The sequence below is a fragment of the Aquarana catesbeiana genome, linkage group LG12 (genome assembly GCF_042186555.1).
Source record: "Aquarana catesbeiana isolate 2022-GZ linkage group LG12, ASM4218655v1, whole genome shotgun sequence".
Taxonomy (NCBI): domain Eukaryota; kingdom Metazoa; phylum Chordata; class Amphibia; order Anura; family Ranidae; genus Aquarana; species Aquarana catesbeiana.
In genome coordinates, this window is record NC_133335.1 from 37,785,171 (window position 1) to 37,929,349 (window position 144,179).

The 144,179-nt window shown below is 44.1% G+C and overlaps 2 protein-coding genes across 2 annotated transcripts; both read left to right on the plus strand.

The window, feature by feature from the left end:
• Positions 1-13,412: 13,412 nt before the first annotated feature.
• Positions 13,413-78,408, plus strand: SLC13A3 (solute carrier family 13 member 3). The gene is made up of 13 exons (XM_073607590.1): positions 13,413-13,576; positions 39,217-39,482; positions 40,543-40,706; positions 45,874-45,940; positions 54,561-54,746; positions 55,332-55,457; positions 56,223-56,318; positions 58,362-58,466; positions 60,840-60,937; positions 67,017-67,129; positions 68,752-68,913; positions 69,495-69,632; positions 73,123-78,408. Exons 1-13 carry the CDS (start codon positions 13,466-13,468, stop codon positions 73,288-73,290), a joined length of 1,800 nt encoding a protein of 599 aa, XP_073463691.1. The 5' UTR covers positions 13,413-13,465; the 3' UTR covers positions 73,291-78,408.
• Positions 78,409-90,782: 12,374 nt separating this feature from the next.
• OCSTAMP (osteoclast stimulatory transmembrane protein) lies at positions 90,783-100,713 on the plus strand. Its single transcript, XM_073607032.1, has 3 exons — positions 90,783-90,829; positions 97,405-98,455; positions 99,691-100,713. Exons 1-3 carry the CDS (start codon positions 90,783-90,785, stop codon positions 100,063-100,065), a joined length of 1,473 nt encoding a protein of 490 aa, XP_073463133.1. The 3' UTR covers positions 100,066-100,713.
• Positions 100,714-144,179: the final 43,466 nt, after the last annotated feature.

Below are 144,179 nucleotides of genomic sequence, written 5' to 3' on the forward strand. Positions count from 1 at the left end.
GGTAAAAAAAAGCACTTGTGCGTTTAACCAATTTTGTTTTTTGTACAATTCTCTTTTAAAGGGGTTGTAAAGGTAAAAGTTTTTTTCACCTTAATGCATTCTATGCATTAAGGTGAAAAAACATCCAACAATACCACCCCCCCAGCCCCCCCATTTTACTTACCAGACCCCTCAAAAGTCCCGCGCTCGCCCCCGACATCCTCTTCGCCGCTCAGCCTGACCGTTGATTGGATGGATTGAAAGCAGGGCAGCCATTGGCTCGCGCTGCTGTCAATCACGTCCAGTGACACTGCGTGCCGGGGGCGGGGCCGAGTGATACAGTGAGCGGCTATGGCCGCCGGCTGTAACACAGGAGCGCGCCCGCAAGCACTCAACACCATGCGAGGGAGCTCGCATGAAGGTGTTGAGTCCTTGCGGGGGGGGGGGGAGCCGAGACAGCTGCCGAGGGACCCCAGAAGACCAGGTTCGAGGCCACTCTGTGCAAAACGAGCTGCATAGTGGAGGTAAGTATAACATGTTTGTTATTTAAAAAAAAAAAATCTTTAGTGATCCTTTAAGGGGCGTGGCCAGGGGTGTGTCCTATGCCTGCATATTTTTGCTGATCGGTGTCCTTCATTCCCATCTCAAAAAGTTGGGAGGTAAGAATCAGGGACAGTCCCTCGAAATCAGGGACAGTTGGGAGCTATGCATTACCTCCAAGGGACATCGGACTGTTAAAGGAGAAGTAAGTATTGCAGGCTTTAAGAGCTAACATAAGCACACTAGTAACTGTAAGGGACTGTAAACACATGCAGCAGCCTTTGCCCAATCCATGTGGATGACTTTTCAGAGTGGGCACTCGCTTAGCACGTGGCCATCACATGCAGCCAGATAAATGCAGGTTACCCAGCTGTACCGACTGCCCATTGCATGGATGGTGGCCAGCATTTCCCATCTTCCTGACCATGTATGGTTAACCACCTACCTCCTAGGAGTTCTCCTCCACTATGTCCAAGCTCCAGATTTTAGGGCTCAACAGCATAAGGTAACAACTGTCCAGATATTGGATGAGGTATTAATTGATTTCTTCATCTTTTTTGGAGGTGCTTGTTCCTCTGGTGAGAGCTTAAAGTGGAAGTAAACCCTCCTATCGTTTTCAGCCAAGCAAGCTGCCATCTTGGCCTCTGTTTTACCACCTCAATACCGGGCACTTTCACCCCCTTCCTGCCCAGGCCATTTTTCAGCTTTCAGCGCTGTCACACTTTGAATGACAATTGCGCGGTCATGCTACACTGTAACTATGTGAAATTTTATTTTATCACTTTCTTCACACAAATAGTACTGTAAATTATAAACACATATGTACCGCGCTGTCTAGAACAGAAATCAAACAAAAATTGAAAAAACTAAAGCCAGCACAGAAGTGGAAAAAGTTGCAAAAATGACAAATTGGGTGAAATGTGCAGCGCTTATGTGATCATATAAACCATAACAAATAATATGAGTACAAAAACCGTGAATAATAAATGATGTGCTCAAAAATACTCCAAGCAGTCCTCTATTATAACATGTGATGTCTATAAATAGAGGAACTTGGACGTGTGATGTCCAAAAAAAAGTCAGTGACAAACTTCAATCATGTGTAATGATAATCCTCAACCACATGTGGATATGATATAGTGACAGGCTTTAGCTTCAAATATGTATGATGTAATAACAGTTGATAGTAGATCCACCACCAAAGACATAAGAAGCTGCTTACCAGAGGGATTGAACTCAAATAGGTGTACACCTAGTGAGTCAATCAAGCTTTGTGGTTTAATGTACCAAGGGGATCAGATGCTCTATCCAGATATGGCCTTTCAGATGGACCTCCGGACAGGTGTAAGGTATGGATGGACTCAGTAGATATAGGCAGTCAGCCCCACCATTAAAAGAAAGAGGAAGGCATATAGCGTAACTCCGTATGGAAATTTTAATACATGAAAAGCAAAGGAAATACACTCACGTGTTTTGCAGTAAAATCAAGCGCTTGTTTAAAAGAACACAGTGGTCTCAGCATATCCCCCGACGCGTTTCGACTTTTCATGCATTAAAATTTCCAATACGGAGTTACGCTATATGCCTTCCTCTTTCTTTTAATGGTGGGGCTGACTGCCTATATCTACGGAGTCCATCCATACCTTACACCTGTTCGGAGGTCCATCTGGAGGTCATATCTGTTTTTTATTCATATTTATTTCACACAAATAAAAAGACTGAAAATTTTGAAAAAAAAAGTTTTTCTTAGTTTCTGTCATTAAATTTTGTAAATAAGTAATTTTTCTCCTGATGGGTGCTGATGAGGTGGCACTGATGGGCACTGATAGGCTGCACTGATGGGCCCTGATGAGGCAGGACTTATGGGCACTGATGAGGCAGGACTTATGGGCACTGATTAGATGGTACTGATGAGGGGGTACGAATATGCTGCACTTATGGGCACTGATAGGTGGCACTGATATGTGTCACTGATGAGCACAGATAGGCGGCACTGATACGTGGCACTGGTGGGCACTGATGGGTGGCAGTGGGCACTGGTAGGTGGTACTGATGGGCACAGATAGGCGGCACTGGTGAGCACAGATAGGCAGCACGCATAGGCGGCCCTGATAAGCACTGATTGGCATTGATGGGTTGCATTGATGGGCAGCAGTGATGGGCAGCAGTGATGGGCATTGATGAGCAGCAGTGATAGCTAGCACTGACTGGCATCACTAATGGGCACTTATTGCTGGCACTTGTGGGCACTGGTTGCTGGCACTGGTGGGCACTCATTGTTGGCACTGGTGGGCACCTATTGCTGGCACAGTGGGGGCTTTATTGTAAACAGGGCACTGATGATCAATGCCCTGATTACATGTCTAGATGTCCTCTGTGAGGAGATGCCGCTGATCGGCTCTCCTCTCCTTACACTCTGTCAGTGTGAGGCGAGGAGCGCCGATTACCGGCATCTCTGTGTTTGGACACAGCCGATCACACGGTCGCGGCTCTTTACAGAGATCGGGGACGTGCCGTGTCCTAGCAACATGGCATGGCCACGATTGCCACGCTGCAAGCCCATTCTAGGACAATGTCCTAGAACTAGGCGGCGTCCCAGAACGAGGGCCGCACCGCCTCGCCGTCATTTGACGGTGGGCGGGCGGCAAGTAGTTAATCTTTAACTGCCAAAATGCTGAACATTTGATCAGTTATGACACCAGCCATTGGATGGTTTGACAGTTTGGTTGAGAACACAACCGATGTGACAGTTACATTCTCGGCATGTGCCGGGAATGTAACTGTTTTTTGAAACTGTTAAATCGATGAGTGTACTTCCACTGTAAGATGGTTCCTTCTATGCTCCATGGCCAGATCCTGGCTCACCGTTCCTGTCTCCCCAGAGAGAAGAACCAAGTTAAACACCAACTCCAGGCTTGCTGTCCTTTGTAGAGGTCTGCCCCATACCTTTTTATTCTGTTCATTGTGGGGGACCCCTCTTCAGCCCTTCCCCCAAAGGGGGAGAGCCAGAGAACCTTCAGAAGGCCTTTCTTGTCCTCGGATCCACCTGGTCAGCAAGACCCAGAGCCCCAGCTACACCCACCTTTTAAAAGGAACTCCCAGGAGCCCTCCACAGAACGGATGGGGCAACCCTTAAAAGGGACTTCAGCCTAGCTCCACTTGCTAAACAAATTCTGTATAATTATAATAACTAGAAAGCGACAATTTCTGGGGAAATTGTGTGAAGTGTTCTTGACTCCACCTACAGTAGTCTACAACTAGAGTGGGCGGAGTAACTGGGTGGAGTGGCTTGAGTAACTGTTGTGTGGTTGGAGAGGCTGGAGTAACTGTGAAAAGTGTTAAAAAGCTTAATATTTTAAAAAGTATAAATAGTAGTAAAAAAGTTGAAGAAGTCCCATCATTAGCTGAAAGAGCTGAACATTTTTTTCAAAAATGATTTTTTTTTTTTTTTCAAAACAGATTTTTTTTTTTTTTTTTCAAAAATGATTTTTTTTTTTCAAAATTGATTAATAATAAATGAGCGTCTGGAAAGGGGGTCCAGTGTGCAGGTCACAACAGAGCACAATGCACATTTACTGGTGTGAATGGGCCCTTAGAGTCTATGGCTACTGATAGACTTTAATCATGGTGATGAGTGGTGCCCAAAATTACAATCCACCATCGTAAGCCGGGATTGTCTGGTAGAATCTTTGTACCTTGTACTAAAATGCAGACTTTGGTCTGATGTTATTATCCTTTGTTACTATCCATTGGTGTGTCCTGTCTGGGTCAATTCAATCTGCATCCACAATGTCAGTTAGTCTTGTATGAGGAAAGGGTGTGAAAACTCAGCATGTGGGAGATCCATCAACCAATTTTGCCACACAGCAAGACATAGCAATGGGAGGGATATGAGAAAAATGTAGGCCTCACGCACACTGGAAGTTTTGCTATCTCTCCTATACGCCTTTCCTCCTGGCAGCAGCGTTTTTGCAGAAAAAATGCTTGACTCTGGTAAACACGTTTCAGCACATCAAGCATAGGGTTGCCACTTTTTCTTCAAGCCAAACCCGAACACTGACGGACTGAAACCCGGGCACATGATTCAAAACCCGGATTGCCTGGGTGACAGTTGGCAATCCTAGTCAAGCACTTGGGTGTTAATTCATTTAACCACCACGGACCACCCACCGCAGTTTTACGTCGCTACTTTGAAGAGGAATATCATTGTTATGGCAGCAACTAGCTGCCATAACCCTTGTATCCTCCTCGCGGTCCGCTTTCAGATAGAAGTCGTCTCTGTGCCGTATTCGCCGCAAGATCACTTTTATCGCCCCCCCCCCCCCCTCCGCACTCTGGAGCCATCGGTAGCGACGGAGGCGATCAGATCCTTCTCCTGGCTTGGTATGGAGACAAGTGAGGGAAACATGGCCCCCACCCGCCTCCATATCATTGCAGGGAGGAAGTGACGTCAAAACGTCACTTCTGCCCATAGCTCTTGAAGGGCCATTTTTTTAAATTGCATTTTAGTGTAAATATGAGATCTGAGGTCTTTTTGACCTGTTATGCTTTTTTTCTATTACAAGGGATGTTTACATTCCTTGTAATAGGAATAAAAGTGACGCTTTTTTTTTTTTTAAAGAACAGTGTAAAAATAAAAAAAAGAAGGTAAAATAAATAACGAAAAAAAAATTGTAAACATCGTTCCACCGAGCTCACATGCAGAAGGGAACGCACACATGAGTAGCGCTCGTATAAAAAAAGGGTGTTCAAACCACACATGTGAGGTATCGCCGCCATCGGTAGAGCGAGAGAAATAATTCTAGCCATAGACCTCCTCTGTAACTCAAAACATGCAACCTGTAGAATTGTTTAAACGTCGCCTATGGAGATTTTTAAAGGTAAAAGTTTATCGCCATTCCATGAGCGGGCGCAATTTTGAAGCGTGACATGTTGGGTATCAATTTACTCGGCGTAACATTATCTTTCACAATATAAAAAAAAATAAAAAATTGGGCTAATTTTACTGTTGTCTTATTTTTTAATTCAAAAATACGGCGTGACAGAAAGTATTGCAACGACCTCCATTTTATTCTCTAGGGTGTTAGAAAAAAAATGTATAATGTTTGGGGGTTCTAAGTAATTTTCTAGCAAAAAAAAAACAGTTTTTAACTTGTAAACAACAAATCTCAGAAAGAGGCTCGGTCCTTAAGTGGTTAATTGGCCAGAATAATATTTATTTCTGGTCATTGAAATAAATTAACGCTCAAGCGCTTAACGCACCTTGTGTTAAAGTGCATTTACATTTTTACTGCCAAAAATGTGCTACTCTTGGACGTGCTGGCTGTGGGTTTTTTTTTTTTTATGCCTCTAAACTCCTCTAAGCACTTATGTATGCATGAAGGGAGCACTTGATGAGGAGAAGGAGCCAGGAGCTCCTCCGGGGGGGGGGAGGGGGGGGATCCCAGAAAAGGAGGATCAGAGCCGCTCTGTGCAAAACCCTTGACATGTTTGTTATTAAAAAAAAACAAAAAAAAAATAACCTTTACAATCACTTTAAAGTAGATGGAAACCCTAATTGATGAAACGTGCAGCAATTCCTGGCTTTCCGGATCGTGTTTATGTTGATATAAAGAAAGAAGGGGTGCCCATAGCGTAAAAACGTTTAAACTTTTTATTCCAAAATAAATAGAATGATGCTCACATTGTAAAAATGCAATTTAAGCATGAAAGATTTGAAATTGAACCGTCGGAGAAATCCTGTGTTTGATCAGTTTAGGAGATGACGCAAGGCGTTGTTCAGGCCACGCCCTGCGCGTTTCGTCATTGGACGTCTACGGGAGCGTGCCACTTGCTACACCTCCTACCCTTTATATAGTGTGCGGTATTCATACTGCTCCTGCGCATATGGGTTTGGCAGCGGCCATTTTGCCTGTGATTGTTACAGACCGAAGTCCATACCGAATTGGTTGCGGCTACAAGGTTATTCCTACATGATGTAGGGCGGTAATCAAATTGGTGACACCGCAAGCCTATCGCTCAAATCCGGATTGGTGCCACCACTCATTTTGTGTTTTGTATTTTATGTAATGTAATTATTTGCGCAAGGAAGCTTTTAATGATATACCACATCTCATAATCAGGGTCCATTGTATTAACGGTTATACACAACAACATAAAAATAATAATAACTTAATAAAAATAGTAAAAGTAATTAAAAAAAAAAACATCTAAAAATAAGAATAAAATCACATGAAAACGGACCTATGGTTGATGGTTACTTCCATATCAAAAAAATAAAATAAAATATCCCTTGAAGTGTGTATGATATGTAAAGATATTTAAATTACTTTTGATGGGGGATTGGTCATTTGAGATTAGAGTTTAGATAGGGATTATGTCTTTGATCTTGGGCGTGCATTTCTCAAGTATATATGTATATATTTCCCCCCACTGTCCCCTCCTAATCTATGTGTGTATGATCCTTGCAACACAGGTACATGTTCAGGGCCTAATGTAAATAGGTTGGTTAAGGAGTAAATCGAATGTGGTGCAATCTTAACCAAATATAGATAAGATTACCTACAACATTGGGTCGAATGAAATACATTCCTAAAGTCAAACTACCACAACGGCAACTGCATATGTTCCAACAGTATTTATATTTCAGCTATGATTTTCTATAGAAGTGAACAATAGACTACATTTTTTCACAATATTGTCTATTAAGAGGAATACGTTTTTTTTGCACATTATTAGTGTGCTTTTTAAATCGGACTACTTAAATTAATATAGTCCTTTTTTTGGATAAGCAATTGTTGACTTTGAGCACAAGTCACTTTATCTCTGCTCGGATCATCCCATCCCATTCCATAGCCTTCTCCCTCCCCCCCCCCCCTTTCATTCCCCCCCCCCCCCACTTCACTCCAGTATTTTTGATTAACGCACGTTATGCATGTATGAGTATATTCTGTATCATTAAGTATCACGTGACAGATGGTGAGCTGAAGGAGTCATATACACAGCGCTTTTATTTTACACTATTTTTGGTTTAAGAATCTCCCTTTCCTTTGGAAAAGGCAATTTTTTTTTACTTTTTGCTATAATAAATATCCCCCAAAAATATATAAAAAAACTAATTTCTTCCTCAGTTTAGGCCGATATGTATTCTTCTACATATTTTTGTTAAAAAAAAAAAAAAATAGCAATAAGCGTATATTGATTGGTTTGCGCAAAAGTTATCGTGTCTACAAAATAGGGGATAAATTTATGGCATTTTTATTATTTTTTTTTTTATTAGTAATGGCGGCGATCTGCGATTTTTATCGTGACTGCGGCATTTTGGCGGACAGATCGAACACTTTTGACACTATTTTGGGACCAGTGACACTTATACAGCGATCAGTGCTATAAAAATGCACTGATTACTCTGTAAATGTCACTGGCAGGGTAGGGGTTAAACACTAGGGGGCGATCAAGGGGTTAAGTGTGTTCCTCATGGGATGGGCTCACTAGAACATGACAGAGATCACTCCTCCCGATCACTGGGAGCAGTAGATCTCTGTCATGTTGCTAGGCAGGACAGGGAAAGGCCTTATTTACATAGGCATCTCCCCGTTCTGCCTCTCCGTGCCACGATTGCAGGCCACCGGCAGACCTCGAGTCCGTGGTACCGTGGGGGCGCGTGCGCCCGCTAGCCGCCGATGACGGAGTGACGTACAGGTACATCGTTTTGCGCACCAGTGCCACTTTGCCGATGTATATCGGCGTGAACCAGTCGGCAAGTGGTTAAAGGGGTTTAAACCCTAGAGGTTTTTCATCTTAAGGCATTCTATGCCTTAAGGTGAAAAACCTCCTGCCATGCAGCAGCCCCCCAGAGCCCCCCCTTTTACTTACCTGAACCCGGTCTTTCCAGCGACGGGGACGAGCACACCAGCTCCAGCCGCTGTCTCGGGTCCTGATTGGATAGATTAATAGCAGTGCAGCCATTGGCTCCCGGATCAAATCCAATGACGCGGGAGCTGGGGGGCGGGGCCGAATCCTGCTGTCTGTGTCAATGGACGCAGCAGCAGGACACGGGATCGAGCCCGCACGAGTGCCCCCGAAGGAGAGCGGCTCTCCAACGGGGCACTCGAGAAGAGGAGGAGCCAGGAGCGCCACCCAGGGACCCCAGAAGAGGAGGATGAGGGCCACTCTGTGCAAAACCAACCACACAGAGGAGGTAAGTTTGACATGTTTTATTTTTTTTTTTTTTTAAACGAACCTTTACATATCCTTTAACTCACATTCATACATATACATACATACTAGAGCCAATTTAGATGCACAAGCACAGTGAGAACATGCAAACTCCATGCAGATAGTGTCATAACCAGGATTGGCACTAAGGACTTCAGTGCTGCAAGACAGAAGAGCTAACCACTAAGTCACTGTGCTGTGCAGCATGTATATCATAACGTTTTTAAAATAAATGGTGTTTTCACCTTTTATCTTTATATTTTATTGCGTATTAGTGCTGCTGATCTCCTGCAGCCACTTTCTATCTCCATTCACTTCAGCAATGGCTGCATGGGGTATCCCAGAGCGGGACCAGGCCTGTGTAATGTAGCGCTACCCAGGTAGGAGCTGTTTTGGATGTGCACAGGTTCTTTCTTTAACCAATGCAGGCAGCCAGGCACACAGCAGTATCTCATCCACTCAGGCTAAATAAACAGTCCAGGGGTGTGTTTTTGAAGTTTATTGCTAAGTAGCTGGTAACTTGGGAGGACAGTGGGGTATGAGATACCCCCAAAATGCTTGATGGATAAATTGCAGGGGACTCTTCTCTATCTCGAAGCAGCAGCCATACAGTATCTGCTCCTGGCTGATGACCAGGGGAATTGCTGGACCAGTTTAGCAGAAATAGACTGAGATGGTCTAGCTTCTTGCAGCTCTGGTACCACCAGACACAGCGACATGGGGGGGGGGGGTTTGGCTGTACTCACAGATCCTGGTAATGATCATTCCAGGAATATGACCTCCAGCAGGGCAGCCCAGCTTCCAGTCTAATGCCCTGTACACAGTGGTGTCGCTAGGGGGTGGCATTTGGGGCTATAGCCCCGAATTTGGGGCCCATAGCCCGAGTCTCTGCAGGGGTCCCCAAGGGGAGGGGAGGCTCTCTGGGGACCCTGATGTAAATGGGGGGCTCTCTGGGAACCCTGATGTAAGTGGGGGGCTCTCTGGGGATATATATACACACACATATATATATATATATATATATATATATATATATATATATATATATATATCCCCGCCCAAGTGCTTGACTTTCTTTACTACGCTGCTATGGGCTCTAGCCCCAGATCTTTTGTAGACGTAGCAACGCCCCTGCCTGTACACGCGGTCGGATTTTCCAACGTAAAAAGTGCGATCGGATTGTGTTGTCGGAAATTCCGATCCTGTGTGGGCTCCGTCGGACTTTTTCCGTTGGAATTTCCGACACACAAAGTTTGAGAGCAGGATATAAAATTTTCCGACAACAAAATCCGATCGGATAAATTGCGATCGTGTGTACACAAATCCGATGCACAAAGTGCCACGCATGCTCAGAATAAATGAAGAGACGAAAGCTATTGGCTACTGCCCCGTTTATAGTCCCGACGTACGTGTTTTACGTCACCGCGTTCAGAACGATCAGATTTTCCGTCAACTTTGTGCGACCGTGTGTATGCAAGACAAGTTTGAGCCAACATCCGTCGGAAAAAATCCTAGGATTTTGTTGTCGGAATGTCCGATCAATGCCCGACCGTGTGTACGGGGCATAAGAAGGGGGGGTCCAAGGAAACGCAGTCCCCATTCCCTTCGGCACATAGTTTCATCCCCACACGGGGAGAAAAGACAATTCTCCCAGGGTTTCCAGTCTAACAGAAGCCCAGCCACCATCTGGGCACACCTGTCCAGGGATTGGCTAGGCCCTGTTAAATATTTAGGTTGGGGATTTGAATTATTCCTCCCTAAACTCCAGAAGCTTCTTCAGAAGGAAGGGGGAAGCAATCAAACTCCCAGCCTTCTGAAACCCTGAACAGCCTACAACAAACAATTACTGATTCTGTGACTACAGCAGAATCTCAAAACACTAAATTTGCCTAATAGACTAACTAGGAGGGCGCTACAGTAATTGTACATTGAAAGGCCTCTTGTAGTCTCTGTGAGAGTAGATGGAACATAGGAGAAGAGTCCAGAGACGGGGACAGAGCATTGTCATCCTACCCCAGGAAGTGCCTGAACATGGATATTCATAGCAGACTATACTTCTTACCAGGCAGTTACTCATTTAATTAAAGCTGCAGATTGAACAATATTACATTTACATTTAAGATTACATGAACAAGTTAATGTTTATAGTTTAGTAGATTTTAGTGATTGGGTTTAATCCCAATGTTTGGGGTAGACAGAATGAAGTGTGGATTTTCCTGGACCTGATTTCACACCTCCTGGGGTGGACCTGTCTGGTCTTTTGTGTTTCAATCCTATTAAGAAATAATGTGTGAAATATCTGGAATGACTGAATGGTCTCCAGTAAAACCTATCACAAAATAATCCCATTTGATGAGAATCAATAGAGGCACATCATGTCACCAGGTCCAAATCACAGCAATATTTTCACTATAAGAAAATCCTTTTTTAATATATCATCATATATCAATATCAATTAAAAAAAAAACTGCCATTGCCAAACTCCACCATATTACCGAGAGCCTAGGCAATGATCACATGGTTACTGGCTAAAGCCGGCCATACATGGATCGAAATTCAGCCAGTTCATCAGGGATCGGCTACATTTAAATAAGTCTGTGACCATTCTTGCCATCTGCTGTGGGTAGAACTGGAGAACTTTTATCGATCACTGGCTGCAGCCAATGATTAGTATCCTCTGACAGCAAAGGGAGCGATGCGGTAAAGCCTAGGCACAGATCACATGGTCTCTGGTTATGAGTCGCAATGCGGTAAAGCCTAGGCACAGATCACATGGTCTCTGGTTATGAGTTGCAATGCGGTAAAGCCTAGGCACAGATCACACGGTCTCTGGTTATGAGTCGCAATGCGGTAAAGCCTAGGGACAGATCACATGGTCTCTGGTTATGAGTCGCAATGCGGTAAAGCCTAGGCACAGATCACATGGTCTCTGGTTATGAGTCGCAATGCGGTAAAGCCTAGGCACAGATCACATGGTCTCTGGTTATGAGTCGCAATGCGGTAAAGCCTAGGCACAGATCACATGGTCTCTGGTTATGAGTCGCAATGCGGTAAAGCCTAGGCACAGATCACATGGTCTCTGGTTATGAGTCGCAATGCGGTAAAGCCTAGGCACAGATCACATGGTCTCTGGTTATGAGTCGCAATGCGGTAAAGCCTAGGCACAGATCACATGGTCTCTGGTTATGAGTCGCAATGCGGTAAAGCCTAGGGACAGATCACATGGTCTCTGGTTATGAGTCGCAATGCGGTAAAGCCTAGGCACAGATCACATGGTCTCTGGTTATGAGTCGCAATGCGGTAAAGCCTAGGCACAGATCACACGGTCTCTGGTTATGAGTTGCAATGCGGTAAAGCCTAGGCACAGATCACATGGTCTCTGGTTATGAGTCGCAATGCGGTAAAGCCTAGGCACAGATCACATGGTCTCTGGTTATGAGTCGCAATGCGGTAAAGCCTAGGCACAGATCACATGGTCTCTGGTTATGAGTCGCAATGCGGTAAAGCCTAGGCACAGATCACATGGTCTCTGGTTATGAGTCGCAATGCGGTAAAGCCTAGGGACAGATCACATGGTCTCTGGTTATGAGGAGTAATGCAGTAAAAGGGGTGATTCCTGGACAGCCACACACCGCTAAAGGCATCTTTATTTAAACGATTAAAATACAAAAACAGTCAAATCTTGTGCATAGAAGACAGGGAAAACCGGCTAACGCGTTTCACATCATGGATAGATGCTTAGTCATAGCTGAGTGTGAGTGCATGTCTACAATTTTTCCTATTTATTTAAGGTACCCATATAGCGCCATCAATTTACGCAGCACTCCACACATACATCACACACTCACATCGGTCCCTGCCCTCAAGAAGCCCACAATCCAAGGTCCCCAACTCACATTCATATACCAGGGACAATTTTGGACAGAAGCCAATTAACCTACCAGCATGTCTTTGGAGTGCGGGAGGAAACCCACACAGGCACAGGGAGAACATGCAAACTCCAGGCAAGTGGTGTCATGGTTGGGATTCAAACCAGCGACCTTTTTTTACTGCTAAGTGAGAGTGCTAACCCACTACACCACTGTGCCACCCATCATGTCTTTGGAGTGTGGGAGGAAACTGGAGTACCCGGAGGAAACCCACGCAGGCACAGGGAGAACATGCAAACTCCAGGCAGGTAGTGTTGTGGTTGGGATTTGAACCAGCGACCCTTTTTACTGCTAGGCGAGAGTGCTACCCACTACACCACTGTGCCACACATTATGTCTTTGGAGTACTAAATGCAGCACACATTTTTATGTAGATTCAGCTGCGTGTATGGGCTCATTGACAACTATAGTGCTGCGTTTAGATGAGTACAAAAGTATCTGCCGTACACATCTAAATGCTGCGTTTTTTATTCAAGTGAATGAGCCCTAAATCCGAGCGGTCGATTTTTTTTCCGTCCTCATACAAGTCACCCTGGTGATGGGGAACTTCATTCTTGCAACACCACTGCAAGGGGAAAAAAAAATTGTGAATACATTAAAAACTTCAAGGATCAGTCGTTCCTAGAAACCCATTTCTGAAAAGCCTGCGTCTGGTTGTATGTTAATCGCCCAGTGGGCGGGGCTCCAGGCAGGGGTGTGTTGTTTGCATTACAAAGTGACTTGGTAGAGGAGCTGTGGTCCAGGCTGATATAACCAGCAGCTGAGCCCAGGCTGCCTCCAGTCTCCTCCTGTGCTGCACTATGTCTGTCCTGGTCACTCTGGTCAAGAAGATCTGGTGCATTAAGCGGTATATCATCCTGATCGCCACGCCGATCCTCCTGTCCCCCATCTTCTTCTCTCTACCTCCGCAGGTAAGACCCCCCTTCTTTAATACAACTTATTGGAAGAAAAGTTTTTTTCTTTAACTTTGCAAAAGTTTCCCCAGCTGTTACAAATTGTACGCCTGCAATCGCTTAGAAAACGCACTCGTTCTTGCGCGCTTTTTTAAACGCACAAGTGCTCTCGGCTGCCATGGCGTCGCTTCCATGTTCCCCGCGCATGTCATTTGCATGATCGCAGTTGATTTTTTGAACGTTTCCGGGGCAGAAAAAAAAACATCCAAACATCCGGTGGAGACAAGTCCTTTAATTCTGATCGCTGCGGCGATAAGTTTCTGATTCTTTTTAATAAAGGTTCAAAGCTACGCTTAGCTGTGCAGCAGCATTGCCGCGCCTCTGATAAGCGATCTGCGTTCACATCACATTTCAGAGCTGTTTAACTGGCGGGGGAGGAGGCGATGCGATGCCTTCTCGCCTCCCCGTTTTAACCCCGTAAATGCTGCACATACGCACTTCAACCTCGTTGCGTCTCGTTTGCTTGAATTAGTGACGTTCGACGGCGGTGCTGCCCGCCAAACGCAACAGGGAACGTTTTTTGGCATGTGAACCCCCCCCCCCCCCCCCATCCCTGGCTTTGCAGCTTAAAGTGGTTGTTCAACCCAAAACCAAAAATGTAATATATTGCAGCTTACCAAGCATTAGATGTGGTGCAGCGGCGGCCGGCACTTAAGGGGCGCAGGGGTGCCGCCCCCCTAATCTCAATGTGGGGCGCCGGACACATGGATTTCTATGAGTTTTTTTTTTTTTTTGTTTGAAGCATATGATTACAGCCTGAGGCTCTAATTGGCTTCAAAAAGGTTGGGCTTGGGGTGCAGCGATTCCAGGCCAATCCGGTTTTAGAACCCGTTTCCTGTCCTGATTGGCCGGGAGGAGAAGCAGGAAGACGATAGCGAATCGCTGCGCCCCGAGCCTCCCCGTCCTGATTGGCCTGGGAGGAGAAGTGACCAGATTGGCTGGGAGGAGAAGCCAGGGAGGCGGCCCACGACCTAGATGGGGTAAGTGCGGGCGGGCAGGCAAGTGGGCAGGGGTGGTGGGGGGTTCGTTTGCCACCCCCCCCCCCTAATGGAGCACTGTTGTGGTGTCTGTAGGGTTGCCACCTTTTCTTCAAGTCAAACCCGAACACTTTAGCGGCTCACAGCTATTTTTTTTTTGTAGTATAATCTATAGATATATTTTGCTTTAAAATAACATTTCTAATCATATGAAGTTAAGAACAAGAGTCCCCCTTTACATCAGAGTCCACAGAGTTCCCCTTTTACATCTGAACTGGCAGAGTTCCCTTTCACTGTAAGGGGGGACTCTGCAGACTCTGATGTAAGGGAGAACTCTGGGGACCCTAACATAAGGGATCCTCTGGGAACCCTAATCTAAGGGGGAACACTGAGAACTCTGATGTACGGAGAGGACTCTGATGTAAGGGGGAAACACTGTGGTCTCTGGTGTAAAGGGGAAATCTGATGTAAGGGGTGCTCTGAGAACCCTGATTTCCCTTAGTGTACTCACTCAGAGGCAGGAGAGAGAAGGGGGGAGACTTCAGTCACGGACAGGGATGGATGGTGAGCTCACTCACCCCTTGGCAGTCAGCACCTCTCATCCAGATGTATCTGAGGCTGCTGGACTTTAAATTTCCAACCTGCACTTCCCTTTTCTGAGGCACAGCCCTGGGGATTGGAGTGTGGGCAAACACAGAGGGGTAGGGGTGGGGGGAAGAGGTGCAGATCGAGCCCTCTCTCCTCTCCTGTCTGTGTGTTGTGGGGGAGGGGGAATTGTTAGTGCTGGCTTTGGGCAGCGTGAAAGAAAGTGTAACAGACACTCTCATCTTAGACAACTGCAGCCAGCAACCCTGCTGGGAGGCCATAGAGTAGTCTGAATAATGTGTCCGGGTTTCAGGCAGTCTGATTCCAAACCCGAACTGTCCGGGTGAATCCCGGACAGGTGGCAACCCTAGGTGTCTGCATCAGTTTTCTTTTTTTAGGCTTTTTTACTGGGTGATCTGGTCAGTAACACACCTCCTGTATTAGAATGCCCCACTCTGTATGAAGGAGCACAAGGGGCACCTTTGGACGGCAGCATTGTCAGTCTGAGCGGGGGAGGGGGTACACTAACAAAACTGAAGCATTCCTGGCTGGCCATACATGTTCAATCTTCTTTTAATTTACCTTAAACTATGTAGTGCCAGGGGCTGCCTGATTGGATACAACTGAAAGTTGTTTTGTTTTGACCTCATATTATATGGTTTTTGGTAAATCTAAAGGAAAATTGTACAAGTGAATTTAACCAGTATGGCCAGCCTAACACTTTGTAATCACTTACAGCAACAGTGCTTTTTCTTTTGGGGAAAAAAAGTTTTACATAAATAAATAAAAGCTGATCATTGTAGGCACCCCTGTCAGTGGTAAATGGTTTGTCTCTTCCATGTAAACTGATACATTATGCTGGAGAGCTCTTTTTTAAGTGGTGACATTTTCTGCTTGTAGGAGCAGCTGATCCGTGTGTTTATGTGACATAGTAAGAAGTATTTTGGATATTTTCGGTGACATCATAGGTCCAGCGATAGGGGTGATCACACCTCCCAACTGTCCCTGATTTTGAGGGACTGTCCCTGATTTAGAGCAATGTCCCTCTGTCCCTCGTTCCTCCTCATTTGTCCCCAATTTTGGTCTGATCTTTATAGATGTATATAAAATGCACTTTTTATCTATCAAAAAATGTTTCCCAGCGCTAAACCTTTCATCTGAATTCTAAATTGCTGCATTTGTAAATTCCAAAAGCCAATATAAAGGAATAGTAGTGGTAAAAAAAGACCTTGTGGGTTTAATCAATCTTCTTTTTTTTGTACAATACTCCTTTAAGGGGGCGTGGCAGGGGGTGTGTCCTATGCCTGCTTACGTTTGCTGATAGGTGTCCCCCATTCCCATCTCAAAAAGTTGGGAGGTGTGGGGGTGATTGTTGTTTGATTTTTAGTTAGCATTAAAAAGTGGTGGATCCCCTGATTGGTCATGCCAACCTTCTCACTGGTACTACTAACTGGTGTCACAGGACCATCAACTGAAATCACTGCAAAGTATCATGAACTCAAAAGGTGACTCCTGTGGGTGATGAGGTTCTTTCTGGTAGATGATCTGTGTATACGGCAGTTATAGGGTGCCTATGATGACATTCCTGTGGTGGCTTTTTAACCATTTCAATGCCGGCACCTTCCTGCCCAGGCCAATTTTCAGCTTTCAGCGTGTCACACTTTGAATGACAATTGCACGCTCAGGGAACACTGCACCCAAACTAAATTGTTATCATTTTTTTTAGGCTTTTTTTTGGTGGTATTTAATCCCCACTGGGTTTTTTACTTTTTGCTGAACAAACGAAAAAAAAAAATGTTGAAATTTTTTTTTCAAAGTTTCTGTTATGTTGTAAATAAGTGATTTTTCTTCTTCACTGATGTGCGCTGATGAGGCTGCACTGATGGGCACTGATGAGTCTGCACTGATGGGCACTGATGAGTCTGCACTGATGGGCACTGATGAGTCTGCACTGATGGGCACTGATAGGCTGCACTGATGGGCACTGATAGGCTGCACTGATGGGCACTGATAGGCTGCACTGATGGGCATTGATAGGCTGCACTGATGGGCATTGATAGGCTGCACTGATGGGCATTGATAGGCTGCACTGATGGGCACTTATAGGCAACACTGATGGGCACCGATGAGGCTGCACTGATGGGCACTGATAGGCAGCACTGGTGGGCACTGACAGGCAGCGCTGATGGGCACTGATGAGGCTGCACTGATGGGCACTGATGAGGCTGCACTGATGGGCACTTATAGGTGACACTGATGGGCACTGATGAGGCTGCACTGATGGGCACTTATAGGTGGCACTGATGGGCACTGATGAGGCTGCACTGATGGGCAGCAATGATAGGCACTGACAGGCAGCACTGATAGGTGGCACTGATGGGTACTGATGAGGCTGCACTGATAGGCACTTATAGGTGGCACTGATGGGCACTGATTAGGCTGCACTGATGGGCAGCAATGATAGGCACTGACAGGCAGCACTTATAGGCGGCACTGATGGGCACTGATGAGGCTGCACTGATGGGCACTTATAGGCGGCACTGATGGGCACTGATGAGGCTGCACTCATGGGCACTGATGAGGCTGCATTGATGGGCACTGATGAGGCTGCATTGATGGGCACTGATGAGGCTGCACTGATGGGCACTGATAGGTGGCAATGATAGGCACTGACAGGCAGCGCTGATGGGCACTGATGAGGCTGCACTGATGGGCACTGATGAGGCTGCACTGATAGGTGCTCATGAGGCTGCACTGATGGGAACTTATAGGCGGCACTGATGGGCACTGATATGCTGCACTGATGGGCACTGATGAGGCTGCATTGATGGGCAATGATAGGCGGCAATTATAGGCACTGACAGGCAGTGCTGATGGGCACTGATTGGAAGCACTGGTTGGCACTGTTGGGACTACACTGATCATCAGTACACTTATGACCAGTGTCCTGATTATCAGTGTGGATTGCCGCTTATCGGCTCTTCTCTCCTCGCTGTGTTAGAAGGACACAGCTATCACAGATCACTGCCGATAAGCGCCACAGGGGGCGCAGGAAGTGCGATCACGGGAGGTCGTCAATAGACACCCTCCTGGCAATGTAGCCGTCATTTGGCTATAGGGCGGTTGTGAAGAGGCCCAGCTATTATAATATTCATACCGCTACTTCTTTTTCCTTTGTATCTGGTCACTTGTGCTCATAGATGGATCAAAATTGGACTGGTACAGCAGGGGTGGGCCGAACTTCAATCCATGTGCGGGCAGCCCGGTTTGACAGAAGTCAATCATTGGATCGAATTTTCTTGAACTTGAAAGGATCAGCGGCTGCAGCCAATCACAGCATCACAGTGGTGTAAACTAGGCTCACGGAAACACATTCATTTTTATTGCATAATTGTTTAAAAATGTCTTGGACTGCATCTGGTGTAAATGTCCTGCTGACCAGGCTTTCATCTGACTGGAAATAAGGAACATTTTCAACAGACAGAAATAAATATGATTTCTTTAGTAGAGAAAGGGAAGAGTGGAGCGCCTGTCACATTTGTATTGCTGGGCACAGGGGTGTCAAACTCAATTTCATTGCAGGCCTCATCAGCATTATGGTCGTCCTCAAAGAGGGGTTCCAGTCTTTCCCCACCCAATACAAAGCTAAAGAAATGTTTGTCCTGGGGGGACACCTTAAAGACAATCTTCACCGGGAACAAACTGGAGGCCTCGATCCCTGACCTCTCGTTTTGAAAATTCTTATTGGCTGGTTGTCATGTCAGTCCCCTGGTCCTAGTATCCAGACAGGTATTCTGACCTCTCACTCTGACCTCACTTGCTGCATGCTTGTTCTGGGTTAGTGAAGGAGGTCAGCAATAACAACCTACCTATATTTCTCAGTGTAGATTTCATTGAAGAGTGGCAAAGATAGCATCACAACAGAGGGAAGTCACAAGACTCTCTGTAGATGAAATATGTTGCTGGCATCTTGATGTAATGGCCGTTCTACATATAAACTTGAAATGTCCAGTGTAGTTCGCTGACTATCTTTCAGCACAGCCAGGGACAATGGGTTTCCAGTCAACTAGGTCCATGGTGGAGAATCAGGGACCTCAGTACTTTATTCCAACTTGTGAAGGCTTCTGTTCTCCCTCACTATTTCCCAGGGCTTTTTTTTCAGCAGGAACTAGGGGGAACTCAGTTCCACCACCTCTGACTCAGGTCTTCTGCTCCCTGTTCACCACTATCACTTGGTAACACTGAAGTCCAGCTTTTGAGTTTACAAATGATAGCTTATCTCCCAGTAGCTCCCACAGGTCGGATCTCCTGCGCAGATCCCACTGAGTGCCGGACAGGGACAAGGGAGATACAGAACAGGTGCCCAGGGTTCAATGCAGTCATGGGCAGGAGAGGGTGCGTGGTAGGCTGCACCCTCTGTGGTCTCCATTTTTTCCCTGGTGACCAGTTGTTGATGCTCCTACTGCATGATCTCCCTTGCAAGTGACTGTAGTATAGTATAGTATGCTGGGAGGTACTACAGCCGGATAGGTGCTTCAGCTTAATATTGCAACAAAGGTAAGACATATGACAGATGGTGGAGCTTTTAAGAAGGGGGGAGAAGATGAGGGCAGTGGAGTGCGGGGGTTGTATGCAGAGGGAAGAGCCATTTCACAGGTATGTGTGTGTGTGGCGGGCATGGTTGAGTTCCTACACCTAATCTCTGAGAAAAAAGCCCTGCTGTTTCAAACCTAATTGCATGCAGAATGTTTTTTTTTAAAGTTTTTGCATCTCCAGCAGGTTGCAGAATTTAATATACGATTGTCTATGAAATGCTTACCAGGGCTCGCTTTCTTCCCGAATATTAGAACAAATTTTGATTCAGTTGGGCGTAAGGCTTTGCATGAGACGGGGGTTGGAAGACCTGGCTGCTGGAAGTTTTTCTTACAGAAAGTCTTTAAAAAAAGTTTTTGATTTTTTGAAGACACATGTCCATGTGTAGAGCACAAAGCCCTGACCTCACCGACCTTATCTCAGGGAGCCATTAGGAACTGTTCAAGGAAATCTATTCCAGATAACAGATCCACCCAACACTGCTTAGCTAGTCAGAGGTCACACAGTGCATACAGACATAGGACATGTTTCTGGGCCTGGCAGTAAGTGGCCAGCTCCACCAATATATCTCTTGTCTTTGGGTTACCTAAAACAACAGAGCAGATGAGGCAACCAAATACTTTGTCGTGGCTGAAAGTGACCAATGCCCAACAGATGTGGCTGTTTATGGTGATGGAGTCACCCAGAGGTGGGTATAATATAGGGTGATCATTGGTAAACCACATACATGGACCATTGCAGCCCTCATATGACCATACCTTCCATCTGGGCTATCCAATAACTAGTGTTGATAGTCCATCCATCCATCATCAACCTCCTTTGCCAAGCAATTGGGGACTGAAAATTAGCTGAACTTTTGGTAATTCTCGTGTTTTGTATCACTTTTATTCAACAAGGCAAACAGCAGTATACAAAGCACCAAAACTCTTGTCAGCCAATTAGGAAACATCTTTTATTCTTATTATTCTAAGGTCACTTTTGGTCTTTTATTATTATTATTGAACTTTTATGGTCACTTTTATTCAACAAGGCAAACAGCAGTATACAAAGCACCAAAACTCTTGTCAGCCAATAAGGAAATGTCTTTGATATACTTTAAAACTGAAATTTAAGCTGTTTATATTTTTTTTCCTTTTTTTTTTTTTAACCACTTCAGCTCTGGAAAGGTTTACCCCCTTCCTGACCAGGCCATTTTTTGCGAAACGACACTGCGTTACTTTAACTGACAATTGCGTGTTTGTGCGACGTTGTACCCAAATAAAATCTGTCTTTTTTCCCCCCACAAATAGAGATTTCTTTTGCTGGTATTTAATCACCTCTGTGGTTTTTATTTTTTGCGCTATAAACAAAAGAAGACCAACAAGAAGCCCCTAATCTACATGCAGGGCGCCAGACGCATGTATTCCAATGGAGTTTTTTTTTTTGTTTTTTTTTTTAGAAGGACATGATTAGAGCCTGAAGATCTAATTGGCTTAAAAAAGGGTGGGCTTGGAGCGCAGAGCATTGTGCCTTGAGCCCACCCAGTTGTGTGACAACAGCCAACTAATATTCTCTATTATCTTCCTGATTCTCCTCCCGGACAATCAGGAAGCGGGTCAAGACCCGATTGGCCGAGAGGGGAAGCATCCATATTGGCTGGGATTTTGACTGACCGATCATTGGGGGTTCACTGATGGACTGACCGAACGGGGGGGGGTGGCGTTTGGTTTGTTTGCCGCCCCCCCCAAAATAATGGAGCACCAATAACGTATATTGATTGGTTTGTGCAAAAGTTACTAGTAATATCAGTGACTTATAGCGGGACTGCAAGATTGCGGCGGACAGTCAGACACTAACTGACACTTTTGACACTTTTTGGGGACCAGTGACATCGTTATTAACATTAGTGGTGATCAAAGGGTTAATTGTGTGCCTAGCCAGTGTGTCTCTAAACTGTGGGGGAGGTGATTTTACTAGGGGAAGACAAGGATCCTTGTCCCTGCTTTGCAGGAACACAGGATCTGTGTCTTCCCTACTGACAAAACAGCAATCTGCCTTGTTTACATAGACAGACTGCCGTTCTGCCTCTGTACTGAATGATCGGCGAGTGCCGGTGGACATTGAGTCCACGGTACCCACTGATTGACTCCCTCTGTGTATAACCACAGCGGGAACGAGCCGCCGACAGTGCGCATTCGCATCCGTTACCCGGAGGTCTGGAATTATGTATATATACACGTGATCCTGCACACAGCTGCCGCCCTGTAGCAGTAAAACTGCTATAGGGCGGTCAGCAAGTGGTTAAAGCGGAGGTCCGCCAATTTTTTTTTTTTTTTTAAAGTCAGCAGCTACAAATACTGCAGCTGCTGACTTTTAAAATAAGGACACTTACCTGTCCAGGGCACCCACGATGTCGGCACCCGAGGCCGAACCGTCCCTCGGTCCTCGGGTGCTGCCATCTTTGGTAAGGGAATCAGGAAGTGAAGCCTTACGGCTTCACTTCCTGGTTCCCTACTGCGCATGCGCAAGTTGCGCTGCGCAATCCGAATGGTCCCTGCTGTCTCTGGGACCCGTGTGTCTCCCAGCAGACAGCGCGGGGGGGGGGGGGCGGGAAGTGGCTTAGACCCCCCGGGAGTCTATGCCCAGAAGTGGGTGTAAATACTTGTATTATACAGGTATCTGCACCCCCTCCCCCCTGAAAGGTGCCAAATGTGACACCGGAGGGGGGGGAGGGTTCCGAAAAGCGGAAGTTCCATTTTTGTGTGAACCTCCGCTTTAATCTGCTTATATATTTATATACATTTTTTTTTTTTTTTTTAATACCAGCGAAACCCACTTATGTAATCTGCTTATATTTTGCCTTCCCTGGTGTCCCCCACCCCCCATTTTTTAAAAAATATAACACTTTCTGGTTTAATTACATAATTTATTTTGTATCTAGTGACATCATCACTGGGTGTCTGTGTTTCTCTATGCAGTGCAGGCAGATCATGGCTGGTAGGAGGGGATGGCAGAGTGCTGTACATAGCTACCTGAAAACATCACAGCATCTTGCCACAGTACTCCTCTCAGCCCTGATGCAAGCAGTGGGCTGGCTCTTGGGGGAGCATAGGTGTGCGCAGCCTTTTGCATTAGGGTGTGCACCCCAAAGCTCAAACCCTCTCACTTTTAAGACAAAGAAAGGGGCTGAGGACAAAGATTCCCCAGTCCCTTTCTCTGCAGCCTCAGCTGCACTGGACAGTGAATGAATGAGAAGTGCTCTGTGCTGAGTGGCTTCCTGTTCGTTCACAGACTGAAGTATAGTAAACACAGTTTACTATGCTTCAGTTTTGAATGAACACAATGAGTGATCGGTACCAATCACTCATTATGTTTATTTAGAAAAGGAAGGAGCTGCTAAATGACATATTTAGTGGCCCTTTTCCTGCTCTCCATCCTGAAACGATCAGCATTCTGCGTGAGAGGATAGGAAGGAAGCCAGCAGCACTTTAGGGGGGCATGGGGGGAGGGGGCCCAGGCAGCAAGGGTAATCTGCACCACACAGAGTGATTATGGTGTGCCCAGGCACATCCGGCACACCCTGTGCGCACGCATATGTGGGGGAGGTTGTACCAAACTCCCTTGATGAAGAAGTGGGTTTTCCTGGGCGGGTTGCATTGGCATGTAATGCCCACATGTGATGCCGAACCACTGTGATTCACAAAAATGAAATCCAGTGTATGAAATGGGCAGTTCAAGGACCGTCAACCTGGGGAAGAAAGGGCTAGATGATGTTGTATCCAGCCAGGAAATAAGGCAGGCTCTATCTGAATTGCTAATGCACCCTGTGAGAAGCTCACAGTATGCAGTGAAATCTGAGTAAGCAATTTCAGTACAGGAGAGAAGCCGGTACAACTGTGCGAGACTGAAGAGAAGGCTGGAGATCAGCTTTAGATCTGATTGAAGGCAAAGGGTAAAATTAAACTATTGCTAGGGATGGGCGAACGGTTCGGCCAGAGCATAAGTTCGGGCCGAACTTTGGCGAACACCGAACAATATGCAGTGTTCGTGGCAAATTCGAAAGCCGCAGAACACCGCTGAAGTCTATGGGACACTAACATGAAAAATCAAAAGTGCTAATTTTAAAGGCTTATATGCAAGTTATTGCCATAAAAAGTGTTTGGGGACCCGGGTCCTGCCCCCAGGGGACATGTATCAATGCAAAAAAAAGTTTTAAAAACGCCCGTTTTTTCGGGAGCAGTGATTTTAATAATGCTTAAAGTGAAACAATAAAAATTAAATATTCCTTTAAATATCGTGCCTGGGGGTGTCTTTAGTATGCCTGTAAAGTTGGGCAGTTTTCCCGTATTTAGAACAGTACTGCAGCAAAATGACATTTCTAAAGGAAAAAAGTCATTTAAAACTGATCACAGCTGTAATGAATTGTCGGGTCTCTGCAATACAGATAAAACTCATAGAAAAAAATGGCATGGGTTCCCCCCCCCAGTCCATTACCAGGCCCTTTGGGTCTGGTATGAATATTAAGGGGAACCCCAAACCAAAAATTAAAAAAAAAAATTGCGTGGGGGTCTCCCCAAAATCCATACCAGACCCGAACCCTGCGCCAAAATTTAAAAAAATGGCGTAGGGGTCCCCCCAAAATCCATACCAGACCCTTATCCAAGAACGCAACCTGGCAGGCTGCAGGAAAAGAGGGGGGAGGACGAGAGAGTGCCCCCCCTGAACCGTAAAAGGCCACATGCCCTCAACATGGGGAGGGTGCTTTGGAGTAGCCCCCCAAAGCAACTTGTCCCCATGTTGATGGGGACAAGGGCATCATCCCCACAACCCTTTCCCGGTGGTTGTGGGGGTATGCGGGCGAGGGGCTTATCGGAATCTGGAAGCCCCCTTTAACAAGGGGACCCCAGATCCCGGCCCCCCTATGTAAATTGGTAAGGATGTACCCCTACCATTTCACAAAAGAAAGTGCCATAGACTTTAATGGTGTTCGATTGTTCGTCTGAATTTTTTGCCCATGTTGTAGTTTTTGCTGCACATCTAAATCTATTTTAATTAAAATTTCCTGTAAAAATCAAATTGTATTTGCTGACTGACACTTACCAGAAGGTTGGATTTGATTGTGTAACAGCCTTACACAAGAGTGGTATGATGACAGCCTACTCAGCTGTGCTGGAAGGACTCTGTGACTTCCCATAAAGCTAATCCGGGTATACAGAAGTAGAACCTCAAAATTTGTATGAAAATTCTCAGTACATCTCAATGTATTTCAAATGGATTTCAAGATTTTGTTTGCTTCTAACATTTGATTTTATAATGAATACAGTTAGAGATATGTACATTCAATACATTTTTTTTCATCCTGCTGCTTTGAATTTTCTTGTCACTGCGGTTGAAAACGAACATCGATTTGACCCCGCTAGTGACTAACTGGGCCCCCCATACCCCATTTGAAGTCCTGTAGGACGAAACATGTTGGGTTATACAGAGCCCGCTCCATACACTTATTGGAACCCTTTGTGATCACATTTATATTTGTACACATCAGCTTTGATGTTTGTACTTATGTCTTTTCAAATAAACCCATCCATTGTTGATCTATGATATGGGGAGGCCCTTTATTTCCTTTATGACCTAATCTATGAACATCTGCTGGACAAGACTTGAATAAGTATTGAATAAAAAAAGAGTATTGAATTTAAAAAAAAAACAAAAACATAATACTATTATTATTGATATCACTAGAAAAAAAAAGCCTTTGAAAATTTGTTTACAATAACTCCATCAGTATCACCAGCAAAGCAACTTTATTATTATCCCATTAAAGTGGTGTTCCACCTAAACAAAAAAATAAATGCATGAATGTGCCTAAAAAAAAAAAAAAAAAAAAAAAAACATTTGGAAAAAAATTTTTTTTTACTCACCTCTAAATGGCTGTTGCTAGGGGGTCCCTCGTAGTCTGCCTCCTTCAGTGCCTGGGCTGGTGACATCACTTCCCCTCGGCGCAGGAAGGGCTCAGCTCTGCCCCCTCCCTCTTGTCAATCATCTGGGACACATTACAGGTCCCAGATGACTGAGCGGCCAATCAGGGTGTGCGGCGCCGCTCGCGCATGCACAGTGGGTGCCCAGCTGTGAAGCCACAGCCGGACGCCCACAGTTGCAATGCCGTCGCCGCCAAACATAGGGGGAGACGAGCGGGGCTTCTATCCCCCGCATCGCTGGACCCTGGGACAGGTAAGTGTCCAATTATTAAAAGTCAGCAGCTGCAGTATTTGTAGCTGCTGACTTTTAATTTAAAAAAAAAATGGGAACTCCTCTTTAAAGAAGAAGAGAATGTGTGCTGAATTTCGAGATTTCATAATTTGCCGAATGTTAATTCTCCATTACGAACACTAGTCTACAAGACCGACCGCTTCCAGCTCGTCCTTTCTTTCGAGCATGCGTGTTTGTACTTTGGACTTTTGTCCGACGGACTTGTGTACACACAATAGGAAAATCCGACAACACACATTTGTTGGAGGAAAATTTGAAGACATGCTAGCCAACATTTGTTGGCGGAAAGTCCGACAACAATTGTCCAATGGAGCATACACGCGGTCGGATTTTCCGCCAACAGCCTGACATCGAAATCCGATCGTGTGTACGGGGCTTTATTGATTAATATTTTTTTGTCCACCGCTCTATCCATTTTGGCCATCAGCAATTGATTTTGCACGTATGATATGTTTTTAGCACAAATGCATTTTAATATTGATATACACTTATTCAGTACCAGTCACTTATATGTTTTTATTGTGTCTGTTTAACACACATCAAAACATTTTTGGTTATATATGTATATTAGCGCTGCACTATTCACTTCAATCATTAGGAGAGGAAGAGTAAAGCTGAACTCCAAGAATGAGACAGTGAGCCTCCCACACTACAGGGGTTAAATGCTTGTTTAATCTAGGTGTGCAGAGGTAAGGTGTATAACTAGGGGTGAGGTGTATCACTAGGGGTCCAGGGGTGATGTGTAGTATTAGTGGTGCAGGGCCGAGGTCTATTACTAGGGGTGCAGGGGTGAAGTGTATTACTAGGGGTGCAGGGGTGAGGTGTAGTATTGGTGGTGCAGGGGTGATGTGTGTTATTAGGGGTGCAGGGGTGATGTGTGTTATTAGTGGTGCAGGGCCGAGGTCTATTACTAGGGGTGAAGTGTATTACTAGGGGTACAGGGGTGAGGTGTAGTATTGGTGGTGCAGGGGTGATGTGTGTTATTAGTGGTGCAGGGGTGATGTGTGTTATTAGTGGTGCAGGGGTGATGTGTGTTATTAGGGGTGCAGGGGTCATGTGTGTTATTAGTGGTGCAGGGGTCATGTGTGTTATTAGGGGTGCAGGGGTGATGTGTGTTATTAGGGGTGCAGGGGTCATGTGTGTTATTAGTGGTGCAGGGGTCATGTGTGTTATTAGGGGTGCAGGGGTCATGTGTGTTATTAGGGGTGCAGGGGTGATGTGTGTTATTAGTGGTGCAGGGGTGATGTGTGTTATTAGGGGTGCAGGGGTGATGTGTGTTATTAGTGGTGCAGGGGTGATGTGTGTTATTAGGGGTGCAGGGGTGATGGGTGATGTGTGTTATTAGTGGTGCAGGGGTGATGGGTGATGTGTGTTATTAGTGGTGCAGGGGTGATGTGTGTTATTAGGGGTGATGGGTGATGTGTGTTATTAGTGGTGCAGGGGTGATGGGTGATGTGTGTTATTAGTGGTGCAGGGGTGATGTGTGTTATTAGGGGTGCAGGGGTGATGTGTGTTATTAGGGGTGCAGGGGTGATGTGTGTTATTAGGGGTGCAGGGATGAGTTGTAGTATTAGCGGTGCAGGGGTGAGGTGTAGTATTAGCGGTGCAGGGGTGAGGTGTAGTATTAGCGGTGCAGGGGTGAGGTGTAGTATTAGCGGTGCAGGGGTGAGGTGTAGTATTAGCGGTGCAGGGGTCATGTGTGTTATTAGTGGTGCAGGGGTGATGTGTGTGTAGCACTAACTCTCGGTGGAGCTGCTGGTTTAAGCAGGCTTGTTACCTTCACTCTCCTTCCCTCTGTTTTACCGGCACCGGGTCTAGGGTTCCGTTGAGTTTACCTCTGGACGATACACGCACCAACACTGGAGTACGTTTTCAATGCTTTATTGAACAATTTACTAAGGAAATAGCAGGAAAGAGGCAGAAAGGAAACTGCAGAAGAAACTCAAATATCTTCTCATAAGGTTCTTGACAAATGCCCTGGTAGGATTTAGATATTACAATAGAATGCGCTCCCCTCGTGGGACACAATCTTTGCACACCTGGATAGGCCTCTCTCACTTGCCTAGCAGCCAGCACGTAGCACGAACAAAAGTCTCTGCCACAGGATGTATTGGTCTTTTCTGCAATGAACGTCAGTCACAGTGCCTGATCCTTTAAGCCAACCCGGCAACACTATGCTGTATAGTTACTTCAGGATACGTCCTCCAACTGAGTCACCAGGCCCCTCTCCAGACCAGCACGCTGCGTGATCCTTCCATGACAGGTCCTTCCCTGGGATCTTCTCGGTTGTCCAGCTTCCTCCCTTTGGATAGACAGCTCAGGACCATTCCTCGGCTGCTGTGGTAGGCCCCAGACAAGCTTCTGGGCCCACCCCTGCGCCGCATCGACGTGGGCCTCCGGAATGGACCACGAGATTGCTCTCTAACGCATACCTGTTGGTCAGGAGGGCCAGCAGGTGGCCGAAAAACGAACCCCTCAATATGGCGTCTGTCCCATAAATACCCTCGCCCAGAATGCAACTAGGAGGACCACCTCCACTGGGTTGTCTCCGGGACAGAAGAGCATCCATATGCTTCAACACGTTGCCTTTCCAACACTGACCAGTGATAACAGCGACACCCACCGGTCAGTATGGAAACACACACATCGTCAGCCAAGCTGGAACAGAGGCAAAACTAACCTTCTTAATGAACAAGTTACTAAATTTACCTAACATATGGTAGATCGCAAATCTACCAGCGCTACATGTGTTATTAGGGGTGCAGGGGTGATGTGTGTTATTAGGGGTGCAGGGGTGAGGTGTATTATTAGGTGTAAGGGGTAAGGTGTATTAGGGGTGCAGAGGGGAGGTGTAGTATTAGGGGTACAGGGGTGAGGTGTATTACTAGGTGTACGGGGTAAGGTGTATTAGGGGTACAGGGGTGAGGTGTATTACTAGGGGTCAGGGCTGAAGTGTATTACCAGGGGTGCAGGGGTAAGGTGTATTAGGGGTGCAGGGGTGAGGTGTATTACTACCGTGTTTCCTTGAAAATAAGCCCGAGTCTTATATTAGTTTGGTCAGTAAAGGACACAGTAGGGATTATTTTCGGGGTAGGTCTTACCATGTAATGTGCGTTCTTCTCTCCCCCTCTCTCTCCCTGCCTGACAGGAATCCCCAGTGTGAATGGAGTTAAAATGCTTGTAAAATCCTATAATCCATTATATTACAGAAACACACACATTGTACATTATATTCTACTGTAATGGAGTGGATTATAGGATTTTACAAGCATTTTAAACTAGGTCTTATTTTCGGGGTAGGTCTTTTTTTTGGGGAAACACGGTAAGGGTGAAGGGGTGTGGTGTAATATTAGGGGTGCATGACTGAGGTGTGTTATTAGGGGTGCAGGGTTTAGGTGTATTACTTTTTTTCAGTGGGAACAAGGGGAAAGCAGTTCTGGCACCCCCCGCACTGAATGTATGTAATAGAAAGGGGTGCTGGAGGGTCTATTGATGCTGGCTGCTGGGAGAATCTATTGTCGCTGCTGGGGGTCTATTGTTGCTGTGTAGGTATATTGTTGGTGGGAGGGGGAGTCTTATGTTGCTGGGGGGTCTTATGTTGCTGGGAGGGATCTACTGTTGTTGAGGGAGGGGTCTATTGTTGCTGGAGGGTCTATTGGGAGAACTGTTGTTGCTGCTGGGGGTTTATTGTTGTTTGGGTGGTATTATGTTGCCGGGGGGGTGGGGGTCCATTGTTGCTGGGGGGAAGTCTGTTGTTGTGTGGGGGTCTTTTGCTCACTGCGTGGCATCTATTTTACTGTCTTTCTTGTTATCATTAAAACATTCCATACAAATTACTTAGTAGCAGAAAATGATATTTGGTTCTGTACACTCTAAAAGAGACAGTACTGGGAGGTGGGTAGGGGGTGGAACCAAGGGACGGTGCTCAGAGGTGGGTAGGGGGCAGAGATGAAGGGTGACTCAGAAGGAATGCTTGAGGACAGCGCTGGAGCCTGCTGGACTGAGGGACAAAGTCTAGGGATACAGAGAATATAGCGGCTGCACAGACACACCAGCTCATCCCAAATTTGTCAGGTTTTTGGTTCCAAAGGTAGACAATGTGCATTCAGGGCTGCACACCCACACGCCTGTCAAATTGCGATGAGCGGCTGTGTCTGTACAGATGTTGTGTCCCCCTGGTGGCTCCACCTGCATAAACACATGGCCCATTCTTGGACTACAGGCCTCAATGAAGCCTAAGGCCTTACTGAACCTTCAGTTTTGATAATCTAAATACATTCCAGGTACAATAAAATAAAAGGTGTACAAAGTTTTCAAGTTTGTTTTCTTCAATAAACAGCCACAGCCTGAGTAGAAAAGTCTGTCCCCTGCTAGCATTCCGCAGAGAAGGATGTAAGCTCTCTGTATAAAAGCAGTGGTCTCTCTGCAGTGCTCTGATGTGCAACTTGCTGAGTCAGACCTAGAGCAGCCACCACATACATGGACAGGTAATCTGCAATATATTAATATTTGTTCTTGGGTATACAGTGGTGCTAATAAGTTTACATACCCTGGCAGAATTTATGATTTCTTGGCCATTTTTCAGAGAATATGAATGATAACATGAAAACTTTTCTTTCACTCATGGTTAGTGTTTGGCTGAAGCCATTTATTAGCAATCAACTGTGTTTACTCTTTTTAAATCATAAATCACAACAGAAACTACCCAAATGACCTGATCAAAAGTTTACAAACCCCAGTTCTTAATACCATGTATTGCCCCCTTTAACATCAATGACAGCTTGAAGTCTTTTGTGGTATTTGTGGATGAGGCTCTTTATCTTCTCAGATGGTTAAGCTGCCCATTCCTCTTGGCAAAAAGCCTCCAGTTCCTGTAAATTCTTGGGCTATGTTGCATGAACTGCACGTTTGAGATCTGCCCAGAGTGGCTCAATGATATTGAGGTCAGGAGACTGAGATGTCCACTCATGAGCACATGAGCACAACTGTATATGGACTTTAGGTAGGAACAATGTAGATGGACACATCTCAGTCTAGTTCCTCAAGTGTCAGTCTGTCTTTGTTCTACATTGACATACAATATCTCAGTCTAATTCCCCAAGTGTCAGTCCGTCTTTGTTCTAGATTGACACATCTCAGCCTAATTTCCCAGGTGTCAGTCCATCTTTGTCTCAGATTAACATATTCCAGTCTAGTTTTCCAATTGTCCATCCATATTTGTTCTAGGTTGACACACCTCAGTCTAGTTCACCAAGTGTCAGTCGGTCTTTGTCTAGTAGATTGACCCATCCCAGTTTAGAAGATCCTCAGATACAGCAGCATTCTCTCTTTTTTATTTATTTGAGCATGATTGGGTGTTCGAAACGAAGACAGATTCTTGGCAAAGTGAAAAATGTCCTCCTATGGTTAATTTAGCCTCTTATTATATCAATGAGCTAGCATTCTGAATCTAAAAATATTGATCTGTCATTGTTCTGGGACTCAAGACATGAGAAATCTGTGATATGTATTGATAACAGAGGGACCCAAAATTGGATTACAAGCCATTCAAAACTTCACCCTTAGTTTACCCATCCTTATTGACTGTGACCTTGTTCCCAAGTCAGCCATCCATTTATAGACCCCTGTCTTCATTAGGCCTTATTTACTGTTCTCATTTTCTAAGGGAGAGCAATTTACCAACAAACAATGGCCCCCTTGTGTATGCCACTTCCATAAATAACTACTTTGGCAGCCACGTTGCTCCAAATGAGTTTTAACTCTTTATAAAGTGTTCTACTTTTGCTAGCTCATTTTATTTTCTTCCCAAAACTTGTGAAATGTTTATATAACACAAAGCACCTAATCTGCTATAATCCATGTGTTAATAAACTGGGCCTTAAAGGAGATTATACATTTTTCTCCTTTGTAAATTTCCACTACATTGGGGAGCCATTGGTTCAGGTAAGGAGTGTCAATATTATTTGCAGTGATTCAGAGAGAGCAAATCAAGGAGTTTTAAAACTGGGCTACATATAGAATGTTGGTTTAAAAAAGAATCCCTTTGCCCCCATTCACTTAGAGTAGACTAAGCTTTGCTATGTTTCCGTGTCGCTCCTTATGCCTGTGACAGGCCTGTGTAGGCCCTGTGTTGGACTGTTGCACAGGGTTTCTGACCTTCTCATTGCCTGGCGATTGGCTGCCCAGGCCCGAGTCTGGAAGAAAGGAGAGAAGGTCACATGCTCCTCTGTACATGGAAGTACCAGATACTGTATTTCCTTCAGATAGTGAGCACACATAGGCCAAGTTTGGCAATATCAATATATTGTAGAAAAAATCAGCAAGTACAATCAGGCCTGGCAAGGAGACATACCCATCCAGAGCCACTTACAAACTGTAACAGAAGTGGAACAGCGGTCTGAAGACTAGAGGATGCCAACAGCATTTGCCACGAGGAGCGGAATGTGGCCTGGCTGGTCCACACCGAAAGGGGAGGCTTCCAAGAAGAAGTAGATGTAGTCCCTGCACTTTCCCTACTCCTCCGGAAACCTTTTCCTATCTTTAAGTACTGTCCCTAACAGACGGGGAACCTGTCCCTATGTTAGCCATTCACATAAAGCGCACCAAGCCCAGGAGCCAGAGTCTTAAAAAGACTCTCCCTGATTCGAAATGGCCATCAAAGTCTAATGGGGCACCGGCATCCAATAAGATAGCTGCCACCCCTGTGACCCAGGAAATTATAGAGAAACCATGTTTCTTTCAACCTCCTCTCCCATCTGCATTATCGCTGCGGTCGAGCGCCACCTGCAGTGGAGAATACGGACTGGACCTGCCTACAAGCCTTTCTGTGAATAAACTGAGCAGAGTAGTGCAGTGAAGGTGCATGTATATTGGTTGCGGGATTTCCTTCCCTACCAAGCTTCTTCCAGTGCAGGTCACAGTGCCACAAGCTTAAGCCTTTATTTACATGATCTCAGCTGAAGGGGAAATTCAGCCTGAATATCTTCATTCAAAAGAACATGACCAAATACCTAGGCTTTTGCTGATGCACTAATGGGTACAGGAGCAGTGCTATTTCCAAGAAAGGTACATATTTTGACCTTTCTATCTTGGTTTTAATCTCAATATGATTTTAAACCACTTTCAGCAAAACCTAAGGGACATCAAAATAGCAACTAGACCTCTAATGGTCACACTATGGCCTGCTCTCTCATATTCTGTGTGTGTGTTCAATGAGAAGAACCTGCAGTGAAGAGTTGTACACAGTAAAGGCTCAGCTCCATCATCATCGGTGATTGGTAACAGCCAATGTGTTTTGGGGGATAGGCTCTCCCTTCTTCATTCCTGTGTATTCTTCCCTCAAGGCCTTTGAGGGGAGATGCAGCACAGTACACCCACACACAAATTGCGAGCCAAACCTGACCCTGCCTGATCCAAGATGGCTGCCAAAGACACATGGGACACTAGCATCCAATCAGATGCTGCTTCGCTGTGACCAAGGAGATCATAGAGGAACAAGGTTGCTTTCGACTTCCTACTTCACCTGCATTGCCGCTGCGGATAAGCGCCACCTGCAGTGGAGAAAATAGACTGCACCTGCCTACACGGTCCTCATCACACATGCACAGAAGCTACCAATATGGGGTACCAGCACTTTGTGCAATTCCTCTAGGAGTTGAGCATCCCATGATCCTTACAAGGTCTAGTCTCTACCAAACCTGGAGTCCTGATCTTCCTCAAAACTAAATCTGTTCAGCATGGTCAATGCCACAAGGATCATCATATGTCCTCTCTCCTTGGCTTACTTTGTGGCTGATATGAAGCTCAGGCAATAGGAGGGAGAGAATCATTTTTTCAAGTGCAGTGGTGATCAAGACAAAGAACAGGTATACGGTGGTGGAGCAAAGGGAAGGTAAATATTAGCAGCTGCTGGGACCACTTTAAAGTGAACCTGTTGCTTTGCCATGTTTAGGTGTCAAACAGACAGCTGTATAGCTTTCCTTTTTGAATTGTATATCCATGTGCTGTAGTTGTTTTCTCTCAAAGTACAATCAGATCATTGTCAGCAAAAGTCTCCATATGCCATCCCAATCTCACAGTGAATGATCAAACAAACTCACTTTCATCTATTTAATCAACTATCCAATTATCTCTTAGGCCAGTCGTTACATTGGCACATTTAGATGTCACCAGACATGGCCACAATCAGGATTTTGATCAGGGGTAGGCAACCCCTGGCACTGGTGCCGCCAGCGGCATGCAAAGCCTCTTTTGCCGGCACTCGGCTCCCTCCCCCTCAGCAGAGCAGCGCAGGGAAGTGTCAGTGAAACACTAATGCATTCCAATCTCACAATTCCCCACCTGCACTGAGGGGGAGGCACTGCGCCCCACACATTGTAAAAGATGGGACAACATTGTTTGGTTCTCTAACTTTGCTGTACTGTATCTGCGATCATCAGCTTTTGTGATGGGGAAGAGATTGAGTGCAGTTCTGCTGGGGGGGGGGCGGTCCCTGTTTCCAGGAGGAGGACTGTCATTGGCCACTGCTAAAGCCAATCACAGTCCTGCTAGCCCCGCTCACCATCTGGTGGAAGATGACTCGCTTGGTTGCCACTACCAATTTCAGAAAGAAGGGATTTCACTGATTGAGAAAACAACAATCAGATGACAGTTAGTAGAATTACTGTTGAGCTTCTGGGAACTTTGTTGAAATTATTCCTGAACCTTTGAGTCACTTACTGCTGAACCTCTGTGTCCCTTCAAGCCACACCCAGTATTCAGTGCAATGAAAATCAGACCCAACTTTTGCTGCGGCCCTTCGTGCCACACTTTTTCTCAGCTGCAGGAGCCCAATTTATGATCCTGCACACAGGCCCGCTGCTTTCAGAAAATGTCCCTGATCTGAGCTCATCACTGCGCATCCATTCCAGATACTTGTATGTGACATCGCATACATCACATACATCACATACATCACATACATCACATACAAGCACGTGGGCTGGATGTGAGAGGTGGATCAGCAGGATGAGTGTGCCAGGACAGGTAGACGTGTCTCATCTCTGCTTCCTTTCACCACTCTGCATATCACACATATCATAGATGAGAAGTGGGTACAGCGATAAAGCAGATGAGCAGGAGGGTACAGCGGTGGGGAAAATGAGCAGGGAGGTACAGTGGTGGAAGAGATGAGAAGGGGGTTCAGGAGTGGGACAGAAGAGCAGGGGGATACAGTGATGGGGCAGATGAGCAGGGAGGTAGATCAGTGGGGAAGATGTGAAAGGAGGTGTATTGGTGGGACAGATGAGTAGGGGGTTACAGTGGTGGGGCAGGAGAGAAGGGGGAACAGAGGTGAGACAGATGTGCAGGAGGTACATTGGTGGGGCAGATGAGAAAGTGGGTTACAGTAGTGGGGCAGATTAGCAGGAGGGTCACAGTGGTGGGGCAGATGTGCAGGAGGTACCGTGGTGGGAGGGATGAGAAGGGGGTTCAGCGGTGGGAAAGAAAAGCAGGGGGGTACAATGATGGGGCAGATGAGAAGGGGGTAATGGTGGGAAAGATGAGCTGGGGGGTTCACTGTAGGGGCAGATGAGAAGCGGGTTCAGCAAGAGGACAGAAGAGCAGGGGGGTACAGCAGTGGGGTAGATGTGAATAGAAGTGCATTGGTGGAACAGATGAGCGGGGGGTTACAATGGTTGGACAGAAGAGCAGGTGGTACAGAGGTAGGGCAGATGTACAAGGGAGTACAGTGGCGAGGAAGAGGAGAAAGGAGGCACATTGGTAGGGCAGATGAGTAGGGAGTTACAGCGGTGGGGCAGAGGAGCAGGGGGGGTACAGAAGTGGAGCAGATGTGCAGAGGGGTGCAGAGGAGAAAGGAGGTACATCGGTGGAACACATGGGCAGGGGGTTACAGTGGCGGGGCAGAAGAGCAGGGGGTACAGAGGTGGGACAGATGTGCAGGAGGTACAGTGGTGGGGCAGATGAGAAAGGGGGTTACAGTGGTAGGGCAGATGAGCAGATAAGTTCAGTGTTAGGACAGATGGGAAGATGGTTGAGTGGTGAGACAGAAGAACATGGGGGTATGGCAGTGGAGCAGATGTGCAGGGAGGTACAGTGGTGGGGCAGATGAGAAAGGGTGAACATTGATGGGGCAGATGAGCAGAGGGTTACCGTGGTGGGGCAGAAAAGCAGGGGGGTACAGTGGTGGGGCAGATGTGCAGGGTAGTACAGTGGTGGGGCAGATGTGCAGGGGGTTACAGTGGTGGGGCAGATGAGAAAGGGGGTACATTGGTGGGGCAGGTGAGCAGGGGGTTACAGTGGTGGGACAGAAGAGCAGGGTGGTACATTGGTGGGGCAGATGTGCAGGGGGTTAGAGTGGTGGGACAGATGAGCAGGATAGTACAGTGGTGGGGCAGGTGTACAGGGGGTTACAGTGGTGGGACAAATGAGCAGGATAGTACAGTGGTGGGGAAGATGTGCAGGGGGTTACAGTGGTGGGACAGATGAGCAGGGTGGTACAGTGGTGGGGCAGGTGTACAGGGGGTTACAGCAAGGGCCGGTGCTACTACTAGGCAAACTAGGCAGCCGCCTGGGGCGCACTGCTGCCTAGGGCGCCCAGCCACTGGTGTTCCCACTCTCTGCAGCAAGCAACTAAGTCTCAGCATGAGCAGGCAGCCGCCGCTCTTTTCGCACATAGTGTCAGAGGCGCAGCGGCTCCGGAGGACTGTGTCTGTGTCCTGACTCCCGAAGAATGGAAGCAAGCAAACATTTATTGATGGGCACTGGTAAACTGCATTGATGGGCGCTGGTAGGCTGCATTGATGGGCGCTGGTAGGCTGCATTGATGGGCGCTGGTGAGGCTGCATTGATGGACGCTAGTAGGCTGTATTGATGGGCGCTGGTGAGGGTGCATTGATGGACGCTGGTAGGCTGCATTGATGGACGCTAGTAGGCTGCATTGATGGGCGCTGGTGAGGCTGCATTGATGGGCGCTGGTGAGGCTGCATTGACGGGCGCTGGTAGGCTGCATTGATGGGCGCTGGTGAGGCTGCATTGACGGGCGCTGGTAGGCTGCATTGATGGGCGCTGGTGAGGCTGCATTGATGGGCGCTGGTAGGCTGCATTGATGGGCGCTGGTGAGGCTGCATTTGATGGGCGCTGGTGAGGCTGCATTTGATGGGCAATTCATTAAAAAGGTGGCGTATACATGGGCAGGGGAAAGGGGGTGGAGTCAGGGGTGGAGCCAAGGGGGGTGGCAAAATGAGCTTTCGCTTAGGGTGTCAAAATCCTTGCACCAGCCCTGGTTACAGTGGTGGGACAGATGAGCAGGGTAGTACAGTGGTGGGGCTGATCAGAGGTGTGAAGGTGCATGAATTGGGGCTGATCTATGGCGTGAGAGTGCAGGATGTTAATTTCTCACTACTCAAGTAGTTTAAAGCATTTACTTTATAAAAAATCCTTTCCGTGATTGAGAGTTTGAAGTTGACATTTTTTTGTTATAAAATCGGCACGCTCAATTTCTTTGAGAACATTTTTCGGCACGCTGTGCTCAAAAGGTTACCTACCCCTGCTTTAGATACATGAATTCTCATCCAGGGACACCAAGATACTTGTTTTTCCCCCTTTCTGAATGTTTTCGCTCCCCTCTCTTTCTTTTTTTTTTTTATCATTTCCTTATGATACTGTGTACTGAGCAGACAGGTTGTGAAGGTCACATCCCATATTAGTTCAGCTGTTCACTCCCTATAGGGATTAAAGGAACATTAGACTGAAACGTGGGTTATAGGAACATTTTGAAGGCTATGTGGACTCGTTAAATGGACCAGATATGTATCTTTTCATTATACTTGAATCAAATGATCAATAGAGAGAGAAAGTGAAAACAAAGTGGTTTATCGCTACATATTAGATCATTTCTAATGAACAATAAGTCTTATGAATGTGAAAATCAATGGAGAAAAGGCTTACAACACAAAGGGTAGTAGAACACAGCATGACTATGGCTGAGCAACAAAACAAACTGTGTGAAGTGTGTTTATAAAAAGAGCCACATGGGAGATGAAAGAAAAAAGGAAAAAGCAAAAGTGTGTTTAGGGCGGTAGAATAGAAGGAGATAGGGAGTGTAGATTGGGCATGGGTGTGGGTCCATTAACTTGGAATTAAAGCTGGACTCCAGCCACAAAAAATGATCGGGCATCATAACAATACTTACATAGTTAGTAAGGTTGAATAAAGACACCAGTCCATCCAGTTCAACCTGAGTGAGTGTGTGTCTACAACCCTGACCCTTGTTCCTAACCCTGTACATCGCACACTCACATCAGTCCCTACCCTCAATCAAAGGTCCCCATTCATATACTAGGGCCAATTTTTGGACAGAAGCCAATTAACCTACCAGCATGTCTTTGGAGTGTGGGAGGAAACCGGAGTACCCGGAGGAAACCCACGCAGGCACAGGGAGAACATGCAAACTCCAGGCAGGTAGTGTCGTGGTTGGGATTCGAACCAGCGACCCTTTTTACTGCTAGGTGAGAGTGCTAACCACTGCACCACTGTGCCGCCCGTACTTGAGCAACTAACAGGCAACTACGATATTACATGGGGCACAGACAGATAATAGGGACAGTATGTGGGCAACAAAGCAGAATCCTAGTAATACACAGGCAACAAATGAGTAGTCATGGCAATACATGGGCAATAAACAAGCAGTCTTTACATTATGTGATACAATAAATGGTCCGTCATGCTAATATCTGGGCAATAAACTAGCAATTGTTACAATATGTGGGCAACACATGGGCAGTCAGAACATGGTAATACATAATAACACAAGAGCTCATTGACTTAATAAAGGACTCTATAGCTGTACCTTATTCCTTATTATATAACAAAAAAAAAATCAGTGCAATAGGTAGTAGTAAATTGGCAACAAACAGGGAATCATTACGGTACTTGGGCAACTAACAGGCAACTATGATAATACATGGGACACATGTAATACATGGGGCAGATAATCTTGTCAATATATGGGTAACAAAGCTCATTCGTGGTAATACTTGGGCAGCAAATAGGTAGTCATGGCAAAATATGGGCAACCAATGAGTGATCGTTACAATATGTAGGCAACAAATGGGCCATCATACTAATATATGGGCAACAAACTAGCAACTGTCAGATATGTAAATAAAGTAATGCCAATTTTCTTTATGGTTGCAGGAAGGAAAATGTCTCTTTGTGGTCCTGCTGATGGCCTTCTACTGGTGTACGGAGGCTCTACCTCTGGCGGTTACTGCCATGCTTCCAATAGTGCTATTCCCTTTCCTGGGCATCCTGCCCTCCAGCAAGGTTTGCCCGCAGTACTTCTTGGACACAAACTTCCTGTTTCTTAGTGGATTGCTCATGGCTGCTGCTATAGAGGAGTGGAATCTACACAGGCGGATTGCCCTCAAAGTCCTCATGTTGGTGGGAGTACAGCCCGCCAGGTACTGTATTTTTTTTAATGTATTCTCTTTTTGACTATTCTATGCACTGTATTGTACTAGCAACCCAGCTTTGGTCTGCATTTATTAAATCAGTAGGGGTTTGGTGAAATAACTGAAAAAAGTCAGCCAATTAGATGTCTGATATGTGTGTGATAGCGCTGGACTAATAGGAGAAAACATTGGTCCCAATGGATTTAGCGTAAAGTGATTTGTCCTTCAAAAAAGCAAATCTGTGATTGAAGTCTAGTATGGGTGGACCCTGTTATGGTTCTAGGCTGCTACCTATTTGAAAGTGACACAAGGAAGCGCTCGCCAGATGGTTGATTCTTGAATGTGTACGGAGGAGCACCTGGTACAAAAATTCATCCCATTTAGACAACTTTTTGAAACATGTAATGGTTAGGAGCACCAGATACAGCCAACGCGTTTCGGGGGAAAAAAACCTCAGTCTTTTTCAGGGCTTGCTTATAAAATCACAACAGCATGCACAAAGGGACCTATGTTAAGGCTTGGTGAAGACTAGCATCTCCTGGTAGCACTGTAGACATAAACTGCTCAAGCCCAGAAAAAGGGAGAGGCTTTTTTCCCTGAAAAGCATTGGCCTTGTCTGGTGCTTTTAACCATTAAACTTTTCAGAAAGTCCTTTAAATGAGGAATTTTTGTACTAGGTGCTCCTCCATAAACCTTCCCACTGGTACTGTCCCACACTGCAAAAATTTGGTTGACTGCTATGGGCAATACATAACAGGAGATTTACTAAAACTGGAGCACTCAGAATCTGGTGCAGCTGTGCATGGTAGCCAATCAGCTTCTAACTTTAACTTAGTCAATTAAGCTTTGACAATAAAAGCTGGAAGCTGATTGGTTTCTATGCAGAGCTGCACCAGATTTTGCACGATGCAGGGTTAGTAAATCTGCTCCATGGTGTCTAAGGCAATTCTTCACATGTGCGTGTATAGATATATGCATTTCACTGCAACCCATCATTTTGCATTTTTTGCAGCATCTGATTGGCCTCTACTTAGCCTCTCCCTAGACACCTTTTTTTTTTATTTTGCAGGCTCATACTGGGGATGATGATGACCACCGCTTTCTTGTCCATGTGGTTAAGTAACACTGCCTCTACAGCCATGATGCTTCCCATAGCCAACGCCATCCTAAAGAGCCTCTTTGGAGAAAGGTTTGATGAAAAGAAAGGGAAGAAGGGCAGTGATAGTAACCTAGGTAATTCAAACTGGAGCAGATGGGTGACCATGGTTCTTGATGGAGAGGACCCTATTGGAGTCCACTTTTACTTTATGGGAGTGTGCAGTGTGTATGTATACATATTTATTATTTATTATGATCAGGGCTAAAGGAAGTCCTGCATACTGCAGCAGGTAGGGACCAGGACTCCTTTTCCCACTTAACAGACTTATCTTAGCTACTGTCCATAAAGCCTGGTAAATACACAGCTCAATATCTCAAGCTCAGGTTGACACAAATGCATGGGGATGATTTTGAGATGTTGAAGGCCATCTTGAAGTTCTACAGAAATCTTCTTGCTCCATCAACCCCAATATAGTGAATTACGCCACAAGAAGACCATTAAAAGCAAACTTCATTGGTTTGGGTTGATTTTTTTTCACAATTCTAGGTTTTAGTGTAAACGCCTCTGCACCACCTTTGTGTTTGGGGAAAAAAGTTGTACATGTGTGCCGAAAAATGAAGAAGCCATTGACGTTTACTCCATGACTCAGGTGGTTCAGATCCCACCTGTTTACCAATATTCTCATAACTCTGCCCCCATCTCCACCCCCTTTATCTTTGATGACACCATCTCCCACAACTTTCAAGTCTGTGGTACCATTAAGCTAGGTTCTGATCCCAGCTGCCAAACACCGCCTTGTGGACTATCCTAACTGACCACAGACCCTTACCACCCTACACTACCCGGTTAGTCTAAACTTAACAAGACCAACCAGAGGACTCCATACCTGAGATGGGCCCCATTTTATCCATAAACACCATGTTTAAGGCCCTCGTCAAGGACCTCAAATGTCCACCCTCATCAGCAAAAATTACAAAACAAAATCACCAGGGTGGGGGGGACATTCCTCCTACAATTTCCAGTCTGCAAGTGAAGCCCCTTCACTCCTCCCCTCCAACTACTATCTCTCCTGCTCCTCCCCATCACCATCAGCTTGGTCAATAAGGTAAGAGTCCTAACCTTTCATACCCTATCAACCAATTGAACCCACTACTGTCTGGTTTCCCTTTCACCCTGTCATGTATGCCCTTTGCTTATTCACTTCATTCAAGGTCCAGGCATGTCTATATGGCTGCATACAGCTACTTACCTGTATGGGATACCTTATGTGGCACCTGCGGCTCCCTGGGTGCTGGAAAGTACTGGGGATTTTAAACTAGAGGACATCAGCCTGTAGACATCCATGTGCCTGAGGCCTTTTTATTCGTTATCGGTATCTTTAGTCCAAGTAAACATCTAATGCCCCGTACACACGGTCGGACTTTGTTCGGACATTCCGACAACAAAATCCTAGGATTTTTTCCGACGGCTGTTGGCTCAAACTTGTCTTGCATACACACGGTCACACAAAGTTGTCGGAAAATCCGATCGTTTTAAACGCGTTGACGTAAGACACGTACTTCGGGACTATAAACGGGGCAGGGCAGTGGCCAATAGCTTTCATCTCTTTATTTATTCTGAGCATGCGTGGCACTTTGTCCGTCGGATTTGTGTACACACGATCGGAATTTCCGACAACGGATTTTGTTGTCGGGAAAATTTTATCTCCTGCTCTCCAACTTTGTGTGTCGGAAAATCTGATGGAAAATGTCCGATGGAGCCCACACACGGTCGGAATTTCCGACAACACGCTCCGATCGGACATTTTCCATTGGAAAATCCGACCGTGTGTACGGGGCATAATACAGGACAGACTCAGGGCACCGATGAGGTTTTCCAAAATAAAAACACATCTGATACTCTTTGCTTTAGGACTGTGTCTCTCCAACTGAAACATTACACACCTGTGCAGAACAGGGAGAGAGGGGGTGTGAGTCATCCCCTAACTAGTTTAGCTGTGTGTGTAATCTGAGCTTCAGGTACTGCTTTTAGGCATAGCAGCTAAAATTAGCCTGGTATACATTTGAAAAGGTGTCTAAAACTGCTGGTTTATAGCGTGAATATGAAATACCCATACGCAAAATATGTTGGTCCTGAGCATAATAAAGAATTATACACGAAAACTAAGCATTCCCCTTGAAAGAAAAAATGATGTTGCCTGTCATGACCTACTTATACTGTTTTGTCTGCATTAGGGACGCGAGGGGGGGGGGGGTGAGGGGGGTTAAAGGTCTTCCATTATGAGACAGATCATAAATTAGATTAAATATTAAACTTCTAACAAGACAGAGCAGGAGAATACATGAAGGCTCTTCCTCTTTCACCAACTGATCCCCTGTATTTCCATCCAGTATAGGTCTATACTAAATTATTTCATGCAGTACTACCCCTAGTCCTTATACCTTGATGTAGTAACAAACCCCGGGGATTGCAAGAGCAGAATGAAACCTTTGTACCCAACATTCTGGTATCATGTATTGCACTGATCCAGTGTAGTACCTGATCAGAAGCTTATCCGGGTGTTACCCTGTTTCCCCGAAAATAAGACCTAACGTGATTGTCGGTGATGGCTGCAATATAAGCCCTACTCCCCAAATAAGCCCTAGTTAAAGTCCTTGTAGGTCTTACTTTCAGGGTAGGGCTTATTTTTGGGGAAACAGGGTAGGGCTTATTTGGGGGTAGGGCTTATATTGCAGCCATCACCGACAATCACGCTAGGTCTTATTTTTGGGGAAACAGGGTAAGAGCTGTCATAATTAGACAGGTAGAGGAGACACTGGGACTATAGCAGAAACAAATCTTTCCATCAGAGAAATAGGAGCACGCTCATGTGCCCCAGACTCAGGGAGCTACAAAAAAGGTTGGCAGTTCCATTCAGACATCTGAGCAAGCTGCTTTTTTATTCTAGTTGCTAGCAAAGTACCTAAACCTGTTTTTACAGTGCCTTAAAAAAGTATTCATACCCCTTGACATTTTCCACCTTTTGTCATATTACAACCAAAAACATAAATACATTTTATTGGGATTTTATGTGATAGACCAACACAAAGTGGCCCATGATTGTGAAGTGGAAGGAGAATGATTTGTATTCAGCCCCCCTGAGTCAATACTTTGTAGAACCTCCTTTCACTGCAAATACAGCTGCAAGTCTTTTTGGGTATTTCTCTACCAGCTTTGCACATCTAGAGAGTGACATTTTTGCTCATTCTTCTTTGCAAAATAGCTCAAGCTCTGTCAGATTGGATGGAGAGCGTCTGTGAACAGCAATTTTCTAGTCTTACCACAGATTCTCAATTGGATTTAGGTCTGGACTGTGACTGGACCATTCTAACACATGAATATGATTTGATCTAAACCATTCCATTGTAGCTCTGGCTGTATGTTTAGGGTCGTTGTCCTGCTGGAAGGTGAACCTCCGCCCCAGTCTCAAGTCTTTTGCAGACTCTAATGCCGCGTACACACGAGCGGAATGTCCAACAGAAAGAGTCAGATGGATGCTTTTCATCGTATATACCGATCGTGTGTAGGCCTCATCTGACTTTTTTTTTTCAAAAATTCTGACGGATCTGGAAATGGAACATGTTCTAAATATTTCCGACGGACCCAATTCCTATCGGGAAAACCGATCGTCTCTGTGCTGGTCCGACGGACCAAAAACAACGCATGCTCTGAACCAAGTTCGAGACGGAAGCTATTGGCTACTGGCTATTGAACTTCCTTTTTCTAGGCCCGTCGTAAGTGTTGTACGTCACCGCGTTCTGGGCAGTCGGACTTTGGGTTGACCATGTGTAGGCAAGACCGCTTGAATGGAATTCCGACGGAGTTTATTCCGATGGCTAAACCGGTCGTGTGTATGCGGCATAATAGGTTTTCTTCTAAGATTTCCCTGTATTTGGCTCCATCCATCTTGCCATCAACTCTGACCAGCTTCCCTGTCCCTACTGAAGAAAAGCATCCCCACAACATGATGCTGCCACCACCATGTTTCACGGTGGGGATGGTGTGTTCAGGGTGATGTGCAGTGTTAGTTTTCCACCAGACACATAGCGTTTTGCTTTTAGGCCAAAAAGTTCAATTTTGGTCTCATCTGACCAAAGCACCTTCTTCCACATGTTTGCTGGGTCCCCCCCCCCCCTCCCACATGGCTTCTCACAAACTGCAAATGGGTCTACTTATGACTTTTTTTCAATAATGGCTTTCTTCTTGCCACTCTTCCATAAAGACCAGATTTGTGGAGTGCATGACTAATAGTTGTCCTGTGGACAGATTCTCCCACCTGAGCTGTGGATCTCTGCAGCTCCACCAGAGTTACCATGGGTCTCTTGGCTGCTTCTCTGATTAATGCTCTTCTTGCCCAGCCTGTCAGTTTAGGTGGACAGCCATGTCTTGGTAGGTTTGCAGTTGTGCCATACTCTTTACATTTTCGGATGATGGATTGAACAGTGCTTCGTGAGATGTTCAAAGCTTGGGATATTTTTTATAACCTAACCCTGCTTTAAACTTCTCCACAACTTATCCCCGACCTGTCTGGGGTGTTCCTTGGCCTTCATGATGCTGTTTTTTTTCACTAAGGTTCTCTAACAAACCTCTGAGGGCTTTACAGAAAAGCTGTATTTATACTGAGATTAAATTACACACAGGTGAACTCTATTTAATAATTAGGTGACTTCTGAAGGCAACTGATTCCACTATATTTTAGTTTGGGGTATCAGAGTAAAGGGGCCTGAATATAAATCCCCCCCCACACTTTTCAGATATTTATTTGTAAAAAATTAGGAAAACCATTTATAATTTCCCTTCCACTTCACAATGTGCCACTTTGTGGTGGTCATAAAATCCCAATAAAATAAATTTACATTTTTGGTTGTAACATGACAAAATGTGGAAAATGTCAAGGGGTATGAATACTTTTTAAGGCACTGTATTATCCTTCTGTTATTGGTGTACAGCAGCACTTGTAGAGGCAGAAGGTAGCACCCACAGCCAACTTTTCACAGCACTGTCTGTGAAATGAATAAAACGAAGGGAGAGAAGAGTGATGACCTGATCAGTGTTCTGCTACTCCTTCCATACTCAACCACAGACTTTGCAGTGCAATCTGTTGTGGGCATCCAGGACTCTCACCAATATAATTCTGATTTTGTTTTTTAAATATGGTTTCTAAAAATATAGTATACATTTTTTTTTCTTTAACAGGTTAAAAAAAAACATTTTAATGTAAAAAAAGTGTAGATCTAACGAACTCATTCATCTGCCTTTTAGCTTCTTTGCAAGAAAAGGGATTACATCCTGTGGCAACAGAACTGCAGATGCTTACCGGCATGGAGGAGTAAGTCTGTTCTCTGTTTTAGTTATTTGTCAAGTAAAGGAGAATAATAAACCTTCATGTTACCCCAATGTGATTTTAAGATTAGTAATCCGCTACTAGTCTTCAAGGGAAGTATGGGGAAAGATTAGCACTCCTGGCATTGTTTCTTTTCATAGGTCTTTCCTGGCATTGTTTCTGTCGAGCTTTCCTCTCTTGGTGACAACTGGACCCTCCTTCCTTTTTATGGGTGTCACAGGGACAGGAAGTGAGGTAAACCCTCCTCAATGGGGATACAGATATACACTCACCGGCCACTTTATTAGGTTCAATTGCTTGGTAACACAAATTGACAATCAGTCAATCACATGGCAGCAACTCCATGCATTTAGGCATCTAGAGGTGGTGAAGAAGACTTGCTGAAGTTCAAACCGGGCATCAGAATGGCGAAGAAAGGGGATTTTAGGTGGCTTTGAATGTGGCATGTTTGTTGGTACCAGACGAGCTGGTCAGAGTATTTACAAAAACTTTTGATCTACTGGGATTTTCGCACACAATCATCTCTTGGGTTTATAGACAATGGTCCGAAAAAGAGAAAATATCCAGTGAGTGGCAACTGCATGGAGGAAAATGCCTTGTTGATGCCAGAGGAGAATGGACAGATGATAGAAAGGCAACAGTAACTCCAATAACCACTCGTTACAACCAAGTTATGCAGAACACCATCTCTGAATGCACAATACATCGAACCTTGAAGCAGATGGGCTACAGCAGCAGAAGACCACACCGGGTGCCACTCCTGTCAGCTAAGAACAGGAAAAATTAGCACAGGATCACCAAAATTGGACAATAGAAGATTGGAAAAACGTTTCCTGGTCTGATGAGTCTCGATTTCAGCTGTGACATTCAGATGGTGGGGTCAGAATTTGGTGTAAACAACATGAAAACATGGATCCATCCTGCCTTGTATCAATGGTTCAGACTGGTGGTGTAATGGTGTGAGGGATATTTTCTTGGCACACTTTGGGCCCCTTAGTACCAATTGAGCATCATTTAAACTCCACGGTCTACCTGAGTATTGTTGCTGACCATGTCCATCCCTTTATGACTACAGTGTACACATCTTCTGATGGCTCCTTCCAGCAGAATAATGCACCATGTCACAAAGCTCCGATCATCTCACCACTGGTTTCTTGAACATGACAATGAGGTCCCTGTACTCCAATGGCCTCCACAGTCAAATCTCAATCCAATAGAGCACATTTGGGATGTGGTGGAATGGGAGATTCACATCATGGATGTGCAGCCGACCAATCTACAGCAAATGTGTGATGTTATGTCACTATGGACCAAAATCTCTGAGGAATGTTTCCAACACCTTGTTGAATCTATGCCACAAAGAATTAAGGCAGTTCTGAAGGCAAAATAGGGGTCCAACCCGGTACTAGCAAGGTGTACCTAATAAAGTGGCCAGTGAGTGTAAATAAAAACCTGACAGAACCCTATCCACAACTAAAAAATACATTGAATAAAGTTCAACTTTAAATGTTTGTTTCTACAAAGAAGATGTTCTGGCAATATTAAATCAAGTGGAGTTAAAGAACAGTTTCCTACCTTGAGAACATAAGCTAGAGAGAAAAAAAGAGCATTAACCATTTGCCGACCGGGCCATAACCGAATGACGGCTATAGCGCGGTCTGATAACTCTGGGACGTCCCCCCAGAATCGTCCAATGACGGCGTGATCACTTGTAAACATGTCCAATTCGGATCCTCCCCTCTCCTTACACCGATCGGTACACCGAGCCGGGTGCAACAGGGATGTGGGCTGGATCTGAAGTGCCCACAGTGCTGATCTGTGCCCATCCATGGCTCATACATCCTCATTCATGGCTCATCCATTCTCCATCCTTGGCTCATCCATCCTCATGCACGGCTCATCCATTCCCCATTAATGGCTCATCCATCCTCATTTATGGATCATCTATTCCCATTCATGGCTCATCCATATTCATTCATGGTTCATCCATCCCCATCTATGGCTCATCCATCCCAATTCATGGCTCATCCATTCCCATTCGTGGTTCATCCATCCCCATCCATGGCTTATCCATCCTCCTCCATGGCTCATCCATCCTCATTCATGGCTCATCCATCCTCATTCATGGTTCATCCATCCCCATCCATGGCTTATCCATCCTCCTCCATGGCTCATCTATCCCCATTCATGGCTCATCCATCCCCATTCATGGCTCATCCATCCCCATTCATGGCTCATCTATCCTCATTCATGGCTCATCCATCCCCATTCATGGCTCATCCATCCCCATTCATGGCTCATCTATCCTCATTCATGGCTCATCCATCCCCATCCATGGGTCATTCATGCTCATCCATATCTCATCCATCCCCATCCGTGGCTCATCCATGCCACATCAGTGATCCTCTGTGCCACATCCATGCCACATCAGTGCTCATCCGTGCCACATCAGTGATCATCCGTGCCACATCCATGCCACATTAGTGATCCTTTGTGCCACATCTATGTCACATCAGTGATCCTCCATGCCACATCCGTGCTCATCCATGCAACACCAGTGCTCATTTGTGCCACATCCATGCCACATCAGTGATCCTCTGTGCCACGTCCATGCCACATCAGTGCTCATCCATGCCACATCAGTTCTCATCCGTGCCACTACAGTGCCGATCAGTGCCTCGCAAAAGTAATAGGCAGTCAAATTAGATTTGAAATTTATGTCCCTAGAGTGTTCCCTGCATGTTGGGCCTCTGTATGTGGCCTGGCTGTGTAAAAGTCTCACACATGTGGTATCGCCGTACTCGGGACGAGTAGCAGAATATATTTTGGGGTGTCATTTTTTCTATGTATATGCTATTAGTTAGAAATATCTTATAAATGGACAACTGTGTAAAAAAAAAAAAAAAAAGCGTTTTAATTTTCTTTCCACATTTTCCAAAAACATGTGGAAAAAAATCACATGCTCAAAAGACTCTTTATGCCTCATAGAATATACGTTGGGGTGTTTACTTTCCCAAATGGGGTCATTCTTTGGGCGTTTCCATTGTCCTGGTGCTCCAGGACCTTCACAATTGTAAAAGGTAGTCTAGAAATTAGATGTGTAATTTTTGCTCCTACAACACCTGAAGGTGCTCCCTGCATGTTGGGCCTCTCTATGTGGCCAGACTGTGTAAAAGTCTCAAACATGTGGTATCACCATACTCAGGAGGAGTAGTAGAATGTGGTTTTGGGTGTAATTTGTGGCATACATATGCTGTGTGTGAGAAATCCCTGGTTATTATGACAATTTTGTAAAGAAAAAAAAAATCTTCATTTTGCAAAGAATTGTGTGAAAAAATTACAACTTCAAAAAATGCAATATGCCTCTTACTAAATACCTAGACATGCGCACACTGAAATATTTTGTTTCGGAATTTCAGTTTCGTCCGAAAAATTAATTTATTTAGTTACTCCCGAAATTCATTTTTATTTATTTTGTTTAGTTAAAAAATGCATTCGTGCCAAAAATCCGAATTAATTAAGGTCGAATATGTCAATTGAAGGCTTATGGTGTCTGTCGGATGTTCTAAGAAGATTCGACGGAGCAGCTAAACTGTAGGACGTCGCGATTGTACATTTCCGGTCGAATGCTCCTCCCACAAGCTATAGTAGAATTCTAATGTTGTTTGACTAGTAATGATTATATTTATTAATTATTATTACTAGTCAAACAACATTAGAACTCTTCTATAGCCTATAGGCGGAGCATTTGACCATAAATATCCGGTTGCGGCGATCGTAGGTTTTTAGCTTCGTCGAATCTTCATTTCTCTTTAATGTCGAATTTTTACTCTCTATTTCGAATAATCTTGGACTAATAGAGTTAGGTTAGGCACATTCAACCGCAGGCTCGATAGACACAGATCGCTATTCTCACCGTCATGTTGAATCTTCTATCTATCTATATCAAACTGTTGGCGCAACGATACGAAAATATAATGGATACGAAAATAAAGCATTTTTTTCCAGATCTTTCGGATTTTAGATTCTGCGCATTCGTTATCGTTTGTTAAAGCGAACACGAAAATCCCAGAAATTCGGACGAAAATGCATTCGGACGAAAACGAATGCACATGTCTACTTAGAATGTCTACTTTCCAAAAAGGGGTCATTTGGGGGGGGGGGTATTTGTACTTTCCTGGCTTGTTCGGATCTTAAGAAATGAGATAGGCCATCAGTACTTCAGGTGTGATCAATTTTCAGTGATTGGTACCATAGCTTGTGGACTCTATAACTTTCACAAGGACCAAATAATATACACTGATTTGGGTTATTTTTACTAAAGATATGTACAGGAGGTCCCCGACTTACGAACCTCCGACTTGCGAACGACTCCTACTTACAAACGGGAGGTGGCGTGGCATTCTGCGCATGCGCGGCCACTTTTCGACGGTGGGCACATCGGAAAACAGCGGAAAACGGCGTCTGCGCATGCGCGGCTACTTGACAGTGTTAGGGGCAACTCTTAAACAAGTTGCTTATAGTTTATATTGCTTTGTCTAATTATTGCTTCATATAGAAATTAAGACACAGAGTCAGGTATGTCTGTATCAAAGTTCTGAGCATCCCAAAAAAGGACTGCTCCCTTTACTTCTTTTATAGGCAGTTCCAAAAGCAGTAATCTTATCGGCATTACCAAATGAGGTTAAGGTACAAAGAGTTTCTCATCAGCGAACATGTAATGATTATTCAGCAGTTCCAAATTCCATCTAGATACAGATTGATAGAACAATTGATACGTACACAGGTAAGAAAGGAGCACAAACAATTTAAATAGAACAATTGATACGTACACAGGTAAGAAAAAACAGAAACAATTAAAGTGGAACTCTAAGTCATTATTTCAACCCTATCAACAGTACATTGGAAAACATCGGAAGACGATGTCTCTGCTGTTCTGCGCATGCGCTTTCGACTTACTAACAAATCTGACTTAAGAACAAACAGGCAGTCCCTAACCCGTTCGTAACTCGGGGACTGCCTGTAGCAGTGTAAATTTTGGCCAAAATTTACTGAAGAAAAATTACTAATTTGCTAAATTTTATAACAGAGACGAAGAAAAATGATTTTTTTTTTACAAAATTGTTGTTTTTTTTTAATTGGTAGTGCAAAAAACATAAAAAACGCAGAGGTGATCAAATACCACCAAAAGAAAGCTCTATTTGTGTGAAAAAAAGGACAAAAATTTCATATAGGTACAGTGTTGTATGACTGAGTAATTGTCATTCAAAATGTGAGCACCGAAAGCTAAAAATTGGTCTGGTTAGGAAGGGGGTTTAAGTGCCCTGTGGTTAAATAAATTTGTGAGGAAATAAAAAATTCTGTCTAATCAGATAACTTTAAATGAACAAAATTCCTCTGCTGCACACCTTTGACCACTATAGCAAATCTTAAACTCATGTAGAGATCTGAACAAATCTTTTACTAACAGAGGTGGGGTGGAAAACCGACTAAACAAACTGAGATAGGGCACTTATCAGCCTCCAATGGGTGTTTAGTACAGGGAAGGGTTTATGTAATCAATAGGCAAGAGGCTTAGTCCTTTGTAGGACAGTCAGGAGATGTTTGCTCTGTATGTTCAGGAGAAGTCCTACGGAGATTACACAACAATGAGTAGAAAAGTTAAAGGACGGGGTCAGCCAGGCTTGCGATTTGGGACTATTTGAAGGAAATGTCTAGAGGGCTTGTACGTATATAATTTATTTATTATGGTAAGAACTGAAAAATAAAATGTTAAAAAATATTTTATGATCATTAAAAAAATACACTATACTTTATTACCAAAAGTATTGGTACACCTGCCTACATGCACATGAACTTTAATGGCATCCCAGTCTTAGTCCGTAGGGTTCAATATTGCGTTAGCCCAATCTTTGCAGCTATAACAGCTTCAACTCTTCTGGGAAGGCTGTCCACAAGGTTTAGGAGTGTGTCTATGGGAGCTATAACAAAGGGTGGGCCAACCCGATTGAACACCTTTGGGATGAATTAGAGCGGAGACTGTGAGCCAGGCCTTCTTGTCCACATCAGTGCCTGACCTCCCAAATGCTCTTCTGGAAGAATGGTCAAACATTCCCATAGACACACTCCTAAACCTTGTGGACAGCCTTCCCAGAAGAGTTAAAGCTGTTAAAGCTGCAAAGGATGGGCCAACTCAATATTGAACCCTACGGACTAAGACTGGGATGCCATTAAAGTTCATGTGTGTGTAAAAGCAGGCGTCCCAATACTTTTGGTAATATAGTGTATTACATAGGGATATTTCCTACTTACGTGTCCTACTAGCAGATAAAGCTGCAGGCTCCTATTTTGTCCTATCATGATAAGGAAACTAACCTTAGCTTTGCTAAAAAAAAAACCTAAAAAAATAAATCGTTTGCAGAACTCAACAGGTTAACCCCTTCACGCCTAAGGGTAAAACAAATCTAAATGCCTAAGCACAATTTTGCAGCTTTGACATGTGTTAGTAAAACTGTACATATCAACACAACTACTTTGTGTAATCAGGTGGATTATACCTTGTTTTTCCAGGACAAAATGGTTATGGATATCTCCTGATTTTTTTTTATTATCAAAGGAAAACTGTCCCAAAATAGTAAAAAATAAAATAAATAAAAGTTTTATTCATTTAGCTGTATATTTCTATTTACTACCATAATCTATCAACAAAGGACAACCCAAAATAAATTCTCCTGCTCTTGGCAATCTAAGTGATACAACATATGTGTATGTTAGCTGTTGTTTGTACCCGTAGTACAGCCCAGAAGCAATAGTGCGCATTTTGCTTTTTTTTTTTTTTTTTTTTTTCTTTTTGTCCTACCTAAAACACACTGACACTAACTGATACTAATTTTAAAAAAAAAATGATCCTGCCCAAAATATACTGGCCCTGACCTTTAACCAAAAAACTAACCTAGATTAAACATTGATCTAGGTATTTTTTCTTTATTTTTTATTTTACTTTTTTTTATTATTATTATTATTTTTTTTTTACATGCACACTTTTTTTCCCTCTCTGCAAGGAAAGAGAAAGATACATTTGATCTTTCCTCTCCCTTCACAGAGAGAGAAACAGAGTGGCGGGCGTCACAGTGACTGATCACTGTGGTAGCCAATCAGAGGCTACCACATTGATTAGCTGACCCGGAATCGGGAATTCCGGGTTCGATCGTTAGTACGGGGCCCGGGGCTCTCTGTGAGACGGTATCTGTGCCGGGTGCATGCTGTGAGGCGCGCTCTCAGCACAAAGGGAGTTACGGATATATGTGACCCTACGGAAAAAAAGCCCACTTTCATGAGGCCGCATATATGTGTTACTTTGGCGGGAAGGCGTTAAGTTCAAATTTATACACACAGGGTAATGAGGCAGATGTGCGACTCCCCCACTTTCTGTCTTTGTTCAGATGAGGTCAATCACAGATTCAATTTGCAAGTGACAGTCTAAAAGGAAACAGCTTCTACTGTGTTCTGTCTATAGAAAACCCATAGTGCTTTGTGTTGTAGGTGCATGCTATATTATACAATTATAATATAGTTTATATAAAGTTTTAAAATAAATATAAATAAAATAAAACTGTCCCAAAAGCATTTTAGTTTCCCTGTAAGAAGGCAGTGCTAAATAGCAGTGATGATGGCGCAATTCTCCATAGCATCCAATCTAAAATACTATATGTTTACGCAGGGTGTGCTTGCCATAAGGCCCCTTTGGGCTAGTGTCTAGGGTCTAGGGGTGGCAGGCTATAGGTACATATAGGTGCAAGGGTATATTTTTTGTAGTCACAATGTATAGAATGGTATGCATGCATTTAGGTGTGTTTGTCAGGATCTGAATCACCTGCGGGTGGAAATGTGCTTCCCAAAGTGGAAGGTTGCAGGCCCAGTGTGCACCAGAGGGTGTCTACCAGCAGCCAGCAGATCCCAGTAATCAGTTTCCACCTGATGCTGGCTGCTGGTAGACACCCGCTGGTGGATACCTGAACTACAACCTTCTGTTCTGGGAAGCACAGTTCTACCAGCAGGTGATCCAGGTCCTGACAGTTTATGTTTTTTTAATTCAACTAATGAACTCTGGAATTTAATGTTGGGGAAAGGAACATTTCCCCAGGGTAGTGACCCAAAAAAGAGACTGGTGAGTATTAGATTTCGGATGATGAGGCTATTATAGAGGTCATATGTCAGCTCCTGGATGCTCTAGTGAACCAAGAACCGAGTTGCACCCCCCCCCCCCCCTCACAGATTTGCAACTCAAATTGAACACTATTTTTTTGCTTCGTACAATAGTTGGGTCACTTTCTTTTGGGTCTGGCTTTTAAATCCATGACCTTTTATTTCTTGAAGGTTGATAAGAACATTCAAAAAAGCCCCAAACACTCCAATTCCATATTCCAATGGTGGACAATGTAACTTCTCACCCAACTTTGTTCCTTTGTACTACTAGGCATAAAGTGAATCTGTGCTTTGCCCATGGAAAACAATAGATTCACTTTATTGTGGCGAAAAAAAATGTGCAAGGTGATATTTTACTGCTTTTATGATAATAAATAAGTTCCACTTTAACCCTTTACAGAAAAGAGCTGGCCGAAAAAGTGGAGATATCGAATGATATGCACAAAGACATGGAGAAAGAACGGGCATACCAGAACAGAATTTGGAAGGCATTCCTTATATCCATTCCATATTCCGCCAGTATTGGAGGAACCGCCACCTTAACTGGGACAGCACCCAACCTCATCCTTCTGGGACAGCTGAAGAGGTGATTGTTCTATTACGCTTGAATGGCCATCAGTGAGACAGAGAAAACATGTGTGCTTTGTGTGACTCAGTTATTCCACATGTAGTGATAATGACATGCCAGCTCTGACTTGTCTTGAAGGCAACAATTATTAGTTAGTTCCTGGTGACCTGGGATTCCCTGTTTGTGATGCACTCAGGTGTAAGCTTTAAGAGCAGAGATATGATTTAGAGATAGAAGATTACACAGCACAGGCTTCAGGAAGTACACTCCCAGTGACCCTGTGAAATGTTGTGTGTACTCTGGTTGAAATGGATCAGATAAACCAAGAGAATGTTCTTGGATAACATTTGTAGCTCATTGATTGGTTATACTTTCCACCCAAAATTGCTCATTAAGTCCCACCTCCCGTAGTAAGCCCCACTCACCCACACTACTCAAGGACCAACCTATGTAAGGCTCACACATTTTTGCATATAGCAGCATATATAGTTGATTGAGACCCTGAATCCCAAGTGACTTTATATATAATTTACATTTTGTTTTGTAAAATCCCTTCAGTACTGTCTATATACAACCTGATCTACATGTCTATGTTCTATGCAGCTTCTTCCCAGGCTGTGACGTGGTGAACTTTGGCTCCTGGTTTGTCTTTGCTTTCCCGCTGATGATCATATTTCTTGTAATTGGTTGGTTATGGATCTCACTTCTACATGGAGCGATCAGCCTCAGGTATTGCACCTACTGACACATTAGCAATTTTAAAAAAGATGACGAAACCCCAAAGCCCAACTCCTGTTTTTAAGCCTAATCCCCTCCATGTTCTAGAGCTGCCCCATTCCTTATCTTCCATGGTCCAGCACTGGTCCTACTTCAATTTTATTCACTTTCTGTGGGCCCAGGGTATCACTGAGCCACCTACTGGGGGCATGTCTTCAGGCCACCTTTGACTCACAGAAGAATGCTGGAGAGACAGTTGCTGTGCCATTAAATTGTACCTTCAGCACTCACCCATCACCAGAGGAGGAAGAGGATCCATGATGTCATGTGACCAGACCATACAATATAGTCATTGACGATATTCAGTGCAGATTTTCCTGAATTTTCATTATGTCACCCCAATACACTCTGGGGTGCATTTTTAAAAAATAGAAAATAATAATGACCCTCAGCTTCATCCAGTAGTATTTTCCCAAACCCCTTTATTCTTGATGAATGTATTTCATTCAACCTGTAGAGGAAATAGGAGAATAATCCTCATCCATTCACACTCACATGGATGAATAGCTATGCAATTTTTTTTTATAACTACACCCCTATGTATTTTCAGGGCAATTTCAAACATACATATTTCAATGCATATAAACTGTACAAAAGAGTTTGTGCCTGTATTTCCTGTACTGGCTCTCTGTGGCAAGTTATAAAGTAATGCCTTACTGGTTGTAAATATGTTTGATTATTCTGACTCACACAATGTTTTTCATACGGTTATATCAGCTGCAAAAAGAAAAATAAGTCAGAGATTCGGGTGGACGCAGAGGCAAAAGCCAAAGAAGTGATAACCGAGGATTACAGAAAGCTGGGCCCCACAATGTGAGTAAAGTGTTCTAAGCATTTATTTTCCTATCCCAAGTGGCTTTTCCCAGATCCCGCTGTCTGCCACATAAGACCAATTTTTTGAACATGCACTATATTGTCAAAAGTATTGGGACACCTGCCTTTACACACTCGTTAACTTTAATGGCATCCCAGTCTTATGCCCCGTACACACGGTCGGACTTTGTTCGGACATTCCGACAACAAAATCCTAGGATTTTTTCCGACGGATGTTGGCTCAAACTTGTCTTGCATACACACGGTCACACAAAGTTGTCGGAAAATCCGATCGTTCTATACGCGGTGACGTAAAACACGTACGTCGGGACTATAAACGGGGCAGTGGCCAATAGCTTTCATCTCTTTATTTATTCTGAGCATGCGTGGCACTTTGTCCGTCGGATTTGTGTACACACGATAGGAATTTCCGACAACGGATTTTGTTGTCGGAAAATGTTATCTCCTGCTCTCCAACTTTGTGTGTCGGAAAATCCGATGGAAAATGTCCGATGGAGCCCACACACGGTCGGAATTTCCGACAACACGCTCCGATCGGACATTTTCCATCGGAAAATCCGACCGTGTGTATGGAGCATTAGTCTGTAGGGTTCAATATTGAGTTGGCCCACCCTTTGCAGCTATAACAGCTTCAACTCTTCTGGGAAGGCTGTCCACAAGGTTTAGGAGTGTGTCTATGGGAATGTTTGACCATTCTTCCAGAAGCGTGTTTTTGAGGTCAGGCACTGATGTTGGACGAGAAGGCCTGGCTCGCAGCCTCTGCTCTAATTCATTCCAAAGGTGTTCTATGGGGTTGAGGTCAGGTCTCTGTGCAGGCCAGCCAAGTTCCTCCACCCCAAACTCACTCATCCATGTCTTTATGGACCTTGCTTTGTGCACTGGTCCAAATCATTTGGTGGAGGGGAGATTATGGTGTGGGGTTGTTTTTCAGGGGCAGGACTCCAGGAGCAACCACCCGCGATCGCAGACAGGCCAGGCCCACCGCTGCTCATGACCCTATTCGCCCAATCGCAGGGTGCTGGCAGCCATGTTCAGTCTCAGGGAGCGCAGGGACACAGGAAATAGAAATTAGGAGGACAGAGGCAGGTGTGACACACACTAGGACGCTGCCCTAAATGTTGCACCTAGGGCCATGGCCACCCCCACCCACGCTACGCCACTGCATGCACATGAACTTTAATGGCATCCCAGTCTTAGTCTGTAGGGTTCAGTATAAGGTTGGCCTATGCTTTGCAGTCATAACAGTTTCCACTCTTCTGGGAAGGCTGTCCACAAGGTTTAGGAGTGTACACAAACAAAAACAAAAGCAGAGAAGCGCCTCTAATTGCAGTAAGACAGTGTATTTTATTAGACCCCACAATAGGGCTACTTACAATAGATAGGTAAAGACAGGCACATCAATGAGTGTAGGTCCGGAACACCAGTTAAAGCGGGCTGCGGGAGCTGCTGGTACCGCCAGGTGGATTGTGACAGGAGTCCCTTTGTGCAGGAGAAAGTCTTTTCTGAAGCGGTTGGAGCGTGAAGAAGAGCGCAGTGTCGTGGGCAGCCAGGAGCAGGATGACGCTGGCAGAACCAGAATGCAACACATTGGTGTGGGGTTGTTTTTCAGGGGTTGTGCTCGGCCCCTTAGTTGCGGTGAAGGAAACTCTTAAGGCATCAGCATACCAAGACATTTTGGACAGTTTAATGCTCCCAACTTTAGGGGATGGCCCCTTCCTGTTCCAACATGACGGCGCACCAGTGCACAAAGCAAGGTCCATAAAGACATGGATGCGCGAGTTTGGGATGGAGGAACTTGACTGGCCTGCACGGAGTCCTGACCTCAAGAGGTCTCTCTTTGATTTTGACCTTTGTCTGGTACACACTAAAGCAATTTTTTCTAATTACCTCTCAAGGCTGAGACATCAAAGGTACAAGTCTTCTGGGGTGTAATGATGGTGCCTGTCTGTTTAATGAAAGCTTCATGTCCTGGGAGGTTGTACAGGGACACTAGGAATTTCTCATCCATATTTCATGTCTTAGTTTTGCAGAGAAAGCTGTCTTCTTCTTCTTCTGCCTCTTCGCCATTCTGTTGTTCACCAGAGATCCCAAGTTCATCCCTGGATGGGCATCAGCCTTCACCCCTGGGTAAGTCATCGCTGTGTCCTTACCCATATCCTAGAAATTCCACATTTTGGGTTTTACTCGTCTGCTGCTAAATGATGAGGTAATAGGTCTACAATGTAAGGACATCACTTTCAAGAATTTTGGGTTCTTGTCATCTGCTGCTAAATGATAGAATCATAGCTCTCCAATGGAAGGATATCCCCTTTTAGAATTTTGGGTTCTGTCTTTCTTTGCTAAATGGTGGGGTCATAGATCTCCAAAATAAGGGTATCCCTTTCAGAGTTTTGGGTTCTAGTCATTTTCTGATAAATGATGGGGTCATAGGTGTTCCATGAAATTATATCACTTCTAGGACCTAGGGTTCTACTCATCTGCTGCTAAATGAAGTGGTCATAGCTCTCAAATAAAAGGATATACCTTCCAGAATTTTGGGTTATACTCATCTGCTGCTAAATGAAAGGGTAGTAGGTCTCCAATGTAAGGATATCCTTTCCATAATTTTGGGTTCTAGCCATCTGCTGCTAAATGATGGGATCATGGGACTCCAAAGGAAGGATATCCCTTTCGGAGTTTTGGGTTCTAGTAATTTTCTGCTAAATGATGGGGTCCTAGGACGTCAATGGAAGTATAACCCTTCCATAATTTTGGGTTCTAATCATTTTCTGCTAAATAAAAGGGTTATAGGTCTTACATGAAATTATATCACTTCTAGAATCTGGGGTTCTACTCATCTGCTGCCAAATTAAGGGGTCATAGCTCTCCAATGGAAGGATATCCCTTTTAGAATTTTGGGTTCTTGTGTTTTTTTGCTAAATGATGGGGTCATTGGTCTCCAAAGGACATAAAAAGGGAGTGTGGGCTTTTAAATGAGGCAATTGACTTGTGGAGGTAGAGTATATAATAATAATTTTTTATTTGTAACAATAGTATAAAAGTATTTTCATATATATACATGCACAATGGCATAAACATAATGGATACATATACATTAGCTTGGCAACACAAAAACATAAAAGATAGCAAATGTTAATAAATGTACTATAAGGGGTTTCATATTGACAGGCGTTGGTAAATCATATGCAAAAGAGCTGCTATAAGATAGGTACACATACACATTGATAATTACATAGTACTTAATGAATTTTGGATGTATAAAAAAAGTATATATGGGCCAGTAAGTAGGTAATAAGCCAGACTTGTCTAAGCACCCCATGAAAACTCGACGCGTTTCATGGCTACATGCCATTCATCGGGAGTTGGGTACAGAAGTAAACTGTAAATATAAATAAATATGTAATGTTAGCAAATATATTCTACCCCTTTAGAGGGAGAAAAGACCTCATGGGGAAAGATCTATATTTGGGACCCCAAATGTTTGTCTGTTCCGGAGCTGAGGCCAGGAACCCCACCCCAGCCAAGAAAACCTCCACATAGCATGCCCGATTGCTGCAACACATTCCACATGTGTGGGGATGATTGTAAGTGTGGTGTTCTGAAAAAAATGTGTGAAAATGAGAAAAATATGTGTAAAAACAGTGAAAAGAAAGTGAAAAAGTGAAAAAATGAAAAGTGAAAAAACGTGTGTGTGAGAAAAACAAAAAAATTATAAATAAGGAAGGATACCACTTTCAGAGATGTGGGTTCTAGTCATTTTCTGATAGATTGAGGGGTCATAGGTCTTCAGCAAAATTATATAATTTCTAGAATCTGGGGTTCTACTCATCTGCCGCTAAATTAAGGGGTCATAGCGCTCCAATGGAAGGATATCCCTTCCAGAATTTTGGGTTCTACTCATCTGCTGCTAAATGATGGGGTAGGAGGTCTCCAAAGGAAAGATATCCCTTTCAGAGTTGTGGGTTCTAGTCATTTTCTACTAAATGATGGTGGCATAGGTCTTCAATGAAATGATATCACTTCTAAAATCTGGGGTTCTACTCATCTGCTGCTAAATGATGGGGTCATAGCCCTCCAATGGAAGGATATCTCTTCCCGAATTTTGGGTTCTACTCATCTGCTGCTAAATGATGGGGTCGTAGGTCTCCAAAGGAAGAATATCCCTTTCAGAGTTGCGGGTTCTAGTCATTTTCTACTAAATAATGGTGGCATAGGTCTTCAGTGAAATGATATCACTTCTAAAATCTGGGGTTGTACTCATCTGCTGCTAAATGATGGGGTCATAGCTCTCCAATAGATGCTTCATTATTGGATCATACAGTATAAAGCTGACATACTTCACACCACATTATCTTCCCAGCTATTGCTATGTATGGATAGATCATATTCAAGCTTTCATTGATAGCAGTCACAGCAGGATTGTTGTTAAGAATTTTAATCTTCTTGGTCTAATGCTCCCTAATACTATAATATCATTAATTCTCTGCGGTTGTTTGGCAGCTTCACCTCGGATGCAGTGACTGGGATTACCATATCCATCATTTTATTTTTCTTTCCCTCTGAAAGGCCCTCCCTGACGTGGTGGTTTGATATGAAAGGTGAGCTACGTATTAATGATCAAGGTGTCTACATGCCTCCTTCACTACATGCTTCATTTTAGTTTCTTATTAAAATGCATCTAATCCCATTTTTTTTAGTTTCTTATGGAGGAAGAAGGGGATGATTGACAGGGAGGGTGGGACTTAGTTTAGTGGATGGAGTAGGGAAGGGTTAGAACCATGGGCAAGTTACGTGTCCCCCCTTGGGGATTCACTCCCTCTATTTGTCCTGAGAGATGAAGAGTTGTCACCAGAACAGGAATCAAAATAACATTTTCAACCGTAACACATGTTCCATTGACAACTAGCTAAGAGAGGATTTCCTTCACGTCAGAGAGATTTCTTCTCGCTTCCTGTTGTGTCTTTAAGACAGGAAGTGAAGGAAAATTTCTGCAATGGGACACAGACAGCCAAAAAAACTGACAGTGGTGTTGAAGCAGTATTAAAGCCTCACTGTTTTTTAGCGTAGCACATTGAGCACAATAAAATAAACATTCCTCAGTAAACTTTTTGTTAAAAGTTCGCCAGCACTTGCAGTTTACAGCTTTCAATGCTGCTGGCTCCTGCTCTCAGGGCTGCTTCCCCCAACTTCCGGTCTTCACAGGAAAGCGTTAACAGTGGACAGTGCAGTCTGGGGCCAGTCTGTTAGTTTGAAGAAGGGGGGGGGGAGAAGAGGAGGGATGAACAGGGGGTGTCTTGCCATCCTAAGCTTTGGGGCTGTGTGTTTCTATTGATGCACACAGTGTAGGGAGACACATCTCTAGTCTCTGCATACAAGGGTGGCTCCATAGGATGAGAAAGGAGCCACCCTCAAACAGGAAAACGTAGGGCAGTGATCATGGCACCAGCTTAAACTGGAGCATAGGCAATGATTAACCACTTGCCGCCAAATCACGTAGCTGTACATCATTTTGCTGAAATTGTTGTACTGGAGTGATGCCTGCAGTTGTGGGCATCACCCCGGTAACTTTTTTAGAGCCGACGGTCGGCTTTCTTGTAATAACAAATGACGCAGCTAGGCAGCGGCTTGGCTGTTATTACAAGCAGTGGGAGGGGCGTCCCCCCCGCCAACTTTTGCGGCTCACGCGGACTCTCCCGTCCACCGAGAGGCCCGAGCCACCAGCCAGCACGTCCGCTGTCTGTCTGGAGACCCGAGCAAAGCCAGAATCGGCTTTGATCGGGTCTCCAATGTAGTAACCGGGAAGCGATGTCACAAAGTCACTTTTGGTTTACTCGGCAGCCAAGGGCGCCAGTTTTAAAAAATCTACAGTATTAAAAAAACGCCGATCTTGGCGTGTTGAATACCTTCAAGTGTGGAGGAAGGGTTTGGGGTCTTTTAGAAAAAAGAAAAAAAATAATAATTTAAAGCGCCCCATCCCTCCGTGCTCGTGCACCAAAGCAAATACGTACAGTATTTCACAAAAGTGAGTACACCCCTCAGATTTTTGTAAATATTTTATTATATCTTTTCATGTGAAAACACTGAATAAATGACACTTTGCTACAATGTAAAGTAGTGAGTGTACAGCTTGTATAACAGTGTCAATTTGCTGTTCCCTCAAAATAACTCAGCACACAGCCATTAATGTCTAAACCGCTGGAAACAAAAGTGAGTACACCCCTAAGTGAAAATGTCCAAATTGGGCATATTAGCCATTTTCCCTCCCCGGTGTTATGTGATTAGTGTTACAAGGTCTCAGGTGTGAATGGGGAGCAGGTGTGTTAAATTTGGTGTTATCGCTCTCACTCTCTCATACTGGTCACTGGAATTTCAACATGGCACCTCATGGCAAAGAACTCTCTGAGGATCTGAAAAAAAGAATTGTTGCTCTACATAAAGATGGCCTAGGCTATAAGAAGATTGCCAAGACCCTGAAACTGAGCTGCAGCACGGTGGCCAAGACCATACAGCAGTTTAACAGGACAGGTTCCACTCAGAACAGGCCTCACCATGGTCGACCAAAGAAGTTATCCAGAGGTTGTCTTTGGTAAATATAGACATATGAGTGCTGCCAGCATTGCTGCAGAGATTGAAGCAGTGAGGATGTTAGCCTGTCAGTGCTCAGACCATACGCCGCACACTGCATCAAATTGGTCTGCATGGCTGTCGTCCCAGAAGGAAGCCTCTTCTAAAGATGATGCACAAGAAAGGCTGCAAACAGTTTGCTGAAGACAAGCAGACTAAGGACATGGATTACTGGAACCATTTCCTGTGGTCTGATGAGACCAAGATAAACTTATTTGGTTCAGATGGTGTCAAGCGTGTGTGGCGGCAACCAGGTGAAGAGTACAAAGACAAGTGTGTCTTGCCTACAGTCAAGCATGGTGGTGGGAATGTCATGGTCTGGGGCTGCATGAGTGCTGCCGGCACTGGGGAGCTACAGTTCATTGAGGGAACCATGAATGTCAACATGTACTGTGATATACTGAAGCTGAGCATGATCCCCTCCCTTCGGAGACTGGTACACAGGGCAGTATACCAACATGGTAACGACCCCAAACACACCTCCAAGATGACCACTGCCTTGCTAAAGAAGATGAGGGCAAAGTTGATGGACTGGCCAAGCATGTCTCCAGATTTAAACCCTAAATATTGATACTTTGGGCACAATTTGGGCATTTTCACTTAGTGGTGTACTCACTTTTGTTGCCAACGGTTTAGACATTAATGGCTGTGTGTTTAGTTATTTTGAGGGGACAGCAAATTTACACTGTAAGGCCCCTTTCACACATGCGGACCGTTCAGGTCCACCTGTCAGTTTTTTAGACGGACCTGAACGGACTGTCCATGCAGGTCTATGGAGCAACGGATGTCAGCGGTGACATGTCCACTGACATCCGATCTGCCCTGATCCGCTGAATCCAGACGGATGGAAACCCTTTTTTCCATCCGTCTGGCGGATCGGATGAAAATGGACAGGCGGTCGGTTTTCATCCGATCCCCCATAGAGGAGTGCGGAGCTCTGACAGGTCCGTCCCTGCACAGTGAACAGAGGCGGACCTATCATCCGCCCACTTAGCAGGGATCAACGGAGCGATCCCTGACGAGCAAGCGGAGTCCGTCAAAACGGACGTGTGTGTGTGAAAGGGGCCATATACAAGCTGTACACTCACTACTTTACATTGTAGTAAAGTGTCATTTCTTCAGTGTTGTCACATGAAAAAGATATAATAAAATATTTACAAAAAAGTGAAGAGTGTACTCACTTTTGTGAGATTCTGTAAGTTGCGCCTGCAAATATAAACAGTGTTCAAAGTAGGGATGAGCCAAACAATCCCCCCCCTGTTCGGTTCGCACCAGAACATGCAAACAGGGCCAAAAATTTGTGTGAACACCATTAAAGTCTATGGGACATGAACATGAAAAATCAAAAGTGCTCATTTTAAAGGCTTATATGCAAGTTATTTTCATAAAAAGTGTTTGGGGACCTGGGTCCTGCCCCAGGGGGCATGTATCAATGCAAAAGAAAGTTTTAAAAACAGCAATTTTTTCAGGAACAGTGATTTTAATAATGCTTAAAGTGAAATAAAAATGAAATATTCCTTTAAATATCGTGCCTGGGGGGTCTCCTTAGTCTGCCTGTAAAGTAACGCATTTAGAACAGCACCACAGGAAAATGTCATTTGCAAAGGAAAAAATGTCATTCAAAACTGTTTGTGGCTGTAATATATTGTCGGGTCCCGGCAATATACATAAAAAAATCATTGAAATTAAAAGCATGGGTTCCCCCTCAGTCCATTACCAGTTTTTTACCATGCCGTTTTTTTTCAATAATTTTTATGGCAATACATTACAGCCACGAGCAGTTTTAAATGACATTTTTTCCTTTACAAATGTCACTTTGATGCTCTCATTCATAAAACTATGTACGGCCGCTATATACGCAGCCTAACATAGTGTGGGGCATGGATTCAGCCTCACACTGCCTTTGGCCAATCATGGCTCTCACAGCAGAGCGCGGTGTGATTGGCCAAAGCATGCAGGTCAGGTGCATACTTTGGCCAATTAGCAGCTGTCAATGCACTGCGATCTCGCAGTGCATTGACGGTCTTGCCGTTCATTATGGGGCGTTCCGTAGGCGCTCAAATTTCCCACGAACGCCCCATAATGTTCTAAATTCGGCGACCGGTCGAACACCCGATGTTTGAGTCGAACATCAGGCTCATCCACAGTTGAAACCACACATGTGCGTAATCGACACGATCGTTAGAGCAAGAGCAATAATTCTAGCACAAGACCTCTTCTGTAACTCCAATCAGGTAACTGTTACATTTTTTTAAAGTGTCGCCTATGGAGATTTTTAAGTACCGTAGTTTGTCGCCATTTTACGAGCGTGTGCAATTTTAAAGCATGACATGTTAGGTATCTATTTACTCAACGTAACATCATCTTTCACATTATACATATAAATTGGGCTAACTTTACTGTTTAGTTCTTTTTTTATTAATTAAAGCGGACCTTCAGTCATTTTTTCAACTTTCCATCTATTAAATCTTCTGCCCTTGTTGTTGTTTTAAGTTTGGATAGTAAAACCTTTTTTTTCTGCCAGTAAATACCTTTTAGAGCCCTTTCACACTGGGGCGGGGGCAGCGTCGGCGGTAAAACGCCGCTATTATTAGCGGCGTTTTACCGTCGGTATGCGGCCACTAGCAGGGTGGTTTTACCCCCCGCTAGCGACCGAGAAAGGGTTAAATACCACCACAAAGCGCCTCTGCAGAGGCGCTTTGCCGGCGGTATAGCTGCACCGTCCCTTTGATTTCAATGGGCAGGAGCGGTGAAGGAGTGGTATACACTCCGCTCCTTCACCGCTCCAAAGATGCTGCTAGCAGGACTTTTTTTACCGTCCTGCCAGCGCATCGCTCCAGTGTGAAAGCCCTCGGGGCTTTCACACTGGAATGAAAGCAGCGGCACTTTTGGGTCGGTTTGCAGGCGCTATTATTAGCGCAATAGCGCCTGCAAACCGCCCCAGTGTGAAAGGGCTCTTACAGCCCACTTCCTGTTTCTTGTCGGGTCATTAGCCTAGGCTTATGATATTATGCTCAGCTCTCACTCCCGTCAGAGTTTGCCAGTGTAGCAGTACCCCCCTAGGGGCTGATGAAAGTTGTGGTCCACCCTGCCCAGCCTAGCATTCACTTCCCAATTACCCTGGAGACAATGAACAGTCCATATGCTTGTTTTTGTTGGTTTTATTGAGGGATTTGAACTTGGAACTTTGAACTACACCAGGAAAGGAGGGGGGGGTGAATCATAAGAGGGCCAATGAAAACTGCAGGGCTGAAGAGCTAGAGGTGTGCCTCTGTGTGTCTGTGTAAATCCAGGAAGTGAACAGGCAGCAGCTTCAGCTGCCCACAGTTAAAATGGCTGCAGCCAGAGTAAGTGGGGGGAGGTTTCTGCAACATATTTGGCAAGTACAGAATCACATTATATATAAAATAATATGCAAAGTGGTTGGAGGGAAGCTTTAGAATGGCAAAGATGTTTTTGTTACAAATTATGTGAGCAGACTGCAGTTCGTCTTTAAAGTGTATTTTTCCCCCCAGAAAAATTGCGTTTGAAAGACCTCTGCGCAAATACAGTGTAGCATAAAATATTGCAACAACCGCCATTTTATTCTCTAGGGTCTCTGCCAAAACAAAATATATATATATAATGTTTGGGGGTTCTAATTAATTTTCTAGCAACAAAAACTGATTTTATCTTGTAAACAACAAGTGTCCGAAATAGGCATCTGCAGAAAGTGCTTAAAAAACTGAGGGTTTAATGGGGTTGCAGGACAACTGGTTTTGTCTCCGCCCCCTCCTGTAGTTTTCTGGAGGCAGCCTGTAGAGGTGGAGCCTATTGGGACCCTCCCACGGCTCTGCACAGGCTATGGCCAGCACAGTGATGATGTCACGGCTACTTTTACAAAGTAATATCTTGGAAAGGCATTTGGTGCACAGGAAGTGTTTTTTTTATCCTTTAAAGCTACTGAGGAAATTATTTCAATAAGATATTTTTATGCTCGGAGTTCAGCTTTCAATATCAATACAAGGTAATCATAAAATTGTTTAACGGACGATTTGTGTTTCTACCCTTCAGCTCCGAATACAGAAAATAAACCTTTGTTATCATGGAAGAAAGCCCAAGACACTGTTCCATGGAATATTATTTTACTGCTGGGAGGGGGCTTCGCCATGGCCAAGGGGTGTGAGGTGAGTGTCTGCAGCTTTTTCTTTATTTTTTTTTGCTTTGCATTAAAATTGCATCAAAAAAGTAATTACTGCTTTGGGTGTTTAAGTATTGTAGATTTAAAGTGTATGTCTGGGCAAATAAAAATATATGGACATTTCCCAGTTTTAACCTTCTGTTGGCTGACAACGCTTTCACTGCTGCACTAAAATCCCAAACAGTCGTAAGGCCTACCAGTGTTTGCCCCGTGGGACCAGAGCCCGGACAAGGGGGGGGGGGTAGGAGGGGCAGCTTCCCTGGGCAGTGAGGTATAATGTGAGGCTCTTGGACACCACAAGTAGATTGAGGGAAGGGGATTCGTGTTGGGGGGGGGGGCAGCAGGAGGTAAGAATTGTTCTGGGAGGGGAAATTTGGGGCGCTGTGCTAGGAGTGGTGATTTGGGGGGGGGGACTGTGTTGAGAGGGGAGAGGGGGGATGAAGATGTGTGCTAGGATGGGGGATTGTATATTTAAAGTCTATGTCTGGGCAAATAAAAATATATGGACATTTCCCAATTTTAACCCCCTGTTGGCTGACAACGCTTTCTCTACTGCACTAAAATCCCAAACAGTTGTCAGCCCTACCAGTGTTTGCCCCTGCGGGACCAGAGCCCAGACAGGGGGGGGGGCAGGAGGGGCAGCTGCCCTGGGCAGTGAGGTATAATGTGAGGTTCTTGGACACCACAAGGGAAGGGGATTTGTGTTGGGAGGGGGATTTTTTTTTTTGGAGGGGGAACGGGACAGCAGGAGGTAAGAATTGTTCTAGGAGGGGAAATTTGGGGAGTTGTGCTAGGAGTGGTGATTTGGGGGGTGGGGGACTGTGTTGAGAGGGGAGATGGGGGATGAAGTTGTGTGCTAGGATGGGGGATTTGGGGGGTTTGTGCCAGAAAAGATAATATAATGAGGAGGGGGGTGATTTGTGCTTAGGAGGAGAAATTTCTTTTTGGAGGGGGATTTGTGCTAGTAGGGATAAATGGGGGTGTTTGTGCTAGGAAGGGAAATGTGGAGGGGGGGGGGGTTGTGCTCAGAGGGGAAAATTGAGGGGTAGAATATTTGTGGTAGGAAGGGGGAATTTTATTTTGGGGGGGGGAATTGTGCTGAGGGCATGTGTTGAATGAGAAGATTAGAGCTAAGCATGCAGATTAGCGGTCGATTTTTTGAGGGGAGGGGATTTTTGTTGACACATAATGCTCATACATCTGGGGGGGGGGCAATTTGGAATGTTCGCCCTGGGCTCTGGATGACTTTGTCCCAGCACTGTGAGGCACTACAGGACACCCCTCTATTATGCTATGGAGACAAAGAGAGGGGGAAGTGTTCTGTGGTCCCGTCCTAGGATGACAATGCTGCTCCTCCTTTAAAAGGGATCTCTGGGTAAGCTGATTATCTATAGTCATTTCCAGGACTAAGTCAGTCTGTTATTTATCAAACCTACCTCAATTTCTTCTTCTAGTAGAATAGGGATGCTAAGAGGAAGTGCCGCCTGTTCTTTAAAGACCTTGTACCTCTTCCACTGTCTTTATTCTTCATTACTGAAAAGCCAGTTTTGGTTCTGCTGGCCCTATAAAAGTACATGGGAATAATAGAAAATTGATTTATCCTTCTAGGTGTCTGGTCTATCCACCTGGATTGGAGGCCGCTTGCAGCCATTAGAGGGTCTCCATCCTGCTGTGGCCGTCCTCCTTATTACTATACTCATCGCCTCCTTTACAGAATTCGCCAGTAACACCGCAACCATTATAGTCTTCCTCCCGGTATTATCAGAACTGGTAAGTATTCAGTGATGCCTTTCTTTTTACTATATAAGTATACAATCTTTGTTTTGCACGTCAATATCTAATACAGGATAAAGGATTCCCAGAGCACTTGAGCAGCACAGCAGTAGCAACCTTCCTTGTGGCTGGCTTTGTCTGATTGATTTAGTCCTGATTTTAATAAAGAACCACTCTACATTTCCTTTAATGTAGTGATCTGCATTTATTTTATTGCTTGAGGGATAATATTAATACATTTTTAGTAACTAATTTTAGTAGTTAAAGGTTGACATCTAGCACTGTACAAACATTATGATAAGTAAACCTCACAGGCCCGTAGATGTTAACTGTTAAATGATGTCTTCTCAAATAAAGACCAACCTTGTTGTTAAAAAAAAAACCTCACAGGCCCACACACAGTTTTGTTAGTAAAAACTTGATTTGTCACATGACCACAAAGCGCCTTTACTAATGAGCAAAGCCCATATCTTATGCCTCGGTGTACCCACTTGGGACCTTATTGTACATTTGAATTTTTGGCTGTGCTACCCCTGTAAGTTAACCCTGAACTAAACGGTGACACTCTGTTCTTCCAGGCCATCCGTCTCAAAGTGAATCCTCTGTACCTAATGATTCCTGGCACCGTTGGCTGCTCCTACGCCTTCATGCTTCCTGTGTCCACGCCTCCCAACTCCATAGCGTTTTCTACAGGACATTTGTTGGTGAAAGACATGGCAAGTATCAGAACATACGCCTTTCAACATGGGACTGCATGGGTCACTTATATCTCCTTCTATTAAGTCAACGCTGATATTTAAAGAGCAGTATAAACATTATTACCTTTTCTGAGGATCATCAGTATAGGAGAACATCTTGCTGCCTGGGTTCTGGCATGAGTTTAAAGAGAACCAGAATTTTTCTTTAATTATAAAGATTATGCAAGCCTACTTATTAAGTAGAGCGATAGACCACCAGTTGCTTGCTGCCCAGTCAACTGCCTCGACCTGGACAGCTCCTGAGTATGCTGCCATTCATAGAACACCTTGTATTTTTCTCAATGAACACAAGGTGTTCTTTGATTGGACGAGGTGAAGATCGTGACATCACCACTCATCAAAAACGGTCAAAGGTTTGAGGAATTGAGATGAGACTATGGGCACTTAATATGAACAGTATGGCGGAAAGAAGGGAAAGGGCAGACATGGCTGAAACCTTAAAATACATAAAGGGAGTGAATAAGGTTCAGGAAGGCAGGATTTTCAAAATGAAGCCAAAATCAAGAACACGGGGAGATGACCTCAAACTAACTGGAGGAAAGTTCAAAACAAATCTTAGAAAGTATTATTTTACTGAAAGAGTAGTTAAAGATTGGAATAGACTTCCAGCAGAGGTAGTTAATCAGTCAATAGTAAGTGGATTCAAACATGCTTGGGTCAAGCATAAATCTATACTCAGAGAAAAAGACTTAACAAATAAAAAAATAAAATAAAACAAAAAACAAAACAAAACCACAAACATATAAAAAAAAATTGGGGCAGACTCGATGGATCACGTCTATGTTTCTACCTCTCCTCTCTACCTCATCCACACAGACAAGGACTTGTGTTCTTTGAAATAAAAAATACAAGGCAATGTGCCAAGCAAGCTCCCCCCTGTGGTCAGTATGCAGAGAGGAAGCCTCTCTAGACAGGATTTGGAAGATCGCGGATATCACAATAGTATTGCCAAATACTACAGTGATTACCAGCTTTCCCAGCAGCCCATCAGGTATTAGACATACAATTAGTGTCACAGGTCAGCTTTAATGTATACGATATATATATATATATATATATATATATATATATATATATATATATATATATGTATGTTTATATATATATATGTATGTGTGTGTGTATATATATATATATATATATATATATATATATATATATATATATATATGTATATCTTTTTTTTCAGATGGAACCACCTCTGGCTCAAGCCCTCTGCTCCCTGCATACCACTATCACTTGTAAACACAGAAGCCTGGCTTTGGTGTTTACAAATGACAGCTTTTCTCCCAATGGCTCCCACAGATCTGATCTCCTGAGTGGCTCCCATTGAGTGCAGGATTGGGACAAGGGAGATGCAGGTGCCGACACCCCCACTGGATGATCTCCCAGCAAGTGAGAGAGGCGGAGCCAACTACAGTGTGCGGGGAGGTACTAGAGCCAAATGGATGCTTCAGGTTAAATAGTTTGTTAACCCCCCCCCCCCCCCAAAATAATTTCAGATTCTGGTCCCTTAAAGCAGATTACACAGCACAGTGCTTGTGCTGTGTAATCTGCCCCCCTCTAAACTGTAAAAAAAACCTCCCTGAATCTGCCAATCTCCTGTATGCCCCTCTCTAAACTGACCACGATAACCAGGGCTACTCGGCCCTGATCACCGTAGTCAAAGTGCCACCCTCCGTCAGACGTAGCTGTCCTCTCTCCCCCTCCTTCCTGCATGTCAGCGTCTTCCCTGTGTGTCTGTCTCTGCCCCAATATTAAAAATAAAAACCCTAAAATTGTCACTGCCAGCCCCTTTATTAGAGGCTGGTATACCACACTATCCAAGTCCTTTGTAAAAAACGAGCGCTCTAAATACCTCTTTAGAGCTGTCTTCAGGCCGGTCATGTGACTCGTGGCCACTTTACAGCTCCGTGACATTTCTTCTGTGGGAGGTCACGTGATCTCCATGGCTGAGGTCAGAGGGAGATCATGGTCCCTCCCGCAGAAGCAATGTCTCGGAGCTGTAAAGCGGCCGCGAGTCACGTGACCGGCCTGAAGACAGCTCTAAAGAGGTATTTAGAGCGCTCATTTTTACAATGGGCTTGGACAGTGTGGTATGCCAGCCTCTAATAGAGGGGCTGGCAGTGAATAATATTTTAGACTTAAAAAACACTTTAATACAGCAACCAAAGCAAGACATGAAGTAAGACATGTGGAAGATGGTGGAGGAATGTTTTAAGGAGGTGGAGTTTGGGGTCAGGGGTAGAAGAACTTGACTGGCCTGCACAGAGTCCTGACCTCAACCCGATAGAACACCTTTGGGATAAATTACAGCGGCAACTGCGAGCCAGGACTTCTCGACCAATATCAGTGCCTGACCTCACAAAGGCGCTTCTGGAAGAATGGTCAAACATTCCCATAGACACACTCCTAAACCTTGTGGACAGCCTTCCCAGAAGAGTTGAAGCTGTTTTATCTGCAAAGGGTGGGCCAACTCAATATTGAACCCTACGGACTAATACTGGGATGTCATTAAATTTCATGTGCGTGTAAAGGCAGGCTTTCCAATACTTTTGGTAATATAGTGTGTATATATATATATATATATATATATATAATATTGCCAGTTCTTTAATTCTTTGGCTGCCATGCCAATCCCCAGGCTTCAGTTAATGGTCATTGACCCTGAGCAAATTTAAAGGTTAAGTCCTGACTTTACTGGCTTATATCTTTTATCTATGTTTAAAATCACCACAACACCCTCCTTTAGGCTAGGTTCACACTTGTGCAGTTTCCCTGCAGCTGCGTTGCTCGTGCACAGCAGTCTATTCATTTGAATGGGCTGCTGTATCCACTGAAAACGCAGAGAAAAGGTCCCTACGGCTGCAGGGAAACGGCATAGTACAGTGTGGCTCCTAGTGCAAGGAAACCACGCTGCGGCTTTCAGTGTGCGGGGGTGTTATTAGCATTAATGGTACCCCTATTCATCTCCTAAGCAGCAGCGAGTTCTTCTGTCTGGGTGGTTGCGGGTGCAGGAACAGGTGCGGTCCCGCAGTGGCAATCACCTGCACAAGTGTGAACCTCACCTTATATCTTTGTTTTGTTGGCTTAGTAATACATTATCAAAAATTGTATGGTTTGATAATCTGTTGCTATTAAACAAAGCAAAGCTATGAGGAAGGTGCTGTAATGTTGTAACCGGAGATATACCAGAGAAATATAAGGGGCCAGGAGCCACTCAACACCATCCATAAATGATTTCCAGGCAGGAGAGGGGTTGTTTGCAAATGATTTATCCTGGATTTTTGGTTAAGGAAGATGCCAGCCAGAGGCAGGGTTTCTCTCAGCACAAGATAGTAGTGTAGCTGTGATTTATTGTATAACTACAGCACAACATGTTATATTGTATATCTATTGGGGCAGCTCTCTAACAGTTTCTTCTCTACTTTTTGGCTTCCCTTTGCAGGCAAAGACAGGACTTCTGATGAACCTAATGGGCGTTCTCCTCCTTAGCCTTGCCATGAACACCTGGGCATCCAGTATATTCGGACTCAGCACTTTTCCTGATTGGGTCAACCTCCAACCACACAACGTTACCGCCTTGGCCACATATAATATGACCACCGGTGGCTGACCGGTCAGCTGCTCATGCAGGGTCTTCACACAAACTAACATTATAAAGACACTAAAGTGACAATTTATCAGCCTGCAACCTTAACTGCAGAACGGCTACCGTACCTTACTGTGACGGACTGTCCTTATCTCACCTTTTAGGAATTGGATTCGTTTTTTAAATTGTTACACAATTGTGTCGCTTCAATTCATTCAGAATTGTACACAAATGCTACGTACGTTATCAGTGACGCAGAGTTGCAGATATCTGCAGCCTTGTATACCTCAGGTCCTCCAATTTTAGGTTGCGCACAAGTTATTGGGTACCCAGTCTAATTAATGCTGGACACCAATGGTCCTTTGAAAGGACCTCCATGGAGTATTCGATAAGGACCTACAGTGCTTTAGTGCTGAAGTGCTGCTAATTTCTTTTTGAACAGGTTCAAGCTAAATATGTACAGGGGTCCAAAATATTTTTTACGATACACTCAGATGGCTTTCAAAAAAAAGTCTTAGAGCATCTCAGTTATATAGACATACAATGATGAGGCTTCCATTGGTGTTGTGATGAGGAATGAGATAGCCACCCTTGCTGGGATACCAGGACCATGGCCAGAGCTGACCATTGAAAGGTCCACTGTTGGACCCCAAACTTATAGTGGTTCCATATACATTGAAAAATGAAAACAGAAACTTACAAAAAGAAAATATACGTATCCTTACTAACTAGAACATGCTGTTACGAATACACTGATTTAATCCACATTCTAAAATGTGTAGATGTGCTATAGACAATAAACTCTGTAAGTGTTGCTTCATCTGAAAAGAGGAGAAAAAATTTCTATTGAGACTGCTGCATACAACCCCATCACTTAACAAGCTCCCAGCAGAAAGCTAAAGATTAGAAAAGAAGGAATGGAAAGTGCCCCAGTTGAAGATTGGAGAGCTTTACTAGAAGTATATCTACTTTATTTGGGTTATTGCAGCCTTACATCAGTTAGTGAAAGAATGCTCCTTACATTGGTGATCAGTGAGAAGAATGTCTCCTTACATTGGTGATCAGTGAGAAGAATGCTCCTTACATTGGTGATCAATGAGAAGAATGTCCCTTACATTGGTGATCAGTGGGAAGAATGCCCCTTACATTGGCAATCAGTGGGAAGAATGTCCCTTACATTGGTGATCAGTGGGAAGAATGCCCCTTACATTGGCAATCAGTGGGAAGAATGTCCCTTACATTGGTGATCAGTGGGAAGAATGCCCCTTACATTGGTGATCAGTGGGAAGAATGCCCCTTACATTGGTGATCAGTGGGAAGAATGCCCCTTACATTGGTGATCAGCAGGAAGGATGGTCCCTTACATTAGTGATCAGTGAGAAGATTGTCCCTTACATTGGTAGTCAGTGGGAAGAATGTCCCATAGTATGGTCAATGGTCATCAATGGAAAGAATGTCTCCTTAAATTGGTGGTCCTTGGGAAGATTGCCCCTTACATTTGTCATCAGTGGGAAGAATGCTCCTTAAATTGGTAGTCAGTGGGAAGAATGTCCCTTACATTGATCATCAATGAAATGAAGAATGTCTCCTTACATTGGTGGTCACTGAGAAGAATGTCCCTTACGTTGGTCATCAATTGGAAGAATGTTTCCTTACATTGGTGATCAGTGGGAAGAATGTCCCTTACATTGGAAGAATGTCCCCTTACAGTGGTGGTCAGAATGCTACACTTACAGACAGGTAAAAAATATCATTGGCATCATACAGCTGGCTCTTCCAAGTGGCATTGGCCCTGAAACCATGCAGGCACCAACAGGTGGAAATATAGTGGAAAAAACCTGTAGTAATTCCCCAAAGTGGTCAGCGGTCGGTGCACTGGCTTGTAGTGTCCTCCTAGCACTCGAAACAAACATGTAGATAAAGGAAATCAGGCAACTCAATCTTCCGCAATTAACAAATGTATTAATCCAGGTATGGTACAAAATAATACAGGGCTTACGCGTTTTGGCGTGTGGCCTCAGTCATAGCTATGGCTAAGGCTATACACGAAATGCATAAGCCCTGTATTATTTTGTACCACACCTGGATTAATAAATGTATTCATTGTGCAAGATCGAGTTGCTGCTTTTCCTCTATCTACAAACATCAGGTGGGAGCTCAATTAGTCACAGCTCCAGGAACCCTTAGGAACCCCTGGAGAAATGCCAGGGTTCCATGGAACTCTGGTTTAGAATAGCTGGGATTAAATATTTAAATCAATGAATAGTGGAGGAAGACCATGCACCTGCGATGGGAACCAATACTATCTGGCCATTCAGCGATCAATGCAACTAGCAATAGGGCTTGGTAATAATTGGTAATAATAATAATATAGAAATCTCTATAAGATTTCTGTGAAAGCAATCAGTATTTTTTATCACTTTCAGATGGAAATGAGAGAAGTAAGGGGCCCCTTAATGGAATCCCTATGAGGCCCCATCACATGTAGTAATGGCCCTGGGGGTATTTCCATATGTTATGGCGAAAAAACATTGGGTGGAGATACACTTTAAGACTGGAGACTTTCATTAGGCTAGTTTTTAGAGTTCCTGGGGCGCTCCACAAGGTCTGTGAAAGGAAGCTTTTTCCAGTACTGGTCTCTTTTCAAAAGCATCCTCTTCAATCCTTTTTAATAAGTTTGCCCTCAATTCCGGTCCCTATATGACTTATAGCAGCCAATCAGAATGGGGCATTGTTTGGTCCAACTTCGGCAAGGGAGGCTTTTTTTAGTACATTCCTGTGCATGTTTATATTAGATTTGTTAAAAAGAAAGTGACTTTGAATTGTAAAGAGATGTATTATATTTTTTTGTATTTTTTTTTTGTTATTTGTTTTATTATATTGGCATTTAAAGGCAAAACATTTTTCTTTATATTTGGATAGAGAGTTGTAACCGCTGTAATTTTTTTTGCCATCTGAGCCCCATGGGGAGATATCCTGTCCCATAGCCAAAACAGGAAGTGAGAGTAAATCCCTCCAAAGTGGAAGAATCCCTGGTTGTCACCAGAACTAGTGTCGCCATTGGAAGATTTCCCCTCTATTCCTGTTCTGGTGACAACCCAAAATTCTGGATTTTCCTTTACTTTCACTCTCAGTGATAACGGTAAAATAGGGGCAAATAGAGAGGGTGAATCTCCCTAACGGGGACACAGACAGCAAAAAAGCCTGAGAGGGGTTCTAATCCTTCTCCACTCTATCCAAAACTAAAAAAAAAAAAAAGTTTTGCCTTCAGTTCTACTTTAAGCTACCTTATCTGATTTTTTTTTGCTAATCAGGTTAATGTTCCTCCGATCAAGAATGTTCAGTATAATAATGACACAAATGTACACTTGTAAATACTTGTCAATGACTTCAAACCTCCACTTTAAAATGAAATGACAGTTGGGGAATGAAAGCTTGAAACTAATTGATTGTTGCCGGGCAACACAAACCTTAATTCTAGGATCTTCAATATGTGAGGATCAGTGCCTTTAATAGGAATAGAGAGAAGATGAGTATTTTTCTGTCCCAGAAATGTTGGTGAAATGCATTGCAGTCAATGAAGAAGGCTAAATTAAGGTGGTTTTTAATGTTTTTTTATTTTTTATTTTTTTTATTTTTAGGCCTTTAATGCCTCATGAGGGTTATAGAAGCTTTTTTCGGCTATCCCTGATCTGTTTCTGTACCAATAAATTGGCTCCTCATTACCCTGATTATTTTATTTTTTTTTCACAGAAAAAAATAAATTTAAACAAAGTAAAATAACAATTTAAAGTAACAGTACACATAAAATACACACACACACAAAAAGTTACTCGGCATTCACACAGCCATCTTGAAAAATCCCCATAATGTGTCTAATATGTGTATTTCCTATCACTGTCAGCTCCATCTTTTGGCCAAAAATCAGTATTTTCCAGATTGCCGTATTTCAGCAAAAATACCATATTATGGCCACTAGGTGGAGCTGGCGATAATAGAAAATACACATATTAGACATACTATGGGGATTTTTTGTGATGGCATTCGCACAGCAAACTTTCTATAAATAGACCCCTCAATGCAATAAACTACCCCAAATAAATCCTCTAAATAAAGTAAAAAAAGAATAGATTGTTTTTCAAGCACATTTCGCCTAAGCAGGGGTCACTCCACTCATGAGGTATTAAAGGCAACCAGTATGTCAGTGTATATATAAAAAATTGCAGGGATGGGGTTCTGGTATTCAACTAGTAGATGTTGGTCAACAGCAGTGGCGGCTGGTGCTTTATTTTTTGGGGAGGGGGGAGTGGCAAACCAACCCCCCCCCCGCCAGGTCCGCACTTACCCCATCCAGGTCACGGGCGGCTTCACCGGCTTCCCTGGCTTCTCCTCCCGGCCAATCTGGTCTTAAGACCCACTTCCTGTCCTGGTTGTCCTGATTGGCCAGGAGGAGGTGCAGGAAAACAATAGTGAATGTTGATTTGCTAGTGTCACAAGTTGGCGAGCCCAACATTTTTGAAGCCAATTAGAAGCTCAGGCTCTAGACTTCTGCTTCAAAAATAAAAAAAAGCTAGTAGAAATCAATGCGTCTGGTGCCCCTTACGGACCGGCCGCCGCTGGTCAACTGTCTTGATTCTAACAAGTCTGGGACTGGGCGAAGAGTCCAGACACACAAATGTGCTTGTTATTCCTTAAAATATCATTAATACGTCCCGGTAGTGACAGGTGACTTGGCTTTAGACCAGAGTGGCCCTGTTATGTGTGACTATGATGAGAAATGTAAATTGTGAGCTCCTCTGGGGCGGGGTCAATGTGAATGCTACTGTGTACTCTGTAAAGTAATACATGGGAAAGAAATACTGTTCATGTACCTCCACAGTCACCAATCAGATATAAAGCTGTTCTGATAATGTAACACAGACAGTTTTTAGTACTGACGTGTTTAATGACTCCATGAACTGACTGTGCAATATCATAGACTGCTGCTATATGGTGTGCAAATCAGGGATCTCATAATAAAGAGCGTTTTATTTTCTTCATATTAAACACCCTTTGCTTGTCGCTTCACCATAAATGGGATTGGTTGTGTGAGGTTATATGGTGATCATACCAGCGTCAATAAACAATTGATTTCTTTTTCAATCGACCTCTTCCGATAATTTATTTGATCTATAGTTCACAACCCATTCGATATACCACACACAGGGAAGTGGATATGGGAAGTGGATATGGATCGATAGTTACGTTTTGACTGTAGTCTAATGGTGGTCATACACTATTCAATAAACAATCAATTTCTTTTCTAAATGATCTCTTCCAAATAGGAATAAACCCAAATAAATACCCCTATATCAGAAAAAGTCAGCTCCTGTGGTGCAATATTTTTTTTATTTTTTTAACTGAGATTACCATATCCCTTTCATTTCATTTATTTCATAAAACTCTGACCATTTATAAAAAAATTAGCACTCCCAATGGTCCAATCAGAAGTTCATGGACATGCGCACAGGGTCTGCTGGGTGTACCTGGGCACACCCTAATCACCCCATGCAGTGCTGATTCCCCCTGCTTCCTGTCTTCCCCCGGCAGTACTGGCAGCTTCCCTCCTCGCCTTTTAGGAGCAGAAAAGGGGCTGCTAAATATTTAATTAACTGGCCTTTCTTTTCTGAATGAACACAGTGAGTGATCTGTACCGATCGCTCCTGTCTTCATTCTTAACTGAAGCATAACAACTGAAGCAAAACATAGCACACTATGTTTACTGCAGGCTGCAGAGAAAGGGACTGGGCAATCTCTGTTCTCAGTTTCTTTCTCTGTCTCAAAATTGTGAGATCTGGACCTCTGCCGGGAGAGCCCCTCCATATCAAATTTTTTAAAATGCAGTTTGTTAGATCTTTGTTAGATCAGGTTAGAACAACTGTTGTTTGAGTTAGATCTCACACAGAATAAGCAATATTAACAGTTATTTGCTAGGGGGCTAACCCGTCATCAGCCCCCCTTGTCAAAAAATTGACCAAACAGTTAGCTATTTTGGAAGCTATTTGTTAGATCCGGTAAGATCAAGTGGTTTTAACTTTAGATCTCACATAATTAGAGACTTATTAAGTCCCCCCTTATCAAATTTTTAGCATCACTAGGGAACATCGGGAGGACTTGAGGGTGTGGCACACATTCTTGGACGACTACAATGGAAGATCGGTTTGGAGCTGTTTACGGACACAGCCGTGTCTACAGGGTATGGGGCGTTCTACTAGGGTCACTGGAGTGCTGGGCCTTGGCCCAGTTCTTGGTTAGAGGTCGGGCCTCCTATGAAATCTGGTGCTCCTGGAGCTTTTTCCAGTGGTACTGGCTTTGGAAATATGGGGTCGTTCAGGAACTTGAAGGTGAGATTGAAATGTGACAATCTGTGAGTGGTGCAAGTCATTAACCGCATCTCAGCATGTAGTACAGCTGCTACGTCACCTAGTGCTTCATTGCCTACAGTTGAATATTTTTCTGTATGTGGTACATCTCCCAGGGGTCGACAATACTTTGCCTGATGCCTTGTCTCGCTTTCAGTGGGACAAGTTCTGAGAGCTGGCACCGGTGGCCGAATGACAGGGGGTTCTATGTCCCCAGTGGCTGTGGGCTTTCGCCTTGCAGTCATCGCTGGATGGATCAGGAGGTTGGTTAGTAAGGCCACGTGGGCGGCCTACACTAAGGTATGGCAGGAATGGTGGGAATTGGTTAGGCAGGCCGGGGTGGGTCCAGATGGCGTGGAGGTATGGTTGCTGGTCATCTATTTTGTTTCCAGAAACCTGGAACAGGGGGTGTCAGTGTCGGCTATGGACCAAAAACCAGCGGGTTGGCGTTTTTGTTCAAATTACGGGGCGGTGTCGATTTTACCAAGGATTTTTAGGGGGGGGGCGACAGGCTCTGAAAGAATATCGTAGGACACATAAGCGCAGGGATGCTAGGAGGCCAGTGTCCTTTACTAATCTGCAGGCAATTTTTGTTCAGTTGGGTTCGTTGTGTGTGTTGGCTTACGAAGTTTCCTTGTTTAAAGCGCCATTTTTGCTGGTCTTTTTTTGGAGCCTTCAGGATTAGTGAGCTGGTCAGCCCATCTAAGAAGGTTCTGGGGGGGCTTATGGGCTCAGGATGTGGTTTACGGGGGGGGATAGTAGCAATCAGTTGTTGCTATGCAGGTCAAAGACGGACCATGGTGGTAAGGGCATCAGAGTACGGCTGTTTTCTCTCCTGTGTGCTCAGTGAGGGTTGTAAGGGAGTTCTTGGAAGTTCGCCAAGTTTCGGATGGGCCATTTTTATTGCACAGGGATGGGTCTCCACTGTCCACATTCCAGTTTGTGTCAGTTTTTTGAACATGCCTAAAAGCAGCGGGTTTGGATTACACACAGTATGCTTCGCACTCCTTCCGTATCGGGGCGGCCACAGAGACCATGCGATGTGCTTTGGACGAGGCGGCTGTTAAGTGGATTAGTAGATGGGACTCTAGGAGATTCCGTACCTACATTTGCCTGCATTTGGTGGCTGAGTAAAACGACGACAAGGGAAAAGGGGGGGATGGTTTAGCAGGCATGCATATGTAGCGGTTTATCAAGTGGGGTGAGTATATGTTGTTTGTCTTGTGTTTATCCCGTGGTGTTTTGTTCTTTTCTTTCCAGTGGAGAACAGCTGCGACTCGTCTGAATAATGGGCCACTCATATGTGTTTTGGGGGGCCAGGTGAGTAGATGTTAGCCTAATGGCAGGCAGCTGGGGATTTCGAGGAGGGAGGCTTGTATTCGTTGGTTGGGCCGGTATGATGTGGAGCATGATCGTACTGGAGGTGCATCGTTTTGCTCGCCTGGACAGACCACCGGACATTCTGGTACTCCATGCCGGTGGGAATGATCTGGGGGTTCGGTCCATTCGGGAGCTCTTCAGGGCTGTCAAGTTTGACTTCCTGAGGCTGAGGGTGGCCTTCCCAGATATGTTGGTCTTGTGGTCTGACATTGTAGCCTGGACAACCTGACGCTTGCAAGCTCAGTGGACAGGATCAACAAGGCCCGTATAAAAGTGAATGAAATGGTGGGCCGCTTTGTGATTTGTAATGGGGGTCTTGTTATCCGCCATATGGAATTGGAGAGGAATACCAGGCTTTATCTCAGGAGCAATGGTGTTTACCTGTCTGCGGTGGGTATTAATTTATGGTCCCTGGGGTTGCAGGATGGGATTCAGTGGGCCTTGAGGGTGTGGAGGGGCTCTCAAGGGTAAGGGGTCACCCTTGTTAGCTGTGGCAGTGGTGGTCTTTGATGGTGGCAAGAAAACCTACGAGATGGAAGTGTGGGGGACTCATCGTGGTATGTGCCCCTCTGGTGTATTCCAGTTAACATGGTTTAGTTGGAAGATGGTAATGGTTGCACTGCAGGTAATGGGTTGTCTCCGAGCTGGTGTGTCACGGCTGGAGGCCTAGTACGTAAAAAGGTCCCGCAGCGTAGAAGTGGAACATAGCTAAGTTGGGAAGTGCCGTCAAAGACCACAAGGTGGAGTGACCGATATTTGGGGATTTGTTATGTGTTAAATAATGTTATATATTTAATATTTGTTAATAAAAGGCTGCTATGGCCATTTATACTCCATTTCAAGCGTGGTCTCTTTAATCGTAGGTAATGTTAAGTGGGTTAGGGCTGGAGTATGACAATGGTCTGGCTGTCATATGAAGGTTTGGACTTCTTATCTACACTGGTCAAGTACCCCATCATTGGTGTCAGTGGGTGGTGTTAGTGTGAAGAATTATGCCCCCATTGTTGGTGTCAGTATAAAGGCAAGCAAAGGGCTGCAATGCAGAAGTTACACTAACAACCACAGCTGCTGTTAGAAGTCACAGGGCCTACATGACAGGGGCCCTCCTCCCTTCTTTTTTTTTTTTTGCATTTTTTAACAGCCTTTCTGGGAGGGCCTTTGGTGAAATAGTTGGGGTCTAAACAGTTCCCTGATGTCTCACATTTGAGACAGAGAAAAGGACTCAGCTGCACTGGACAGTGAATGAATGAAGCATAGTAAACACAGTGCCAATCATTCAGGAAGGGCTGGCAAATAGAACATATTTACCACCCCCCCCCCCCATCTTGAAATATCACCCTGTGTGCCCTCAGCAGCTGCTGGCGAGAGAGGAGGGGAGGGAAGCTCGCAATGCTGCAGGGGAGGGGGGGCACACAGGAAGGCCTGGACAGCAGGGGGGGTGGGAACGCAGATACCAATCCCCCTGCAGCGCAGCCGGAGGAAGAAAAAGGAGGAGAAGCTGGCAGAGCTGCAGAGGAAGCCACAAGAGTTGGCAATAAGGCAATACTGCCATCGCTCCTGCTCGGCAAGTGCCCAGGCCCCCCTTTTAAAACGATGGGGCCTGAGCCCGGTACAGGAGGGCTGGCTGCACTGCCTGGCTGCACTGCCAACAATGGACTGATTGACTGTAAAGCTGGCCATACACTGAAAAATTACTCTCCATCATCCTTGCAGGCCGAATGAGAGAAATCTGTAGATTGCCCCATTTATGCTAAACAGTGAGGATGGAGGAGTGTCCCCTGCTGGCTATTGTATTCAGGCAGCCACAGCTACTGTGGCTGCCAGAATACCTGAACAGTGGCTGCTTCTGATTGGATGCAGGGCAGGCATGTTCAGCTGAGAATTTTCCTGTGCAGTTCCTTTGCTTTTCAGATCAAAGGATGTTAATTGCCCGGGTTTGGGCCAGTTCATCAGGAACTGGATGAAATTCACTCTATCTATGACCAGTTTAACTGGGGGATGAGCTAGGGGTTTGCATACTTAAAGGGATGCCTGTGTTCTTTTTTTTTACACAGGACAATATTTTCTCCCCCCCCTCCCCCAGGGCCGTCTTTAATATTGATTGGACCCTGGGCACACATTTTCTTGGGCCCCTCTTCCTAATCCACTTATCAACTATTTGCAGGCAGTGCGGGCTCAAGGGGAAGCTGCCTTGGGCCCCACAACAAAGACTGGGCCCGGGGCAGCTGCCCCTTTTGCGCTGTGTTAAAGACGGCCCTGCCCCCCCCAGCCTTTCATAATCTGAGCAAATGTCTTCTGTTCATGCTTTCAAACACTACACAGAAGTTGTGTGCTGTGTAGAAATTATTAACCTAGGGCTGTGGGCACTTCATCAGCCAGGTCTAACCTTTTTTTTTATCATAAAGGTGCAATCATTTTTTTAATTGTCTCCATATTATATTTAATACCCAGGGAAGGACAATGAAATCTACAGGTGACATTTATTTCCACACTGATTCTTTGTATTTATTAATGTAAGTGTGCAAAATGCTATGTGTGTGTATAATGTGTTGTGTTAAATGATGGTGATAGCGTTTGTAATGATGGGTAAAACTTGAAATAAACTTTATTGATTATAACAAAAGTGGTTTCCTTTTTAAATCCCATAAACAAAATAACAACCCTATCAATGCAAAGTAGATTATATAGTGAGCACAAGCACGCTCCTTGAATATGGCATCATAGTGATTTGTAGATTCACCACTAGAGGGAGAGAATTCACAGTCACTTGGCTTCCCTTAGAAGCCCCCCCCTGTTCACATTAACCGAGGCTTTGAAATCATGCGGCTTCATCTGAAATCTCACAATTTCAAAGCCGCATGTCAGTGCGACTTTTGGGTGCGACTTGGAAGACAACTGTGTGGCTTCATGCACCTGTCAAATCGCATGACAAATTGCTCCAATGTGAATGAGGGCTTAAGGTTGAACAAAGGATACAAATGATTTCAGCTCTGTATTTATTATTACAATACTAAATACAATTGCACCTATTGTAAGTATAAAAATGTGTCTTTCGATCAGTCACTGGCTATCCCTGTACAACAGCACCCAGAAGGAAGCACTTAGAGCCAATCAGGTGTGCTGCATTGATATGTTCGACAAGAAGCATGCTGATAGGAGGAGAAGGCAAAGGGAGCAGAAAGGTGACCTTATCAATATGCTTCTGCTCTCTGTTTGTCCAGTCATCAGGTTGGGAGTGTAGAGCATTGCAAGAGCCATTGTATTCCTGACCTGTTTGAAGCGTCATCCACTTAGCTGGGCTGTGTAAATCTCAGGACTGGATGGACAGACATACAACTCCTTTGGCAGGCTATGTATGTGACATGGTCCCTGAAGTCAGTAAGTGAGGGGCCATAGCAACAAAAGCACAGAGGACTGATAGAGCCCCTGATGGCTTTGTCTTGCTGTTTGCGTCCCATTAAAGGTTTTCCATTATTTCCTATCCAAGTGACAAATCCATGTGTCCTTTATAACAGAAGTTCTTTGGATCCCATTAGGTGAACCAAGAGAACTAAACTTCTCCTATGGCATGTATAACAGAAGAGTGACTTTATAAGAAATACATATAGGTGATGTAATGTATAGTGTCCACTAGATGGCAGCAGCGCACCAATCTATCTGCAGCTATAGCAGGGACATGAAGAATGAATGGTTCTCTTATTCTTTATGAGCTTTGCTGTGTGCTCTGAGGTTCTGGGCTGAAACCTTGACTTGTGGTCAGAGGTTATATTTGTAAAAACGCTCAGTTTGTCAGGAAATACAGAAATCAGCGATTGTTTCACATTAGTCCAGCTTACCATTTTATGTGAAGCCAACACTGAAACACTTCTAGGGCCAGTTTTGTGCGGAAAGCAGATTATGTACTCAGATGTTTGTGTTCTGCTGGAGGAAACCCATGCAAACATAAAAACATAGCACCCTAGATGTATGCCCCTCATATACACATACTATATTACCAAAAGTATTGGAACGCCTGCCTTTACACACACACACAGTGACGTAGCGTGGGTTGTCAGCACCAGGGGCAAGGCAAGTAATTTGCACCCCCTAACCTGCGGTCTTTTAGCACTCCCCAAGTCCCTTCCCATCGCACAAAAGTGCAGACTAGCCTGATACCTATACTGACCACTACACTACCTGATTCCTACACTAACCACTACACTAACCTACCTGATTCCTACACTAACCACTACACTAACCTACCTGATTCCTACACCCACCTACCTGACCACTACACTAACCTACCTGATTCCTATACTCGCCACTACACTGACCCACCTGTCCACTACATTCTAACCTATCTCATTCCTACACTGACCCTTACACTGACCTACCCCATTCCTATACTGACCACTACACTACCTGATTCCTACACTGACCACTACACTGACCAACATGTCCACTACACTGACCTACCCGATTCCTACACTGACCACTACACTGACCTACCCGATTCCTACACTGACCTACACTGACCACTACACTGACCTACCCGATTCCTACACTGACCTACACTGACCACTACACTGACCAACCTGTCTACTACACTGACCACTACACTAACCTACCTGATTCCTACACTGACCATGACACTAACCTCTACACTGACCTACATGATTCCTATTCTGACCTCCACATTAACCTACCTGTCCACTTCACTGACCTACCCGATTCCTACACTGACCACAACACTAACCTACTTGATTCCTACACTGACCTACCTGACCACTACACTAACCTATCTGATTACTATACTGACCACTACACTGACCTACCTGTCCACTACACTGACCTACCTGTTCACTACACTGTCCACTACACTGACCACTACACTACACTGACCACTACACTACACTGTCCACTACACTACACTACGCTGACCACTACACTGACCACTACACTACACTGACCACTACACTACACTGTCCACTACACTGACCACTATACTACGCTGCCCACTACACTGTCCACTTCACCAGTGGTCATCAACCCTGTCCTCAGGGCCCACTAACAGGCCAGGTTTACAAGATAACTGAAATACATCACAGGTGATATCATTTTCTGCTCAGTGATTACAGTATTCTAGTCTGCATCTCCCCAAGGTAATACAGAAAACCTGGCCTGTTAGTGGGCCCTGAGGACGAGGTTGATGACCACTGCACTACACTACACTGTCCACTACACTACACTGACCACTACAATACACTGTCCACTACACTACACTGTCATGATTGCTCATTTGTTGCCCATGTATTCTAACCATTACTCTTTTGTACACCACAGATTGTTATATAGGGTCCTTTTTTGCCCTCGTATTGTCAAGTCATTATTTGTTTAGAGGACTATATTACTAAATGCTCTACAGGCCTGTCACTTTTAACCACTTCAGCCCCAGAAGATTTTACCCCCTTCTTGACCAGAACACTTTTTACAATTTGGCACTGCGCTGCTTTAACCGACAATTGTGTGGTCGTGCGACGTTGTACCCAAACAAAATTTTGTCCTTTTTTCCCACAAATAGGGCTTTCTTTTGGTGGTATCTGACCACCTCTGCGGTTTTAATTTTTTGCGCTATAAACAAAAAAAGAGCGACAATTTTGAAAAAAACCCACAATATTTTTTACATTTTTGCTATAATAAATATCCCCAAAAAATGTTTTTAAACAACAAATTTCTTCATCAGTTTAGGCCAATATATATTCTACATTTTTTTGGTAAAAAAAAATCACAATAAGCGTAAATTGATTGGTTTGCACAAAAGTTATAGCGTCTACAAACTATGGAAAGATTTATGGCATTTTTAGTAATTTTTCTTTTATTTACTAGTAATGGAGGTGATCTGCGATTTTTAGCGGTACTGCGACATTGCAACGGACAGATCAGACGCTTCTTTTTTTTATTATTATTATTATTCAGGATTTATATAGCGCCAACAGTTTACGCAGCGCTTTACAATATAAAAGGGAGACAATACAGTTATAATACAATACAATAGGATTAAGAGGGCCCTGCTCAGAAGAGCTTACAATCTAATAGGGTGGGGCAAGTGGTACAAAAGGTTGTAACTGTGGGGAATGAGCTGGTGGAAGTGGTAGGAGATTAGTTGGAGACATGATCGGCTTTCCTGAAGAGATGAGTTTTCAGGGATTGCCTGAAGGTAGCAAGAGTAGGGGATAGCCGGATAGATGGAGGTAGCGAGTTCCAGAGGATGGGAGAGGCTCTGGAGAAATCCTGGAGACGAGCATGGGAGGAAGAGATGAGAGAGCTTGAAAGCAGGAGGTCTTGAGAAGAGCGGAGAGGTCAATTTGGGCGATATTTGGAGACACATTTGGAGACGCTTCTGACACATTTTTGAGACCATTGACATTTATACAGCGATCAGTGCTATAAAAATGCACTGATTACTGTGTAAATGTCACTGGCAGGGAAGGGATTAACACTAGGGGGCGATCAAGGGGTTAAATGTGTGTTCCCTCAGTGTGTTCTAACTGTATAGGGATAGGATTGACTCGGGGAGGAGACATATCGTTGTTCCTACTTAGTGGGAACAAACGATATGTCTCCTCTCCCCTGATAGCACAGGGATTTGTGTGTTTGCACGCACAAATCCCTGTGCCTGGCTCTCATGCACACGATCACGCATGGCCACCGGCAATCGCGACCGCCGGCCACGCGCATTGAGTCCCCCGCCGTACAGCGCGCCCCCTCGCGGCTCATAAAGGGAACCCTGTATATGTATGGGATTTCACGCAGCGGTACCATTGTGCCGCAGTAAATGAGTCGGTCGGGAACCAGTTAAACCACAGCACTTTTATCCCCACAATTGGCCACATAGTGTGCCATTAAACCATTGCCTCAAATTCATTGCAACGCCCCAATTAAATTTCCCAGGTATGATCATTCCTATATTATCTGTTAGGGCCTGTGTGGATGGGCTCTGGGCTTATGTCAATGGCGTCAGTTTGGTGCTTCTGAGATCATTCAAAATTCATTGACAGGTGGATCTGACACTGCAGTCGATCTCCTTCTGATCTGCATTGAACTTGCTTTAGGTCCTGCACCCATGGTCTCAGTTTCAGAAGCTTCTGAGATCCTTCAGAATTCATTGACAGGTGCATTTAACTTGCAGTTGACCTTTTTCAAGTCCATAGGCTTGTACAGGACTGGAAATCCCGCTTGAAGCAAACAAAAGGCTGTCAACACAGAGAGTTAAAAAACGGGTTTCTTTGGCTTCTTACCTGAAGGATGAGAGGACAGGCTTCACTGGTCCCATGCTGCTGGCTCCACCAAGTGATGGTCCTAAAACAAGACTGGAACTGGCATGCAGGAGATCCACCTCTACCCACGGACCACAGATTTCCAGAGCACTATTCCCTTTCAGAACCCCCATATCACTTAGTCTGAAAAAGAACATAGTGATGCAATATAAATACAAAGAAAAAGTAACAACAACAGCAAAAACTGTTGCATTCCCTAAGAACTAACCATTAATCACCTTATGTTCCTAACGCCACCTAGTGGCCATAATGTGGTATTTTCCTGAACGGCTCTATTTTTTTTTTACGAATGAATAACAATAACATTCTTCCTGTAGAGAATAAAAGAACATTCGATTTTGCCCCATTCTCACAGGGTGAACGTACAAGCACATTTGCTTGTTGAAAAGCTATGCATTTTTTTATGCACTGGCTAGTGAGTAGGAGCCCCCCTAGAGGAGGACTACAGTTGGGAAAATAATTATTTGACCCCTGCAGATTTTGTAAGTTTGCCCACTTACAAAGAAATGAAGGGTCTATAATTGTTATCATAGGTGTATTTTAAATGATAGAGACAGAATATCAACCAAAAAAAAAAAAAAAACACATGATACAAATGTTATAAATTGAGTTGCAGTTCAGTAAAATAAGTATTTGATCCCCTACCAGGCAACAATAATTCTGGCTCCCACAGACTGGCTACAGTATGTGCTCATGTGGTACACAAATTAGTCCTGTCAATGTAAGAAGGTGCTCCTAATGACAACTAATTATGTGTATAAAAGACACCTGTCCACAGAATCTCTTTCTTCCATTCAAACCTCACCATCATGGGCAAGACCAAAGAGCTGTCAATGGACAGCAGGGACAAGATTGTAGACCTGAACAAGGCTGGAATGGGCTACAAGACCATAACCAAGAAGCTTGGTGAGAAGGAGACAACTGTTGGAGTGATTATTCGCAAATGGAAGAAATGCAAAATAGCCATAAATCTCCCTCGGTCTGGAGCTCCATGCAAGATTTCACCTCATCGGGTAAGGATGATCATGAGAAAAGTGAGGGATCAGCCCAGAACTACACAGAAGGAGCTTGTGAATGATCTCAAGGCAGTTGGGACCACAGTCACCAAACAAACCATTGGTAACACAATATGCCGACATGGATTGAAATCCTGCAGCTCCCACAAGATCCCCCTCAAGAAGGCACATGTCTGAAGTTTGACAATGAACATCTAAAAGATTCAGAGAAGGATTAGGAAAAAGTGCCTCACATGTGACCAAAATTGAGCTCTTTGGCATTAACTCGACTTGTTGTGTATGGGGGAAGAAAAATTCTGACTATGACCCTAAGTACACTATTCTTTCAGTCAAGCACAGAGGTAGAGACATCATGCTTTGGGGCTGTTTCTCTGCTAAAGGTACAGGGCGACTTTGCCGCATTGAGGGGCCAATGGACGGACCATGTATTGTAAAATCTTGGATGAGAACCTTCTTCCCTCAGCCAGAACACTGAAGATGGGTCATGGATGGGTCTTCCAGCATGACAATGACCCAATACATACAGCCAAGCCAAAAAAGGAGTGGCTCAAGAAGAAGTACATTAAGTTCATGGAGTGGCCTAGCCAGTCTCCAGACCTTAATCTTATAGAAAATTTATGGAGGGAGCTGGAACTTCGAGTTGCCAAGCAATAGCCAAGAAACCTTAAGGATTTAGAGAAGATCTGTAAAGATGAGGTTCCCTCCTGGGATGTGTGCAAACCTGGTAACCAACTCCAAGAAACGTCTTACCTCTGTGCTTGCCAACAAGGGTTTCTCCACCAAGTGTGTTGTTTTTCTTGGGGATCAAATACTTATTTTACTCACTGAACTGCAACTCAATTTATAACATTTGTATCGTGTGTGTTTTCTGGCTTTTTGGTTGATATTCTGTTTCTGTCATTTAAAATACACCTATAATAACAATTATAGACCCTTCATTTTTTTTTGTAAGTGGGCAAACATACAAAATCTGCAGGGGATCAAATAATTATTTCCCCCACTGTATATGGAGTGTGTGGTAGGGCGCTAGGGAATTTTGGGTGGAAGTGGGGTGTGTGTAAATGTGTTGGACAGGGGGATGGGATGGAAGTGTCCGGGGAAGGTAAGAGATTGAGAATGGAAAAGGATAAAAGGAGAGGAGTAAGGGTCAGAGAGAGTAAAAGAAAACAGAAATTGAAAATAATGCTGTCTGCACTTATTTTTTTTTTTTTAAATGAATGCAAAATTTCTCATTCATTTCTAAATAAGTTTGATAGAACTTTGAGGGTTTTTCCTGTAGTGGGTTCAGTAAATTTCCCAAGTCAGCAGGGAAGGGGTGTCCTGTAACTTCCTAATAAGCGTGTGAGTTTATAATGTTGTGGGACAGCTCAGACAACAGCTGACACTGACACATATTCTCCACGATGCCACCGTACACTTCAACTACAACCAGGATCCTCTCCAAATGCAGGTATGTCTCGTCAGATCAACTGTATAAGACTTAAAGGCCAACTCCACCCAAAAAAAAAAAGGTATGGGTGGTCTGGATCTCTTTTATCCCTAATGGGACAGCAAGAATGGTGTCACTTTCCCATGCTTGAATTGCTCATTTATTTAACATCTATATGTATTTTCTGATCCATCAAGAAACTGCGATGTCATCATTTGACTTTATGTCCATTGGGATGATTGGATGGAACTAGAATATGTAGAGGCTGACAGCTTGCCCCAGGGGGGCCAAGGGATAGAAGTGGTGGGTTCTGAAAAAATCCACAGGGATATTCATTCTGTGAAACTGCATGTACATTTGTTCTGTGCAAATGCTGACAAAATCAAAAGTTCCTAAGCTATTTTCTCTCCAGGTTGAATGTTCTTTGCACATACCCTGTTTCCCTGAAAATAAGACCTAGCGTGATTGTCGGTAATGGCTGCAATGTAAGCCCTACCCCCCAAATAAGCCCTAGTTAGTAGGTCTTATTTTCAGGGTAGGGCTTATTTTCGGGGAAACAGGGTAGGGCTTATTTGGGGGGTAGGGCTTATATTGCAGCCATCACCGACAATCACGCTAGGTCTTATTTTCGGGGAAACAGGGTAGGAATAGAGTAAATCTGGAAAATATTACATTATTGCCACCAGATGGCGCGGACGACCTTAATAATTAAAGTGATTGTAAATGATCACCTTGTAAAACAACCCATTCAGTTTGAAATTGAAATGAAAGGCAAAACATTTGTGCATAGATATAAAAAAAAGATTATAAATACCTTTTTTCCCTTTTTTAAAAGTGATCACATTCCCTTAGTTCTCAGCTACATCAGACAGGATACTTTTTCTTACAAGTACATGGTACAGCAGGCACATATTGGGAATTTGAAATGCTAGGGTAACAAACGCTTTCAATAAATATTTTCTATGATCATCAGCTCTGTCTAGTGGGCGTAAAGTGGTATTCATTCACCTGGTTCATCCTATTCTTATTAATGAAGAACATCGGACCTGGAGAGAAAATAGCTTAGAAACATTCAATGCACAGGATAAATAGCTCTGCAATTTATTTATTTTTTTAGAAATACACCCCTTAGAGTTGAGCTCATCATATACCAAAGGATTTATTCCATAAATGAAATATTAAAACGTTACTCACAAACGAGGCACTTGACTTTTAATATTTCATTTATGGAATAAATCCTTTGGTATACAGAGAGCACTAGATTTGCCTTTTTATTCCTATGTTCACCGGATCCAATTGAGAGATTATCGTATTTGGTTGGCAGCCAGGCAATCAGTCTTTTGGCTGCACGGATGGAATAGGAGCTCCACGCCTGGCTGACCCCCTTTTTTTTTCCCTGAGATGGAATCTGCTATTTCTGACCTACTTGTAAAACAGGGGTCAGAATTTGAGGTGAGCGGCTAGGACACTAAGGTGGAGGAGAGCACCAGCACTTTAGAATTATTTGCACTTTTTGGTGTATTTTTGTTTGGAAGATTTTTGAGGACTGTTATGAAATTTTTTTCACTTTATTTGTGTTATTATTTGAATGTTTTTTATTGTATAATATCCCAATCCAGGGAACACTGTTGGGGGGAGGACCCTCTCTATATGAATGAATTGAATTGATGGTGCATTTTGTATCTTGCTAAATTTTGCAAGTTAATCACTTATTCTTGTGAGTATTAATATTTAGCGATTTCAGTTTGTTATTTAGGCAGAGCAGCACTGTTTTGTTATTTTTATTATTTATGTGAAGTGAACACGGTATCTGTGCCAGCAGCAGCCAGGTTTGGGGGTATTTTTGCGATATCACTCACCGTTATTTATATTTTTATACTTTTGTATATTTTTCACCGTATATATTAGTTGCGCTGATAGGATTTTGTTGTTTTATAGTCTTTAGTGTGTAGTTATGCCATTCCTCAGAAGTGATGACACAGCTGTTATGTTTTTTTCAGTGAAGAAATAAATAGTGGAATTGTATGCCCTGCGCTGTAATTATAAAGATTAACCCACTTTCCTCTATAGTAAACCTAGATAAGTAATGGCAGAAAATTGGTGAATTCCTGGGTCCGCACACTTATTCCCATTATGGGGGATCCCACTATGCCCATTGGAATTTTATTTTCTATTATGGAAAACGTATGAGGAGGATCTGGGACACACAGAGGTGGGCAGGGACACCCAAAACTCCCAGATTGACAGGAGTAGAGTCAGGAATTTTGGCAGGAAGGTCTCACTGTTGGAATGTTCCGGATATATAGGAAGGGGGAGCTGACTCAGCCCACTAAGCATCACTTATAAGAATCATTTTTGCATGGACTGACCTTTAATGGGTCTCCCATAATGGTCAAATCAGTTATAGGTGGAAGCTGACAGCCTGAGACCCCCCCACTGGTTTCTTATATCCCCTCAGGCGCTGAGCATCCTTAATGCCCCGTACACACAGTCGGATTTTCCGACGGAAAATGTGTGATAGGACCTTGTTGTCGGAAATTCCGACCGTGTGTAGACTCCATCACACATTTTCCATCGGAAAATCCGACACACAAAGTTTGAGAGCAGGATATAAAATTTTCCGACAACAAAATCCGTTGTCAGAATTTCCGATCGTGTGTACACAAATCCGACGGACAAAGTGCCACGCATGCTCAGAATAAATAAAGAGATGAAAGCTATTGGCCACTGCCCGTTTATAGTCCCGACGTACGTGTTTTACGTCACCGCGTTTAGAACGATTGGATTTTCCGACAAATTTGTGTGACCGTGTGTATGCAAGACAAGTTTGAGCCAACATCCGTTGGAAAAAATCCTATGATTTTGTTGTCGGAATGTCTGATCAATGTCCGACCGTGTGTACGGGGCATAAGACAACTGCAGAAGGTCAGGGCCAAAAGATGGAAATATAAGAAATCAGCTGGTGATTCCAACTGCCTGCCTTGACTCAGAACTGAAATATACCTGTATATATTTCAGATAGCTGAACTTTTTTGGATGGATTCATACCTATGAATGTTGCCATGAGTTATAAATGCGTTTTTCTGGGGATGGGAGGAGCATCCCGTTTAGAATTGTAAACAGTGTATCAGAACCTTTAATGAACTATAATGCATAGATATTAATTGTGGTGAAGTGCATTGGCTAAAAATATGTAACATACGCAAGAGCTAAAAATTTGTGGACAACCAGCCATTACACATGTACTATATGGTCAGAAGAATGTGGATCCCCCTCCAAAGGATTCAGTCTTTGTGTTTCAGTGAAGGGTTCATACAAATGCCCTGTACACACGGTCGGATTTTCCGATGGAAAATGTGTGATAGGACCTTGTTGTCGGAAATTCGTGTGTGGGCTCCATCACACATTTTCCATAGGAATTTCCGACACACAAAGTTTGAGAGCAGGCTATAAAATTTTCCGACAACAAAATCCGTTGTCGGAAATTCCGATCGTGTGTACACAAATCCGACGCACAAAGTGCCACGCATGCTCAGAATAAATTAAGACACAAAAGCTATTGGCTACTGCCCCGTTTATAGTCCCGACGTACGTGTTTTACGTCACCGTGTTCAGAACGATCAGATTTTATGACAACTTTGTGCGACCGTGTGTATGCAAGACAAGTTTGAGCCAACATCCGTCGAAAAAAATCCATGGATTTTGTTGTTGGAAGGTCCGATCAATGTCTGACCGTGTGTACAGGGCATAAGACATTTTAGGCAACTGTAGTTTTCAAACCTTGTGGTAAAAGTTTGGTGAAGACCATTTTCTGTTCCTGGATGACTGTGCCCCTGTATACAAAGCCAGTTTCATAAAGACATGGTTTGATGAGTTTGGGGTGGAGGAATTTGTAAGTCCTGCTCAGAGCCCTGACCTCAACCCTACTGAACACTTTCGGGATTCAGATGGCAATCCAGGTCTTTTCATCCAATATCAGTACCTGACTTCACAAATGCAGATGGTGAACCAGGCCTTCTCATACAGCATCAGTACCTGACCTGAAAAATGGCTGCAAATTTACACAAACACCCCTCCAAAATCTTGAGGAAAGAATTCTCAGAAGAGTTGAGGCTGTTAATAATGCAACGGGAGCAGTAGGGGCATGATCTTGGAACAGGATGTCCAATAAGCTCATACAGGTGTGACGGTCAGGTGTGCTTAAACCCTTGGCCATATGGTGTACTCTTGTTGGTGCGTTGAACCCTGGAAAAAAATTCAGATTCAATTCAATGCACTGCATAATAAGTCAAAACTGGCATGTGTAGGTTTGAATGGGCCCTTAAAACACATTTACTCCTTAAGTGATGTATCCCATTCTGAGCCAATGCATACATGAAACGAACAGAGTCTTTGATAGCTTCATATAATCACCTTTTAATGACCCATTTATTTGGACTCATTAGATGTCACCTTCCTGAAGCCTTTAAGCTATAGAAAAAATCCTCCCTAATGCTGAATACCCTACTTATCAAGCTACAGTACAAAACACAGACTGATAAAACCTCTACCTGGAGCATTTTCAAAACGCTAATGTATTTCCGGCCAGCTCTTTGCCCATACACAAACAGACAAAGAATGCACAAACACATTAAGCTATTAGAGAAAAAAAAACTGCTCTTAACTCATCAAAGCTTAACAGTAAAAAAAAAAAATATCTCCCCAAGAAAGTAGGTGGAAGGAAACCTAAACTACGGGTTAAAAAACTATCAAAAAAATGAACAGGTTGCCCACTTAAAGCGAGGGTCCACCTATCTATCGTTTTTGTTTTTTTTGAGTTCTTTCACAAACTTTTCTTCTCAGCATTACATACTCACATATTGTGTGTAATATGTCCGCCTGTGTCAGATTTTGTCGGAAAGAATAACTTATATTATTCACTGCAGGCGGTTTCCATCTTCATTGTGGGCATTTGAAGCCCACAAGCATTTATTTCCTGGATGTGGTGAATGCTGTGCTCCCAGCATTCACCGCTCATTCCCACACATGCTCAGTGGCATCCTGGGAAGCCTGAGCCTAGCTCCCAGGAGTCTGGTAGAGGCTAGAAACACGCCTACTCCCACGGGAGGAGAACCAGGAAGTGCAAAGAAGAATAGAAAAATAAAAGGTAATTACGGCGATTTAAATTTTTTTAAACGGCATGTCAGCATCTAGGCAAGGAAGAGAATACATACAGATATTGTTCAAAATTTGGGTGGAACCCCGCTTTAAAACATTTTTTGTATTTAACTTGTTGGACACTGGTGAGATGAACCATACCTCACGATGGTACTTGCCCTGCTTCATTTTCAATAATATAAAAGATAAAAATAGAATATTAGGAGTAGGACTCTCATGGAATGGTTGCAGCAAATGGATTGAGCTGGGGACTGAAGTAAACATGTACTGAAACCTCTAAAATAAGGAGATATGTCATTCAGTCTAGGTCTTACTTCATAAATACATGTTCCTACATCAGACCCCAAAATATTTGGTCCCACATCCCCAACCAATGATAACATTAAAGGAAACCGCGAAGATACCTGGACTTTTTTGGCACTCAAAGTAAATACCAATTTTTTTAATAAAAAGTTTCAAAGCCTTTATTAACCTCATAAGATTAAAAAGTCACCCCAAAGGGCTACATAAACACAAGATATACAAAGATAAAATCACGTACAATGGTAGTGAACCATCACTTAAACCATATCCCAGAGAGCCAAAGGTAAGAGACAAACTAGTCACAAGTACTATTGCCAAGAGTAGTAGAGGTAGAGGGGTCTTTTACCTTTGGCTTTCTGGGATCCCCTTCCATCTGGTGGATTTCCATATATATATACCTTTCTTGGAATGTATATACTCCATTTTTTCTGTGGGAGCCCAGACGTTGGATCGAATGTCATTGCACAGCCTATTGGTATCCTTTGTGCAGTCTTAGGTATATCTCTGGAGGTTATTTGATTAAAGACACTCTACCTATCTCATGTTCTTTGATGTACAATTGTTTGATAAACAGTTAGTGATACCAACCCCCCCCCCCCCCCCGAGGAAGACACATGCTATTGAAAAGTTGAAATGCGTTGAGGTATTTTGTACATCTGGCACTCCCTTTGGAGTACCATGGATATGGTTTAAGTGATGGTTCAATACCATTTTTTGTTATTTTTATCTTTGCATATGTACTTTTTTCTTGTGTTTATGTAGCCCTTTGGGGGCGACTTTTTAATCTTATGAGGTTTATAAGGGCTTTGTAACTTTTTATTAAAACATTTGGTATTTACTTTGGGTGTCTAAAAAGTCCCAGTATCTTCCCCATTTCCTTTAATGTTATCTAGGTCTTACTTCCTTAAATGGCGTTATCAGTTTAATGTGGACTAATGCTTTAAAAAGGTCCATTTATTACAATTGGAAAGATTTTGCAAAATTTTTGGGTATGTTTAAATTACTCTATATCTGAATAGGATTATAAAAATATACTCCAGGCAAACAGACGAATCCTTAGTAGAAGTACACATACTTTATAGGAAACAATTTTAACTTGCCATGGATTTTAATATGTGTTTCTTTATACCTTACAGATCAGGCTGGGCATATTTTCAGACTGCCATCTATCCAAGAGTCCATGCCTTTGCACTGGAAGTTTCTGAGGCATATTCCCTCCCTGTGCCAAGAGACTGGAGGCAAACCTTACTGCTGGTCCTAACGTGTTCCATTATGTCATCTTTATCTGGAATTTTTCTTTTCACCTGGCTATTTCATTCCCTACGCTATGATCATTTTCCTGCCTTCGTGTTGTCTACCATCTCGGCCCTTCTACTCTGGGGACTCCTCGTCCTTGTTCACCCCATTCGTTGCATGTTGACCATCATGATCCCAACTCTCGGCACCAAACAAGGCTCTCGATTATTGCTGTCGACCTGTTTCATGGTCATAGCTCTGAACATCATTCCTAATATCTTACAAAACCTCAAAACCATCTTTCAGATATTCCGCTGCATTTCTCAGCACTCTACAGAGCAAATATTAAACTCCACCGAAAGCTTCACAGATCTTGCTCATGATGTGAACAACCTGGTGACCTACACTACCGACACCATGGCGAAGCTGAGTGGAAAGTTTGCTCCAGAGGTCAACATTGTACCCCAAGTCAATGCCTCTGCAGTATCTAATGTGATAGCTCAAGCAGGGAACAGGCTGAAGGTCAACTTTGAAATTGTAGAATCACTTTTCAAGGGTATCATGCTTACGGCCAATAGAGTTATGGCTGGGCTTTTCATCATCTACACGCTGGTAGGTGCGACTTGGTACTTACAAAGCTACTTAACCAACATCAAGTTTGACAACAAGTACATTACAAGTCAGCTGGAGCAGCTGGCCAAGAAGAAGAAAGTATCAAATCTGGCCAGTGTCTCCTCGATTAAACTGATCAAATCAACAGGTTTTAAGATGTCCAAGAAGGAGCTTGGGGCCAGCTTGTTCCGCTGTCTGGTGATTTTGCTGTTTGTCCTACTAACGGTGCTGATTATAACCGCGGACCACATAGTCTTCCAGTTTACTGTAGCCGTTAGCCAATGGGTGGATAGTCTACCGTCTCTACAAGTGTCGTTTGATTTGAAATATCAAGCAGATGTAAGTATCATTAAAATAATCCCATTGTGACAGAAATCTAATAAAAATGTCTAGGCACTGGACCATCTGATCTCTATTGAAGGGGAGCATTCAAGTTTAGAATGGCTGAGCCTCCTTTTTGGCAAAGATCATGTGACCAAAGCCCTAGACATTTAATCATGTGATCAGCACTGGAGAAGGTTATTTATTGATTGTGAACAAAACTTTATCTTAACATGTAAATATTAGTACAGGATATCATAAGAGAAACCTTACATAGCTGTTATTCTGACCTGCTGCCTTTAATATTATGATTTACCGGCCCAGGACAAGTATGCAAATCAGGAAGGTTGGAGAAGTGTCTGAAGTGTCCTTATTTAATGCTTTCTCTTGGGTTTTGAATCAATGTATTGAAACAAAAGGACCAGGATGACAGCCAAGCATTTTCAGACAGAGATGAGAGCAATGGTCGTCATACCCTATGCCAGGGTCTCCAAACTGCAGCCCTGAGGCCAGGTGGGGCCCTTTGATTGCTTTTATCCAGCCCTTGGGGCACAATTCCTTCCATTGACACCAACAATGGGGCATAATTCCTTCCACTGATACCATGGATGGGCCACAATTCCTCCCACTGACACCAACAATTGGACACTACTCCCTCCATTGACACCAACGAAAGGGCATAATTTCTCTCACTGACATCAATGATGGGGCAGAATTTCTCCCACTGACAGCAATGATGGGGCAAAATTTTTCCCACTGACACCAATGATGGAGCAAAATTTCCCCCATCATCAAAAGGGCACAATTCCTCCCACTGACACCAATGACTGGACAGAATTCCTGCCATTGACACAAACAATGGGGCACAATTCCTCCCACTGACACCAAAGAGTGGGAAAAAATCATTCCACTGACACCAATGATGGGGCAGAATTCCTGCCATTGACACAGATGATGAGACACTATTCCTCCAAATGACACCAACAATGGGGCACTATTCCTTCCACTGACAGCGATGGGGCACTAATCCTCCAAAGGGCACCAAAGATAGGTCATTGTTTAATCCCACTGGACGCTAGGGCATTTTCTGGTCGAGAACAGGTGCTGAAGCCATCTTTTACCCTTTTCTTTTACATTTATGCAACAGGAAGTTGGTGTGCAGACGCCCACCATTTACTTACAATCAAACATCGTTTTCTTGAAGAGTATGTGTGTTTGCTATAAATTGTCATTTATACCTTTTGTGTTTGTAGGTGACCTTCTTAGGACTTTTCAATATAAAGCATGTCACCTATTCCCGAGTACATGAGTTGAACGTGACGTTTTTTTCCCCACACTGTAACCGCCTGGCAAGCCCACCAGAGAGCTCCACCATGGCAGCAATTGGCCTCATCTACTGCGTTTTATTTGCTATGGTCTTTTTGGAAGCCTACGCCCAACGCTTGTGCCGAAAGATCTCTGCCATGTTTTACAGAAGGCGGGAGGAAGAAAGAATTCAATACTTGTTAGATCAGATCCAGAAAAAGCTTCAAGATGGTCCACAGAACTCAGAGGATCAGCTCTCTAATAAGGCCAGTGCAGACTTCAGGATTGTAGAATCACCGGTCTCCTTTATAACACTTCCTTAAGAGCACACTACAGACTTTTATGCCATATTTATTTGATCAGAATAATGTGAATAATTACATCAGTGAATGTTAATTTATGCTTCTTTGTTTAGTTTGTAGCTATTTATTTATACATAAATTAAACCATTACATAGGCAGGCTCTGCTTCTTCCTTAGTAGTGCTGCACAGGGACTGTACTTGACTGCTTCTCTCTCACAGTCTACCAGTTAGGTCTAAAAGGAACAGACCCTCCAAAGAGATGACTATTTTAGCAGTCATTAATGTAGGATGCCGATCAAATTATAGAGCACAAAGTAAGCAAAAAAGAAAAAGTCACAGACCATGTAGGGTAAGGCTACAGGTTCACTTTAATAATTTCCCCACCAGCTGCGTAGTGAAGAGAGGAACCCCTATGTAGGTCCAAGTTGTGACTTGGAGCTTAAACAGAGCTGGCATTCTCCCCACATCTCCACCTGACAGTGGTGAGTGTCTGAGCAGCCAATCACCAAGCTCCAGTTTTGTAAATGAAGTTAGGTAAATCACATATTCCAGAATGTGATGAAGTTAGGGAAATCACATATTCCATCATACCCAAAAGTACTAAAAATGTGTCCTTATTTCCAGGGGCTAAATGGAGTAGCGAGAGTGTGAAAGGGATAATATGTGCAGATGGGGCTACCGTTAAAACCCAACTCTGGACTCTGTACTCCCCCTCTGTGCCCCCCCCCCCCACCCCCACCCACATGTACAGTTTGTATTGCTTTTTCCTAAAATACCTACAGATGTCTTCTGGCCAGTGCCGAGCTCCTCTCCTGATCGTCTCCAATGGTGGGCAGTCCTCAGTCATGGAAAGAATGGCTTTTAGCATCAGTATACTCGAAGTGCAGCGCACCCAATGGGTGGGCCCATAATGCCCTTCATTTACAACTTGTCCTCCGTCCTCTGGGTTAAAGTGAAAGGAAGGGCTATACCATTACCCACCCCATGCTACCAGCACATAAGGGAGTTGGATTGTGGCTCTCTTGCACAGAGCAGAGGCCCAGCTCTTTACTGGTCTGATGTGCTCCCTGAACACTGCTCCAATAGAGGGACTTATTGATTAAAGCAGTGTTCAGGGGACATGTCAGACCGCTGAGAGGCCGGGTCACTGCTTTGTGTGACAGATGCATGGTCCGACTCTCCTATGTGCTGGCAGAACAGATATTTTTTACATTTGCTGCTACATTTACCAGCATCAAAAAGAAACAGAGCCCCATATTTATTACTGGCTGCATTACACTTGAATGGGAGGTAAAAAATAATGAGGGTATAACTGGGCTTTAAAGGAATTGACCTGGAGTTGGGCTTTAGAGTTAACCTATTGCTTTACCCTGCATGGCCTATGACTTTCACATTTTTATCGGGGACTGACTCAGCTCACCCAACACCAGCTATAAGTAAAATATTACTTTTGTGTGGATTTAATGGGGGGGGGGAGCTGCACGGCATCTTATGTATCGATTTTAACAAAACCAAAGTTATCCTTTAAAAATGAGGAAAGATCAAGTCTAGACAACTCTTAAGCTGCACACCTGGTTATCTACCTCCTGGCTCTGAACCCCCCCCCCCCCCTTCCCCCAGAGACCCTCAAGTCCAAGATCAAGAACATCCTCATGCCTGCTCCACATACGTCATGATTAAGTGGAACATCTGCTGCATCCCCTGTCCTTTCCAGAATGGCATTCGTCTCTTGACTTCCCCCTCTCTCTGTTTGTTTGTTATAAATATAAGATGAAGCCATTGTCTGAGGCCGCCGAGAAGATCTTGAGCCGAGAACGGTCACAGCTTGACTGTGTTTTATTTAAGACCTGACTTTTAAAGCGAGACGTATTCTCTCAGACCCCAACCTTTCCGTCTGCTTTCAAATCCTCTTTACATAAAGAACAGTGCGATCTGAGAAATATGTCACAATAAAGTGTACCTGTCACCCTGACACAGGGAAGGTGGGCTTTTATATGTGGGTTTGTCCTGCTTTCCAAAGTACACTACACATTTATTTACCTGGATAAATGTTTATCATCTATTATCTATCTATCTAAGGTTAGGATTAGAGGTGATTACCTACATTATATCATTATTTAGTTATCGATTCATTGTGATCTATCTATTTAATTATCTTATATCTATGGAATAATCTATTGTCTATCTAATGATCATCTATTTATCTATCATTACATTATCTATCTACTTTATATCTGTCTATCTATCTATCTATCTATCTATCTATCTATCTATCTATCTATCTATCTATCTATCTATCTATCTATCTATCTATCTATCTATCTATCTATCTATCTATCTACTATATCTATATAATATACTATGTATCCATTTACAAAGGGGAAAAGTTCAGGACTTTAAATGAAGCATATGACAGAACATTGGGAAAAATATACAAACGTATTTATTGTCAAAAAGTATGTCTAGCACATAAGGTTTACATGTGAAATTTACATATGTACAAATCATGAAAACATATAATATACAGTTGTGCTCATAAGTTTACATATCCTGGCAGAATTTATGATTTCTTGCCCATTTTTCAGAGAATATGAATGATAACACAAAAACTTTTCTTTCACTCATGGTTAATGTTTGGCTGAAGCCATTTATTATCAATCAACTGTGTTTACTCTTTTTAAATCATAATGGCAACAGAAACTACCTAAATGACCCTGATCAAAAGTTCTTGGGTTGTCTTGCATGAACTGCATGTTTGAGATCTCCCCAGAGTGGATCAATGATATTGAGGTCAGGAGACTGAGATGGTCACTCCAGAACCTTCACTTTATTCTGCTGTAGCCAATGACAGGTCGACTTGGCCTTGTGTTTTGGATCATTGTCATGTTGGAATGTCCAAGTACATCCCATGCGCAGCTTCCTGGCTGATGAATGCAAATGTTCCTCCAGTATTTTTTGATAACATACTGCATTCATCTTGCCATCAATTTTGACCAAATTTTCTGTGCCTTTGTAGCTCACACATCCCCAAAACATCAGTGATCCACCTCCGTGTTTCACAGTAGGAATGGTGCATCATAAGCCTTGTTGACTCCTCTCCAAATGTAGTGTTTATAGTTGTGGCCACAAGGCTCAATTTTGGTCTTATCACTCTAAATGACTTTGTGCCAGAAGGTTTAAGGCTTGTCTCTGTGCTGTTTGGCATATTGTAAGTGGAATACTTTGTGGCATTTGCGTAGTAATGGCTTTCTTCTGGCGACTCAAACATGCAGCCCATCTTTCTTCAAGTGCCTCCTTATTGTGCATCTTGAAACAGCCACACCACATGTTTTTAGAGAGTCCTGTATTTCACCTGAAGTTTTGTGGGTTTTCTTTGCATCCTGAACAATTTTCCTGGCAGTTGTGGCTGAAATTTTAGTTGGTCTACCTGACCGTGGTTTGGTTTCAACAGAACCCCTCATTTTCCACTTCTTGATTAGAGTTTGAACACTGCTGATTGGCATTCTCAATTCCTTGGATATCTTTTTATATCCCTTTCCTGTTTTATACAGTTCAACTACCTATGCCTGCAGATCCTTTGACAATTCTTTTGCTTTCCCCATGACTCAGAATTCAGAAATGTCAGTGCAGCACTGGATGAAAGATGCAAGGGTCTGTCAGGAGTCCAAAAACTCTTTGACCTTTTATACACACACTAATTACAAGCAAACAGATCACAGGTGAGGATGGTTACCTTTAATAACCATTCAAACCCCTATGTGTCAACTTGTGTGCATGTTATCAGGCCAAAATCACCAGGGTATGTAAACTTTTGATCAGAGTCATTTGGGTAGTTTCTGTTGTGATTATGATTTTAAAAAAGTAAACACAGTTGATTGATAATAAATGGCTTCAGCCAAACACTAACCACGAGTGAAAGAAACGTTTTTTTTGTTATTATTCATATTCTCTGAAAAATGGCCAAGAAATCATAAATTCTGCCAGGGTATGTAAACTTATAAGCACAACTGTATATACATACATAAAAGGTAAAACAAGCACATGCCCGTTACTGGTATACAAGGCTCCATGTGATCAATTGGTATATAGTAACAGATATACCTTGGAAATAGAAAAGGGGAACATGGTAAATAAAAGTCATGACTGCATCCTACATAGGCCCGATGCGTTTCATGGTATCTTCAGGGGGGAATGCGTCAGCATGTCTAAAAGAAGACTTAGGTACCAATGAAACCAAGGGTATACTTCAGGGATGATATAAATATGTAACATAAAAAGGAGAGGAAGTATCCAATCCAAAAATTTACATGGAGCTAAAAAGCAAGACATGCGGTATCTTCGAGCCAGGGACCTGTGGGGTAGCCCATCCTGGGACCCGAGGTATCGGACACACAGGCAGTGCAGACGCCCCCCACGGAATAGAAACCTCCAGGTGTATTGGGTGATGGTGCATAACCCCAAAATCTGTAAAAAATTTATAAATAGTGAGGGTCTCACATGTAAAGTAGTGCTAATGAAAGTTGGCGTAAGCACCTTGCACAGTGGGAAGGTAGATGAATGTAAAATGGTGGAAATGTGAAAAGGAACCAGAAAGTGTGAAGGTGGCTCAAGTTAGGTGAACAAAACGACAAGAGTGCACAAGGTATTGGAAAACTCCCCATGCTGAACACCCATAGAGAGCAAGGTTGTAGTAAAAAAAATATGTATCTATTTAAAGATCCACTATCTATCTATCTATCTATCTATCTATCTATCTATCTATCTATCTATCTATCTATCTATCTATCTATCTATCTCTAATCATTCATCTTTATCTATAATCGATTTAATCATTGTATATCTATCTAATGATCTATCTATCCACTATATATATCTATCTAAAGATCTATGTATCTATTTAAAGATCTACTATATCTCTATATAATCTATTGTCTATCTATCTATCTATCTATCTATCTATCTATCTATCTATCTATCTATCTATCTATCTATCTATCTAACTATCTATCTATATTTCTATCATAAAAAAGATCTAAAGATCTACTATCTTTCTACCTAATGAATTACTATTTGTCTACCTATCTAGGGATAGGATTAGAGATAATTACCTACAGTATATCATTATTTATTTATCTGTCAATCTAATTCTAATAAAAAAAAAACTAAAGATCATCTATCTATTTTATTATTTATTTATTTATTTATTTATTTAAGGTACTTATATAGCGCCGTCAATTTACGCAGCGCTTTACATATACATTGTACATTCACATCAGTCCCTACCCTCAAGGAGCTTACAATCTAAGGTCCCTAACTCACATTCATATACTAGGGACAATTTAGATAGGATCCAATTAACCTACCAGCATGTCTTTGGAGTGTGGGAGGAAACCGGTGTACCCGGAGGAAACCCACGCAGGCACAGGGAGAACATGCAAACTCCAGGCAGGTAGTGTCGTGTTTGGGATCTATCTATCTATCTATCTATCTATCTATCTATCTATCTATCTATCTATCTATCTATCTATCTATCTATCTATCTATCTATCTATCTATCTATCACTTAACACATTACACACGATTCCCAAAGCATTGTGAATGAATGGGAGAGAGTACATCAGTAGTCTTCTGCTTTCAGACATGCTGTCTCTGAATGAAACCTTGGATGGGGCCATACAAAGAAAGGGGGAGGAGTTACTGCTCCAATCTATTCACATGTGTGTTCACTTTAAATTTCAAATTTACCCAACCAGAAAAAAAGAATAGCTACTTTATTAAATTATATATTTTTAATTCTAACCATAAAAATGATAAAAGAAAGTATGTAGAAAGTGACAGCCGGTTAACACATGTGACACCTAATGTTGGTTATGTAGATAGCGGTCAGTAAGCCATCTGCCTGCATGTACACTATACAATTCATCACCTGCCTATAAGGAGAGGCCTGGGTAGAAGTCACAGATAACACAGTGAATGTAGTCTGGTGATAAGATTGTTTTGTGAATAAATGGAACCTTCAGTCCACTGACATGTCTTCATAGACACAAAGAGAACCTCTTATAGACAGCAGTGTACACAGTACACAGTGTGGGTGATCACAATGCAATGTCAGCCCTCTGGGGTAAATATAATGTATTGGCAGGACGGAGTTTTTACCATGATAGCATAGACATCGATGAGATAACATGATAATGGGACCAGGAAAACAAAGAAGAGATGACATTGATGTGTTATTTATTAGTTCACTCCAAGCACGCAATATTCCCATCACCACACAGTCTGTATGGTCAGCGCTTCTCATTTCCATGCTACGATTCTACTCTCCATGCCAGGATCCTCAGGATGGCCCCAAAGATGACCCTTTAAAAATATAGTCTGTGTTCCCTGGTTCATGCTCACTCCCTCTTTAAAGTGTTTGTTAAGTCTAACTTTCAAATCCATGACAGCCCCTCTATTAGAGCCTGGCATACCACACTATGTAAGTCATTTCTAAAAACGAGCGCTCTAAATTCCTATTTAGGGCTGTTTTCAGGCCGGTCACGTGACTCGCGGCCGCTTTACAGCTCCGATAGAGGCCTTCTGCGGGAGGGGGCCGAGACCTCCCTCTGACTTCAGTCGGGGAGATCACATGACCTCCCGCAGAAGCCGGCAGCTAGAAAACCCCACAGGCTGGTTGTACCCAAGTCAATCAATGGATCGACTTCAGTACAACCAGCCTGCGCATACATAGATTGAATCTGGGCTAGTCCCTACTGAACCAGCCAAACTTCGATCCATCTATGCCTGGCTTAAAGTGTTACTAAACCCACAACAGTAAAATCAGTCTGTATATGCAGTAGGCATGCTTGTTATACTCACTGTGGAACCTAAAGGGTTAATCTTCTGCATTGTGTAAAAAGGCTGTTTGAAAACTCCTCTAAAGCCGCGTACACACGAGCGGAATGTCCAATAGAAAAAGTCCGACGGTAGCTTTTCATCATCTATTCTGATCGTGTGTGTGCCTCATCGGACTTTTCTTTTCGAAAATTCTGACGGACCTAGAAATAGAACATGTTCTAAATATTTCAGACGGAACCAGTTCCTATCAGGAAAGCCGATCCTCTGATGTTGCAAAAACGACGCACGCTCTGAAGCAAGTACGAGACGGAAGCTATTGGCTACTGGCTATTGAACTTCCTTTTTCTAGTCCCGTCATACGCGTATATAGCAGTCTTGTGACTTCTATTAGTGTCTGGTTAAAGCTTGTAAGAGCTCTTTCACACATGCGGATCCGTATTCAGCCATCCGCTTGCTTACCAGGGATCGATCCGTTGATCCCCGCTGTACGTCACCGCGTTCTAGACGGTAGGACTTTGGTGTGACCATGTGTACGCAAGACCGCTTGAAAGTGAGGCCTGGAACGAAAGGACTGCAAGGAGGGATAGTGTAGGGCCGGGTATGACAGTGTGTCTAAGGGAGACACATATGGGGTTAATGTGGAAAGGAGTAATGGGAGTGGCAAGAAAGGGGAAGGTAAGAAAGACGTTTTTGCCAAAGGGGAGTGGTTATATTTATAGAGGGGGCGGTGCAAAGGGTCAGTGTGAAGATGAACTTACAGGAGGAGGCAGTTTTTCTCACTGCTCCTCCATGATGGCAGAGATTGAAGCAATACCAGAGTGGCTGCAGAGACAGGCGCGGAGCTCATGGAGGACGAGGCAGACGGATCCCCGTCAGGTGAGGTGTCCCATCGCGGAGGTCGCGGCCTCCAGCGTGCTTTTCACCAGGGCCTGCATCTAGACCCATTCGTCTCCCCAGAAGCCTGACAGAGGAGCGATCGCTTCCCCCGGCAAAACAGCATCAGCCACAGCTTTCAGCAGGCCCTGGGTGGTCCACACGCCGCCTACCTAATCCGGTGGGTGGGGCCACGGGCCAACATGGCGCCGGTTCCCCGCACGGACATCGTGGGTCAGGAAGCAGGGCGTCATCCCCATCCGCACACAGCGATCAGAGGGGGGAGATGATGAGGGACGGAAAGCCGAGCAGAGACACGGAGGTGGTGGAGCGGGAGATCGGGAAGTCGGTGAGGGGGCGGAGCCTACCGGGACAGCGCTCGGTGGGACAAGATGGCGGAGGAAGAACAACACATGACAGCCAGGACATCGCCAGGTCAGGTCAGTGACGCCGGTCTGGAGAAGGAGGAATTTCGGGGGTGAAGCGGGCCCCACAACTGCCAAGCACCACGGCCTTAGGGATTTCATCTCCCGGGGGGCTTGCTATGCCACCCATCCTGGAACAGGACGAGAGGTCAGAAGGGAAAGCATCAGGGGAGGAGGAACCACTAGTACCAGCGATGGAGAGCAACGCGGCGGCTGTTGGGGGAGCTCCTGGTCAGCCCGGTAAGTCAATGGTTAATTTGTCTTTGTCTGATGCATTGCAGGATGTGTTAGGGGTGGTAGCTGCGGGTACGGTTAGGCCAGCAGTTCCTTTGATACAGTCAGGGGGGGATACGCTGGGCCAGCAGGGGGCAGGGCACAGGCCTGCCAGTGCGGGGTCCGGTACGCAGCTGACGGATTTATTGGAGGGCCTGCGGGCGTTGTTAGGTAGATTTGAGGCAGTGGTTGGAGGAACTGGGGGATCTGGGGTGGAGATGCCCCCGGCAGCTCCGATACCCGTGCAGTCAGGGGTAGGAGTGGTCACCGAGAAGGCAGGGGAAAAAGGGGATACGGAGAAGGCGGAGAGGACCAATATGGTCAGGACTGCGAACGCGGCAAAGTGCGAGGTATACCTCTACTTCGAGGGCCTGCTGGGAGCTCATCTAAAACAGGAAGTCCGGGATAAGATTTACAAGGGTGAGTATGTGGAGATTTTTCGCTACTGCCATTGGAAAAAATTAACTTGGACAGGGTGAAACCTGATGATTCCAAGAAGGAGAACGAGGAAAGAAGGAGGTACAGGCTTATACCGTGTACATTTGTTAACTGGCTGCAAGCGTTTGCCATTATGGTGAGCGTTATTGGTGAGAAGAACCCCGAGCATTGCTCGGCTTTGTTCTGTTACATGGACGCTATAGGAGAGGCACATAGGGTGTACGGTGGTACTGCTTGGCTTAGATACAACGAGCAGTTCAGACAGCGCAGAGCAGTCCGCCCGTCTCTGCATTGGGATCATAAAGATATTAGCCACTGGATGAGGCTTATGTCTTCAGCGAGGGCCCCGCCTCAGTTTTTTCAGGGGAAGGCCGGGGGTACACATTCCTCAGGACTGCCGGCCGGAAAGAAGTGGGGAGTATGCTGGCAGTGCAATGAGGGCTCCTGTAAATTTGGAGCAGCATACAAGTTCAAGCACGAGTGCTCTGGGTGAGGGGGAGCCCATATATTGTCCAGGTGTTTTAAGAGAGGGAAGCGTGCCGGCGACTCTGCTCAAAAGAGGGACGACGCCGGTGAGGGTGGAAAGGATACTTCCTTTTCTAAGTAAGTATCCAGACAGGGAAGCGGCAAAGTTATTGGCTTCGGGGTTTCAGGACGGTTTTAAGAACCCGTGTTCGTTGGCGATGGTTCTGCCAAAGGCAAGGAATCTGACATCTGCTTTACAGCATCCGGGGGTGGTGGAGGACAAATTGGGAAGAGAAGTGGCCATGGGGCGCATGGGGGGGCCCTTTGCCAACAAACCCTGGCAGGATTTGGTGGTGTCACCATTGGGGGTGGTGCCCAAGAAGGAACCGAACAAGTTCCGCGTGATACACCTCTTATCTTTTCCAAAAGCCATGTTCGCGGCTTTCAGCTCGTTTTTGGAGTGGGTGATTAGGGAGGTTTCCGGCTTAGGTTCAGTCATACATTATTTGGATGACTTTTTGTGTATAGGCCCCCCTGCTTCCTCTGTGTGTGCGATTCTACTTTCCACGTTGCAGCACATCGCAGGCAGGTTTGGTATACCATTGGCCGCAGAAAGAACGGAAGGCCCAACGGCTGAACTTAGCTTTTGGGGATAGTAATAGACTCAATGGCGATGGAGTGCCGATTGCCCAGAGGTAAGTTGGAGGACTTGCAGAAGGAAATTCGGGAAATCCACGGACTGCAGAAAGTTCAGTTGAGGACTCTGCAGTCGTTGCTGGGTAAGTTGAATTTTGCCTGCAGGATCATCCCCATGGGGCAGGTATTGCCGACGGCTGTCGGCAGCCACCACGGGGGTAAAGGCCCAGACTCATTTTATTCGCCTGACCGGGGAACACAGGGAGGATTTAAAGGTGTGGTATGAGTTTTTAGCCTCATACAATGGCAGGGCGGTGTGGATGTCTGGCCCGGTGAGTAATTTCGATGTAGAGCTGGTTACAGATGCTGCAGGCTCCACGGGCTATGGTGCATTTTTCCAAGGGCAGTGGAGCGTGGAACCCTGGCCGCAGTCTTGGGAGAGGGCGGAGTTCCTTAAGAATTTAGTGCGACTGGAACTTTTCCAGTGGTGCTGGCTTTGGAACTGTGGGGGGAGGCATGCCAGATTCTAAAGTTGAGAATAAATTGTGACAACATGGGAGTAGTGCAGGTGGTCAATCGCATGTCTGCGTCACCACAACCAGTTATACGGGTTTTGCGGAAACTGGTGTTGAGGTGTTTGAGATTAAATATTTTATTTATGCGGTGCACATCCCGGGTGTCGACAATTTGCTAGCTGACTCCTTGTCTCGATTTCAATGGAACAATTTCAGGGAGCTGGCTCCGGGTGCACAAAAAGAAGGAGTTCCTTGCCCGGACTGGATTTGGGAGCTGCCCTTGGAGTCACCGCGGGATGGATTCGGCAGTCTAAGTGAGTCCACTTGGTCAGCCTACGCGAAGGTATGGAAAGAATGGTCAGGGTTGGTACAGGAGGCAGGGGCTGGGAAAATGGGGTCTGACGGGCGGTTACTGGTATTGTATTTTGTAGCTAGGAACATTGAAAAATGTTTTTTCGGTCTCTTCCATCGATAAAAAAATGGCGGGCTTATCGTTTCTTTTCAAATTAATGGGAGGGGAGGACTGGAAAAAAGATTTTGGGTGAAGCAGGCCATAAAGGGTTATCGAAAACAGCATATGTGGAAGGATGTGAGACGGCCTGTCACTTTTGCGAACCTGGGGTCCGTATGTGCGATGTGGGGTTCAATATGTAAATCGCGGTATGAAGCGTTGCTGTTTACAGCAGTGTTCTCACTAGCATTTTTGGGGTTTTTCGGACAGGGGAGTTGGTTAGCCCATCGAAGTGTTTGGCAGTGGGCCTGTTGGGAGCAAGATGTGCAGGTGGAGGTGGATAGAGTGTGTTTGCGGCTGCGCAGGTCAAAAACTGATCACCAGGGTAAGGGTGTGGATGTGTCGCTGTTCGCATTACCTGGGTCTAGGGTGTGCTCTGTTGAGGCAGTGCGTGAATTTCCGAAGATTAGAACAGATGGGGCAGGGCCATTCCTGAGGCATGAGGATGGGTACTACTTGTCAAAGTTTCAGTTCATAACAATTTTTAGGAAATGTCGTAAAGCAGCTGGGTTGGACGGGGCAGGGTACGCTTCACACTCCTTCCGCATAGGGGCGGCTACAGAAGCTGCCAGATGTGGGTTGGATGAGTCGGCTGTGCGCAGAATTGGAAGATGGGATTTGTGAGATTTCGGTCTTATATTAGGCCTCATTTGGCCGTGGAATAGATATAAAAAAAAAAAAAAAAAACTATCTTGGATGTTTACAGGAAAAGGAGGGTGCATGTGGGATTCGCATGTTGTGATATGGTTGTGTTAAGTTGACAGGTGTGTTGCTGCCTTTATGTTATTTGTTTGTCGTTTCAGATGGAGGTTCAGTACGCCTTGTCTGGATCATAGGGCACTCCTAGGTGTGTTGGGGGGCCAGGAGAGGAGACGTAAGACCGGATGGCAGGCAATTGGGTATTTTCCAGGAGGGAGGCTTATCGGAGATGGTTGGGGATACCCGGGATGAGGTGGGGTAGAGTGATGGTGGAGGTGGAGAGGTACGTAAGGCTGGATAGACCACCTGACGTGTTAGTGATACATGAGGAATGATTTGGGGATCCGGACAGTCAGGGACCTGATCGCGGATATTAAATCCGATTTCACGCACTTGCGCACTAAATTCCCGGGTACCCCTTTTTGATGTGGTCTGACATTGTGGCTAGAACGACATGGCGTTGGGCTAGATCTGTGGTGAGCATCAGTAAGACTCGTATCAACAAAGTAGTGGGTAGGTTCGTGGCACAGAATGGGGGTATTGTGATTAGGCACAGAGAGCTTGGAAAAAATGTGGGGCTCTACTTGAGGAGTGATGGAGTTCGTCTCTCTGAAGTGGGGATTGACTTATGGCTATGGGTTTACAGGAAGGGATAGAACGGGCCCTGAGGGTGTGGAGGTGCCCTCAAGGGTAAGGTTGTCACCCTTTTGGGCTGTGGCGGTGTTCTTCTGGTGGTCTTTGACGGTGGCAGTAAACGGAGGGATCAAAAAGGGGTGGGGGGCTCATCGTTTGTATGTGCCCCTCCGGTGTATTCCTGAACGGTGGATGGAATACTGGAATGGTTGCACTGTGGGAAGGGGTTGTCTCCGAGCGGTCACAGCTGGAGGCCTATCAGTTTGGAAAAGGTCCCACAGTGCATTGGTGTGGTATGTGGTTATACGTGGTTAAAAGGTGGGTCACCGTCAGAGACCATCAGACTGGGGTAACAGGTTATGTTATTGTTTATTATATTTATATATACAGTATATATAATATATATATATATAGTGGTTTGGAGTTATTTAGTTGGTTTGTTTTAATAAAATAGGCTGTTATGGCCATTTTACTCCATAAAATATAAGTGTGGTCTCATTATTTGAGGTGGGTAAGGTACGGGTTGGAGATAAGTGGGTAACAGCGATAAGAATGAAGGGGACATTTAGACTACACTGGTCAAGTGAGGCCCGGAACGAAAGGACTGCAAGGAGGGATAGTGTAGGGCCGGGCATGACAGTGTGTCTAAGGGAGACACATATGGGGTTAATGTGGAAAGGAGTAATGGGAGTGGCAAGAAAGGGGAAGGTAAGAAAGAAGTTTTTGCCAAAGGGGAGTGGTTATATTTATAGAGGGGGCGGTGCAAAGGGTCAGTGTGAAGATGAACTTACAGGAGGAGGCAGTTTTTCCCACCCTCCCTCCCTAGATATATGTGTGCATTGTGTCCGTGTGTACTTGCTGCTCTGTTTTTAATTTATTGCAGGAAAAGGAAGAAGGTCGTCATGACAGCGGATAGGTGCCCTTCAGGGCTATGGCGGTGTTCTTCTGGTGGTCTTTGACGGTGGCAGTAAACGGAGGGATCAAAAAGGGGTGGGGGGCTCATCGTTTGTATGTGCCCCTCCGGTGTATTCCTGAACGGTGGATGGAATACTGGAATGGTTGCACTGTGGGAAGGGGTTGTCTCCGAGCGGTCACAGCTGGAGGCCTATCAGTTTGGAAAAGGTCCCACAGTGCATTGGTGTGGTATGTGGTTATACGTGGTTAAAAGGTGGGTCACCGTCAGAGACCATCAGACTGGGGTTAACAGGTTATGTTATTGTTTATTATATTTATATATACAGTATATATAATATATATATATATATAGTGGTTTGGAGTTATTTAGTTGGTTTGTTTTAATAAAATAGGCTGTTATGGCCATTTTACTCCATAAAATATAAGTGTGGTCTCATTATTTGAGGTGGGTAAGGTACGGGTTGGAGATAAGTGGGTAACAGCGATAAGAATGAAGGGGACATTTAGACTACACTGGTCATGGAATTCCGTCGGAAACCTTTGGAGTTTATTCCGACGGCAAAACCGGTCGTGTGTACGCGGCATTAGGGCTCTTTCATACGTGCGGACCGTTCAGATCCGCCTGTCAGTTTTTTAAGCTTGATCTGAACGGTCGCTCCATTCAGCTCTATGGAGCGACAGATGTCAGCATGTCCGCTGACATCCGATCCTCCCCGATCTGCTCCGCAAAATCCAGACGGATGGAAATTTTCCATCCGCCTGGAGGATCGGATCGGATGAAAACAGACAGGCGGACCGTAATCATCTGATCCCCCCATAGAGGAGAGCAGAGACGGACTTGTCATCCGCCGGCTCAGCGGGGATCAACGGATCGATCCCTGATAAGCAAGCGGATGGCTGAATACGGATCCGCATGTGTGAAAGAGCTCTTACAAGCTTTAACCAGACACTGATAGAAGTCACAAGACTGCTATATACTGCTGATGAGAAAAGGTAATTAGCAATAATAATTGCATTTCCATGCTATGTATATTGTTGGGAGAGCAGATATAGTGAATGCAGGCTCCTGGGTTTAGTACCACTGTAATGCCCCGTACACACGATCGGATTTTCCGACAACAAAACCGTGGATTTTTGTTCGAAGGATGTTGGCTCCAACTTGTCTTGCATACACACGGTCACACAAATGTTGGGTAACAATTACGAGCGTGGGAATGTAGTGACGTACAAGATGCACAGCGAGCTGATAAAAAGGAAGTTCAATAGTCATGCACCACCCTTTGGGCTCCTCCTGCTTATGTTGTGCTTTGTGAGCATTGATTCCCAGCATGCGTGTTTGTACTTTGGACTTTTGTGCAACGGACTTGTGTACACACAATCGAAAAGTCCGACAACAAAAATTTGTTGGCAGAAAATTTGAGATCCTGCTAGCCAACATTTGTTGGCGGAAAGTCCGCCAACAAATGTTCGATGGAGCGTACACATGGTCGGACTTTCCGCCAACAAGCTCACATCCAACATTTGTCGGAAAATCCGATCGTGTGTATGGGGCATAAGTCTAAAGTTGACCATAGATGGATCAAAATTTGGCCGGTTCAGCAGAGACCAGACAAATTTTGATCCATCTATGGGCCATTCCTGCTCTAATGATTGACTCCTCTCCAATGGGCTTGTTGGTAAAACCCATATCCACATACACCATATTACCAAAAGTATTGGGACGCCCTGCCTTTACACACACAGGAACTTTAATGGCATCCCAGTCTTAAGCCTGGTACACACAATCAGATTGTTGACCAACAAAAGGACGTGTGCCAGGATCTTTTCTTGCATACTAATGGTACACAATTGTCAGCCAACAAACACGAATGTAGTGACGTACTATGAGGAATTTTACCTCTTCAGCGCCACCCTTTGGGCCCCTTCTGCTAAATTCGTGTTTGGTGAGCATTGATTCCGAGCATGCGTGTTTGTACTTTTGAGTTTTGTGTGACGGATTTGTGTACTGACCATCAGAAAATCTGACAACAGACCGTTGTCCGCCGAAAATTTACTAGCCTATCATCCAACATTTGTACGAGGCTTTAGTCCGTAGGGTTCAATATTGAGTTGGCCCGCCCTTTGCAGCTATAACAGCTTCAGCTCTTCTAGGAAGGCTGTCCACAAGGTTTAGGAGTGTGTCTATAGGAAGGTTTGACCATTCTTCCAGAAGCACATTTTCTGAGGTCAGGCACTGATGTTGGATGAGAAAGTCTGGCTCGCAGTCTCTCCACTCTAATTTATCCCAAAGGTGTTCTATCGGGTTGAGGTCAGGACTTTGTGCAGGCCAGTCAAGTTCCTCCACCCCAAACTCATCTATGTCTTTATGGACCTTGCTTTGTGCACTGGTCCATATAATTTGGACCAGTGCCAGTAAAGTTCATGTGCGTGTAAAGACAGGTGTCCCAATACTTTTGGAAATATAGTGTATTTAGATATGGGTTCATGTACAGGAAGCCACAGGGAGAGGAATCATGCACAAGCTATGGACGGCACAGTGATGATGATGCTGCTACTCTTAAGGCCCATACACACGATCTGACTTTTTGACAACAAACGTGCAAATTACCTATTTTAAGGCAACATCCGGCCGTGTGTACTCTCCATCGGACAAACTTTTTCGGTCTTTATCCTAGGTCGGCTAGTCCGATCGTGTGTACACAAATCCATCGGACTTTAGTCCAAAGTACAAACACGCATGCTCAGAACCCATGCAAAAGATCAGACAATAATACAGAAGTTGACTAAAGGGTGGCGGTAAAGAGCTGAAAAACCACGTGATTTGGTGAAAGTTGGCTGAAAAAGTCCTGCCGTGTGTATGCATACCAAGTTCACGGCCAACGCCCTTTGGACAGAAATCCACGGAAAAGTTTGTTTGAAGTCCGATCGTGTGTACGAGGCTTTACAGGGTAATATCTTAGTTTGCAAAGGCATACAAGTGCATTTATATCTTTTTTTGCTATTGGGGAATATATTTAGATTTAACTTTTGTGTTGGGAGTTCAGCTTTCATTTTTCCACATTCTATTACAGTAAAAGAGTTGAGATATAAGTCTCCCAGTCACTGAGAGTTAAATGTGTCTGAAACCGAAACCAAATATCCAGCTTTTCGGAAAGTAATTAAGCCACTGCACAGCCTTCATATCCTAAAAATGACCAAAGACTGCGAATTTCCAACAGGACCCGGGGACAGATGATTGGATCCTGCTATAGAGATCTGCACACACCTGGTGCAGATCTCTAAAAAAATGGTGATTTAGAGGAGATGTAGGTAACAAGCTCAACCACTTCCAATTCTGACGTTCCTCTTCTACATGTAAAAATCATCATTTTTTTGCTAGAAAACTACTCAGAACCCCCAAACATTACATATACCGTATTTTTTTAGCAGAGACCATAGGGAATAAAATGGCAGTTTTTGCAATTCCTTATGTCACACGGTATTTGCGCAGCAATTTTTCAAATGAGATTTTTTTGGAAAAAAAAACACTTTCCCGACTTAAAAAAAAAAAAAAAAAACACAATATTTACACCAATTTTTGTGTATGGTGTGAAAGATGATGTTACGCCGAGTAAAAAGATACCTAACACGTCATGCTTTAAAATTGCGCACCATCGTGAAATGGTGACAAATTCCGATACTTAAAAATCTCCATAGGCTACGTGCTAATTTATTTTTTTTTGAAAGGTTACTAGTTTAGAGCTACAGAGGAGGTCGTAGTATGGTTGCTCTCGCTCTATCGTTGGCAGTGATACCTCACATGTGTGGTTTGAGGCCGGGTTCACACTGGTGCCACACGACACTTGTCCTACTTTGGATCCGACTTTGCCCTGCAACCTGAAGCCGACGTACGTCCAACTTTCAATGAACTGGGATCCGACTTGGATCCCCGCTAATACCAGACACTGTGTTTGGTATGAATCTTGAGGGGGAACTCCACGCCAAATTTTAAATAAAAAAACGGCATGGGTTCCCCCTCCAAGAGCATACCAGGCCCTTGGGTGTGGTATGGATTCTGGGGGGACCCCCACGCCGTTTTTTCAGCGTAGGGGGTTCCCCTTAAAATCCATACCAGACCCAAGGGCCTGTTATGCTCTTGGAGGGGGAACCCATGCCGTTTTGTTATTTAAAATTTAGCGTGGAGTTCCCCCTCAAGATCATCAGAGCACAAGTCGCATGCCAAAGTCGGATCATGCGAGACGGCGATCTGACTTCAATGATATTCAATGGGCTGAAGTAGGATCAAAGTCGGACCAAAGTAGTGCAGGGAGCATTTTCAAAGTCGGACCGACTTGTGTCGGACCAGTGAAGACGGCTCCCCTAGGGAAACATTGATTTTCACACGTCATGCGACATGAGTTTCCAATGTCAGAGCGTTTGTCGCACCAGTGTAAACCCGGCCTTAACCTCCTTTATATATGTGGCCCCGCAACCTACGTATGCGTTTGCTTCTGCGTGCAAGCACGAGGGCATGGGTGCACTTTAAAAGATTTCTTTTTTATTTATTGTTTATGTTATTTTTATTTTTTACACTTTCCATTTTTTTTTTTTATCACTTTTTTTCCTTTTACAAGGAATGTAAACATCCCTTGTAATAGGAATAGGGCATAACAAGTCCTCTTTACAGAGAAATCTGGGGTCTATAAGTCCCCACATCTCTTCTCTATGCTGGAAAGCCTGAGATAAAAAAAAAAAAAAACAATCTCAGGCTTTCCAGCAAAAAAACGGCAGTGTTTACATGTGGCGGCGCTGCAAGTGACGTCATTATGTCGCTTCCGGCCTCAGAGGGTCATAGAGATGCTGGGGACCATCCCCTCCCTACCTCCCTCCCTACCCGTACCTTGAATGGATGCCATGCATAGGTGAGCGCATGGGGCACACCCCAATTACCCTGTGCTCTGGGCACACCCTAATCACCCCATGCGCCAGTGGCGTATCATCCATGTGTGCAGTGTCTGCGTGGCACATGGCCCCCAAGGAAAGGGGGGCCCACTTAGCTCTGACACACACTGCCCACACGGCGTAAATAAGTCAACCACATTTTCCTTGGGCCTGGACCAAAGTGCTGTACCAGCATCCTTGAAACTTTTTTTTTCACTTTCGGGCGGCAAGCAGTGGAGGCTGGGCCGCTTTTGCCAACACTTATGCCCCGTACACACGGTCGGACATTGATCGGACATTTCGACAACAAAATCCACTGATTTTTTCAGACGGATGTTGGCTCAAACTTGTCTTGCACACACACGGTCGCACAAAGTTGTCGGAAAATCCGATCATTCTGAACGTGGTGACGTAAAACACGTACGTCGGGACTATAAACGGGGCAGTAGCCAATAGCTTTCGTCTCTTAATTTATTCTGAGCATGCGTGGCACTTTGTGCGTCGGATATGTGTACACACGATCGGAATTTAAACGATCGGATTTTGTTGTCGGAAAATTTTATATCCCGCTCTCAAACTTTGTGTGTCGGAAATTCCGACGGAAAAAGTCCGATGGAGCCCACACACGATCGGAATTTCCGACAACACAATCCGATCGCACATTTTCCGTTGGAAAATCCGACCGTGTGCACAGGGCATAAGTGTATGATGAAGCGCAGGGGGAAGGAAGACCAAAAGCATATTTTTTGGGGTACAGGAAGGCTTTTTGTTTTTTAACCCCCGTTCTTTACGATCCTCCCACTCTAAACACAATTTGGCCACACCCACCATTCGCTGCGGCTTTGGTATTTGAGCTTTGGGGTGCACACCTATGATGCCATGTTTGGAATGCCCTGTTTGTGAATGTGATAAATCTGTCTCCTTGATAGCTGTGTTGTTGGGCAGCAATGAAGGGAGGAAGGGGCAATGCTGTCTGACCTCACAGCTAGCAGCACCTTTCATTTGATCACCTGTATAGTAGAGCTGCACGATTCTAAAATGAGAATCACAATTTTTTTTGCTTAGAAGATAGATCACGATTCTCGCGGCGTAACATCATCTTTCACATTAAAACCAAAAAAATTGGGCTGACTTTACTGTTTCGTTTTTTTTTTATTCATTTAAGTGTATTTTTTACCAAAGAATTGCGTTTGAAAGACCGCTGGGCAAATACAGTGTATTTAAAATATTGCAGCAATTGCCATTTTATTCCCTACGGTCTCTGCTAAAATATATATAATGTTTGGGGGTTCCAAGTAATTTTCTAGCAAAAAATATTGAATTTAACTTGAGAAACAAGTGTCAGAAAAAGATTTAGACTTTAAGTGGTTAAACTTCCTGCATTTACACTTGTCAAAAACTTGGCAGACTGCCTGGATTTTTTCTTTCTCTCTTCACAGAAGTTTATCCCTTTGATCTAGGAAGGAAGAGTTAGTTACAATGTTTCATGTTAAAAACTTGGCAGACTGCCCAGATGTTTTCATTTGACAGCTGAGTGAGCAGATAAGTCTCTCCACTTGTTATATGAAAGAATCGGCAAACTCTGCAATAGAGATTGTCAGGGGGGTTGAATCGAGATCACGATTTTTTAACGATTAATTGTGCAGCTCTACTGTATAGCAAGATGGTAAGTAGAACAGAATGGTGGAGAGGGTGACCCATTCCCTTCCCGTTCCTCCTGCTTGAGAGTCGTCTCATTTGGAGTAGAAGGTACCGGAGTAATTCTGCTCTCTTTCTAATCAATACTCCATGGCTGGAGGCCTATTTATGGCATCTTCTGAGTCTCCCGTCAGTTATTAAGTAGAATTTATTTGTGCGGAATATTGCTCAGAGCACATCCACACTGTGAAGCGATTAAATACAGATTTTCTTGTTTTCCTAATGCACAGTTGTCCCCTCCCCCCCGCCCCCCGGAGCCATTAATTATCTCTATAAATACTGTTTTGCTTATCCCGGCCAGACAAATAAATGTCACAGCCCATCCCCCGAATTAGCCGGCAGTCACTTCTCCGTGGAGGGTAAAGCATTTGCATCGTTTGCACATGAACAACTTTATAAGTGGACACACGCTAAAGAATGAGTAAGATATGTATTACCTCTCATACAGATTAATATTATATAGGAATTCTATAGCACAGACAGTTTGTGCAGCGCTTTACAACATGAGATCCCAGTACTTCCCCAATCAAGCCTTCATCTGATTTTCTCTGCAGGAGGATGGCACCATCTTTGTTCTGGCATCATCCAGGGGTCACAATCTACTTTCAGGTGTTGGGGCTGGCTCAGTCCTTCCTTCTCTGAGCTGGCCACTCAGCTGTCGGCTAATTGCCAGCTCTCATCTCTCTCCACAGTTAACCAGCTGTTGTGGATCTGCTCGTCAGTCCCGCCTACTTAAAGATCTCCAGCTCACTTCATTCCTGCCTTCGCCTTGGTCACATCACAAGAAACCATCTCCTGCATTCCTGTTTAAAGACTGGCTTTGCTGACATCCCTTCTGGCTCCTTATCCTGCTTGCTGTTTCTCTACTTGGATCCCTGACTTCTGGCCTGGCTGATTACCCGATCTGGTTACTGAACTCTGCCTTGGCTGATTACCCGATCTGGTTACTGGACTCTGGCTTGGCTGATTACCTGATCCGGTTACTGGACTCTGGCTATGCTTTGACTACGCTTACTCTATTTACCTTTGTATTTTTATTAATAAACAAGTGTGATTTTACTGTACTTCTGTCTCGGTCTGGTTCATGGTTTCTAACACCAGGATTGAGATGACTGCTCTAAATGATACAAGCCTGTAAACCTTGATCCCCATGACTAAGCTCCAGGAGGCAGAGCGAAACGCGTTGGGGGCTTGGCCGTGCAGGAGCCCAGGCTGAGGTTTTCTCTCTCATTATCACACAACCTTGTGGATGTACGGGACCAGGAATCTCTCCTTCTTTCCTGTAGACCCTGATGCCTGTGAATGCATTGGTTGCATTCACAGATGTCTGACACGGGTCAGCCCCCCTCACCTACAAAGGTACAGTGTACAGTCTGATCACTGGGGGGGGGGACTGAAGAAATGCTTCCTCCTGCTGGCAGCAGACTGATGACATCATCTGAGCCTAGGCAAAGTTACTGGACTGGAGAATAAATCTGAAATCTGCGATAAACAAACATTATCTATATAGAAGAGTCATGTGTATTCTTCATGAATCTTGGTGTGCTTTGTGTATTTCTTCCAGATCTGTGCAGTGATCCTGTGTGCAATAAAGACCGCTCACTGCTGCTCTCTCTCCATGTGCAAGGTGACTGGTCTTGTCTCCGCCCCCTCCTGTCGTTTTCTGCAGACAGCATGTAGTGGGTGGGGGCTGCTGGGCCCCTCCCACATCTCCGCTGTCTGTTAAGTACATTGATGACATCACTGCTACTTTTAATTTTATTTGGCATAGCTCCCAACTGTCCCTGATTTGGAACAAAGTCCCTTTGTCCCTCTTTGCTCCTCATGTGTCCCTCATTTTGGTCTGATCTATATAGTTGTATATAAAATGCACTACTTATCTATCAAAAAGTGTTTTACAGTGCTAAACCTTTCATCCAATTTCTAAATTGCTGCATTTGCAAAATGTCAAAAGCCAATATAAAGGAATAGTAGTCCTAAAAAAAGCACTTGTTGGTTTAACTAATCTTTTTTTTTATAATTCCCCTTTAGAAGGGGTGTAGCAGGGGGTGTGCCCTATGCCTTCATAGTTTTGCTACTAGGTGTCCCTCGTTCCCATCTCAGAACGTTGGGAGGTATCTATTTGGGTTTGCAAAGACATTCGGTACAAAAAAAACGAGTTATCGTCCTTTGTGTTACTGAGAAATATACTTCAATTATCATATTTGTGCTTGGAGTTAAACTTTGAGGTTGGATTTTATAGTTTTACCAAACCCACAACAGTAAAATCAGTCCGTATGTGCAGTAAAGCATGCTTGTTATACTCACTGTGGAACCCAAAGGGGTTAATCCTCTGCATTATGTAAAAAGGCTGTTTGATCCTGTCTTCTCTAATCCTCCCCTTCTTCCACTATCCCCAATCCATCTCCTGATAGAACAGAGCCTCTGCACATGCTCAGTTTGCAGTGTATTGCTAGAGAGTTTTCTTGGGAGGGTGCATGTGATCAGCACAGGGCCAATCAGCACTGTCCAGACAGAGGGTCAGGGGTCCTGAAGCCTTATAGGACAGTCAGAGGAAAATTCCTCCTACAAGGTTTAACCAGACACTGATAGAAGTCACAAGACTGCTATATACTGCTGATGAGAAAAGGTATTTAGCAGTTTATATTTACTAAAATAATTGCATTTCCATGTTCTGTGTACTGTGGGAGACCAGATATAGTGAATGCAGGGTCCTGGGATTAGTAACACTTTAACCGCTTCAGCCCCGAAAGATTTTACCCCCTTCCTGACCAGAGCACTTTTTGCGATTCGGCACTGCGTCGCTTTAACTGACAATTGCGCGGTCGTGCGACGTGGCACCCAAACAAAATTGGCGTCTTTTTTTCCCACAAATAGAGCTTTCTTTTGGTGGTATTTGATCACCTCTGCGTTTTTTATTTTTTTTGCGCTATAAACAAAAAAAAGCGACAATTTTGAGAAAAACGCCACATTTTTTACATTTTGCTATAATAAATATCCCCCAAAAATATATAAAAAACTATTTTTTTCCTCAGTTTAGGCCGATATGTATTCTTCTACATATTTTTGGTAAAAAAAATCGCAATAAGCGTATATTGATTGGTTTGCGCAAAAGTTATAGCGTCTACAAAATAGGGGATAGTTTAATTGCATTTTTATCATACTTTTTTTTTTTTACTGGTAATGACGGCGATCTGCGATTTTTATCGGGACTGCGACATAATGGCGGACACGTCGGACAATTTTGACACATTTTTGGGACCATTGGCATTTTTACAGCGATCAGTGCTATAAAAATGCATTGATTACTGTAAAAATGTCACTGGCAGGGAAGGGGTTAATCACTAGGGGGCGATCAAGGGGTTATTGTGTTCCCTATTATGTGTTCTAACTGTAGGGGGGAGGGGACTGTGTAGAGGAGATGACAGATCGCTGTTCATACTCTGTATGAACAGACGATCTGTCTGTTCTCCCCTCAGAGAACCGGAAACTGTGTAGCTACACACACAGATCCGAGTTCTCGGTGTGCCCCGAGCGATCGCGGGAGCCCGGCGGTGATCGCGACTGCCAGGCACTTGCATCAGCTCTGTGGGCTAATAGGGGGCGAGCGCGCGCGCGCCACCCCTAGTGGCCAAATATGTTACCGATGTAACATGACGGCGAATCACGCACCTGAGCCATGTTGCCGCAGTACAACTGTGGCGGCTGGTGAGCAAGCAAGTAAATGATAAAAGGTAGAATTTTTTTTTTTTGCCATATTTATATTATAGGTCCACCTTAGTATAGCTAAAGCAATTTTAATTTGTTTTAGATAGAAGTCCTAGCAACCAATCACCTGCTGGTTAACTTGGAAAGTTAACTCCGGCAGCTCCCGCTGTCTATTCAGCGCTGCTGTTTCTCTCTTCTGTCCTACCTCCTGCTCCCTGGCACTGCCAGGAGCCAGCCCACTGAGCCCAGACACCCCCAGTGAATAAGTGGCGCTCGCCTGATACCCCTAAGCGGTACTGGCCAGACCCCCCCAATGTGTGGCACCCGGGCGGGCATTAAATTAGAACTATAGGCAAAACTTTTTTTTTTTTCATTTTGGATAGAGTAAAGCCTCATACACACGATCGGACTTTATACAACTTTTCCATGGATTTCTGTACAAAGGGCGTTGGCCGTGAACTTGTTAAGCATACACGCGGCAGGACTTTTTAGGCAACAAACACGACGACACTTCAAAAGAGGACGTTCAATTCTCCGGCGCCACCCTTTGGTCAACTTCTGTATTGTTGTCTGATCTTTTACATTGGTTCTAAGCATGCGTGTTTGCACTTTGTACTAATGGTTTTATTGTCCAATGGTTTTTTTTACACACGATCGGACTTGCCAACATCGGATTTTTGTTGCCGCCAAGTTTGTCTGTTCGCACAGCCGACATTTGTCCAATAAAACGGAAAAAGGTTGTCCGATGGAGCGCACACACGGTCGGATTGTGCCTAAAACAGCTCATTTGCATGTTTGTTGTCAAAAAGTCTGATCGTGTGTACGGGGCTTCAGGGAGATCAGATTTTTTTTCACCATCTATGTCCCATTGCAAAGATTTTCCTTCACTTCCTGTCCCATAGCCAAACAGGAAGTGAGAGCAAACCCCTGCAAATTAAGGGAATCCCTTGGGGACCCCTAGGTCACCAGAACTAAAGTCCCCATTGGAATATTTCCCCTCTATTACTTTTCTGGGGACAACCCAAAATTTGGGATTTTCTTCTACTTTCACTTTCAATGATAATGGTACACAGGACAAATAGAGAGGAAGAATCTTCCTAATGGCGACAGATAGCAAGAAAAACTGACGGGGGTTCTAATCCCTCTCAATTCTGTCCAAAACCAAAAAAGCTTTGCCTTTAGTTATACTTTAAGCCTTCCCTGCGTCCCACTGTGTGGACTCCATGGCTTGGCGTATGAAGATGGCTTAATTGCTGCCCCCTTAGAAGGTACGCCATCGTGCCACAAGACACTGACTAGTTGCCATGTCAACCACGGTGGATGCCGCAGATTACTCAGATCAAATGTGGATGTGGCGGCGGGGGTGGTTGCCAGGGCAACGCAAAGCGAGGTAAATTGTGCAATGTTTTCCTGATAACTAATTAACGTGCATTCAGACATATGAAGTGCTCGGATACAAAGACCCTTATAGAGGTCTGTATACAACGGATGGAGTCATTAGGGAGCATGATGAAGTCAGCCAGAGAAGAGATCGCCGGCCCATCCCTACTGTCTTCAGATCATCTCCCTTAGGGATGGGACAAGTAGTCATTAATGTTGTGTAGCGGTGTAGTTGCCACTAGTAACAAACATCCACCATATCACCCCGCTATCAGACTCCCATATATATCTTGCAGGCACAATGAACAGTCATTTGCTTTGTTTTGGTTTGTTTATTGGGGGGTACAACTTGGTTGGGGAAAGGGGTATATGGGATGCCCAAAGAACAGATCTCTTTGCCATCATATTTAGAGATGGTATAGATTTTTTGCATATGGTTTGAGTCTGAAGGAATGATGCGCATACTGAAACAGCTACGCTCTTTTCCTGCATCGCCCTGCGGACTATTGCTCCTCCTCTGCGTAACTTCTGCAGACTGTTGCTTCCAGAACTTCCTCATCAATGACCGTGTAAAGATGAGGACATCACTCTTGACCGCGTAAGGATGATGTTCCTAGAAATCCTCTCCTCCTGCACAAACTTATACTGTTCCCATGCTGACTCTGGTTGCTCGCTGCTACTAGGCCAGAGGCCTGCAGTACCTCTCCCTGAGGCCTAGTAGTTTAAAAGCATTTTTTGAATGGTGGACTACTGTTCCCAGCCAGCCCAGCTTGCAAATCCTGCGCCCTCAGGCCACATCGATTTGACACACCTCCCCACAGTCTCTCTTCTGATCCAGGACTCCTCATCAATGACCGTGTAATGATGAGGACTTCACCAATGACCGTGTAAAGGTGAAGTTCCCTCACAGACTTCCTGGCACATCCAGCCCTCCACTGTGGTACACTAACCAACCTTTCTCTGCCCCGAGTCCTTGATGGAGAACTTAACCGGACCGTACGTTCCGACAGCTTCAGCTACCCCTCTGCTCCAGGAGTTCCTCATCAATGACCGTGTAATGATGAGGACATCGCCAATGACCGTGTAAAGGTGAGGTTCCCTCACAGACTTCCTGGCTCATCCAGCCCTCCACTGTAGTGCACTCACCGACCTTTCTCTGCCCCGAGTCCTTTATGGAGAACTTAACCGGACCGTACGTTCCGACAGCTTCACCTGCCCCTCTGCTCCAGGAGTTCCTCATCAATGACCGTGTAATGATGAGGACATCGCCAATGACCATGTAAAAGCAATGTTCCCCCACAGCTCTCCCTGGGCCTCCTCCTGTGATCGGCGCACCCCCCCCCAGATGGGGATGCCCTCCTGCTGCTGTCTAGTACTCCATTCTCCACTTCACCCGGCCGACAACTCCCCCCAGTGGCATGTTATCTCAGCTTACATAGGAGGCCCGCCACCTGTCAATTCCAGTTGGGGATTGGACATGGCTCCCACATGAGCTGCCTGCCACTCCAGTTCTAGGCCCTGCCCGTCTTCCAGAACATTCTCCCTGGAAGCAGGGGAGGCGCCTCAGAACTAGAGCACAGGTGGTCACACCCACTGCTATTCTAACCACTCCCAGCCCCCAGATCAAAACAGACAGGCCTAGCTCAAAGCATAGGCCTGCCTAAATGTACCTGTGCTGACAATCTCCCTAGTAAAAATCCCATACTAACACCTACCTATTGGTAGAAGGTGCTACAGTTGCACTGCAGCTTCCTGTGTCACCTGGACTATAGAGGGCATCATCAAACAGGGGACATTCTCCCTGTGCCCCTCTGCAAGCTGCTCCTTCCAGCTGTCTCCCAGCGCATGAAACATGTTAGACCAGTTATGGTGAACCTTGGCACCCCAGATGTTTTGGAACTACATTTCCCATGATGCTCGACTACACTGCAGAGTGAATGAGCATCATGGGAAATGTAGTTCCAAAACATCCTGGGGTGCCAAGGTTCACCATCACTCTCCTCTGATCCAGGACTCCTCATCAAAACCCCCCCCCCACTGCCTTCTGGTAGACACACAGGTCCCAGATGACAGCGAGACCGCTCAGAAAGCGCAGCGCGACTCATGCATGCGCAGTAGAAAACAGGCAGTGGAGCCGGCGCCTTCACTCGGAGCCGATGGGCGGATCGGCTTGGGGTGCCGACATAGCTGGCTCAATGGACAGGAGACAGTATTTGTAGCTACTGACTTTTAATTTTGTTTTTTTACAGGCTGGAACTCCGCTTTAAATTCCCCCCTCCTCTCAGTACCAATCGGCACCCTGCTAAAATCCCTCCTCCCAGCACCAATCTTTGCCCCCCATTCCCCCCTCCCCCAGCTCAAACCCTCTCTCTCCCCATTTGCCTCCAGAACAAATCCCCCCCTCCTCCCCAAAAAACCAAAAGTCCCCTCATACTACAAATCCTCTACCCCCTTACTCCAACCCCCCCCCGCCCTTTTCTACACAAATTCCCCTCCCCCAATCCCCCATTCTAGCACATATCTTACCACAAATTTCCCATCCTACCACAAATACCCCCCAATCATCCCTAATATCACAGAGCACCCCCCCTCCCCCAAAAAAAAATATTTCCCCCTCTACCATATTACTTTTATAGCACAAATACCCCCAAATCTCCCCTCCTAGGACAATTCTTACCTCCTGCCGCTCCGCTCCCCGAATTCCCCTTCTCAACACAAACCCCCCCAATCTCCTTGAGGTGCCCCCCCTCACCTTACATGATACCATAGTGCCCAGGGCAGCCGTCCCTCCTGCCCACCCCTTGTCCTGACCCTCTGTTCTGTACAATACAGCAAAGAATTAATTGCTCACAGTGCAGGACTTTCTATTCTTAAAGAGGAGGTTCAGCCTGGGGAAAAAAAAAGGAAAGTCAGCAGCTACAAATACTGTAGCTGACTTTTAATATATGGACACTTACCTGTTCAGGGATTCCACAATGTCATCACCTGAGGCCAATCCGTCCATCGGCTCTGGGTGGAGGCGCCGGCATAGGGGAGCAGGAAGTGAAGCCTTGTGGCTTCACAGCCTGTTTCCTACTGCGCATGTGCGAGTCACGCTGGGCTTTCTGTTGTCTTCTGGGACCTGTGTGTCTCCCAGAAGGCGGGGGGGGGTTGGAGGAGGAGGAGGGGCCGGAAGTTTCGTAGATCGAAACACAAAGATGTGGCAATCTTACACGGAAGTGGGGTATCCGCTCCCCCGAAAGGTGCCAAATGTGGCATTGGAGGGGGGGGAGCTAACAAGCAGAGCTTCCCCTTTTGGGTGGAGCTCCACTTTAAGGTCACCATGTTACAATCCTACTGTCCAATCAGCCTTTGATCTACCAAAACTATGTAATATGAGGACCTTCCCAAACTATCCAATCAGGCAGCCCATGGTTGTTGGTAGATCTGAAGGTGATTCTACAATCAGATTGTAATATGGGCGGTGAGCTTTAGCCTGCTGATGTGAAAGAGGCCTTGGTCTGGCCATAGATAGTTGAAGATAAATATTACCCTTCTCTAATTCCATGTATCCATTCCCACTGGGGACATTTGTAGCACAAGAACAAGTCAAAAACATTTAAAGGAGCTTCTGTAACCCTCAAGGACCCTTTACAGTCAGTTGCATCCTTAAGTTTATCTAAACCCCCAAAAAATGTAATATATCCACTTGCCTACCACCTCACGTTGGAGTACGGCTCTCCTGTAATGGATCACGTATCTAATACATGATCCAGCAATTCGGGGTGGGGGGCACTCGATTAGTCACAACACAAGCCGATCAGCAGGTCCTGGCCAATGACTGATCGCCAGCACCCACAGATCGGCGAAGAGGATGGCAGGACTCTCAGCAGGGAACAAAAGTCCAACACAAATGTGGTACACAGATTAGTCCTGTCAATGTAAGAAGGTGCTCCTAACGACAACTCGTTATCTGTATAAAAAACACCTGTCCACAGAATCTCTTTCTTCCATTCAAACCTCACCATCGTGGGCAAGACCAAAGAGCTGTCAAAGGATGTCAGGAACAATTTGATTGTAGACCTGCACAAGGCTGCAATGGGCTATAAGACCACCAGCTAGAAGCCTTGGTGAGAAGGAGACAACTGTTGAAGCGGTTATTCGCAAATGGAAGAAATACAAAATAACCATCAATCGCCCTCGGTCTGGAGCTCCATGCAAGGTTTCGCCTCATGGGGTAAGGACGGTCATGAGAAAAGTGAGGGATCAGCCCAGAACTTCACGTGAGGAGCTTGTGAATGATCTCAAAGCAGGTGGAACCACCAAACAAACCATTGGTAACACAATACACGGCCATGGATTGAAATCCTGCAGCACCCGAAAGGTCCCCCTCCTCAAGAAGGCACATGTACAGGCCCCTCTGAAGTTTGCCAATGAACATCTAAATGATTCAGAGAAGGATTTGGAGAAAGTGCTGTGGTCAGATGAGACCAAAATTGAGCTCTTTGGCATCAACACGACTCACCATGTTTGGAGAAGGAAAATGCTGACTATGACCCTAAGAACATCATCCCTACAGTCAGGCATGGAGGTGGAAACATCGTACTTTGGGGCTGTTTCTCTGTTAAAGGTACAGGCCCACTTTGCGGCATTAATGGGCCAGTGGACGGGGCCAGGTTTTGTAAAATCTTGGATGAGAACCTTCTTCCCTCACTTAGAACACTGAAGATGGGTCTTCCAGTATGACAATAACCCAAAACATACCGCCAAGGCAACAAAGGAGTGTCTCAAGAAGAAGCACATTAAGATCATGGAGTGGCCTAGCCAGTCTCCAGACCTTAATCCTATAGAAAATGTATGCAGGGAGCTGAAACTTTGAGTTGCGAAGTGACAGCCAAGAAACTTTAAAGGGTAAGAAGGTCACCTTTACAGAGAAATCTGCAAGGTGAACTTACACAGGACCCCCTCCTCACCCCCCCCCCCCCCCAGTCCCGCTGACCTGGATTGCGGCAATCTCCCGTTCTGAGCCCCGGTATAACCGCGTCAGGGGTCCAGGGCTCAGAAATCCCAGCAGCTGAATCTTCAAAACGTACCCCGTCAGGAGGGACATCTTGGAGCATTCTAATTGGTTAGGGCCGTCACATGGGCAGCGGTGACCAATCAGAACCGCGCTGCCCGTCCTGTCATTTCTAAGCCCCGGACCCCTGAAGCGGCTATACCTGGGCTCAGAACGGGAGGTCGCCGCGCAACAGGTCAGCGGGACTGGGGGGGATGAGGAGGGCGTACTGTGTAAGTTCACCTTACAGATTTTTCTTTTTTTTGTAAAGATGAACTTATACTTTAAGGATTTAAAGAAGAGTGGATTTGCACTTATTGAACGGATACAACACAACACCTCCAGTGGTATATTTAATGGACCCCAAGGGGAGGAAATAACAGAAGTGTTAAGGTTTCCATCCACTTTACAAATCACCATCATTTCACTCATCCACACAAGAGGCACAAACTGTGAATCATTTACCAAATCTCTTAAAGCCAAACACCAGCATATGTAAAATACACAGGTTAATACAATGTAATCATGAATGCACATATGAATGCACAATCAGTTCGTGTGCTGACAAGAGAGATGAGATCATCATTGTGCTACTTCTCCTTTTATGCCCCGTACACATGGTCGGATTTTCCGATGGAACATATATATATATATATATATATTTTTTTTTTTCTATACTTTTTGGTTTCATTTTTTGAACATGAAATACTGTAACAACGTCTGCGTTTTATTTTTCTCTCTTCCCTTTGTAGATTTTAAGCTGAACAGGCGGTGTGTATTCTTTACGATATGCATAATCATCTAGTTATGCAAATCTACAAGCTATGATTTATTCATATCTACTTGCTATGCAAGTATGGAAAAATGGCTTGAGTGCTTTATATAGCCGAAACACTTTGAGAAAGAAAAAAAAAAATCATTTTTCGATTTCCAAGAGTTCCCCCACTGGAAGTGGTTTGATTCAAGGAAAAAAACAAGGAATTCAACTACATATGTGTCTTGAATATGTATACTTTTAAAGGGACACTTGATTTATATCCCAGTCCAGTGTCTTCATATACTAAGGTTCCTAGATCACTTCCTATATAGACCAGGGTTCCCAAAACCTGGACTGCAGCTAAGTACACGGGTGATGTTTTACCCCCCAAATGATTTGCATTTCTGCCGCTGTGCGCAGGATCACGTGTATATATACTAGGGTTGCACCAGTACCTGAATCGGTATTGGTGCTGATACTAAGCATTTGCACGAGTATCGGTACTCATGCAGGTGATTTGTGTTGGGAGAGGGGAAGGGGAAGAGGATTTAAGCTAGGAGGGGGGGATTTGGGGGATCTGTGCTAGAAGAGGTGATATGGTGAAAGGGGGAGGAGAATTGTGCTTGGAAATTTTTGTTTGGGAGCAGGGATTTGTGCTAGGAGGATAAATTTAGGGGGTTGATTTGTGCTAGGGGGGTAAATTTAGGGGGTGGATTTGTGCTAGGGGGGTAAATTTAGGGAGTGGATTTGTGCTAGAAAGGGGGATTTGGAGTGGGGGGGGGGATGTGTGCTCGGAGGGGAAATTTGAGGGGGTAGAGGATTTATGTTTGGAGGGGTGACTTTATTGGGGGAGGGACATTTGTGTTGGGGGGATTTGGGGGATGGGGCAAAGATTTGTTCCGGGAGGGGGATTTCAGCAGGGGGGCAGATTTGTACTGGGGGAATTTATGCTTAGGGGGTAAGCATGCATATTAGTGCTCAATTTTTTTGGGGGGGGGGGGCCTGGGCTCTCAGCTATCAGTAGAATTCCCCCACTAACAGATGAAATGTGGAAAAGAAAGCCGGACAATGTTTATCAACAACATTGCTCAGACAGAAACAGAAAGATAAAAAGAAACAATAGGGGTTATGTACGAAAGGCAAATCCACTTTGCACTACAAGTGCACTGCAAGTGCACTTGGAAGTGTAGTCACTGTAGATCTAAGGGGAAGATATGAAACGATGGGAAGCTCTGCTGATTTTATCATCCAATCATGTGCAAGCTAAAATGCTGTTTTTTATTTCCCTTGCATGTCCCCCTCAGATTTACAGTGACTGCACTTCCAAGTGCACTTGCAGTGCAAAGTGGATTTGCCTTTCCTAAATAACCCCTATTGTTTCTTTTTGTATCTTTCTGTTTACTCAACTACAGATCAAAGGGATGAACTTCAATCTGCAGATGAAAACAGTTTTACCTTTCTAAGCTGGCGTCTCCTGGCCCTTTAGGAGGTTTATATGCCGGGAGGGGGGGGCTTTGGCTGTCACGGCGGTCACATGATCTGAAAACTCCTGATTGCAAGCAGCGATCTGGAGCTTTCGTTTAGGCGCCGGTAATTGTGTCGGGACCGCTCACCATGCGTGCTATCGGCACAACTGTATGGACAGCAATTCACGCAAATATTTGGCACGAAGAGGTTGCATATATTTGCGTGCGGACGGCGCCAAGGGGTTAAGGCAACCTGTCAAGTAAATAAAAAAATATTTTTTTGTTTTTTATTAAATGTTTCTCTGTTTAACCCCTTATTTACCCTTACTTGACTCTAATCAGCCTTAATTAACTCCTTGTTCTCCATCTCCATTTAATTATTATTTTCCTGCAGATTTTTTTTCTGTTCACTTCTATTTTATAAACTATTAATAAATTAAAACTTTTTTTTGTTTGTTTTGTTTTTGTAATATTTTCACACCTTTAACATAAATTTGCATGTTTCGCATTTAAAAAAAAAAAGTATTTAATTTGTAAATAACTTTTCAATACGTTGTACCATCACTAACAGCTGAAGTGTAAAGAAAACAGTTGCTGTAGGTATCGGTAATTGGTATCGGCGAGTGCTAAAAAAAAAAAGTACTGGGACTCGTACTCAGATCATCCCTAATATATACGTGATCCTGCACTTCCAGGCAGGGGGCGCAGATGCGCGTCGCCGCTGGCTCGCTCCCGCTGTGATTATACACAGCGGGAGACAATCAGCAGATGCTGCAGACTCGATGTCCGCCGGCAGCAACCGATCATCAGCCACAGAGACAGAATTGCAATCTACCTATGTAAGCAAGGCAGACTGCCGTTCTCACAGGAGGGAAGACATGGATATTGTGGAATTGTAACACAATTTACTATACTTCAGTTATGATTGAACACAGTGAGTGTGTTCATGGTGTTCATATAGAAAAGGAAGGGACTGTTAAGACACATTGATTAGCCCCCTCCTCCGCTCTCCATCCTGAAAATCCTCTGCAGCAGCCGGGGGGAGATGAGAGGAGGGAAGCCAACAGCACTGCAGTGGGGGGTGCGCAACACGGGGAGGGAAGCCTGGGCAGAAGTGGGGAATCGGCACTACAAAAAATTATTTGGGTGTGCCCAGGCACACCCCCTGTGCATGCCTATGCCCAGCCTGCTGATTGGACAATCAGAAACCATATGTGCACTGCAGCACACCTAATTGGCTCCTAGTGCTACCCCTCTCTCTCCTAGTCTGATTACTACTGTACAGGAAGAAGTGGATTATATAAAGTCCGATTTTACACTGGCTGTATTTAAAAATACATTTATCAAATTTTTTATGAACACCATATCAAGAGGGTTTTTAAAATTTAGTCCTTGAGTTAAAGTGTTACCTAACCCACAACAGTAAAATCAGTCTGTATATGCAGTAAAGCATGCTTGTTATACTCACTGTGGAACCTAAGTTAATCCTCCACATTGTGTAAAAAAGCTGTTTGATCCTGTCTTCTCTGATCCTCCCCTTCTTCCACTGACTCCTAATAATTTCCTGATAACACAGAGTCTACGGAGTCAGTCTGCACATGCTCAGTTTGGTGTGTATAGCTAGAGAGTTTTTTTTTCTTGGGAGGGTGTCTCATAGGTCAGTCAGAAAACTCCTCCTACAAGCTTTATCCAGTGCTAAGTTGGACAGAGGTCACAAGACTGCTATATACTGCAGAAGAAAAAAGGTATTTAGCCGTTTACATTTACTAAAATAATTGCATTTCCATGTTCTGTGTACTGTGGGAGATCAGGTATAGTGAATGCAGGGTCCTGGGTTTAGTAATACTTTAAGATATTTTGATTCCCTTATGGAGCCCTGCACCGCTCAGCCATCCAATTCCCCAATCGCTGCACTCCAGATTGATGTGCATATTCCAGCTTTAGGAAACTGTAGCATTTTCTGGAAAGGTTATTACAATATAGTATGTATAATATATATATATATATATATATATATATATATATATATATATATATATATATATATATATATATATATATATATATACATGCAGTGGGGACAGAAAGTATTCAGACCCCCTTACATTTTTCACTGTTATATTGCAGCCATTTGCTAAAATCATTTAAGTTATTTTTTCCCTCATTAATGTATACACAGCACCCCATATTGACAGAACAACACAGAATTGTTGACATTTTTGCAGATTTATTAAAAAAGAGAAACTGAAATATCACATGGTCCTAAGTATTCAGACCCTTTGCTCAGTATTTAGTAGAAGCCCCTTTTGATCTAATACAGCCATGAGTCTTTTTGGGAAAGATGCAACAAGTTTTTCACACCTGGATTTGGGGATCCTCTGCCATTCCTCCTTGCAGATCCTCTCCAGTTCTGTCAGGTTGGATGGTAAACGTTGGTGGACGGCCATTTTTAGGTCTCTCCAGAGATGCTCAATTGGGTTTAAGTCAGGGCTCTGGCTGGGCCATTCAAGAACAGTCACAGGGTTGTTGTGAAGCCACTCCTTCGTTATTTTAGCTTTGTGCTTAGGGTCATTGTCTTGTTGGAAGGTAAACCTTCGGCCCAGTCTGAAGTCCTGAGCACTCTGGAGAAGGTTTTCATCCAGGATATCCCTGTACTTGGCCGCATTCATCTTTCCCTCGATTGTAACCAGTCATCCTGTCCCTGCAGCTGAAAAACACCCCCACAGCATGATGCTGCCACCACCATGCTTCACTGTTGGGACTGTATTGGACAGGTGATGAGCAGTGCCTGGTTTTCTCCACACATACCGCTTAGAATTAAGGCCAAAAAGTTCTATCTTGGTCTCATCAGACCAGAGAATCTTATTTATCACCATCTTGGAGTCCTTCAGGTGTTTTTTTTCAGCAAACTCTATGCTGGCTTTCATGTGTCTTGCACTGAGGAGAGGCTTCCGTTGGGCCACTCTGCCATAAAGCCCCGACTGGTGGAGGGCTGCCGTGATGGTTGACTTTCTACAACTTTCTCCCATCTCCCGACTGCATCTCTGGAGCTCAGCCACAGTGATCTTTGGGTTCTTCTTTACCTCTCTAACCAAGGCTCTTCTCCCCCGATAGCTCAGTTTGGCCGGAGGGCCAGCTCTAGGAAGGGTTCTGGTTGTCTCAAACATCTTCCATTTAAGGATTATGGAGGCCACTGTGCTCTTAGGAACCTTAAGTGCAGCAGAATTTTTTTTTGTAACCTTGGCCAGATCTGTGCCTTGCCACAATTCTGTCTCTGAGCTCTTCAGGCAGTTCCTTTGACCTCATAATTCTCATTTGCTCTGACATGCACTGTGAGCTGTAAGGTCTTCTATAGACAGGTGTGTGGCTTTCCTAATCAAATCCAATCAGTATAATCAAACACAGCTGGACTCTATTGAGGGTGTAGAACCATCTCAAGGATGATCAGAAGAAATGGACAGCACCTGAGTTAAATATATGAGTGTCACAGCAAAGGGTCTGAATACTTAGGAACATGTGATATTTCAGTTTTTCTTTTTTAATAAATCTGCAAAAATGTCAACAATTCTGTGTTTTTCTGTCAATATGGGGTGCTGTGTGTACATTAATGAGGAAAAAAAATGAACTTAAATGATTTTAGCAAATGGCTGCAATATAACAAAGAGTGAAAAATTTAAGGGGGTCTGAATACTTTCCGTCCCCACTGTATATATATATATATTATATAATATAGTTATTACGATATATTATGCTGCCAAAATGTGAGATCTCTTAATGCATTTTAATTTCTTGAACTAAACAACCACCCGCTGTACATTAATAACAAGGTTTAGTGTAATAAGGAAAAAATGATCGCACAAAGAAACTTTCCAATCGAAATAAGTGAAGCTGTTTGAGGCATTTAGATGGGTTTGATTTTCTGAATGCAGAGCCCCCGCCGAGCAGCTCCATAAAAGTGGATGGGAGCTGCCTGGTCTGTTTCGCCATCCGGTGAATGTCATGGCTGAGATCAAATAGGCCTCTGCCTGGAGGCATTTGTATTGGACTGTACAATCCTCATATTGTGCATAGTAATTATCCTAATCAATATTGTCTGTCTGTGGGGGTCTGGTTGACAAAGGACAAGAACATTCTGAGAACGACCACCTAGAGTCAATCAATACATTCAGAATTCATGTAGGCAGACTGTTTACTAGGAAGTTCATTGCAGTTGTAGAATGTTGTATTGTATTATCCATCCAATAAAGCAGAAGGTTTGGAGTTTAACCACTTCACCCCTGGAAGCATTTGCCCCCTTAATGACCAGGCCATTTTTTGCGATTCGGCACTGCGTCGCTTTAACTGACAATTGCGCAGTCGTGCGACGTTGTACCCAAACAAAATTGACGTCCTTTTTTCCCCCACAAATAGAGCTTTCTTTTGGTGGTAATTGCGAATCTATGTGCTTTTTTTTTGTTTTTTTTGCGCGATAAACAAAAAAGGAGCGTCAATTTTGAAAATAAATAAATATTTTTTAGTTTAAAAATGCTATAAAAATGCACTGATTGCTGTGTACATGTCACTGGCAGGGAAGGGGTTAACACCAGGGGCAATCAAAGGGTTAAATGTTCCCTAGGGAGGTGCTTTCTAACTGTGGTGAGGGTGGACTGACAGGGAGTAGAGAGAGATCGCTGTTCGCAAATACTGCAAACAGCAGATCTGTCTCTACCTCCCTGTCAGAACAATGATTTGTGTGTTTACATACACAAATCCCTGTTCTGGCTCTCGTGCCAGTGATCGTGGGTGGCCAGTGGCCACGTGCATCAGTTCCCACGACGTACATTGGCGCGCACGTGCCTGCTATGGCTCTTGAAGGAGCCAACGTACATATACGGCGATTTGCACAGGAGAGCCAATCTGCCGCTGTATATGTACAGGAGCCGGTCGGCAAGTGGTTAAAGAGTAACTCCACTCGAAAGAAAAAGCATTCCCCTCTGGGTGATCTATGTACATTACAAGGATTTTGACAAATTTTGTTGCAGATTCCTACCTTTTGTTGTTCTGAAGAAATCCCTGTGTGTTTCTCTATATCCCTGTGCAGGAGTGAGTCTAATGGGGGTGGTTTCTTAACTATCAACTAGCTGCTGCACCTGAAGGGCTCTAATGAGGAAAATTCCAGGGTCTGCATCCCTTTAGACATGATTTCCTATTGGGAGTATCTCACCAAAAACGACATGGGGGATGTATCTTAGTGTAGACTTTTGGGGAAATCAGTGAGCCAATCACAAGCAGGAAATTACATATCTGGGGGGCGTCCTGTATACATTCTGTGTACAGCACACCTCCAGGTAGCCATATTGCATTTTGAAAATGACAGAGCTGCAGATTAAAAAGGAAAGATATTTTAATAACATTCAATTACAATATGACTTGTATCACAATTGTATATGCCATATTATTTTTTCTTTATTTGCTATTCTTTTTTTTTCCCACGAAAGTGGAGTTACCCTTTAAATGACTTTTTTTTTATGTATAAAGCCTGAAGAAGGGACATAAGATATCCTGAAAGGAATTTACACCGATCAGCCACAACTGACAGATTAAAGCGAAGCTTCACCCAAATGGGGAAGTTCAGCTTTAAGCCCTCGTTCACACTGAACACGGCTTTGAAATCATGCGAGTTTAGCTGAACTCGGACTATTTCAAAGCCGCATTTCAATCCCACTTCGGGGGGGGTGACTTGAGAGACATCTGGGCGGGTTCATGCACAGATGTCTATTGAAATCACCCCCGAAGTCGCCAAAAGTAGTGCAGGAAATACTTTTGGAAAGTATAAGTCGGCATCGCACCGATTATGACGTCTCCTATTGCCGGCAATAGGCTCCAATTTGACATGCGATTGACCTGTCAAATCACGCCAATGTGAACGGGGGCGAAGGCTTCTCCCACGTCCTATTTACTAAATGCCACTTTTTTTAGGGGGGGGTAATACCTGGTTTTCTAGCCTCTTCCCTCCCTGCAGTCTTCCGGGACACATCACAGGTTCCAGGAGACTGCAGACCGTTCACAATGCGTAGCGCGGCTCGCGCATGCACAGTGGGCACCCCGGCTGTGAAGTTGCAAGTCAGCAAATTGATTGACTAGGCATAGTGTTCCTTCCATTCGATTTAGACACGGTTGGGATCAGATTTATTCAAACTGAGCCGATCAGGCAGGGCAGAAAATGATCAATCATTTTGCATCAGTCAGTGCCACTGAGATGATTCAATCAGAACTTTGGTAGATAGGATTATGAGGATGCACGGTGGAAACTTACCATCATGTCCTCCAAACATTGATCGAATTCCACTTTGCTGTGTGTGGCATATCAATTGATTGTGTTGGTGATTATGGATTATTCCTATCAGGAAAATAATGTATCAAATCGGATATGGCCACCATAAGAAAAGGTTGTTACTATGGTCCCCCCCCCCTCCACAATTCCCGGAGAGGACAGTACGGACCATTGGGCAATTCCCCTGTTTCTGCTGTGTTTGTGAGGTTTATGCTATAGAATACCCCACATAGAGGAAATCTTTTGACCAAGTTCGGATTCAAATTTAATATTTTGTCTCAGCTGTAAGTATTTTTGTACTTTGCTTATCCAAACAAGCATACAGGTTTTTTTTTTTCCTTCTGTCTTCTAACAACCTGGTCTCTGCTTTCAGATATTTAGATATATTTCTCCTGAGGAAGCGAGTGCTATCTCGTGAAACGCGTTGAGATTCAATTTTTTAAACATGTGTTCCCTGGATCACCATGTAATTATAGTTACCCTATGTGCATCTATCTGGAAAATATGTCTTTCTTCCCGGTTTGAGGGCTCCAGCTCTGTGATTTGCTGAAGCCGCAATGAGGTCACTCCCGCTCATGCGCACAGGAGCCCTCGGTTCCGGCACAAAGCTCTGAAGTTCTGGCAAGGTATGCTGGACCTTCAGAGCGCACGCACCACTGACGTCAGCGGCTGCATGCAGGGTGAATATTTCCTAAACAGTGCACATTTAGGAGATATTCATTTTACCTACAGGTAAGCCTTATTACAAACATTATAAAAAGCAGAGATATCACGCTACCGACAAAGTGCCATATAGTCAAAGCTATGGTATTCCCAGTAGTAATCTATGGCTGTGAAAGTTGGACATAAGGAAGGCTGAATGCTGAAGAATTGATGCTTTTGAACTATGGTGTTGGAGAAGACTCTTGAAAGTCCCTTGAAGAAACAGAAAGTCGCTCGTGGGACTTTAAATGAAGTGTTCATGATGATCAAAAGGTAAACAAAATATACAAATATCAAAATTAACAGAGTTTATTTGAATGATAACAATCTCATCCAATACAAGACATAAGTGTGGGTAACAGATTCATAAAAACAGCAACATGGCAAAATAGTCCTCAAAGCATAGCCATAATTAATTAAACATCACAGAGTATAAATAGTACAGATATACATAATACAGCTCTAATCCGACACGTTTCGCAAGCTCTACACGCTTCTTCAGGGGATGATGTATATGTCTGATGTCTGTAACAACAAGTAAGATATATATACAAAAAAGAAACAGCACTCAAAATGCCTTATCCGTAAATTTGTGAAGAAATAAAGAAAAAGAATTCCAAAAAAAGGAAAACCTGTGGTCGGACATTAAAGGCACAACAAACAGTAGAAATACACAAAAATATTAGCATTTATTGATATATATATATATATATATATATATATATATATATATATATATATATATATATATTTCAAACAACATGTACATAAAAGAAACATTGATAAAAATCATATATACAAAAAACAATCTATATATGATATGAGCCCTAATGCTCATATGCGCTTTAGGGCTTATATCATATATAGATTGTTTTTTGTATATAAGATTTTTTTATCAATGTTTCTTTCATGTCCCTATTGTTTGTATTATATATATATATTTCAATAAATGCTAATATTTTTGTATATTTCTACTGTTTGTTGTGCCTTTAAAGTCCGACCACAGGTTTTCCTTTTTTGGAATTCTTTTTTTTTATTTCAAGTAAAATATATATTGGAGTATAGGTTATGATTGGACAAGAGCATGAGGCCAGAACTGATAATCCCATACTTACTTGTCAGACAATTGGCTTCAGAGGCTGATCCCAAGCAAGGGTCGGTAGAGGACATCTCCCCCGGGAGCTGAAGGGACGGAGACCACAGCATGGAGGACCAAGGCCAGACACAAGGCAGGCATGGCAAAGAATTGGAAAGGAGAGTTTGGACCCAAATGTCGCCCATGGATCTTGCAAGGTGTACTCACTGTAATAAGATGTATGAGTATGAGTATATGTAAATCTGAGATAGCTAATGTAGCAATATCCTAAGAGTATAAGATTATGTATTTAGATACCAAGTAGTCAAGGATGTCCTGAAGAGCATGGGGGGGAAGTGGTGTGAAGGGAAAGGAAGGGCTGTGGAAGAGGAGTAAGAAAAGGACTGAAGAAAGGGGTGAAAAAATGGAGAAATGAAAATGAGTGAGCAGGAATGTGGCGAAAAAACCCAAGGAAAAAGGGGAGAAAAATAAATAAAATAAAAATAAAAAGGGTAAAAAAGTGTATGGGTGAGAGTATGTGAATATAATGCTCCACAGTGTACGTGTGGAGATGGAATAATGTACTGGTGAGATAGTGTATATAGGTATACAAATTATCATGATGCCTACCAGTGTGGATGAAACTCTCGCCTGTGTGTTGAGGGGACAAAAAAATAGAGGACGGCAAGAAGATCAAACCAGTCAATCCCGAAGGAAATCTACCCTGAATATTCACTGGACAGATCCTGAAGCTGAAACTCAAATACTTTGGCCACCTAATGAGAAGAGAGGCACTGATAAAAAAAAAAAATGATGCTGGGAAACATGGAAGGAAAAAGGAGAGAAGGACGACATAAAACAAGATGGATAGCTAGTATTATCGAAACAATGAACATGAAGTTAAGCAAGCTCCTGGAGGCAATGGAGGACACAAAAGCTTGGCACGCTATGGTCCATGAGGTCACGAAGAGTTGGACACGACTAAACGACTGAACAACAACAACAAGCCTTAATATAGGCTTACCTGTTTGGTAAAAATTACCAAACGGGGTTTACAACCGCTTTAAAGAAGAGCAAGTCATTAACACCCATAACTTTGTCAGTCACGTGACCAAGCTTTCCTCCTGTCTCCTTTTTTTCTTACAATCTCAATTAAATCTCAATCTCAATACAATTAATTTATTAGTGCTGAAAGCTGGCCATTGACAGCTGTGGCTTTGATAGGTCATGTGACTTTTTTTTATTTACAGTCACCATTTATTTAATAGATCTCGGCTGGCTTCAAAGTCACTAAAATAACAGATCAACGCTATGCTTCATGATTTTTTTTTTTTTTTAAGCAATGGTATTACAGTGGTAGGGCCATACTTCTTTACAAATTGGCCCCTGAATTTCTAGTTCTTGTAGTTGACTACTTAGCCTTGGCCCTCTCCCCTGTTCTGTGTCAGTCTCGGAGGGTCTGTGTTGAACCGCCCATACTTTGTGTAGGTCACAATGATAACTGAGAATTTGCCCCTTTTAATCACCAAGATCCAATAATCATGTCCCGCTGTTTCTTCTGAGCGACACATTAAGGAGCCAAAGAAACATTTTCATCTTTTAATCGGATGTCTTGTCCTGTGAAATAATTTATCTGCATAATTCCCATCTTGCTCCATTTTAAGTTAAAACGTTTGCCTGGGCGATTCATTAGAAGATAAGAACAAGAGATTAACATAAAAGGTTAAAAAAAAGCCTTCATCAAGCCACATTTTAATCAAGATAATTATAACTTTATTAACATTTATGGCTATGCCTTACTTTGTTAGGTGCAAATAATGTTATGCTAACTCCGATAGAAAATAGAAAATGTGCTGTTTTTTTCTCATCAGCAAATGTGAAAGCTACATTTAATGTGAGACTTTCATGATTCTGGGTCAAATTAATTTATTTGTAATTTTTTAAAATTTATAAGCTTTTAAGCTTTTTAAATTAATGTTTTTTTTTATTTTTTTATTACTATATACAAAATGGAATTTGCCCATTACTTTCTGCCTGCATTTGAACTGTATTAAGTAGTATTTGGAATGTCTCTTCAAAGAAGATGGTTAGACTTTCTATGCACCTCATTTAAAAGCGCTATATTTTATTAATTCACATTTTACATTGAAAACGTAGGCACTCACCGGCCACTTTATTAGGTACACTATGCTAGTACACTGTTAGACCAGGAATTGAATAAAGTGGCTGGTGAATGTACTCACCGGCCACTTTATTAGGTACACCTGTTCAATTGCTTGGTAACACAAATTGCTAATCAGCCAATCACATGGCAGCAACTCAATGCATTTAGGCATCTAGACGTGGTGAAGACGGCTTGCTGAATTTCAAACCGAGCATCAGAATGGGGAAGAAAAGGTATTTAAGTGACTTTGAATGTGGCATGGTTGTTGGTGCCAGACAGGCCGCTCTAAGTATTTCAAAAACTGCTGATCTACTGGGATTTTCACGCACAACCATCTCTAGGGTTTACGGAGAATGGTCCAAAAAAAAAAAAATCCAGTTAGTGGCAGTTGTGTGGACGGAAATGCCTTGTTGATGTCAGAGGAGAATGCCACTCCTATCAACTAAGAACAGGAAACTGAGGCTACAATTGGCACAAGCTCAAAAAAATTGGACAATAGAAGATTGTCTGATGAGTCTCCATTTCAGCTGCGACATTCAGATGGTAGGGTCAGAATTTGGCGTAAAGCATGGATCCATCCTGCCTTGTATCAATGGTTCAGGCTGGAGGTGTAATGGTGTGAGGGATATTTTCTTGGCACACTTTGGGCCCCTTAGTACCAATTGAGCATTGTTTAAACGCCACGGCCAACCTGAGTATTGTTGCTGACCATGTCCATCCCTTTATGACTACAGTGTACACATCTTCTGATGGCTTCTTCCAGCAGGATAATGCACCATGTCACAAAGCTTAAATCATCTCACCACTGGTTTCTTGAACATGACAATGAGGTCCCTGTACTCCAATGGCCTCCACAGTCACCAGATCTCAATCCAATAGAGCACCTTTGGGTTGTGGTGGGAGATTTGCATCATGGATGTGCAGCTGACAAATCTGCACCAACTGCTTGATGCTATCATGTCAATATGGACCAAAATCTCTGAGGAATGTTCCCAACACCTTATTAAATCTATGCCACGAAGAATTTAGGCAGTTCTGAAGGTCAAAGGAGGTCCAACCCGGTACAAGCAAGGTGCACCTAATAAAGTGGCTGGTGAGTGTATAGGGCAGGGATCTTCAAACTACGGCCCCCCCAGCTGTTGCGGAACTACAAGTCCCATGAGGTATTGTAAAACTCTTGACATTCACAGACATGACTAGGCATTATGGGAATTGTAGTTCCTGAACAACTGGAGGGCCATAGTTTGAAGACCCCTGGTATAGGGTGATATACTTATTGTATCCTCCTTCAGAACCTGATGATTTCCTCTGCTCCTCAAAGCTTCTGTGCAGGCCCTCAGCAAACTCACATACAATGCAGGACTGCGAGTAATGCATTATACAGGACGATGTCAGAATGCTGTAAGCGGTTGGGAAGCAAAGGGATGAGAGCTTCGGGGAAAGGTTGCGAGCACTGAACTTATTCTCTTGACACTTGAGAGGGGATATGATTTCAATTTATAAATTCCGCACTGGTGACCTCACAATAGGGATAAAACTTTTTTGCAGAAGGGAGTTTAACAAGACACGTGGCCACTCATTAAAATTAGAAGAAAAGAGGTTTAACCTTAACCACTTCAGCCCCGGAAGATTTTACCCTCTTCCTGACCAGAGCACTTTTTGCGATTCGGCATTGCGGCGCTTTAACTGACAATTG

Excerpts from the sequence above, each read along its gene's own strand:
- SLC13A3 (XM_073607590.1), top strand. The coding sequence starts at position 13,466 with ATGTCTGTCCTGGTCACTCTGGTCAAGAAGATCTGGTGCATTAAGCGG. Across the intron at positions 68,914-69,494 it reads TCCCGGTATTATCAGAACTG|GCCATCCGTCTCAAAGTGAA; the intron begins GTAAGTATTCAG and ends CTGTTCTTCCAG. Across the intron at positions 69,633-73,122 it reads ATTTGTTGGTGAAAGACATG|GCAAAGACAGGACTTCTGAT; the intron begins GCAAGTATCAGA and ends TTCCCTTTGCAG.
- OCSTAMP (XM_073607032.1), top strand. The coding sequence starts at position 90,783 with ATGCCACCGTACACTTCAACTACAACCAGGATCCTCTCCAAATGCAG. Across the intron at positions 90,830-97,404 it reads AGGATCCTCTCCAAATGCAG|ATCAGGCTGGGCATATTTTC; the intron begins GTATGTCTCGTC and ends TATACCTTACAG. Across the intron at positions 98,456-99,690 it reads ATTTGAAATATCAAGCAGAT|GTGACCTTCTTAGGACTTTT; the intron begins GTAAGTATCATT and ends TTGTGTTTGTAG.